Raw genomic sequence first — 116,590 nt, forward strand, 5'->3', positions numbered from 1 at the left:
GTATATACAATATTTCTCCCATTCCAGAGAGATATTCATAAATCTGATAGGGAATGCAGCAGAAACACCTCGACTAGAGCATGGTTTGAAGATGGAACAGTCAACCACAGGAAAGGAGGTTCTGATGGATTATTGGCTTGTTTCCATGCTGTATTTGCAGGTGTATGGTGTAGGTGGACGATGGGTCAATGTTTTTTGGCTGAGAACCATCAGGGGTGGGAGGGGAATCACAATGAAAATAAGTATGTGGATCTGAAAGTCAAGGTATTGACAGACCAGGTGCCAGTAAGCAAAGAAATGATGGGATGAGACTGGGTGTCATTGAAGAAATGGCAACAAATGTCTTGGATAAGCACAAGTTTAAAGAGGGTGGAAACATGATGGTGGATTGGAATAGAAAAGTTCACAGGACACCAAATCATGGATTCAGCAGCGACTACACTGAGGCAAAGGAAGCAAAGTAAAAAAAAAATTGTACTTATATAATGCCCTTCACAATTCAGTTCCAAAGCTTATTCAAATGTAATCAATGCTGTTGGATGACCATTTACCAGAAACTGAACTGGACCAGCCACAAAAGCAGATTAGAGGTTGTGAATCCTGAAGTAGTCTTCCTAAAAAATGAGTACCACATTTGAGGGACAAATCAGGCATGTGATACAAGTCTCTCCACTTGCCTGGATAGTAGCTCTGCCAACATTAAAGCAGTTGACACCAACCAGGATCAGTGTGCTTGATAGATATCCACAATGGAAGCATAGTTGCACGGCAGCAATTCACCAAGGTCCTTTCAGCAGCACCCACCAAAACCACATGAGGACAAGGGCAGCAAATACATGGGCACACCACCACTTGTAACTTCCCTCAAGTCATATACCACCCTGATTTGTAAATACGTCACGATTCCTTTAGTTTCACTGGGTCAAAATCTTGGAATTCACTCATTTTTAGCTGTGTGTGTGCCAACCCCAGAAGGACTGCAGCATTTCAAGAAGGCAGCTCACCGCCACCTTCTCGAGGTCGTTAGGGATTGGGCAACAAATGGTACCTCAGGCTGTGATGCCTACATCCATAATCCACTTTTAAAAGAAAATGTTTGGAAAAAGGGTCACTGGACTCGAAACGTTAATTCTGCTTTCTCTCCACAGATGGTGATAGACCTGTCGAGTTTCTCCAGCAATGTGTTTTCGTTTCCGATTTCCAGCGTCCGCATTTCTGCATTAAAATGTTATGGTTTTGTAACGTATGCCAGAAGTGTGCAGCACATAGCGGCAGATGATTGCAACCAGGGCGATTTCACAGCAGCGATCTGGATTGGAGGTTGGTGGGCGATTGGAGTTAGCACTTGGAAAGCTTTGGAGATTGCAATCCCATTCGGACCAAACTTTTACTAGTTTCCGCGGGACGCCTTGCTGTTGACATTAAGAGTGATAAATTCTGGGGTAATGTCGCGGCTTGTGTCACAGATATGGTTGCAATACACGTCACGGCTGCGGAGTATGCCACAAATGAGCAAGACATGCCACTTGACGGGCTCGCATCACACCGCGTCTGCTCGTCCGGCAATCATCGGCAAGTTCCGGCCCCAGTGTCGGGTCACGTGGTGGGCCGATCGGTCCAAAGCGGAGGCGCGCGATGGACAACATGTAAATAAAATATGGGGGTGTGCGGCGCGGCTGCGCGCTAGAGACACGGTCGATGAGGTTGCTGCGCGCCTGCTAGTGGCGCTGTGCGTGTACCCTGTATACAGCATAATGCTGCAGAAGAGGGGGGAAGGGAGCGAAGTTCCTCGAGAGGAAGTGAGAACGCGAGAGACACCGTTGCCGCGAGCCCGGAGGTAGTTGAGCGCGCGCGCGTGTCAGAGCGAGCCGGTAGCAGCGCTGAGTCCGACCCTCCCTCAGAGTGAGAGAGCGCGAGCGAGAGAGAGAGAGAAGCGGGAAAGATGCCGCGGGTCGTCCCCGATCAGAGAAGCAAGTTCGAGAACGAGGAGTTCTTCCGTAAACTCAGTCGAGAATGTGAGGTGAGAGGAACCGGGACCGGACCCGAGAGTGCGGTGGGGAGAAAGTTTACCCGAGTTGGCGCTCGGCTGAGGGGGATGATGATAATGATGGCGCGGGGGGGGGGGGTATTAATGGAAGGAGAGGCCGGGCCGGGACTCGGTGAAGGGAAGGAAGAAGGGTGCACATGGCCACCGGGTTTTGTAACGGAAGTTCTCCCCCCCCCCCCCCCCCCTTTTTACTCTGGCTCCCGGGAGAAGGGAAGCTTGCCGCCGGCGGAAGCCCGACTTTTAATGACTCCGCATTGTCCGCCGGTGACGGTTTAACTTTCTTTCCGCTCTTCTTCTCTCTCCCGCCCAGATTAAATACACAGGTTTCCGCGACCGGCCGCACGATGAGAGGCAGATGCGGTTCCAGAACGCCTGCAGGGACGGCAGGTCCGAGATTGTGAGTAAAACTCATCCTTCCACTTGGTCACGGGCCCCCAGCCGGGGAGGGAGGGAAACAAAGATGCGCGTTAAATCGGCTGCGGCACCGTCAAACTGCTCAAGAGCCTTCCAACCCCGGCTGCCTCATTGCTTTTCCCCGTTGGGATGTCCAAGAACAATGAGCACCCCGGTTGGGTATCCAGTCCAGGCGGGAGGGGTGCAGGAAAGCAGGTTAATTTATAGTTTGGGTGGGACCCTCCATCAGGATGCAGTGGAGTTGATAATTTTTAAAATCTTATCTGTCTCTGTGCAGTATTTTGATTTTTATATTTCGGATTTCCCTTTTTATCGGTAGTATTCTTTTGAAGGTGATGACAATTTTATCTTTCCAAAAGTAATCCTAACTACTGCACCGGAGATTATCCAGACTTTTATTATCTGGTATCAGATGAACGCAGTTATGCTGTAGGATGTTGACCTGTTTTGTAATGAATTACTCTAAATGAGCTTCCTCCTAAGGATGAAACTGGATAATGAAGATACTGAGCAGTATGCTTTTTCTCTTGACTGATCTGTCAATATAAATTACATTTGGAGCTGCCAACCGTACTTTTTAGTCCCCTTGGGGATGGCAGCTTTCCTCAAGCAGAAAAATAATTGGTGTCTAACATTTTGTTTGGCATTGCACAACTTTTAGACCTTTTATGCACCACTTTTTCATTAATGTTTGCAGAGGTGCAAGTATCACCAATCCTTAATCTGGTCAGCAGAGCTCTCAGTATATTTCTTGAACGTTTGTAGAAGCAGGCAGAATTCCACTCGATACAGATGTTGCATTAAACTCCAATGAATCTATTTTGCACATATACTTTTGGGGGTTGCAGAGATGCTGGGATGTAGTTATATAGATCAGATTACCTGGCTAATGTGTATTTATGTCAAGATGGAGGTGTATTACATGTCATTTTGGTTGGAATAGTAACATTGCTAAATAAAATGTATGTGGAATGGCAAATTATCATTGGGATCTTCATATCAAATGTGTTAGCATGTTGATAAGGTTATTAGAATCATAGAATCCCTACAATGTGGAAGCAGGCCATTCGGCCCATTGGACCCACACGGGCACTATAAAGAGCACCCCACCCCAATACTGTAGCCTTTCTTTTCCCATGACTAATCCATCTAGCTTGCACATCTCTGGACAGTGACCAATTTAGCATAGCCAGTCCATTTAACCTGCACATCTTTGGACTGGGAGGAAACTTGAATACTCTGAGGAAACCCACGCAAATGTGGGGAGAATGTGCAAACTCCACACAGTCGCTCAAGACTGGAATAATGCCTGGGCTCCTGGCACTAACCACAGAACCACCATGCTGTCCATTATTACCACTAAGATGTGCACAGGCTTTCTTTTTATAATAAATGTGAAAATAATGAGGGATTACTTTCACACATTTTGCATTATGTCCTTATCTTAAGCATGCTAAATTTGTATTTTACACACACTGATAATCAAGTTCTATTTGCTCAGCCTTTCTGAACTTTTTCCTAGGTAAAATAGTTTCACAAATGTGAATCATTTGTTACATGAGTACATCTGCATAACTTCAGTTCCATCACTGGAATCAACCAAGTAACATGTACCTCATAACTCAACCTCCAATTAACGTACTGTACTAGTTTTTGAAAGGTATCACTCTTCCATTATGGTTGCAAAACCAGTTTTCTAGAAAGCCTTTTCTAACCGCTGTGGAAGTAACTACCACAGGTGGTTAATGTTAAAAAGCCTAGACAAACTCAGGAGAAATAACAAAAATAGTTAATGGTCAGTTTTTAAATTGCTATTCCTGGGGGAAAATGAAATGCTTTTTTTATGTAGATGAAATCTGGTTTGCTTTTGAAACAAAAACTCAAACCATCCTGAAAGCTCATAGCCCAAGTTTTTGAGGCATGTATCAGCTTCTCTCAGATTGATGTGCCAGAAGAGTTCATATTCGATTTTCCTCTGTGCTGTTATCTGATCTCAGCTGAAGCAGTGGTGAGTAAGGCCATTGCATATTCTTTTAATTCATTAATGGAATAGGAATAGGGCCCATAGTTTATTAGCAATCCCTTATTGCTCCTCAAGAGAATGCGATGGTCAACCCACCTTTTTGAATTTCTGCAGTTTGTGATGTTCATCAGACACAAAGAGTGAAGTGCCATCCACCTGAAAGCTTAAAATTTTTGTCTCACCACAGATTCTGCAAGACCCGTGTACTTCATGTTGTCTGTAAATATTTCTTCTTGTGTTTAGCCATTCCTCTACATTTTAACGTGATGGTCGGTTCATGACATGTTTTTAAAAGCTTGATTTGTTTTAAAAATTAATTATATCTATTTGGATGGCAGCTGTATGCAAGTATTTTTCAATGCATTTACTGGATTGAGTTGCTGTTGTATGAATGAATATGCTGTAATTTGACAAATTGAATCACGGGCATACAGCAAGTTAAATTGGGCATCTGCATCAAGTAATTGAATGTTGAGATTTTATCTCTTTGAAATATGATTGTCTATTTTGTAGATTTGCTCCTCTAGTCTTGAGCCAGCGTTTTCCTTCATTTCCCTTTCCACTTTGCTTGCTTCCTTGTTGTCACTGTCAAAAACAGAACATGCACTTGATATTTGCGTTGCAGGGTTCATGCTGCACTGCCAAACTCAAACCTGCAACTTTGAACATTTTATTGAAGGCTGAGCGATATTAATATTGTTTAAAAAAAAACCTCCCTCCAATTCTAGTTTTATATATGTTGTCTCAGAAATGATCATCATTGCTGTATGTTTGGATTTTCACAGTGCATAATTATTCTGGCAGTGACTGTCAATTAACTAATGCAAAGGATATTGAATAGTGCAGTATCCTGTGTTATTGACATCTTCTGGGCCGTGTGTCAAAGCAGAATCAAATGCATATAACTGTGCTTGATAAAACGTGGGATCATCATTTCTTGTGTAATTCCAAGGTTTGGAGAATGCTGTGCTGCCAATCAGACTATAACCTCAGGATGTTGCCACTGTCTTTTTTTTTAAAAAACTGCATTATTTATTTAGTCCTGCTCTCTGATAGAGTTTGTATTGATTTTTCTGAAAGGCTTTTGTGGCCTCTGGAACCAATCTATCTCTGCAGTTTTTTCCGGCAAATTGGCATGGCGAACAGCGGCAAACTCCCACACGAGAGTATGTGGACTTCGAGCGTGATGTAGGCAAGGTAAGAAACCAGTAGTAGTTTTGTTCTGTGTGGGGGCAGTCTAGATATCCTAAACTGCACGCTGCTATAAAGTTACTTTTAAATGTATTTAGCTGTACAAAAATGAACTGGAAAACAATTTGCACAATTACAATATTTGTTCAATTATGCTAAATGTTTACAGTATTGTGAAGCAATTGGGAAAGCTATAAAATAATTGACCATATGGCGAGACAATAGATAAAATCCTTTTGGGGATTATGCTGAGACTAGTGTATTAAATGATGATAAGGACTGCAATCACTTCTGGTAATCGTGGTATAAAGTTTTTTTCTCCTGGAAACAATTTGCAAGACTGAGATGGCAATGCCTGTAGCCAGAGTAGGATAGAGGCCTTAGGAAATGAGGGAAAATTTCCCCAATGCCCAGCATCTCATTTTATGCTTTGTTTTCATAAAAGATGACTGACTGGACTAAGCTGCAGGCCAGTATTGGATGATCAAAACAATTGTGTCTGCATACGTAGGGCAGTTGTAATGAGAGGGGATATTGCTCCTGATTCTACATTTTTTAAAACAAAATCTTCAATTTTATCTCTTGAAGTAATTGGTAATTCAGTAAACTAAAATGTGGAGGTGCCAGTATTGGACTGGGGTGAAAAAAGTCAGGAGTCACACAACGCCAGCTTATAGTCCAACAGGTTTATATGAAATCACAAGCTTTTGGAGAACTGCTCCTTCGTCAGGTGAAGTCAGTAAACCAAAGTAGCATGTCTACATATACAAGTTGTTTTGGTGACTGACATCTTCGGTAGTGCTTTTATAAAAGCATTTAGTTAAGGTATTCTAAAGTAACTTGTACAGTTTATGTTGGAGAATAAATATTTATTTCAACTTTGAAAATGGCTAATTTTAGTTGTGCTTCAACATCCAGTTCTTGTCGATACAGAAGTGATTTGTAAAATAAACTTTTACATATTGTTTCATTTCAAGAAAATGTTGATGAGGTTCAGTGAGAGCTTGGGTTTGTTGATAGGGTACAAATTATGCTTGCAGCAGGTAGGTGGTTACAAAGAAATCTGTTCTCCCTCTTATGTCAGAAGCAGAACATGGCAAATAATTTCACCTTCAAAGTTTGCATATATTTGTTTTCAAGGCTTTGGGCCGCTTAGTCTTCTATTTGTTATGGCTGAATCTCTAGAGTCCATAATATTTGTTTGAAAATATGAAAATACATAGTCCGAGACAGACAGCATATGATTGTCATGAATAGGTTGTTTGGCAATTTTTGTTAAATGTTCTGCGGTTGCATTGATATAGTGGTATTGTCATTGGACTAGTAATCCTAAGCCCTAAGCAAATACTCTGGGAATGTGGATTTGAATTCCACCATGGGAAATTTGATGTCAATAAATTCTGGAATTAAAAACTAGTTCATAGAAACTCCACGTGGTTCATGGATGTCCTTTCAGGAAAGAAGTCTGCCATCCTTTTCTGGACTGGCCTACCTGTGACTCCAAACCCACAGCAATGTAGTTGGCTTTTAACTGCTCTACGAAATGGCTTGAGACCCAGTCAGCTCAAGAACAATTGGGGATCAGCATTAAATGTTCACCTTGTCTGTGTTGTCTATATTCCCATGGAACAATTATTTTAAACTGGTCGAAGTAATGTTTTTGGGCTGGCTGGCAAATTAAGTTGAATGGATTAGACAGTAATTTTTATGAAGCCTAAGGCGCATTAGTCAGAGGGAAATGGGCGTGGGTGGGTTACTGTTTGGAGGGTTGGTGTGGACTTATTGGGCCAAAGGGCCTGTTTCCACACTTTGGGGAATCTAATCTAATCAAACCAAGTGATAGCTTTAATTTGGTATCTACTGCAGTTGATGTAAATGAAGGATCAAGTACTGAGTTTATAATGTACAAAAATAGTTCTTCAATGAAATTGCTAACCCTCGCTTGCTTAACAATAAATGTTGCTAGTCAGAACATGCAAACTTGAATGTGAAAGAATATCCACGCCAAAGGGCGAAATTGCTTCCTATTTTACTAATGGGTACTGTTTGAGACCAATGATCTGCCTTGAAGCATCTAAATCAGTTTCTTTGCAATATTTGTTTTAAAAACATGAGTTTGTTCTCAGATTTATTTTTGAACTTCTGACCCAAGGGCAGTTTGTCGTTAAGTTTTGAGCTCAAAACTTAGATGAAATGTTTCAATTCAAAGTTGAGTTACTTCACAATGGTGCCTCGGTATCTGATTTTTGCCTGTATCTGGTTAAAAATAGCATTGTGATTTTGCAAGTATTGCTGTCTGTGTTCATTTGTATTTTGCTTTTACACTGTTTTATGTAGCATCTGAAGAAGCTGTACTGAGCTGATTCTGCTCTCTGTAGAATTGAGCAACTGAAATTAAGAACCACTTCTAATCTAAACTTGTTTAGTGCAATCCTTCATGATGTGGGTATTCAGTTGAAGTCACTAAGAATAATTTACACTGAAATTTAGTAATCTTTTAAATATGAAAGCTCTACCTAAACATGTACTCATACGCTGGGGGCATTCATTTTCCCATGACATGTGTAAGCTAATATAATACCTGAGTCTTAAGATGGAAGGTTTAGGAGGTACTGCTGCTTAATGTTCCTTGATTGTATAAAAGCTTGAGTGAGCTTTACTGTAAAAACTGGATTATCTGCAAAAGTATGAAGTACTTTTCACAACTCCACTGGCTTCAGAATTTGTTTTGCTGCTTGTGACTCTTTTGTCTTTGTCTTAATTTGTCACTATCCTGTATTTCCCTTGAGGGAATAGGAACTAGATACTCCAGTTATTTTTGAATAATGCATAGAGAACTTGGCTTTCAGTTGGACAAATGAGTGATCGCTAACACATTAAATCCTCTATGATACAGATGAATACATGAATTAGGAGTAGGTCAGTCAGCTACTGTATTCAGTAAGATCATAGCTGCTCTGATTGCTTCATGTTTCTGCCTGCTCCTTCGCACTCTTGCTGATTAAGCATCTATCTACCTTTGCCTTGAAAAGAATTAAAGAACTCTTCCTAAGAAGTTGATGGAAGCATTTCTAAAGATTCCAAACTTGGAATGTATTCTTTTGTAGCAGATACAAATTTATTTGGCAACCCTTCCATTACAGATTTGATCCAGTAAGCTTTCTCTGAGTTGCTTTCAAGGCATTTCCATTCTTGCTTTTTAAATAAGGTGACCAATACTACATACCTGATAAATTCTAAATGTGATCTCTCCAGTGTTTTGTATGACTGAAACAATACAATACATTGTATTCATCCTCCTTGCAGTAAATAACATTCTACTTTCTTTCCTAATTACTTACTATACCTGCATACTAACCTTTGTGATTCAAAGACCAGGCTGGCAATGTTAATCTTCGTGTCAAAATTCTGTAGCCTCTATTTAGATATTTTTAATTCTATTTGTAAAATTGGCAATTTCACATCTTCCCGCTTATATTCCATTTGCCCGATCTTTGCTCGTTCACTTAACTATATCTCCTTACAGTGTTCTGTTATCTCTTCATAGCGTGCGAAAATATGAACAATACACAAGAGTAAGCCACAAACCTTTGGGCCTGCTCTGCCAAAGACCATCTATCCTAAGAAATAACAATGTTTACTCATCACGTCTTAAATGCAATCCCTTATTTTTAGAATATTACCTGTAGTTTTAGATTCTCCCATAAGCGGAAACATCCTGGTCAAATCTCCTCAAATCTTGTTTCAGTTAAGTTCCCTTTGACTCTTCTAAACTCCAGAAGTTACAAGCCTCGTCTGACCTTTGTTCATAAGGCAGTCTGCTCATTCCAATTATTAGTCTAGTAAATCTACTCTGAATCATTTCCAATGTATTAATATCTTTCATAAATACGGTGAGTAGTGGTATACACTATATTTCAAATGCAGAATCGCCAATGCCATGTATAAATGAAGCATGATCTTCCTGTTCTTGCATTTAATTCCCTTAGCAATAAAGCATAACAACCTATTACCTTTACTGATCACTTGCTAATTTTGTGCAAATCATATACCACAACATCCAGATCATTCTGCATCTGCGATCTATATCCCCTCAACTTTTAGATAATATGCTGGGTTTTTTAAAATTCTTTCTGTAACAATGGACAGTTTTTCATATTGTGCTGTCACATTTCACAAGCTTTCTACTAATCTTTGACATCAGCAAATGCAGCTGCCATACCTTCAGTTCCTTTATCCAAATTGTAAAGAGTTGAGGCTGCAGCACCAAGCTGTGTGGCACACCACTTAGGATGTTCTGCCTGCCTGAAAAGACCTATTTATTCCTTCTCTCTGCTTCCTGTTAGCCAGCCAATCTATAGACTGTACCTGTTACTCCTTACACCACAAGCTTTTATTTTCAATTTGTGGCACCTTTTCAAATATCTTCTGGAAATTTAGGTGCAATATATCAACTGGTACAATATATCCCCTTTACCTAGAAGTGCAAATTACTTCAAAGAACTCTGATAAGTCAGTTAAACATGAGTTCTCTTTGATAAAACCATGTTGATTCTGCCTGATTACTTTGAACATAGCAAGTGCCCTGTTATAGTATCTTCTAATGACGCATGTTAAGCTAACTGGCCTGTAGTTTCCTGCTTTCTGCCTCCTCTCCCTTCTCCGCTGTTTTGCAACCTAAAGAAACCTATTTTGGGCTAACTTGCTCTCGTAGAGTCATGGAGATGTACAGCATGGAAACAGACCCTTCGGTCCAACCCGTTCATGCCGACCAGATATCCCAACCCAATCTAGTCCTACCTGCCAGCACCCGGTCCATATCCCTCCCAACCCTTCCCATTCATATACTCATCCAAATGCCTCTTAAATGTTGCAATTGTACCAGCCTCCACCACTTCCTGTGGCAGCTCATTCCATGCGCTCAACCACCCTCTGCGTGAAATAGTTGCCTCTTAGGTGCCTTTTATATCTCCCGCCCTCCCCCCACCCCCCCTCACCCTAAACCTATGCCCTCTAGTTCTGGATTCCCCGACCCCAGGGAAAAGACTTTGTCTATTTATCTTATTCATGCCCCTCATAATTTTGTAAACCTCTAAGGTTACCCCTCAGCCTCTGACGCTTCAGGGAAAACAGCCCCAGCCTGTTCAGCTTCTCCTCATTGCTCAAATCCTCCAACCCTGACAATATCCTTGTAAATCTTTTCTGAACCCTGTCAAGTTTCACAACATCTTTCCGATAGGAAGGAGACCAGAATTGCATGCAATATTCCAACAGTGGCCTAATCAATGTCCTGTACAGCCGCAACATGACATCCCAACTCTTGTACTCAATGATCTGACCAATAAAAGAAAGCATATCAAATGCTGCCTTCACTATCCTATCTACCTGCGTCTTTACTTTCAAGGAGCTCTAAACTTGCACTCCAAGGTTTCTTTGTTCACCAGCACTCCCTAGGACCTTACCATTAAGTGTATAAGTCCTGGTAAGATGTGATTTCCCAAAATGCAGCATTTCGCATTTATCTGAATTAAACTCCATCTGCCACTTCTCAACCCATTGGCCCATCTGATCAAGATCCTGTTGTAATTAAAGGTAACCTTCGCTGCCCACTACACCTCCAATTTTGGTGTCGTCTGCAAACTTACTAACTATACCTCTTATGCTCTCATCCAAATCATTTATATAAATGACAAAAGGTAGAGGACCCGGCACCGATCCTTGTGGCACTCCACTGGTCACAGGCCTCCAGTCTGAAAAACAACCCTCCACCACCACCCTCTGAATATAGAATATAGAACATTACAGCGCAGTACAGGCCCTTCGGCCCTCGATGTTGTGCCAACCTGTAAAACTAATCTGAAGCCCAATTAAATTACAGTATTCCATTCTAATCCATCTGTCTGTCCAATAATCATTTGACTGCCCCTAAAGTTAGCGAGTCTATTACTGTTACAGGCAGTGAATTCCATGTCCTTATTACTGAGTAAAGAAACTATCTTTGACATATGTCCTAAATCTATCACCCCTCAGTTTAAAGCTATATCTCCTCGTGCGAGCCATCGCCATCTGAGTAAAAAGGCTCTCACTGTCTAACCCTCTGACTATTTTATATGTCTCAATTAAGTCAGCTCTCAACCTTCTCTCTAACAAAAACAGCCTCAAGTCCCTCAGCCTTTCCTCATAAGACCTTCTCTCCATACCAGGCAACATTCTAGTAAATCTCCTCTGAATTCTTTCCAAAGCTTCCACATCCTGAGATAGCTGTCTTCTCCCTTTGAGCCAGTTCTATATCCAAATGGCGAGTTCTCCCTGTATTCCATGCGATCTAACCTTGCTAACCAGTCTCCCATGGGGAACCTTGTCGAATGCCTTACTGAAGGCCATATAGATCACAGCTACTGCTCTGCCCTCATCAATCCTCTTTGTTCAAAAATTCAATCAAGTTTGTGAGACATGATTTCCCATGAACAAAGCCATGTTGACTATCCTTAATCAGTCCTTGCCTTTCCAAATACATGTACATCCTGTCCCTCAGGATTCCCTCCAACAACTTGCCCACCACTGGCGTCAGGCTCATTGGTCTATAGTTCCCTGGCTTGTCCTTACTACCCTTTTTAAACAGTGGCACCACATTTGCCAACCTCCAGTCTTCCGGCACCTCACCTGTGACTATCGATGATACAAATATCTCAGCAAGAGCTTCAGCAATCTCTTCCCTAGCTTCACACAGAGCTCTAGGGTACACCTAGACCATAAGACATAGGAGCGGAAGTAAGGCTATTTGGCCCATCGAGTCCACTCCGCCATTCAGTCATGGCTGATGGGCATTTCAACTCCACTTACCCGCATTCTCCCCGTAGCCCTTAATTCCTTGTGACATCAAGAATTTATCAATTTCTGCCTTGAAGACATTTAGCGTCCCAGCCTCCACTGCACTCTGTGGCAATGAATTCCACAGGCCCACCACTCTCTGGCTGAAGAAATGTCTCTGCATTTCTGTTCTGAATTTACCCCCTCTAATTCTAAGGCTGTGTCCACGGGTCCTAGTCTCCTCACCTAACGGAAACAATTTCCTTGCGTCCACCCTTTCCAAGCCATGTATTATCTTGTAAGTTTCTATTAGATCTCCCCTTAATCTTCTAAACTCCAATGAATACAATCCCAGGATCCTCAGCCGTTCCTCGTATGTTAGACCTACCATTCCAGGGATCATCCGTGTGAATCTCCGCTGGACACGCTCCAGTGCCAGTATGTCCTTCCTGAGGTGTGGGGACCAAAACTGGACACAGTACTCCAAATGGTGCCTAACCAGAGCTTTATAAAGTCTCAGTAGCACAACAGTGCTTTTATATTCCAACCCTCTTGAGATAATTGACAACATTGCATTCGCTTTCTTAATCACGGACTCAACCTGCATGTTGACCTTTAGAGAATCCTCAACTAGCACTCCCAGATCCCTCTGTACTTTGGCTTTACGAATTTTCTCACTGTTTAGAAAGTAATCCATGCTTCTATTCTTTTTTCCAAAGTGCAAGACCTTGCATTTGCTCACATTGAATTCCATCAACCATTTCCTGGACCACTCCTCCAAACTGTCTAGATCCTTCTGCAGCCTCCCCACTTCCTCAGTACTACCTGCCTGTCCACCTAACTTTGTATCGTCGGCAAACTTCGCTAGAATGCCCCCAGTCCCTTCATCCAGATCATTAATATATAATGTGAACACCTGCGGCCCCAACACTGAACCCTGCGGGACACCGCTTGTCACCAGCTGCCATTCCGAAAAAGAACCTTTTATCCCAACTCTCTGCCTTCTGTCAGACAGCCAATCCTCTATCCATACCAGTAGCTCACCTCGAACACCATGGGCCTCACCTTGCTCAGCAGCCTCCCATGTGGCACCTTATCAAAGGCCTTTTGGAAGTCTAGATAGACCATATCCACTGGGTTTCCCCGGTCTAACCTACTTGTCACCTCTTCAAAGAACTCCAACAGGTTTGTCAGGCACGACCTCCCCTTACTAAATCCATGTTGACTTGTTCTAATCCGACCCTGCTCTTCCAAGAATTTAGAAACTTCATCCTTAATGATGGATTCTAGAATTTTACCAACAACCGAGGTTAAGCTAATTGGCCTATAATTTTCCATCTTTTGCCTTGATCCTTTCTTGAACAAGGGGGTTACAGCAGCGATCTTCCAATCATCTGGGACTTTCCTGGACTCCAGTGACTTTTGAAAGATCTCAACCAACGCCTCCGCTATTTCCTCAGCCACCTCCCTCAGAACTCTAGGATGTAACCCATCAGGGCCAGGAGATTTATCAATTTTAAGACCTTTTAGCTTTTCTAGCACTTTCTCTTTTGTAATGGCAACCATACTCCACTCAGCCCCCTGACTCCCTTTATTACTCCTGTCTTCCACTGTGAAGACTGACGCAAAGTACTTATTAAGTTCTCCTGCTATTTCCTTATCTCCCATCACTAGGCTTCCAGCATCAGTTTGAAGTAGTCCAATGTCTACTTTTGCCTGTCGTTTGTTTCTTATGTATTGAAATAAACTTTTACTATCATTTCTAATATTACTGGCTAGCCTACCTTCATATTTGATCCTCTCCTTCCTTATTTCTCTCTGTTATCCTCTGTTTGTTTTTGTTGCCTTCCCAATCTTCTGATTTCCCAGTGCTCTTGGCCACTTTATAGGCTCTCTCTTTTTCTTTGATAGATTTCCTGACTTCCTTTGTCACCCATTGCTGTCTAAGCCCTCCCCGGATAATCTTTCTCTTCTTGGGGATGAACCTCTGTACAGTGTCCTCAATTTTACCCACAAACTCCCGCCATTTTTGCTCTACTGTCTTCCCTGCTAGGCTCTGCTTCCAGTCTATTTTCGTCAGTTCCTCTCTCATGCCCTCATAGTTACCTTTATTTTACTGTAACACCATTACATCTGATTTTGCCTTCTCTCTTTCAAACTGCAGACTGAACTCTACCATATTATGATCGCTGCTTCCTAAGTGTTCCCTTACTTTAAGATTTTCTATAACGTCTGGTTCATTACATAGCACTAGGTCCAGAATAGCCTGCTCCCTTGTGGGCTCCATGACAAGCTGTTCCAAAAAGCCATCCTGTAAGCATTCCATGAATTCCCTTTCTTTGGATTCACTGGCAACATTATTTACCCAGTCCACCTGCATATTGAAGTCTTCCATGATCATTGTGACCTTGCCTTTTTGACATGCCTACTCTATTTCTGGTCCTGACCACTGTTAGGAGGTCTGTACATAACTCCCACTATGGTTTTTTTGCCTTTGTGGTTCCTCAATTCCACCCACACAGACTCCACATCATCCGATGCTATGTCATTCAGCACCATAGATTTAATTTTGTTCTTAACTAACAAGGCAACCCCGCCCCCTCTGCCCACCTCCCTGTCTTTTCGATAAGTTGAAAACCCTTGGATGTTTAACTGCCAGTCCTGACCCCCCGTAACCACGTCTCTGTGATGCCTACCACATCATAATCATTCACGATGATCTGTGCCATTAGTTCGTCTGCTTTGTTATGAATGCTACGAGCATTCAGGTAAAGTGCCTTAATGTTAACTTTCTTATCATTAGAGATATTGGAAGTCATAAGATGTCCTAAGTTAAAGTCCTACTGACCACCCTATTTATCCTCTTCTCTAGAACATTGGTACCTGATCGGTTCAGGTGGAGACCGTCCCAATGGTACAGATCCCCCTGGTTCCAAAACTGATGCCAATGCCCCATGAAGTGGAATCCCTCTTTCCCACACCAATCCCTTAGCCACGTGTTTACTTCCCTAATTTTCTTATCCCTGTGCCAATTGGTACGTGGCTCGGGCAGTAATCCGGAGATTATGACCCTTGAGGACCTGTACTTCAATTTCCTTCCTAGTGCTCGATAATCCCCAAACAGGTCCTCCACCCGAGCTTTGCCTATGTTGTTAGTTCCAACGTGGACCACAACAACTGGATCCTCCCCCTCCCGCGCCAATATCCTTTCAAGCCGGTCAGAGATGTCCCGAACCCTGGCACCGGGTAGGCAACACACCATGCGAGACTCCCGATCCGGCTTGCAAAGGATACTATCTGTCCCCCTAATTATAGAATCCCCTATAATAACTACTTGTCTTTTTGCTCCCCCCTCTTGAATGGCCTTCTGCACCATGGTGCCATGGTCAGCTGGCTCATCCTGTCCAGAGCCCTTTTCCTCATCTGTATAGGGAGCAAGAATCTCATACCTGTTGGACAAGGTCAAGGGCTGAGGCTCCTGCACTCCTGAACTCAGGTTCCCCCTACCTGCCTCACTTACAGTCACACTCTGATGTCCCTGATCACTAACTGGATGTGAATTACTTAATCTCCCAGGTGTGACTGCCTCCTGAAACAAAGTGTCCAGGTAACTCTCCCCCTCCCGGATGCGCCGCAGTGTTTGAAACTCAGATTCCAGATCATCAACTCTGATCTGGAGTTCTTCCAGCAACCAACACTTGCTGCAGATGTGGTCACTGCCGTTCACAATGGGATCAGCCAGCTCCCACATCATACAGCTACAGCACACCACCTGACCAGCCATCTCTGCTTAGTTAATTATTTTATTACTTTGTACAGGTTTGAGTTAAAATACTTCCTGATACCTCTCTGCTATAGTCTTTTTTTAAAAAAAAACAATTAATAGATAAACAGTACTTAGTAAGGGGGTTAGAGGAGGAGGAGGGCGGGTGGGAGACACTACGGTTGTAGAGTCTCGGGTTTAGCCGCCTTCCTGATTTATATACTCACTGCTTTCCTTCCCGGCTTCCCCTCTGGTCGTCGTCACTTCCCCCTGCTGCTCCCGCTCTTTCTGTGAAGAGAAAAAAAAACACCGCTGCCCGCTACCGGTAAGTAATTTTAAAACAAACTGTCTTACCTTAGCTGTAGCCTTCCGGTTTCGTTTAAATTCAGCTGCTGCTCGTACCTGATCAGGTCCTGGGGATGTATCCACTTTTATGCATTTCAAGACATCCAGCACTTCCTCCTCTGTAATATGGCCATTTTGCACAGTGTCACCATCTATTTCGCTACTTTATATCTTCCATATTCTTTTCCACAGTAAATACTAATGCAAAATACTCGTTTCGTATGTCCCCCATTTTTTGCGGCTCCACACAAAGGCCGCCTTGCTGATCTTTGAGGGGCCCTATTCTCTAGGAAAAAGTGAGGACTACAGATGCTGGAGATCAGAGCTGAAAATGTGTTGCTGGAAAAGCGCAGCAGGTCAGGCAGCATCCAAGGAGCAGGAGAATCGATGTTTCAGGCATGAGCCCTTCTTCAGGAACCTTACATATGCCTCCTTCTTTTTCTTAACCAAATCCTCAATTTCTTTAGTCATCCAGCATTCCCTACGCCTACCAGCCTTTCTTTTCACCCTAACTTTCTCTGGATTCTCGTTATCTCATTTCTGAAGGCTTCCCATTTTCCAGCCGTCCCTTTACCTGCGAACATCTGCCTCCAATCAGCTTTTGAACGTTCTTGCCTAATACCGTCAAAATTGGCCTTTGTCCAATTTAGAACTTCAACTTTTAGATCTGGTCTATCCTTTTCCATCACTAATTTAAAACAAATAGAATTATGGTCGCTGGCCCCAAAGTGCTCCCCCACTGACACCTCAGTCACCTGCCCTGCCTTATTTCCCAAGAGTACGTCAAGTATTGCACCTTCTCTAGTAGGTAGATCCATATACTGAATCAGAAAATTTCCTTGTACACACTTAACAAATTCCTCTTCATCTAAACCTTTAACACTATGGCAGTCCCAGTCTATGTTTGAAAGTTAAAATCCCCTATCATAACCACCCGATTATTCTTACAGACAATTGAGATCTCCTTCCAAGTTTGTTTCTCAATTTCCCTCTGACTATTAGGGGGTCTATAATACAATCTCAATAAGGTGATCATCCCTTTCTTATTTATCAGCTCCACCTAAATAACTTCCCTGGATGTATTTCCGGGAATATCTTCCCTCAGCACAGCTGTAATGCTATCCCTTATCAAAAATGCCATTCCCCCGCCTCCCTTTCTATCCTTCCTGTCGCATTTGTATCCTGGAGCATTAAGCTGCCTGTACTGCCCATCTATGTGCCATGTCTCTGTAATTGCTGTGCTATCCCAGTCCCATGTTCCTAACCATGCCAAATTCATCTGCCTTCCCTGTTAGGCCTCTTGCATTGAAATAAATGCAGTTTAATTTATTTGCATTCTAATTTTTGTCTGAAATTCCCCCCCTATTAATATTTTAGTAATTCTTTGTTGTATTTTATAGTCTGTTGACTCTTCTGACTTGCTGCCTATCTTTGCATGATTATATGTTGTCTTTGATACTATTTTTGGCATTTTTAGTTAACCACTGATGGAGGGTCTGTCCCTTCGAATTTCTCTAATTTGTTGGAAGATGTCCATTCTGTGCTTTATGGAATATCCCCTTAAATGTTTGTCACTGTACTTCTATTGATTAATCCTGTAATCTCAGTTCTCTTTCACTAACTCAGTTTTCATGCCCTCAATTGTATTTGTTTAAATTCAAAGTAGTAGTGTGGAACTCATGCTTCTCTCATTCACAGTATATAAAATTCAGTCATATTCTCACTGTCAGTCAGGATGCTTTCACTGATGTTCGTAGTTAATCCTATATCATTGGTCAAAACCAGGTCTAGTTTAGACTATTCTCTGGTTGATGCTGTAACATGCTGGCATCAGGAATTATTAGTAAGATATTCAGTTCCTCCTCTAGACTTTATCCTCATCTAATTTTTCCAGTCTATATGTAGGTTAAAATCCCCCACGATAATTTCTGTACCTTTTTGGCAAGCTCCCATTATTTCTCCCCTGATATCCTGCCTATGCACGGCTCCCACCAGTAACCTTCTGCTTTTATTATTACTCATCTCTAGCAAGACTGCTTCTATAATCCTGGTTTTCTGAATTGTGAATCATCTTTAATTAACAGAACCATTCTTGTACACTTTCCTTGCTGCCTATCCTTAAATGTCTCACACCCCTTCATCATTCAGGTCTCAATCTGGGTCATCCTGCAACTACTACTCAGCAATGACCATTGGAACATACTTATTTATCTCAATTTGTACAACCAGTTCATCTGTTTTGTTTTGAATGTTGCGTGCATTGAAATAGTGTCTTAAGTTTTGTCCTTTTTATTATTTTGTAACCTCTAGTCTTATGTGTTGATTTGTTTTTAGGTCTGCATTCTCTCTCTCCCTTCCTGTCACTGTCTACCATTTCCCACATTAATTCCTTCCTCTTGCATTTTTCCTACTCTTTGATTCACACAACTTCCCAAATTTGGGCCCAAGGTCCCCACTATTTAATTTAAAACCCACCCCACTTCCTTGGTTACGCAGTTTGCAAGGACACCAATCCCAGTATGGTTCAAGTACAGTTTCCTGCTGCTATACTTTCCTATGTATACTTTCCTACTTGCCTTTGTCATCAACAAAAATTTAGCAACCATGTCTTGACTACTTCATCCAAGTCATTTTATTTGCTGTCAGACCTGTAGTTTATTGCTTTCTGTCTCTCTCTCCTTTGTACTTGAATAACTGAGTTATTTTTCCTATTTTCCAATTTAAAGGAACCTTGTCAGAATCTAGGGAATATTGGAAGATTAAAATCAATGCCTCAACCTCAAGTGCTTGGATGAAGTCCCTCAGAATCTGAGGACATGTTAGTCATGCAGCTCTAAAGATTTCCATCATACTACTTCCTATTGTGATTGAGATTTTTTTGAACTCCTGTCTCCCTTCAATTTCCTGTTTCTGGATTATTTCTTGTTGATATTTTCAATCAACCCATTCAGGTGTAAATTGTTTGAATGCAGGCTTTGTGGCTTGAGGTAGGGACATTACCACACTGCCGCAAGAACCCTTACAGTTCATGCATCCTTAATAATGAAGAATAATACAAGCTATCTGTTCATTTTATCCACTGACTCCTTATTTTCCATTAATCCCCCAAGTTCTCTTTTTCTATAGGACTAACATCTATAAATTCTTGCTATCTGTTGATATTTCTAGCTAGATTTCTCTTGTACTCAATTTTCTTGCCCTCTCATTAATTCTTGATTTATTCTTTGCTGCTTTTATTTTCTGGCCTATGACCCAAGTTTGTGATTCCAGCAAACTTTCTTATAACTGGCAACTTATGAATTGGTACTCTTGATAACCTGACAGAAATTATACAGCCCAAACACTGGAAGTTGATCATTTTATTGCAATCTCTATGTCTGACGGTGTGAATGAGAAGGTCTCCAGTGATACGTTTTAATTAAGACAAAGTTGTATTATTATTTAAGTGATTTATGCTGTAAATATAACAATTAAGTTGACATATCCTGCATTACTTTCCTATTACTTAGTGTGTTCTTACATAGAGTATGTGGACCATTTGATCAACTGGCACACTGCTGGTCCCATAGGTGGCAATTTGCTATGTATGCTTTTTTACTTTTGAATTTGATGTTTCCTTTTACTTAACCACAGATGGCATTTCTTTCCCTTTGAATTTTTCTTTCTTGTATTCTGCTTAACTGTCTGATGCTGCATCTCAACAGGTCTTTCCCTTATCTTAATTATCCAGTTGCTTTCATCGTTCACAATTGCCTTTAGTTTAGAATCTTGGACCCATTCTTTCCCTTAAACAGAGATTAAAATTCCACAATGTTTCATTTGCTCCTACCTGGGAAAGATCCCAGTCCAAGCCTGAAATGCTGGACACTCCCTCTTTGCAGAGAAGTGTTTCATCTTCCTCACTTTGCTGTCTTCTACTGCCATGGCATTCACACTTCTGCTCTCTCACTTTATTGTACCGTGGTGCTGTTTGCTGTTAGCTTATCCACTCTGTAGCCCCTTCACCCACCTAAATGGGTGGGCATTTGCAAAGACTAAGGCTGCTGTCTTCCTGCCTCACTCGCAGTCCCATCCCTTTCACTGGTTAGTGACTAAATCGAAGACTCTTAAGGGGTGTGACCAAAGATGTCCAAGTAATTTTCCCTTTGTGTTGCAGTGTCTGTAGTTTGGCCTGTAGCTCAAAAACTGAACTTAAACCGCTTGAGTAGCAATCAGTTATTGCAAGAGTGGTTGTCATAGATCGTGCTGTTTTCCAAGAGCGCTCATGTTTCCCATATGCAGCACATCCCTGGCTGACCATTCCTGGTTTAAGTTTTTTTTCCCGTTATTTTTTACCTTTTAATTCCCATCAGATCGTGTATGATTTTAAAGCTTAATCAAAACACTCATCAAACTGCCAGAACTCCAAATCACACTCATCACATGGAAATCCCCTTGTTTCTCCAGTTCTTAGCTAGAGTTGGCTCAATTGTGGTACAGATTGAATGAAAAATCTATCCGATGATGTAATTTTAACTTTATTTCAGTGCGCAAAGAATAAATTGTGAATGTAAACAAATACATTAATTGAGATGAGTCTCCTTTTTATGAAAGTTATTTCTTGTTTGTATTGTTTGTCATCTCTTCTTATAAAACTAAATATATTCCTTCCTGTTCAGCAGAATAGGACAATAGAATTTTGTGATTTGTTGATGTGATGATTGTAAGCAATTAAATTAACAATTGTAAGTACTTAAACAATATCTGACAGGCTCTCCCTGCCTCCATGTGACTTGCACATCTACTTATGAAGTTTGATTTTGTTTGGTTTTCTCTTATTTCTGCTTTGAATTACAGCTCCAAATTTCATATCTTTGTTTAACTGTTTAATAGTTAACTGTCATTTTTGTTGCTGCATTTTAGCATTTTGAAGTGAAAGATGCTCCATTCTTGGCCAGCAAACTGGCGACCTCCCTGGATAAATAATCTGCAGGGGATTAAAAGACTAAAAGCAGTTTGGTGAAGTGATAGTATAGTATTTTGATGTAAAATCTGAATTAATGCAAATGCCCTCATGAGCTGTATTCTTGGTTTCATGGTTTGGCTGTCTTGATATGTCAACACTCTCTGGTATGCAAAGTGTGGCTAATTGTCGAAATAATCGGGCAAAATAAGACTTGTTTTAATATTTTTAATCCGACAGGTTTGGAAGTTCAGTGTGTTGGACTTAACATGACAACTTCTTTCCCACCCCTAGGTCCACCTCAGAATCCCCCTTCCCCAAAAAAACAAAAATGATCTCCAGCAATGATCTAATTCTGATCACTGAAACACGAAACCGTACAACAATTTTGATTTGTCTCTCATCACTTTGTACAGTATTGCTTTGTTTTCCAACTTTAGCTAATTTAGTGTATTTTGTGCTCTATATTAATTCGTCACATCATGACTGCCATCATCGAATCCTGCTAAATATTGCCTTTGATTTCGCTCTGCATTTATTTAGGAAAAAAGAGATGGGAAACTTAGGGTGTGAGGCCTCAATAATTGAAGTTGGTTTTTCTCAGTCGTGGAATGAAGCAATTTGGGGCCTTGAATTGGAGGAAAGCAGAGTTCTCCTCAATGTTGTAGGGCTGGCAGAATCAGAAATAAGGAGGAAGTGGTTTGTACAAAACATGAGCAAGTAAAGCACACACATTGGAAAGGTGGTAGTATTCAAAAATGTTTTTAATGGAAAATGAAAAGGATAAGAAAGTAATTTATCCTATTGTGAATATGTTTATAAAGCACTGTTGAAGTGAGAGGAACTTTATTTTTGCATGGAATGCCATTAGTACCTGGAAGCCCTCCCCAAAACAGTGGGAATAGCAGAATCAAAGCTTGATGCTTGAAAAATGTGTGGATTGGGATTAAGCGGATATATCTCTTTCAGAAAGTCATATGTGAGGATGTATGTCTCCAGAGCTGTAAAATTCTGCCTTCCCACTTGGTACCACTCCAAAGCAATTCATTCAATTTCATTATCTTGTAATTTCTGCTTGTTTTTAATAAAGTATGGAGTGTTAGAGATACTTATGCTCTTCATATTTAAAAATAATAGAGGGACACAGGAAATCTTTCATTTAAAACAAACTTTAGAGCGAAGGAGTTGTAGCTACTGTTAGTCTGAGCTCCCCTCTAGGAAAAAAGCCGAATAGAGGCAAAAGTAGTGAAATAATTTAGACAGGGTTTATGAGTTGAAAATGTTTCCACTGGAGGAACACCAAAGTTTGTGGCTGTTATTATTTAAAAAAAAATAAAATTCAATAAGAAAGTCAGAAAAACCTTTACGTTTATAATGGTTATAATGTGCAATCTGCTACGGATTAATTGAAGGAGAGCACAAATTTCAGAAGTTAGCTTCACTCCACCTTTTACCAAGAAATGGTTGGAGGCACTAGATACTGCAAAGGCTATGGGCCCTGACAACGTTCTGGCAATAGCACTGAAGATTTGTGCTTCCCTAGCCAAGTTTTTCCAGTACAGTTACAGTACTGGCACCTACCCTACAATTTGGAAAATTGCCCAAGTACGTCCTGTACAAAAAAAGCCTGACAAATTCAAACTGTACAATTACTACCCATTAAGTCAATCGTCAGTATAGTGATGGAAGGTGTCATAAACAGTGCTATCAAGAAGCACCTGCTCTGCGATAACCTGCTCAGTGATACCCAGTTTGGGTTCCACCAGGGTCACTCAGCTCCTGACCTCATTATAGCCTTGGGTCAACCATGGACAAAAGAGCTGAATTCTGGAGGTGAGGTGAGAGTGACAGCCTTGTCGTCAAGGCTGTGTTCGACTGTGTGGCATCAAGGAGCCCGAGAAAAACTAGGATCACTGGCTTTCAGGGACAAACCCTCCAGCGGTTGCAGTCATACCTGGCACTTAGGAAGGTGGTCATGGGTATTGGAGGTCAGCCATCTCGGCTCCAGGACATCTCTGCAAGAATTCCTCAGGGTTGTGTCCTAGGCCCAACCATCTTCACTACTTCTTCAGTGACCTTCCCTCCATCATAAGGTCAGAATTGGGGATATTCATGAAGATCACTCCATGTTCTGCACCATTTGTGACTCCTCACATACTGAAGCAATCAGTGTCCAAATGCAACAAGATCTGGGCAGTATTCAGACTTGGGCTGATGAGTGGTTAAGTAACATTGGGCCACACAAATGCCAGGCTATGACTGTCACCAATAAGAGACACTAACCACTGTCCCATGGTAATCAATGATATTACTTTCACTGAAACGACCAATATCAACGTTCTGGGAGTTTTCATTGATTAGAAACTCCACATAAACGCGGTGGTTACAAGAGCAGGTCAGGAGATCGGAATACTGTGGCGAGTAACTCGCCACCTGACGCAGAGCCAGTCCACCATCTACAAGATACAAGTCAGGAGTGTGATGGAATGCTCTCCACTTGCCTGGATGAGTACAGCCCCAACAACACTCAAGAAGCTTGACAGCATCCCCAGGACAAAGCACCCTGCTAGATTGGCAGCACATGCACTCCCTCCTCCACCACTGCTCAGTAGCAGTGGTGTGTACTATGCAGAAATTCACCCAAGACCCTCAGACAGCACCTTCCAAACCCATGACCACTTCCACTTAGAAGGCAGAGACATGGGAACACCACCACCTTCAAGTTTCCCACTAAGGCACTTGCTATCCTGACTTGGAAATATATCACCATTCCTTCACTGTCACTGGGTCAAAATCCTGGAATTCCCTCCCCAATGGCATTGAGGGTCAATCTTCAGCAGGTGGACTGCAGTGGTTCAAGACAGCAACTCACCACCACCTTCTCAAGGGCAACTAGGGGCACGCAATAATGCTGGCTGGCCAGCCAGTGATGCCCACATCCCACAAAATGAATAAAAAGGTGACTGAGAAAGGAGTAGAAATACGTGTTAGCAGTGTGCTGGCAGTTGTGGGAAATAGACTGATATAGGTCAGTTGGACTAGATGGTCTGTTTCTATGCTATAAAATTATTTGACCACTGTACTGTTTGGAAATGCTCTTAATTTTTGTTTCATTTCTAAACTTTGACAGTGCACTCTTCAGTTTTGTTGGAAAGGATGCTTTTAATTGCACTGCAATATTGGAGCAGCTACTATGCCTTATTTAAGTTTAGTGTGTCACATTGGAAGTAAAGCACCATTATTCCTGCAGTCACCTCAAAAGTTAAAGATTTTATAAAAGTTTGCAGAATTCTCCAATTTACCTGGCAGCATCTGTGGAGTGAACAGTTAACATTTTGGAATCCAGTATCATTCTGCTCTCAAACTGAGACAAAATAACTGGTTCCAAAGAAGAGTCATGCGGGCCTTGATGTTAACTCTATTTTTCTCCCGCTTAGGCTGCTAGACCGGCTGCGTTTGTCCAGAATTCTATTTCGGATTTCCAGCATTTGTAATATTTTGCTTTTATCACCAATCCACCTGTCTTGGACCCATACTTGGACACAGAACATTCAGCACAGCTGTCTGGCTCCAGTTTATCTGCAGCTTAACTTTCCCCATTGCTTGAACCCACAGAAGTCTCAATGGCACTTACAATGAGTTGCAAGTAACTTCCTTTTTAAAAAAGTGCAACAATCCTTGGCTTTTAAACCAGTCTTTTTCATATTTCAGTCCACAATCAAAATGTGAAAATAAAAAAGATGTTGTCCTTACACTTCCTGTATATGCATGGAAGCAGTGTCAATATCAGACCTTTTTTAAAAGTAGATCACTTTAAAGTGCAACTCTGCTTTCTTTGCCTGAATCGTGCATTTTTTTGCAAAATGCTGTCTATTGCTTGTATCCTCAATAAGATCTAAAAATCGGTGTCCTGAGCTATCATTTTAAGCGTAGGTACTTGGAATGTTGATGATTGACCACACTGCTACTACAACCCTGCCCCAACCTGAACCAGTTAGTTCGGTTGAAAACTAGGTGCTTTTAACTGTTGTTAAAACACCAATTAAAATATTTTGCATTAAACATTTTGTGACCGTCTTCTATCTACAAATTCAGTTAACCAAACAGTGTAAGAACTCCATGCACACAACAGTTTCAATGAATGAGCAGAGAAATATTGGGCCACTCCATTCATTTTATGTTAAGAGCTCTACATATCTGATTCAGATGAGCTGCTTTGGAATTATGGAGCATGCTTTAAAACTGACTGGGCCACTGTGGTACAGAGTAGTTGGTTGGTAGGGAGGCTGGGAGAACCGCACCATGTCCCCTTATTCACAACAGTCATTTACCATATTGTATGATTTAAATGGCCAGCATCAGAGGCAGCCACTTTGACAACTCCAGTTAAAGGGTAAATATATAGAATGAATGCAAAAGTAGGGTGCTGAGACACAGGGTGGGAAGGGGGCCAGTGAAGTGATGGAGTGTTTAGGTAGGGAGGGGGTTGCCTGGTCAACTCCTGGGTGTTGGGTCCCAGTGAACGAGGGGAGTTGGTGCTGGGTTCTGCTTTGGGGGTATGAGTTATTTGTGAACTGAACAAACTGTTGCCAAATAGGCTTATAGTAGATAAAGTACATGGAAAGTGGAGTACAGTATTTGAGTGTTTTATTGCTAACCCAAAATCAGGAAAGGAATTTCTGGGTATAATAGTCTAGGCTATTGTTTGGCATAATGCAAAATAAAAAATGGTATGTTGAATTGCTACAAAAATTGAGTAAATTTAAATGAAATCGAATATGCCATCAGATAAAACATTGGTCAGGCCTTACAAAGTATTTTTATTCTTGCTTCTCAAAGGATATAGCTGACCTGGAAACAATCTTTCATATAAGTTACTACTGCCCTAAAGTGTGACTGCTCAATATTCACTAGATCCTTCTTCCCCAACAATCAGTCCTTTGCTTATAACCTAATGTCGGGACTGATAATTGAAGATTGAGATATAATTACAAGTCTTCTGAATCAGATTACAAAATAACTTCTCACACCCACATTGCAATTCCATATGATACAAGCATATTTTCACTTTTAAATGAAATGTTGTCTTGGTGCTTAAGAAGTTTCAACAAAAAAGTGCCAGGTACCAGAGCTTCCTGCTATTGAGGGAGTGGAGAAGTAGGAGGACTGGTTTGGTTGAGAAGCACATTCTGTAGTTCCCAAGGGGAAACAACATTTCTGTACCAAAAACAACAGTAACTAGGCACACCGATTTGTTCTTTTGGAAATGTTTTTGTCACTGGCAGGATGTTTGTGGTTAGATTTGGGAAAGCCTGTAAGAAAGAATAGTAACATTTTCCGCATGGAAGTCTCGATAGTTTCATCCTAGAGAAGTTACGTATTGTAAAGTATTGAAATTATGCAATAAGTAAAAAGGAACTTTCATATCTAGTCACTAGCACAGTGCTTCCTCACTTTCTTTAAGAATCCTTCAGCTTATTCAATCAGTGTGGGTGGTGAAATCATGTTGGCCTTTATTGCCGTTTCTCAGCACATGAAACTTCATTTTCTTCAAGGCACCAATGTAGGGTCGCTACATTTTTGTCGCTTATTCTGCCCATATAACTGCTTTTCTGACAGCTTATTGAATTCCAGTTATCAGGATTGAAAAAAACTATCCTTTTGGTCAATGATCACGTCAAGTTCTCAGAAGCCTGTATAATTAGCTTTATATGATCCCAGCTACATTTATTTTTTCGAAACCTATGCTAGTTACATGCTTGTTAATATTGGACCAGCAGAACAATTAGCTGCCTCTTACCAGTAATTGCTTAGTGACTTTTGTAAAGAAGGTTTTGAGAAAGAAGCAATGGTTTTTGTCGAGGTTCGCCCTAAGCAGGACTCCACCCAACAATCTGTATCCACAGATACACATTTAGACAAAGATCAGTTGTGCATGCAAGGTAATCAACTCTGTAGAAAGTGCTGTTTGGTGTGCCTGAAACTTATTGATCTTTTAGTGCAAAGAATTGTCCTCAGTGTTGTAGATTGGTACATCCCAAGTCTATGAGCTGAGGAACGCACAAACCTAGGCAGTACTGCAGGTGCAGTGGGGAAAAGCCACTGTCTGTGACCTTTCACTACTAAGGGGCTGGTAACTTATAGAACGCTTCAGGCTGAATGCTTGAAATGGAACATATATAGTTGATGTCTCAATTTTTTGCAATTGCATTGATTCACTAAAGAGTGCAAAGTGTTCAATTGAGATGTGGTATTTTGTAATTTTCTTCATGTCTACTTTGAAACATTTTGTAATGTACTTGGGTATTTTATGAATGAAATTTTACGAAAGAAATTGCTAACTCTTAAGACTAAAGTTAAAATTTCACTTGGCAATGATTGCAGTTATCCTGCAAGTGGGACAATGTTGAAATATTATGAGATTGCTGAACAGCATATGTTTATATGCAGCCCTGGTCATGAAAACAAATAACCATAATACTGAACTGACACTAGTAAAGACCAGAATGTTAATCCATTCTTATGACCTAGTTTTCAATAAAATAAAAACACTGATGACTCCTGGCTGTGGAATTTTCAAAACTGTTTAATAGTGAATAATGCATTTCATCAGTGCAAATTTAGTTTGATTTCGATGCTTGCCTACTTCTGGGTAATGGAGGCAAAATCTTCAGAATATGAAATGAAGGTGATGTTGTTTGATTGAACTGGGTAGTGGCAAAGAATGACTTGTACAGGCTGCTTCCAAGTACAGTGACTTTAATTGGATTGACCTTCTTGCAGGTGTTTGATTCTTTTGTCAGTCATTAAATACCGAACAATAGTGCAGTTTTAAGTCATGGAACACACCTTGGAGCAGGCATGGTATTTATTCTAAATGCTTTTCATAACTAATTTGTTAGAGCACCTGCTGGAATTGGGAGAGAAACAGTGTCTTGTTCAGCGTTCATTTGTCTGCACATGAGGGACTGCTGTCTGTTACCACTGTCCTTGAATAAGGTAGTGAGGTTAATACTGTAATTATAGTGCACCTATAGACAAGATTGTGGGACAGTGACTTGTGTGTTTCTCGTCCAACAATAATTTGGGTGTCTACATTGTAGGAGAAGTTTAAAGTTAATTGACTTTGCTATCACCCAAAAAGATTTCTTGTTGCAGGCTTCCAAACTGCAGACCAAATAGCATCATGATCATTAGCGACTTAATGTTTGAAGCGAATACCACCTTCTCAAAATTTGACACATTGAATGGTGATAAATGATGTCGATGGCATAAAATTAGAGATGTTGATAGAGTAATGAGTGGGAAGAGCTGACAGTGATTTCAGTGTTCACAAATGTGAATATGACTGCTTTAGCCTAGAATATATTCACAAGTTAAAGGAGAGGGAGGGACAGGGAAGTTTTCGTTTTTGTTTTAGATTAGATGAGATTGCAGTGGTGTCGAGGGTCTGCTTGGGCTGGGGAAGATGTCACTGTGTGGTCAGGACTCTGCAGTAGAGATGTTAGGGTTCAGGCATTTGTGTTTTTTTTTTGCTGGATGATAAGAACGTGGTGAGTTCCGAACCTGTAAGGTAGGCAGTTAGGGGTGGGAATCTGCAAGTTGGACAAGGTGGGTCATAGAGTGGAGCAAGAAATATTGAAGTTCGGGTATCTGTGGAGTTGAGGTATTCATGGTAGAGGGATGAAAGCTTCTGAAAATGGTAGAAATGCATCTGCAGCCTGAGAGTGTCAGGTACCTGTGGCGGAGGTGGGATGCTCAGGTGTACACAGTGTATATTTGGTGTCTGCTGTGGTGGGGGATGCTTTAAGTCAGTTGCCATGGAGGGGTAGTTTATTGTGAGTGGTTGGTTTGTTAATTTTATTACTGGGCAGATTTCACTTTTGCTAGCTTTTAAACGAAGTGATTTGAATTCTTCTGAATCTTCAGCTCTAGCCCCAAGTTGAAGACCATGAGAGTTCCTGAGGCTGGGTAATTGCCCCATAAGAAGCTAACCTTTTTCAGGCAATTTAGTGCATTGTCAGTGCATCAGGACTTCCAAGAGATCTCAACATATACTTTTAAGGTTACATCCAGTCACTGTCTATCTTGATGATGCCTAGAACAATGTTATCCAAGCTGGGAAACTGGATAAGTTGCTCTAAACATCACTCTTGTTCCACATTAATTTTTTTAATGTAAAACTAGAAGCTTCCTATAAGAGAGACACATTTCTCAGAATTTTCACATGGTTCATAGAATTCCTGAATATAACTAGGAGACAGGATGATCTATTAAATGCTCTTTTGTATTTGTTATCTTGCCTTGGGAAATCAGTTCTCTAAACTTTGAAACCATGTTTTTGCTTAATTGTAGTTAGATTTCTGTTAATAGTTCTGTGATAACTATTATGTGTTGCTCATTCTCTTTCTTTAACAAAAACAATCCTTTATATTTATGTTTGGTGAAAAATAACCATTTATACTTGTTCTGTGCAGCAATACTTGAAGACCAGATGCACTTAAAGCTATAGCACAACATAGCTAGACACACATTTTGGGATGAAGAAAATACATGAATTAGGTGTAGGGGTAAGTCACTTAGTCCCTTGAACTTGCTCTGCCATTTGGTAAGACCATGGCTGATTAAATTACACTACATTCCCAACCACCCCTGATGACCTTCTCTACCCCCCTGCCAACCCATTCTTAGGAAGAATCCATCTACCTCTGCCTTAAAAATGTTGAAGAACATTGCTTCAGTTGTCATTGAGGAAAAGCATTCCATAGACATTTCTCCATAGATGGAGAGGTTTCTCTTCAGACTTAAATAGGTGTCGCCATATTTTGAAACAGTTCTTCCACAAGAGAAATCTTCCCTTGCACATTCAATCTGTCAAGGCCCCTCATCAGCTTGCATATTCTAATCAAGCCATTTCTTGCTCTTCTAAAACCCCTGAGGATACAAACTTAACCTTTCTTCATAAGGAAACCTCCATCCTTCCTTAAAAGGATAACCATGTCCAGGTATTAGTGTTTTTGACTACCTCTGAGTTGTTTCCATGCATTTACATCCTTCTTTAGATGACACCAGTACTGTGTGCAAAATTCTGGATGTGGTCTCGCTAACAACTGAATTAGAACATCCTTTTGTATTCAATTCCATTTGACAAATGTGTTAATTTTTGTAACTGTTTCCAATGGTTGATACTAACCTTTTGCAATTTCAGACACAGATCTCTCTGTGCATCTCAAGAACGCTGCAAGGCCAAACCATGTAGATTATTTTTATTCTTACCAAACTGGACAATTCCACAATATACATTACATTTTCAAGATCTTTGTCCACTTGGTTAACCCATATATATCCTTTGTAGGCCCCTAATGTTCTCTTCGCAACTTACTTTCCTCTTCATCTTTTCTATTGTTAGCCAATTTAGCAACCATATTTCGATCCCTTCATCCAAGTCATTTAAATCATTTGAGACCGCAACACTAATACGTATAATGTGCCACTTATCGCATCCTGTCAGACAGGAAATTGTCCGTTCTGTCTATGTTTCATACTAACCAGCCAATCTTCTATTCATGCCAAAAGTCACTTCTGACACAAGAGCTTTTATTTCTGCAATAACCTTGGAGGTGAGGTTGATGAATCCTCCCTTGGTAAATATTAACCCAGTTTGAGTTCCAAGCTTTAACTTAACAGACATACTGTTAATCTATTATTGGTGTTAAAATATTTGTATCCAGCAGATGAGATACAAAAATGAAAACTGGGTCTTGATGACAAATTAGAGTTATGTCCTATTTCAGCTGGGTTTTGCTGTTCTTGTGAAGTCTTAAGTGAATTGCCAGACTCTGTATGCTTGTTTGTTTTCACTTGCACCATAATGGGAATTGGTTTAAAAAAATCTCTAGTTCAATCATTTACCTGACTTTCAATATTTTTATATAAAGCCACTTCAGTAGAAGTGGTGCACAACTGAAAGCTAGAGTAACTACTGCAATCAGTCAATATGACTTAATCCTCCAATTAAGTGTTTGCACTTTGCACCATCAGATTCTGAAGTTTAGATTAGATTAGATTAGATTACTTAGTGTGGAAACAGGCCCTTCAGCCCAACAAGTCCACACCGACCCTCCGAAGAGCAACCCACGCAGATCCATTCCCCTACGTTTACCCCTTCACCCAACACTGTGGGCAATTTAGCATGGCCAATTCACCTAACCTGCACATTTTTTTTGGACTGTGGGAGGAAACCAGAGCACACAGAGGAAACCCACGCAGACACAGGGAGAATGTGCAAACTCCACACAGACAGTTGCCTGAGGCAGGAATTGAACCCTGGTCCCTGGCACTGTGAGGCAGCAGTGCTTGCCACTGTGCTGCCCAAGCTTCTTAGTCATTTTATATATTGAACAATGATTAGGAATGAAACTAATGTGGATACTTGTGTGGTTGTGCTCATTTTCTATGTTGGCTTTCTTTCATGATAAGTCATGAGTGTCATGGAGTGCAGCAAATTACATCTTTCTCTAGGCCAGGTGGCCTTTTGCTTTGTTCACCACCATTTTTGGAAAAAGAATAGTGTGAGCTGCCTCTAAATTGAATTACCTTGAAAATAAGATCCTGTCCCATTCGAAGTGCATATCGATGTGAGAGACAGAGAAGGAATTGGTGGAGGATGATCTCCGGGAAGGAAATGTGGAATTTCTATGTCACCTTGCTATTTAAAAGGAAGAGATGTTCTGCGTCTTAAAAAGTGTTAAGGTAAATAAGTCCCTGGCTCCTAATGGGATCTATCCCAGAATTTTCAGGGAGTCTAGAGAACAAATTGCTGGAGCATTGACAGGCATCTTTGTATACTCTTTGGCCACAAGAAGTCCCAGAGAACTGGAGAATAGCCAGTATTGTTCCATTATTTAAGAAGGATAACCGGGATAATCCTGGAAATTACGGGCCTGTGTGAGCCTGTGGTAGGAAAATTATTGGAAAAGATTCTCAGGACAAGATCTGTATGCATTTACAAGCAAATTGACTTATTAGTGATAGACAGCATAGTTTTGTGCTGAGGGAGGTAGTGTCTCACTGACTGGATCGGGATTTTTGAGGGAAAAGCAGATAATGTTGTTTGCATGGACTTCAGTGAGACCTGAGGGGTGAGCTGGCAAGATGGATACAAACCTGACTTAGTCATAGGCAGGGTAGTGGTGAAAGGCTGCTTTTCTGAATGGAGGGTTGTGCCTAGTGGTGTTCCAACATGCTTGGGGCTATGCTGTTCATGGTCTACACAAATGATTTGGAGGAAAACGGGGCTGGTGTAATTGGTAAGTTTGCAGACAATACAAAGATTGGTAGACTTGTGGATAATGAGGAGGGTTGTCAGAGGATACTGCAGGTTATAAATCGGTAAGAGGCATGGGCAGAAAAATGGCAGATGGGAGTTTAATCTGGACAAATGTGAGATTATGCCTTTGGGAAAGTACGGTATAACCCTTAAGAGTATTGATTTGCAGAGGGATCTGGGTGTGCAGATTTACAGATCACTGAAGGTGTAGCACAGGTAGATAAAGTAGTAGAAACCTCTGGCATGCTTGTTGTCATGGGAAGGGGCATTGAGTTTCAGAATAGACAGGTTATGCTGCAGACTTAGAGAGTTTTACTTTGGCTACACTTTGAGTATTGAGTACAGTTCTGGTCATCACGCTACCAGGTGGGGATGCTTAGGAGAGGGTACAGAAAAGGTTTACCAGGATGTTGCCTGGTATGGGGAATTTTAGCTATGGAGAAAGTTTGGGTGACTGGGGAAGGGTCACTGACCTGAAATGCTAATTCTTGATTTCTCTTAAAGTGAGGACCGTTTCAGTATAGAAGTGCAAAATGTGTCAGCAAAGACCTGGAGGGCCAAATGGCCTGTTCCTGTGCTGTAAAATGATCATGAAAGCTATGGGAGTGGCAGGGAGTCATGTTCCCGTGTATCTGCTGCCCTTGTCCTCTGGATGGAAGTGGTCGTGATTTGGAAGGTGCTGTCTAAGGATCTGTTGTAAATTTCTGCAGTGCACTTTGTAGATGGTACACACTTTGTTAGTGAGTGGTGGATGGAGCGGGTATTTGTGGATCGGTACCAATCAAGCAGGCTGCTTTGACTGAAATGGTAGCCAGCATGGAGTGTTGTTGGAGCTGCACTTATCCAGGCAAGTGGATAGTATTCCATCACACTCTTGTAGATGGTGAATAGGCACGGTGGCTCACTGGTTAGCACTGCTGCCTCAGCGCCACGGACCAGGGTTCGATTCCAGCCTCGGGCAACTGTCTTTGTGGAGTTTGCACATTCTCCTCATGTCTGTGTGGGTTTCCTCTGGGTAGTCTGGTTTCTCCCACAGTCCAAAGATGTGTAGGTTAGGTGAGTTGTCAATGCTAAATTGCCCAGAGAGGTCAGGGATGTGTAGGTTGGGTGCATTAGTCAGGGGAAATGTAGAATAATAGGGTAGAGGACTGGGTCCGGGTGGTATACTCTTCAGAGGGTTGGTGTGGACTTGTTGGGTCAAATTGCCTGTTTCCACAGTGTAGGGATTCTGTGAAACTCTTGTCTTAGAGGAAGGGATTCCACTACCAGATCACACTGGCATTTTGGGTTAGATTGGTTTTGAGCAAGTTATGAGGCTATATCTTCAAAAGTGAAGGTTTACAATCCCCTGTGAAGGCGGCAAAGTTTTAATGATTTTTGGTCACTCAATGTTACTAATGTCTGAGTGCATTGCTGAGAAATCTATGGGATCGATCCTGATCACGTCTGTTCTTTGAAATGCTCTTTTATTAACCCATAGTTAACTCATTAATTGTGGATGTCGGAGGACAAGTTGTGCTTTTATGTGATACATTAAACTTAGTAGGATGAAGTTTATTGTTTGAAGTCCACGTATTAACTACTTGAAAATTTGATCTGGTTAATGACCAGTAAATTTAATAGTTTTATCTGGGATTGTAGCTTAATTTGGTATCATTTTGGATCATAACATGCTCAGGTAGGATAGAGTTCGAGGCCATAGCTGGTGGAATGGATGGACAATTGCAATTTAACACAGAAGTGAGAGGTGATAATAAGATTTAGAAATGTAATTTCAAGGATAATTTCTTCAGTTCGTTGGATAATTAGAGAAACTGGGATTGTTTTCTTTTGGAGCAGAGGAGGCCCAGACAATTTTTGATAAGTGTTCAAATTCATGAGCTGAGAATGCTGGGGGGAAACACCAGTCAGGTACCAGAAAATGCAGATTTAAAGTGGTTAATTTGCCAAAGGCAACCAACGTGAGTTACAATCTGGAATGCACTGCCTGCGAGGGCAATAGAGATGGATTCAGTTGTGACTTAGATTGAATTTGATGAATACCTAAAAGAGAAATAAAATTGCAAGGTTGAAGAGGAAAGGTCTTTAGAATGAGACTAGCTAAATTGTTTTTGCAGTGAGCTGGCATGTACTTAATGGACTGAATGGCAACTTCCTGTTCTTGCAACTATCTTTGCAAGCTTAGCCTCTTGGGGAAAAATATTGTTTATTTTAGCCAATAAATACATGGCAAAATTTGGAATCGTTTTTGCTCATCTTATACGAGGTATTTAAGGTATGCTAATGCAACACTAAGCACACGTTGGAAACTGATATTTCTCCCAAGCATTTTTCTACAGCCTATGTTTCTAAATGCTTGGGACCAATCTGAATAATTAGTCACAGTGGAGTTTTAAGAAATGTGTACTATAAGGGAAAGTGCAAGTCATGGAGTCTGTAAGTAGTTAGTTTAGAACAGACAAAGCAGCTTGGCAGAGACTTCCCAAAACCTCAGATTCTTTTGGAACACAATGTGGGTTTTGGTATTCAGCTCTGTCCCATGAATTCATTTTCTGTTCTTTTTTAGTTAAATGAGTGATATGACTTGTGAAGACAGTTTAGTTTATTTTTCACGTAGTATTTAATGGCATCAAATTTCAGTGTTGGTACATATTCTCAGGAAATTTTCAAGGATACATATTTTGTATTTTGCTTGAAGATTAGTAATCTGCATAGATTCAAGGAAAATTACAGGATGGTAATAAATGTTTGACAAGTTTGAGTTGTGGATCAAAGCTATATTTGCTTAAGTGCAAGATGATTTCTTTGTGTAGAGGGGGTAAAAGGAGAGTCAGCATATTGGTTATTTCTGAAAGGTTTATATGCAATTTAAGCTGCATTTTAACTTTTACAATATCTGTCAAACCAATGGTAGGAGAAAGCAATGGGAACAGTGGATGAAACAATCACACCACTTGCATTGCAATTAATTATGGACTTAAATATTTGCGAATGCATGTTGCAATAAAACATATTTTTAGTACATCTTTCCTAGGTAAGATTTTTGAGGAAAATGGAAAGTAGAGCACCAGGGTAGATATTTGATCTACCTGTTGGCTTCTCAAAATTAATTCTGATTTTTGTGTGGCAACTTTATGAATGGTTTGTGTGCAGCACTTCTGCAGACTGAGAATAACTCTAGGTAATATTTTAGATGTTCTTCTTTCCACTTTACTATATTTCTGCTTTATCGGTTCTGAATAGAGGAGTTGGGTTGGAGGGGAAGAGTGGCAAAGCACATGTCTGACTAATGCCAGAGCATGTTGACTGACTTTTGCCAACTGTTTTGCTGTCTGAGTTTATGACTGATTAGAACTTGTACTTTGCATTTGGAAACTGGAGTCTTTGTCGTTAGTTTGCAGTTTGTGAATGAATAGTTCAATGCTGGTTGATGCATTTCGGTTCATGCTATTGGGCAAAGTAGTAGTGTTGATACTTCACATTTGTCTTTTGCCTTGCCAGACATTGATTTAAAGAATATGGCTTGTTTTGTGTTAAGGATAATTGAGAGATTGTCAATGCTTAATATTATTGAGTAAATGGAACAACAGTTTCCACACTCCACATGTGTCGTTAAATCAGAACTCTAAATGTTTCTGCCCTGCACATCCAGAAGCTGTGTTGCACCAGTGCCCTGCAATAGACTCAGACTCAGCATTAAAATCTACATGAAGGCAGGAATTGACAGAAATACAGAACTGACCTATTTGCCCACTAAGCATGTCAGAAAGATTCATAAGCATACATACAAATTTTTGATGTCCTGCCGAGTCTTCATTACTTTTGAGACACCTCCCTTGCCGTGAAAATTTTAGTTCACAAATATGGGTTTTCATTTCCTCAGTGAGATTTTGAAAAGTTATCTCTCTCGGTCTCATCTTCCTCTTGCCCTCTCATTCACCAGTTGCACATGATTTTGTAAGCAACCTTTCTGATTTATTCCTGGTTGAATTGTGTTTCTGAGGATTCATCACTCTATTTGAAAAACCATGCTGTGTCTTGGGTTCCTTAACCACAATGGTTACCTGCAGAGGGAGAACTTAGAAGCATTAAGTAATCACTCAAAAGTTCATGAAAGGCCTTTGGTCACACAGAGACCTCCTTTACCAGTGAACTGGGTCCATATGTCTTTTCAGTCTATCTAAAATTTGAGACCACAAGTGGCTTTTGAACTTCTAAAATAGATTCAAGATTTACACCCAAGGTTATTTTCATTAATTCTATTCAACAAAACCAAACTTTTTACCACATTATGTAAAAGTCTAGACTATTAATACAGTTAAAAAGAAAAATTAGTCATTACAAGCTTAATGTAAAAACTCCTTTAGATGTTTTGTTTGTTAGTTACCAGCTGGAAGACTTGTCGACTTGAGTGCAAATTTTTAGGATTTTGATTTTTGTGTTTAGTAATTATCAAATTTGATAATTGAAACCTTGTTCGCTGGCAGTCATTTTTGTGTAAGTGGTACTAGTAAGTATGGCACACACTGGTATACAGAAAATTCAGTTGCTAATGCTTTATTTTAAAGCAGTACTTATTGCTCAAGATTTGAAGAGGAGCAATGAAATAATTTCAACTCCTTTTTGAATCTGGGTAGAAATAAAATATTTATGAACTTGCTGGGATCCTTTTTTTCTTTAAGCAATTCTTTGTTTATCACAGAGTAACAGAATTGAAACTGGTTCTTAGTTGTCCATGAGGAAGTGGTGGAGAGCTGCTGCTTCGAACCACTGCAGTCCACCTGCTGTGCGTTGACCCACAATACCATTAGGGAGGGAAATCCAGGATATTGAACAAGTGCTAGTGAAGGAATGGTGACCTATTTCCAAATGTCTTAGAGGGGAACTTGAAAGTGGTGGTGTTCCCACGTCTCTCCTTTCCTTGTCCTTCTAGATGGAAGTGGTTTGGAAGGTGCTGTCTGAGGATCTTTGAATTTCTGCAGTGCATCTTGTAGGGAGTACACACTGGTGAAGGGAGTGGATGCTTGTGATGCTTGTAATTAAGTGGACTGCTTTGTCCTGGATGGTGTGAAGCTTCTTGAGTGTTGTTGGAGCTGCACTCATCCAGGCACGTGGAGAGTATTCCAGCACACTCCTGACTTGTGCCTTGGTGGACAGTCTCTGGCGAGTCAGGTGGTGAGTTACTGACAGCTGTATTCCTTGTGTCTGACCTGCTGATGTTACCACACATTTATGTGGCAAGTCCAGTTGAGTTCCTGGTCACTGGTAGTCCTGAGGATGTTGATAGTGGGGGATTCAGTGATGGTAGCAGCACTGAATATCATGGAGCGGTGGTTAAATTTGTCTCTTATTGGAGATAGTCATTGGCTGGTGTAGGAGCATTCTCCCTGATAGGGAATAAAGACTTTGGAGGCAGGCAGGATTCAGGCAAGTGGAAGTTTATTCATACAGAATCTTGGCCAAAGGATCCTCCCCGAAGCCAGGCTTGGAAGGGAGATCCATGACGTCCTCTGAATTTACAATAAAAAGCCTTTTTTTTTTAACACTTTCTGTGAACAACCACATACAACATGATCACTATATGTTCCTCCCTCTTACTTGGTGTCTCACAGGATTGGGTATACCAAGTCAATAATAGACACCCATTTGACCAGTCTGTTCCCTATGACCTCGTGTTGTTTATCAACCATTATAATCTATAGTCCTTAGGATCTTTCTATGCACCCTATTCATTCGCATTCCAAAGTTGTTACAGTCCTTCAGGCGCCGCGGGCTGGCTTTATCTGTAGAGACAGTTTGAATTCTGTTATTTATTGTATTTCATATGCTGTCTTTATCAAAGTTAGTTATTCCTCTTACATTTCCCACTGTCTTAATTATGTGTGTGAAAAATACAAAAGACATTTAGTTTTAACTAGATGTTACAAGATTTGTAATATTGATTTCAGTTATGAAGTTAGTTAAGGTTAGATATAGCTATTTTTACTTTGTGATTAATGACTGAACAATCTTTTTTGTCCAGGACTAATGAGGGTACTTCCTAAAGCTAATAAACTTTTACACATGGGCATAAATGTTTTGGTAATATCTATCTATATTTATGTTGGAGAATCTCTAACTAAAAACTATTGCTTAATGTTGCGGAGTAATTAAGAAATAAGTGTTTACTATGAAATACCTGCCTGTTGTTCTGGTAGCTATTTAGGGAGTTTAGTATGCTAATCTTGCACCTGGTGTTTATTCGTTTAGTGGCATAATAACTTTTTCTTTAGCGAGCTGAGAATATTCATTTTTGTCTCCGAGACATGTTCTTATTGTAACTGTCTAGGATATTTATTGCTCAAGGCCCCCCTTTGCTGGCTTTGGAGTAGTTTTGTTCAAAGATATCATTGTTTTCTTTACTTCTAGGCTGGGACAGACTGTGAGTCTCTTTTCGGCCAAGTTGGTTTTAATGTTGTGCCAGGTTATCCTTTTTATCAGCCATTTTGTTATAAGCAGGTATGAATCATGCCTACAGCTGGTATTTGTGTGGTCTAATTGTTACTTTCCCCTTGTCATAGAGATGTACAGCACGGAAACAGACCCTTCGGTCCAACTCATCCATGCTGACCAGATATCCTAAATTAATTTAGTTCCATTTGCCTGCATTTGATTCATAGCCCTCTAAACCTTTCCTATTCATGTACCACCACCCCCTCCCCCCACACACCCCAGGTGCCTTTTAAATGTTGTAATTGTACCAGCCTTCTCCACTTCCTCTGGCAGCTCATTCCGTATACGCACCACTCTCTGCATGAACAAGTTGCCCCATAAATCCCTTTTAAGTCTTTCCCCTCTCACCCAAAACCTATGCCCTCTAGTTCTGGACTCCTCCATCCCAGGAAAAAGACCTTATCTATTTATCCTATCCATGCCCCTTATGATTTTATAAACCTCTAAGATCATCCCTCAGCCTCCAACACTCGAGGGAAAACAGCCCCAGCCCATTCAGCCTCTCAAACCCTCCAATCCTTGTAAGTCTTATCTGACCCCTTCCAAGTTTCACAACATCCTTTCTATAGCAGGGAGACCAGAATTGTGCGCACTATTCCAAAAGTGGCCTAACCAATGTCCTGTACAACCACAAATGACCTCCCAGTTCCTATACTCCATGTTCTGACCAATAAAGAAAAGCATACTAAACACCTCCTTCACTATCCTGTCTATCTGAGAATCCAGTTTCGAGGAACAATGAATCTGCACTTCAAGATGTTTGTTCAGCAACATTCCCCAGGACCTTACCATTAAGTGTATAAGTCCTGTTCTGATTTGCCTTTCCAAAATGCAGCATTTCACATTGACCTAAATTCAACTCCATCTGCCACCCATCGACCCATTGGCTCATCTGATCAAGATCCCATTGTACGCTGAGGTAACCTTTGCTGTCTAGTACACCTCCAATTTTGGTATCATCTGCAAACTTATTAATTGTACCTTCTGTGTTCACATCCAAATCACTTATAGAAATGAAGAAAAGCACTGGACCCAGCACCGATCCTTATGGCACACCACTGGTCACAGGCCTCCGGTCTGAAAAGCAATCTTCCTCCACCATCTGCTGTCTTCTACCTTCAAGCCAGATCTGTATTAAAATGGCTAGTTCTCCCTGTATTCCATGTTATCTAACATTGCTAATTAGTCTATAATGAAGAAATTTGTTGAATGCTTTACTGAAGTCTGTACAGATCAGGTCTACTGCTCTGCCTTATCAATCCTCTTTGTTACTTCTTCAAAAAACTCAATCAAGTTAGTGAGACATGATTTCCCACACAAAGCCATGTTGACTATCCCTAATGCATCCTTGCCTATGTAGATACATGTAAATCCTGTCCCTCAGGATTCCCTCTGACAAGTGGCCCATCACTAATGTCAGGCTAACTGGTCTATAGTTCCCTGGCTTGTCCTTACCACTTTCCTTAAACAGTGGCACCACATTAGCCAACCTCCAGTCTTCCAGCACCTCACCTGTGACGATCAATTATCTAAATATCTCAACACTGGGCCCAGCAATCACTTCCCTGGCTTCCCACAAGAGTTCTAGTGTATACCTGATCAGGTCCTGGGGATTTATCCACCTTTATGCATTTTAAGACAGCCAGCACTACCACTACTGTAATATGGACAATTTTTCAAGATGTCACCATTTATTTTCCTACTTCTGTATCTTCCATGTCCTCCTCAGTAAACACTGATGCAAAATACTCATTTTGTATCTTTCCCATCTCCTGTGGTTCCATACATCGGCTGTCTTGATCTTTGAGGGGTCCTGTTTTCTTCCGTGTTAGTCTTTTTTTCTTTAATGTATTTATAAAATCTCTTTGGATTCTCCTTAGCCCTATTTACCAAAACTATCTCATGTCCCCTTTTTGCCCTCCTGATTTCTCTCTCAAGTATACTCCTACTGTCTTTATACTTGTAATGTCACACTTCATGAACAGTGGACTTGCAATCACCTCATCTCTGGAATTCACCTCTTTTGTTCATGTTTGAACCTAAGGCTGCAATTAGATCAGATGCTGAGTGGCCCTGGAAGACCCAAACTGGACATCAGGAGCTGTAGGTGCTGCTTGATAGCCCCGTTGATGAGACCTTACATCACTTTACTGATGATAGAGATTGGACTGATTGGGATGGTAATTGGCTAGGTTGGATTTTGTGTATGGGAATAATTGGCTAGGTTGGATTTTGTGTATGGGACCTATCTGGGCATTTTTTCATATAATTGGGTAGATGCCATTCTTATAACTATACTGGAACAGCTTGGTCAAGGGAGTGGCAAGTTCTGGAGCACATGTCTTTAGTACAGTTGCCGGAATGTTGTCAGGACCCAAAGTCTTTGCAGTATTCAGTGCCTCCAACCATTTCTTGATATCATGTGGAGTGAGTCTAATTGACTGTATACAGGTAATGGTGATTCTGGGGATCACTGGAGGAGACTGAGATGAATTATTCACTTGGCGCTTCTGGCTGAAGACTATTGCGAGTGCTTCAGTCTTATCATTTGCACTGTCTTTTGACAGTCTTCTGTCTTGAGGAATGAAATATTTGAAGAACCACCTCCTGTAGTTGTTTAATTGTTCACCTCCATTCATGATTCATGGCGAGATTGCAGAACATAGATCTGATCGATTGGTTGTGGGATTAATTTGCTCCATCTGTCACTTCCTGTTATGCTGGTTGGCACTCAAGTAGACCTATTTAATGGCTTCACCAGGTTGTCATCTCATTTTTAGGAATGCTGATCCCTGAATCATACTTGCTTCATTTGCACATCACTTTAATTCTCTGCTGTCATTTCTTTTCCTTTTACTGCAGCAACAACTTATACCTATCTCCTTTGTCCAGCCTATTCGCGATTTTGAAAACCTGTATCAAATCATTGCTCAGAATTCTCTCCAAGGAAAACAGTCATAAATTCAATCTATCCTCATTCGTAGTTTCTCATTCCTTGAGCTGATCTTGTAAATTGCTTCTGGATTCACTCTCGTGCATTCACATCTTTCCTATAATGTGGCAGCCACAACTGTATGCAGTAGTGTGCCCAGGTCTAACAAGTGTCTTGTACAACACCCCCTCCTTACTCTTGTATTCTAAGCCCCTTTAAACAAGTGAAGGGTACTGTACACTTTAATTGCTATTTCCGTTTGTCTTGCTGCCTTCAATGATCTGTGCACATAGACCAGGGTCCCTCTGATGTGTATGCCTCTTTGAAAGACAATATAAAATATAGTTGGTTATGTTATAACACGTTTCTTCGATGCTTTAATGAATTGGCTTTAATGCGATTTGAAGAATTTAGACCGGTTATTTGTAGAACGTGAGCTTTCCTTACCTGTATTGGCTATAACATGATTCCGGCCCCATTGCTTTAAATGGCACAGCTGTTGCATGATTTTCTTATGACATGAGATTGCACAAGAATGAAACTATCACGTTATATCCAAACCACCTGTAGCACGTACAATTCTATGTTCTTCTGACCGAAGTGCATCACTTTGCACTTTAGTGCACTGACTTCATCTGCCACGGTCCGTACACTTCCAACTTGTCAACATTTTGTAGTTCAGCATTGTCCTTCTCACGATTTACCCTTCTTCCGTGGTTTGTGTTATCCACAAACGTGGCAATTGTTTCCTCCATACCAAGGTCCAGATCATTACTATACATCAGGGAAAGCAAGGTTCCCAGTAGTAATTCCTGGGGACCTCCACTGGAAACCTGCTTCTGTTCTGAAAAATATCCATTGGCTATTTTGTTGTTTCCTGTCATGCAATTTTGTATCCATATTGCCCTGTCCTTTTTATATCAATACCTATAACTTCTCTCAAATCTATGTGGCACTGTATCAAATGCCTACTGGAAGTTGAAATTTTTGTTAAAGCTGATCAAAATCTCATTTTCAAAGGGACTCGGCTGAAATGAGGAATCTTTGTAAATATACAGAGATAACATTTGCTCTGGGAGGATGACCAAAGCACACTACTGGTCCAAATTATTTTTTTAACATCAGGGGTGGCATGGTGGCTCAGTGGTTAGCACTGCTGCCTCACAGCGCCAGGGACCTGGGTTCAATTCCCGCCTCAGGCAACTGTCTGTGTGAAGTTTGCACATTCTCCCAGTGTCTGCATGGGTTCCTCTGGGTGCTCCAGTTTCCTCCCACAGTCCAAAGATGTGCAGGTTAAGTGAATTGACCATGCTGAATTGCCCGTAGTGTTAGGTGGATTAGTCAGGGGTAAATATAGGGGGTTGGGTTTCTCTTTGGAGGGTCGGTGTGGACTTGTTGGGCCGAAGGGCCTGTTTCCACACTGTGGGTAATTAAATCTAAAAAAAATTAGACTATTACAGATGTTCCACGTAGCTTTGACTTTTTGGTTTTTAAAATAGCGAAGAAATCTAGCTGATGTTATGTATAATCTACTTGAGTGATTTACTTAAAATAAAAAACTCTGATCTGGTAACTTAATTTCCTTGAGATCTCCTGATTAAGAAGGAAGACAGGTGAAGTTGCATTTACTTTTGCAAGCGTGCTTGAGCAGATATTTTGGTTAATGTTCATAACACCATCAAACCAACAAGAAAACCTACTGGCAACACCTTCTCTTCCCCAGCTGATGAGTCCGTGCTGTTCCGTAATGGATATCATATGGAAAAGCACAGAATTGTAAGGGTGCAATTATGTTCTGCATGGCAGATGTCCTGTGGCAGAGCAATATTATTGGCTAAGCCAGTGGCAAGTAATGAGAACTATCAAGGGGGTGGTATATACTTGACTTCATTCTTACCAATCAGCGGAAAGTACTGCACTATTGGTCTATGGAAATGGAAGGGCTTCTATGTGACTGCTTAAAGTTAGTGGACTGGCGATATTCAAGAACTGAGCAGCCAACCTACATGAATATGCCACTATCGTGACAGACTTCATTAGTAAGTGTGTAGATGATTGCGTGCCAAAAATGTTATCTGAACTTTCTCCAACCAAAAACCTTGGATGAGCCAGCAGATCCACTTCCTCATGAAGTGCAGGTATGAGGGGTTCAAGTTGGTCAATCCTGACCTATACAGAAATCCTAGGTACAACCTTCGCACAGCCATCAGGGATGCCAAGAGGCAATACCAAACTATGCTTGAGACTCCGACTAACCAGACACCCATTGTTTATGGCAGGGCTTACACAACATAACAGGCTATTCGACTTTGCTTAGAATTTGAATAGAATTGTGAGCAACAGTACATCTTCACTCAATGAGCTCAGTGCATTTTACACTCAATTTGAACAGGAGGACTGAAACTATATCACCTGTACTGTTAGTCATCTTAAGGGTGACCCCACAAAGCGACCGGTCTGGATGAAGTGCTGGTCATGCACTCAGATCCTGCACAGGCCAGCTGGCGGGTGTATTTGCAAACATCTTCAACTTCTCGTTGCTATGCCCTGAAGTCCCAATCTGCTTCAAGAAGACCACCCAATAGCAAAGAAAATGATGCAGTGTTGTTTGATGACTACCGTCCGCTGGTTGTGACATTCATAATTACGAAGTGCTTTGAGAGGATGGTTATGGCTCACATCAACTCCAGACTCCCAGATTGCCTCGATCCCTTGCAATTCGCCAGTGCAAGAGATCCACAGCAGACGCCATCTCCCTGGGCGTACGCTCATCCGTGGAACATCTGTACAATAAGGATATGTTCGTCAGGCTCTTACTTATTGCCTATAGCTCCGCTTTCAATACTATAATTCAAAACAAACTCCTCTCCAAACTCCAGGACCGAGGTGTCTGCTCCTCTCTCTGTGACTGGATTCTCAACTGGGTGACCAGCAGACTGTAGTCATAAGGATAGGTGACAATACTTCCGCTGAGATAATCCTCAACACCAGTATGCTGCAGAGCTGCAGACTCAGCCCCCTACAATTTCCTTATGCACACATGACTGTGTGGCCAAATTCATCACCAACGTCATTTGCAAGTTTGCTGACAAAACTGCTGTTGTCAGTCAGATCACAAACCACTTTGAGAAGGAGTACCTGAAGGCAACAGTGTGCTTAATGGCATGGTGCAAGGATGAAAATCTCTCCATCAACATCAGCAATGCAAAGGAGTTGGTCATTGCCCTCCACGCTGCATCCTGAGGTCACCGATGACTGAGTCCTGACTGCATCAATGGTGTTCAGGTGGAGACGGTGAAGAGCGTCAAGTTCCTGGGAGTGATGATCAGCAATCTTATCCTGGTACACCCATGTTGACACTACGGTCAAGACAACACAGCAATGCTTCTACTTTGTCAAGAGGCTAAGGAAATTCAGCATGTTCATAAAGACTCTTAAAAAGATTTTAGGATGCTTTAATGTGTCTATATCTGGATGCATCACAGCGTAGTATGGCAAATGCTCTTTCAAAGACCAAAAGTAACTACAGAGTTATGAACATGACCCAGTCCATCATGCAAACCAGTATTCCATTCATTGACTTAGTCTATACTTCTGCATTGGGAAAGCAACCAAAGACGCCCCCCTCACCCTGATTAGACACTTTTCCACCCACTTCAATTGGGCAGAAGATATAAGTTTGTATGCAGTTATGAACAGATTCAGGAGCAGCTTCTTCCCTGCTGTTGTTAGACTTTTGAATGGGCCCTTTTTAATGTTAATGTTGATCTCTCTTTACACCTTCTCAGCAGCTGTAACATTTTATCCTGCAGTCTTCTATTACTCTGCCTGTATAGCACATAAGGCAACACTTTTCACTGTACCTCAGTACACATGACAGTAATCAAAATTAACCACAGATGCATCCTACTTTCCTCACTGAATCAGTCAGGGTGACCTTCAGTCCCTCATGGAAGCTAAGTCCTAGCATCACAATGTGGGCCCGAGGCTTCTGTGCTAAATAGATTAAATTTTGGAACAAATCTGGGAACTCAAAATAGAATATCTGTGGGGCACTGTAGGCCATCTACAGCAGAACTTATTCAACCATACCTTTCTCTCTATATAATTACCGTTAAGCCAAGAAAGCAACTCTGATTCGATGAGTAGGAGAGTATACCAGGAGCAGTACCTGGTTTGCCAATAAAGAAGTGCTAACTGGTGAGGCTACAGCAGAACTACATGCATGGTGAACAGTGGATGCAGCAGAATGATTCCCATGATCAACTATCAAATCCAGGTGTAAGTGACAATGAGGGGTTGAGCCAAAAGAGCTGAAACATTTGGAATCCTTTTCAGCTTGAAACGCCAAGTGGGTTGGTCTATCTTAACCTGGATCCCCAGTATTGCACATGTCTGATATCAGCCAGTTTTGATTCCTTCCATGTGTTGCCACGAAAATGGCTGAAGGAACGTGTTACAGAAAAATAAAAACAAAGATACTGTGTTGTTGGAAAACTGAATTAAGAGGAGTGGAATTCAATTTGAAACATTATCCCTGTCCGTAAATGCTGCCAGACCTGCTGAGTTCCTCGAGCACTTTTAATTTGTTACAGAAAAGGTTGTGGGACATGACAGCATCTTGTTTTTGTTTGGACTGAGAACTATTTTAGCTGTGCCCTTAATCAAGCTGTTCCAGTGCAACTACAATATTGGAGGTCAAATATGGCAAAAGAGCCAGAGATGTACAATAGTAATGACATCAGGTCTGTAATGACATTAGAGCTTGATGTAGCTTTTATTTTCATGACACAAGTGAGAGAAACTGCACGTAGTTGAAAAAATGTACAGCGCATGTAGAAGCTATAGTTCCACAGGTAACAACACCCATCCAGTTCCTCATCACGGGGGCATTCATCATGAGAGATTTTCAATAATGTTCAGTCTTTCTCACTTGCATTATTCAATAAAAGCTACCTCCGTTCTAGAACATAGAACAATACAGCGCAGTACAGGCCCTTCGGCCCACAATGTTGTGCCGAACATTTGACCTATCTTAAGCACCTATCCGTGTACCTATCCAATTGCCCCTTAAAGGTCACCAATGATGCTGACTCTGCCACTCCCATAGGCAGCGCATTCCATGCCCCACCACTCTCTGGGTAAAGAACCTACCCCTGACATCCCCTCTATACCTTCCACCCTTCACCTTAAATTTATGTCCCCTTGTAACACTCTGTTGTACCCGGGGAAAAAGTCTCTAACTGTCTACTCTATCTATTCCCCTGATCATCTGATAAACCTCTATCAAGTCACCCCTCATCCTTCGCCGTTCCAATGAGAAAAGGCCTAGCACACTCAACCTATCCTCGTACGACCTATTCTCCATTCCAGGCAACATCCTGGTAAATCTCCTCTGCACCCTCTCCAAAGCTTCCACATCTTTCCTAAAGTGAGGCGACCAGAACTGCACACAGTACTCCAAATGTGGCCTTATCAAGGTCCTGTACAGCTGCAACATCACCTCACGACTCTTGAATTCAATCCCTCTGCTAATGAACGCTAATACACCATAGGCCTTCTTACAAACTCTATCCACCTGCATGGAAACTTTCAAAGAGCTATGAACATAGACCCCAAGATCCCTCTGCTCCTCCACCTTACTAAGAACCCTACCGTTAACCCTGTATTCCGCATTCTTATTTGTCCTTCCAAAATGGACAGCCTCGCACTTGACAGGGTTGAACTCCATCTGCCACTCCTCAGCCCAGCTCTGCATCATATCTAAGTCCCTTTGCAGCCGACAACAGCCCTCCTCACTATCCACAACTCCACCAATCTTCGTATCGTCTACAAATTTACTGACCCACCCTTCGACTCCCTCTTCCAAGTCATTTATAAAAATTACAAACCGCAGAGGACCCAGAACTGATCCCGTGGAGCTCCACTTGTAACTGGGCTCCAGGCTGAATATTTACCATCTGCCATCACTCTCTGACTTCAACCGGTTAGCCAGTTCTCTATCCAACTGGCCAAATTTCCCACTATCACATGCTTCCTGACTTTCCGCATAAGCCTACCATGGGGAACCTTATCAAATGCCTTAGTAAAATCCATGTACACTACATCCACTGCTCTACCCTCATCCACATGCTTGGTCACCTCCTCAAAGAATTCAATAAGACTTGTAAGGCAAGACCTACCCCTCTCAAATCCATGCTGGCTGTCCCTAATCAAGCAGTGTCTTTCCAGATACTCATAAATCCTATCCCTCAGTACCCTTTCCATTACTTTGCCTACCACTGAAGTAAGACTAACTGGCCTGTAATTCCCAGGGTTATCTCTATTCCCTTTTTTGAACAGAGGCACAACATTCGCCACTCTCCAGTCCCCTAGTACCACCCCCGTTGACGGTGAAGGCGAAAAGATCATTGCTAACGGCTCTACAATTTCCTCTCTTGCTTCCCACATAATCCTAGGATATATCCCATCAGGCCCAGGGGACTTGTCTATCCTCAAATATTTCAAAATGCCCAACACATCTTCCTTCCTAACAAGTTCTGCTTATTCACATTCCTGATCTCATTGCTGTCGTACATTTGTTATGCCATATAATGATAGCAATAAAGGTCCCTTGAAATACACTCATTGCTATAAAATGTAATCTCGTTAATAATTAAGCAATCTAGTATGTTTTAGTGTGTTCCAAAGTTTTACAGCCAACAGATTGTAATTGAAAGTGAACTTACTTGGTAAATGTGGCAGACTCTTTGTACAGAGCAGTCTCACAAGTAGCAAGGATGAATGGTATCTAGCATGCTGAGGACTTACTGTTAATTTTGAATAATGTTGCAAACCCTTTTGTTCACTTTTGTTCACTTTTGTACAACCTTTTGGTTAAGTAATTGAACTGCATGTTTTGCTTCCTGTTCCCAATCTTTCCAATAGAATTATTTCTTCCTGAAGTATTTTTGAGGCGCTTGTTTTAGGTTTGGTTGATTACTTCTACTTCACTGCCTTTTGCAATTCAATTTTTTACTCTTTACCCTTTCAGTCTTCACCTTTTCTCTGTATTCATTTTTAAAAATAACACCCAATTATCTTATGTACGTTTCTTTTAGGAAAATTGAATTTTACTCAACTTGCCTTCATTTAGAGGTCCTGGTGAGTCTGACTACTTATAGTGAAACTATAGTCATGTCCGTGTTCTGCAAGACATGAGTTGTTTTACCCGTCCTCTCAACTTCTAATTTAGCTCAGATCTGCCAGGCTTTCCTATTGTACAGTAGCCAATTTGTCCAGTACTGGCCGCTGATAAAGCAGATCCCAGGGTAAGAATTTCCCTTCCTTATCAAAAAGAAATCTGGGGTGGCAGCTAGAAAATGCAATAAAACAAAATGACCAGAAATCCTATGTTGTAGACAGATTTCTGGGATTAGATATTACTCCACCTAAGGGCTGAAAAAAGAAATCTGCCGCAGACATAGTCTATTTAGCTTTTTATACATTCTGCTAAGGTGCCTATGGTGAAGAATAAAGGTTGCTTGAATCAAGTTACCAGGCTGTCCCAAGATTTAGAGGTTCCACGTGTAATGGATGGATTTAGTTCACTTTTTCTTGCTGTCCTTAGACTTGGAAGAATTTCAGCATTAGTTCTAGTATATCTGTCATGTTTTAGATGATTTAAAGCAAGCTCAGTAAAAGTACACTTTCCTCCTCCTTCCTTGAACTTCCTGATGACTCTGAGTCAGGAGCAGGTGGGGACAGTGTAGGATGCAGTGAAGATTGCTGTGGTCTGTTAGTACATGAATGGTCAGATTCATGTGACTGAGCAAGAGCGATGAGTCAGAGCTTAGTTTCTACATAGGAATGTAGATCTCTGAAAGACTCTTTTGGGGATTTATGATTTGGGGGAGGGCAGACTAGTTGTCTGTGGTCTCTGCCATTTCCTGTTGGTGTGGATTTGCTGGACGTTGCTGTGACTGCACTGATTCATGGTCTCCAATTACAGAAGCTGTGGGAGGGCATGGTTACTACTGCTACCTTCCTACCAAAACCAGAAACGCACTTCATGAAGATAAAAGCAAGATTCTGAGTCGTAAGAAGAGAGAGAAGGTTTAACATGTGGTCAAGCAGGAGTCCAAGGTTGACCAGTTGCTGTGGATCAAGGAACAGCATCTGGCAAATGTTATGACATATAGCTGAGGGAGCAAAATCCTATGTTGTATAACTAAGCATTCTGAGAGAGCTTCATCCTAAGGAGCAGGCATATATGTGCTTGCATGACTGAAATTAAATTCTTCCATAGAAGCAAAAGCACTGGTAATAAAAATGTTTTAACTTGGGAGTGGCCTCAAGTCTTGAGAGGTGCTATAGAAATGCATGTCTTTAATTTCAAAGCTAAATATTAGAATTGACCATATTAATTTCCTTGCTGCAAATGACTTGCATTGCATTTGATATGTAAAAGTGAATTGTTTAGTACAGAAGAGATTTACTGCACTCTCGTGCTTGAACCTCTTTTGTTTTTGCCAACTTGCGGTCAACAAAGAACTTGCAATTTTTCAAGCATCTAACAATTTAACCATCTGAAATAATCAGGTACTTTTTTTTCTTCAGTTTTATTTGGGGAAAGGACAGAAGTTTTAATAACCGGTTTGAGGAAGAATAAGTTCATATAAAATCAGAAACCCATTCTTACTCCCCCCACTTCCAATTTTAACCTTTGGAAGCTCATCAGGATGAGGGGAATAGATGAGCCCTTGATATACCTAAAAGTTTGACATTTTATTTTTATAAATGAAAAGTTTTATTTTCATTTTGCTGTTGGCTGGTTTTATTGGACTCCAGAAACTTGAAGGGAGGCAGGTATGACTCTTTCAAGTAGTGTGCTTCTTGATCATTATTTGCATAGTCCTTCCTCCCTGTTTTCTCACCCCACCATCACCCTCTCCTTGCCACTTCCTCCCCTCCAATCTCGCCCATGAGCGTGTGCGTGCGCACACTGCTTCTCTCTTCCAGAAGAAAGATGGTTAGTTCCTAATTTTGACTTGCAATTAAGTGCCACTGCTTAAAATTTAGAAAGACCTCAGTTTTCCACGCCCTGTAATCTCTATTGTAAATGTCAAGACCATCCTTTGTACTAAGTGTCCTCTATATTGGGTGCATTGGAAATAATGAGAAATTAAAGGGAAAGTCAAAGCTCTAAAAGATTCTCTTTGGGGGATGGTGCAAAAAGACATCACTTCTGGAGGAAGTGTGAGGTTTAACGGTTTGTGTCAGACGATTCTCCTCAAGCGAGACTGATTTCTTTTAAAATAAGATTGGACTGTTGTAGTGGAGGCGTGATGTTAGAGAAAGATTGGGATAAATGGATAATTTAAGCAATATTTTGTGTATAGACATTAAGGTAGTGTATGGAAAGAAAAATTTAGCAACTGATGGCTGTGCAGGCAGCTTGAAGGTGACCACAGTATACAGGAAGTCATGAGGACAAAAGTCCAGGTCAGCTGACGTGTAGTTTGCATCCAGTAAAATGTAACTCCTTGAAGGGGATTTTCTTTCACATAATTTTGTGACAAAGTTTCTGTATAGAAATGAGACTCTTGCCCTGACATTTTTTTCCAACTAATTAAGTAGAGAAATTTTGTTAGAGGAGAAACTGATAAGAAACTTGGAGTGTTAAACTGCAGATGAGTTTCCTGAGACATACAACCAGTTGTGTGCTATATTTATTTTGTTCCCTATGTGCTCCAGAAAACAAAATCCATATACTGATGTTCTGATGAGAGATTTTTTTGTTGTCCATGTTAATTGTTTATGCACATAACTAGAATTGTCTAAAATAACTACATTGTTCATAAATCCTTCTACTGGAGGCTAGCATGTTGTTAAAACTGGTATATTGAGAGGTGTTGTCTGGTATTCTTGATTCAAGTTCTTTCACATCCTTTTGTGATTTATGTTATCATTATTACCTGCAGTTTCATCATTGACAAAGTTGCTCTAAAGGAGCCAAGTCCTGGAACTTTAAGTATTTTCATAGGTCACATCCGCCTACATCTTATATCACAAGGTAAAATTGGAGCCTATGAAAGTATCTATAGTGTAGGAAAAATTCATGACTGGAGTGTGATTGTCGCATCAAAGATTTCATCAAATTTTTTTTCATTTTCAGTCTTAACATTGCATTGTGCTTTGGAGCCACATGGATTAAGGCAAACTATAACACTCCTGTGTTGCTTGCAGTTAATGTATAACTTGAAGAAAGATATTTCCAGCATTTTCTGTTTATTTCAGGAAAGGCTTATGTTGGGGAAGTGAAACCCTGATGTGTGGTCTCTTCTGTTGGCACTGTTGTGTTTAAATTTGAACAAGTTGCATTCCAAAAGCAATGTGAACTTGCTTTTAATAGCAACATTCCATGACCTGTGTCAGCAAATTGAAACAATTACCGTAAAGTGCAGTAAGTCAAGCTAGCAAAAAAGACAGCCCCATTTTTTTTAGGCTCCAAAAATAATGTTTTTGTATATATACTAAATGCATAGGTCTCTGTTTTCATGCCTGCCTCCCACCCAGGAAAGTTGTTCTCTGTGGCTTAGCCCTCTATCAAAAATATATTGACTAATTATCATATTGTTTTAAAGCCAGAAGTGACATGCCACCATGTTATAGTCCCAACAGGTTTATTTGAAATCACAAGTTTTCGGAGCACTGCTCCTTCGTTACGTCATTGGACTATAACCTGGTATTGTGTGACTTCTGACTTTGTCCACCCCAGTCCAACACTGGCACCTCCACAGTATTGCTGTTTGTGAAGCATGCTGTGGAAAATATTGGCATATTTTCTGCATTTTAACAATGGCTATGTTTCAGAGGTAGTTCATTGGCTCTGAAATTTACTGAGCTGTCCTGAGGTTGTGCAATATGCTACATAAATGCAAATCCTTCTTTCCAATTTTTAAACAAGAATGTGGTATGTGAAAATTTAGTGCCAGGGTAGGTACAGCTAAGCAAATTAACTGATGATGGAAGGCAGTGAGAGTTATTTATTCTTCCTTTAAGACTTCACCATATTGATTTAAATTGAAAAAAAATGAGTAACTAGGACCCTGAAATAATAAAAGAAATTTAATTAGGATGATTAACTGAGCCAAAAAATTACCTGAAAGAAATCCTAACTAAATCTATCTGATCAAATCTTTTTTAGAATGTGAACCATGATAACCTTTTTTCATTCCCATGTGCCTTGACTTGTATTACAAAAGAGAATAATTTTTGTGTCATAACAGCAAATGTGGGAATCTGTAGTCCGTGAGTCTCCCAGATGGATACCTCATGGGAAATAACAATGTCTTGAGTCACTCCAGCTCTGAATTACTAAAATGAAGCACAAGTTTAAAAAGACTCCAAAACATATGGCCTATCTGGACTATACTCCAGAGCAGAGTCACACCACACAGAGGAGATGAGTATTATTATGTGACTGTAGTCAGTATAGTGATGGATCGTTAGTTGAAGCAAGGAGGAAGGAGCCACAGAATCCAACCTTCTCAATTGGAATGATGCACCTATAAGTTGTGGAAATAAGGAAGATTTCTATGCAAGACATATGGGATTCAAACTACACAAGAGTGTTGTACAAATTCACTTTCGCATCCATGGAAAATCAGTGATAAGTGTGACCAATGGCAAAAATTCAGTCCTTTGTATGCGAGCTAGAGGTCAAGAAATTTTGATCGCAGGATTGCAGTATGCTTGGCAGAGAAATGAAATTTGACCTCAAAGTTTTTACTGAACCCTAAGCCTTCAGTAATTTTAATTTTACCCACTTTTTCAAATGATGCCCATGTAATTCTCTTTTGTAATTTTTTTCTACCACATGCTCCCTATTTTAATGTCGTCAACAAACTTCATGCATTTGCATCTCTTTAATTACAATGTTCAAATACTTAGGGAACCTACTTCAGCTTTTCGAGTAAGATATTTGTGCTTCCAAGAGAGAGAGTTGCCTTTATTCAGTCCAAAGAATGAAGAACATAATGTACGCTGGCAATTCAGTGCATGTACTGAGAGAGCTCAGCATTCCAGAAGAATACACTTTCATATAATATGTTGAACCAGTCCCTCATTTGCTTGGTTGAGTTGACCCCAGTAACCTCCTAGCAGTTTCAAGAAGACGTGCAGGAAGCCTGTAATTTTGCTTAAACCTATCCCTCAATAGATTAACTAGTAATTTGCCTTGCAGCCATTGGCATTCATTTCACCAACTCCATCTCCAGAAGGAAATCTTAGAGAAACTAATACAGAAGGTAATGCCAGTACATGGTGTATGTAACAAAGGGGAGAGGAGCCGTGAAAGTCAATCTGTGATTCTCAAGAAAATCTGAGCATTTTATTTTTAATAAAATGTTTTTAACTCTGAAGATAGGACTTAAAACTGTTAAAGTGAAGACAGTTTACATAAACTTTCATTCTTAGAGATAAAATGGCTGAAAGGGTGATTGAACTGACGTATTTAAAATGATTTTAAAGTTGTTAGTTTTATTCAACTTTTTTCTCCTTTATTGTGGAATGAAGTTAAAACTTGGGTTATTCAGGGATAAAACCATGATTTTGAACAAATCACCAAATATCATCTTGACCTTCTGTGCTCTAAGAACAATCATAGTTCTTTGATCTCTATGCAAAATGAAGTCTCTCATACCTGCTTTTCTGCACCCTCTTTAAGCCTTGACATCCTCATTCAAGATGCTGCCTGGAATTGGGCACCTGAGATCTAACAAGTGTTTATGAAGATTTAGTATAACTACTCTTTCTTACTTGAATATTCTCTTTTGCTTTTAATAAAAGCAAAGACCGTGCTCTTAGCAGCCTTCTGATCTATCCTGCACTTTAAAGTTCATATATTGCTACAAGGTGTTTCCCATCTTGCACTCTTAACATTATGCTATTTTAGTTTTGCCTCTTCATTCTTCTCAAAATAATGTTTCATATTTGTGTTAAAGTGAAAATATATGCTGTGGTGCACAGTTGAGTTGAGATATGGTCATCACATGGGATACTACAATTATGACAATATCAGAATCCATGTTTAGGGCATAAAAGCCTTTTGTAATTCAACTTTGCAGACCATGCAAGTGCTCAAAAAAAGAGGTGATAGCAAAGAAAATCCTTCACCATAGAGAATAATTGAATTGAGGGTTGAAAGATCTGATGATGTTGGTGAGGCCACTTTCGAGTGCTTCATACAGTTCTGCTTTTGGAAGGATCTCATTAAATTAGAGAGGTTGTAGACTAGATTTGCAAGGATATTACCAGGATTGGAGGGTATGAGTTGCAAGGAGAGGCTGGATCGGCTGGGACATTTTTGACTGGAGCATAGGAGGTTGAGGGGTAACCTTTCATAGAAGTTTTACAATCAAGAGAGGCAGAGATAAGGTGAATACCATTCCAGAGACTTAATGGTTGGTTTAGTTCCTTTATCTGGCACCGTAGGTGGCCTCTTATTAAGCTAGCTAGCTAGCTAAATTACAGTTGCCCCATGGGTTGGGGGCAGTGGACCTCCTGGATATTAAAAGATATCAACTAAGTTCCCTTTTGTCTTTTGTTAGTGACTGGGCGTGTGAGGATCAGGCGTCAATATGGCTAGATATCGAGGCCTCTCAGACAAAATGTCCACTCATTAGCCTGTTCTTGAAGAAATGAAGACAGTTGCAAAATATTGTCATAACCCGATAATTAATTATTAATGCTGTCAAAGTGTGGAGGGCAATGTGACAGAGCGAGGATAACATTTCTAAAATGTCTTTTCTTAACCTGGCGTACCAACTACAGGGGTTTCAGCCAGGGATAATGGACCCCGGGTTTAAGCTTTGGACAGCTAGCGGAATCTCCTGTTTGGGTGATTTATTTGAAGGTGAAATAATGTCCTTTGACCAAATAACCCTTAAATATAGTTTAGCCAGCAGAGACCTTTTTCGTTTTATTCAGGTCAGGGATTTTATTCAAAAAGGGACCATGCTTTTGACTAACTGCTACAGATCTGTCACAGAGAAGAGGGTGCTTCATGCTTATAGTTCCCTTTATCATATGTTAGGGGGTGATCTTTGAGAAGATGCTGAGCGGCTTTGAGAGGTCTGGGAGAGAGAGCCAGGGGTTGAAATCTCTATGGACACGTGGGTAACTACCAGTACTCACTGTCATTGCCTGTGGTCTTGCCGCAGGCTCTGTACGTATTGGAGTGCTGTGGCTGGAGTAATAAAGGGGTTCTTGGGGATTGAAGCTAACAGGGACCCTATCTCTCTCCTCCTGGGCCTTTTAGATGCTCATGGGAAAACCTTTTTAATATTCTCATTTTGGTGCGAGGAAAAATATTCTCATGGGTTGGGTCTCTGAAAACCACCTGGGACTGTCAGGTTGGCATAGGCCAATCATGGAGCATACTATTTTGGACTTTCTTATGAATATGGTACACTGAAAAATTGCATTTTTTAAAAATAAGATATGACTGCCTTTTTGGAACATCTGGATGTAGATTTATCTGCCATCTTAATTATGGCTTTTGTGTAGCCATGACAATCTGATTTCGTGAACTTGATGGTCTCAAAGGAGGAATTTCAAATTTATGTGTAATACTCTATGCTCTCGGAGGTTGGGAACTAATGTTTTGTTGTGCTGAGCTTTATTTATTTGTGTTTGTATTTGTTTGTTAATTTATCTGATTTGATCATCTTCCACATGAGTACAGTTGTGCTTTGTTAGTGTTGTTCTTTTGTGCTCTTTGTTTTATGAGAGAGTAGTGTTGTTTTTGTTGGTTTATTGTTGTAATTTTGTAATTTTTTAACAAATCTTTTTCTTTCAATAAAAATATATATTAAAAAAAAGTGAACACCAAAGGTTTTTTCCCCCCATAGACGGGGGGCATTCAAAACTAGAGAGCATAATTTTAAGGTGAGAGGAAATTTAAAAAGGAACCTGAGGGGTAACCATTTCACACAGGGTGGTTTGTATGTGGAATGAACTGCCAGAGGAAGTGGTAGATGCAGGTACACTTACAACAGTTTAAAGACATTTGGACAGTTACATGTCTAGGAAAAATTTAAACGGATATGGGCTAAATGCAGGCAAATAGGATTAGTTTAGTTTGAGAATATTAGTCAGTATGCATGAGTTGGACCAAAGCGGCTGTTTCCATGCTCTTTGACTCTACAGCTACAGAGTTATGGTGGACTTCAATTATTTTAATATGTACTGTCCTGGGATAATACTATAAAGGGAATTGAAGGAGAAAAGTTGCTTAAGTATGTAAAAGTGAACTTTTGATCATTTTTTCCAGCCCAATGAAAATGGAAACACTTGGATTTAGTTATGGGAAATGAACTGGGGCAGCGTTTGGTGACTTATCATAATGGAGGAGAAAGTGAGGACTGCAGATGCTGGAGGTCAGATCTGAAAATGTGTTGCTGGAAAAGCGCAGCAGGTCAGACAGCATCCAAGGAACAGGAGAATCAACGTTTCGGCAGGGCTTATGCCCGAAACGTCGATTCTCCTGTTCCTTGGATGCTGCCTGACCTGCTGCACTTTTCCAGCAATACATTTTCAGCTCTGACATCATAATATCAACTTTCGAATAATTCTGGAATAATGCCAGGTGTATTGGAGCTGCGTTTTTTGAAAAAAAATTACATTTGGATTGAAATTAAAGATTCCTGGAAATACAGTAAGTGAAGCATTGGAAACCTTCACAGGGAAGATGTTTTGGGTATAGAATAGACCACTTCTCTTTATATAATAGCAAAACAATGCAGATGCTGGGAACCTGAAATAAAAGCAGAAAATAAGAGAGAAACTAAGGCCTGGCAATGTCTGTGGAGAAAGAAAGAGTTAACTTCTGAAATCCAGAATGACTCCCCTTCTGAACTGAAAGCAGGTAGAAAACTGGTGGTTTTTAACACATTGGGTAAAGGTGGGAAGGGCAAGTGGAACAGAAGGGAAGGTTAGAGATCACAGGTGTCACAGAGCAAAAGAAAAAGGGCAATGATTATAGAGAAGAGAGGGCCAGAATAGTCTTTAATACAAGGCGTTAATGAAGAATACAGTTGGTTCTGATATAACACAACAGTAGTTCTGTTTTCGTTCCATCTCAAATTATAAGTCGTGTAATAGCTGGGCCATTTAAACCAATGGGACCGGAATCGGTAAGGAAAGTTTGCGTTCTACACAACAGTCTAAATTCTTCAATCATGTTAAAGCCAATTCACTTTGAAAAAATACATGTTTTGGTAGAACAGACTGTATAGGTCAACACCAGAAAGCAGATAATGGGTGGGAGAGAAGGCAGGGAAACAAAATGAAGGACTCAGTTCATGATCTGAAATTATGGAACTTTGAGTCTAGGAGTTGTTAATTGCCTCAACAGAAATTGGGGTGTGTTCCTCCAGCTGGAGTTGGATTTAATTGGAACATTGGCTCACATTTTCTAAGCTAGGACTGTTGCAATGAGGCCAATCCACTTGAGGACAGGAAAGGCAGTTAAAGCTTAATGAGGTTAAAACAAGACTTGAAAAGAGGTTTTTGGTTATAAACTATGTTGTATACTAGAGACCAAGCTGAACATAGATGGTACAGAGAAGATCTAAAAAGAATAAGGGGTTAAAACATTTGATCTTCGTAAAGTACAGGATACTGCTAATGTAGTAAAAACATGGCTATAGTACTATTGGATAAGATACAGATAACATACATAGGTTGGTAGGACTCATAGTAGAAAGGTAATTCAGTCCATCTGGGATGTTTCTTAAACCATGCTGAGTTCCTCTTGCAGCCAGCATAAACTGAGTGGACTAAATAGACTTTCTGAACTGGAAGTAAAGGTGGAATCTACAGATACTCTTGACTGAAATATTCCAGTCCTAATTAGTTATGAGGAATCTCTCAATCCTGTGAAAGAAAAATTTCCCCTTATCTCTCTCCTAAAAAGGTGAACCCTAATTTTATAATAGTTCCCTGTAGTTTGGACTATACCAGAAGAGTAAATGTCATTTCTACATCTAGCCTGTCAAGATATTTGGCATCTGCTACACTACAAACACACTATCCCTCACCGCTCTAAAATGCAGTGGAAATGAGCCCAGCCTGTCCAATCTATTTTCAAAAGATATTCCACTTATTCCAGGTATCTACTAAGTCTCTTCTGAACTGCCTCCAATACATTACCTCCTTCCTTAAATAAGAAAACCGAAACTGCGCGTGGTATTAGAGGCACTTTTTAATTATTCATTTGACACAATAAGGGCATCACTGGTTAGGCCAACACTTAATGCCCACCCCTTATTGCCCAGGGGATTGTTGAGGGCCAGCTACATTGCTGTGAGTCTGCAGTCACATGTAAGCCACTCCAGATAGGAATGGCAGTTTCCTTTCCTAAAGGACATTAGTGAACCAGTTGGGTTTTTCTGACAATCAACAGTGGTTTCATAGTCATCATTAGACTCTTAATTCCAGTTTTTTTTAAACATTCAATTCAATTACCACCATCTGCCATGGTGGAATTTGAACCTGGATCCCCAGAACATTACCTGGGTCTCTGGATTAACAGTCCAGTGGTAATACCACTAGGACATCCCTTCCCCCAAATTGTGGTGGTCATTGCTGTGCTCTTGGCAATGTATAATATGAACACAACATCCCTGCTTTTGTGTTCAATTTCTTTTGTTTTGAACCATCTTAATCACTTGGTGTATTGCATGCTCTTTGTGACTTGTGCACTAGAACATTTGATTCCCCTGCACCTGTATCCTGAATTGTGTAGCTATTCTGATTTTAAATAACACTATTCTATTGTTCTTACTATCAAAATATGAACAACTTCACATCTTATCACGTTATACTATATCTGCCGGATTTTCTTGTATACTGTCTCAACTTATTTATATCAGCTTGCATCCTTGTAACAACATTTACACAGCATACTTTCCTTCCTATCTTGGTGTCATCAGCAAATTCGACCACCACATGTTCAATCTTCTCATTTATGGCCTGATATCAATAGTTGAGGACCCAGCATAGACCCCTGAAGGACTTTGTTTATCATATCATATTAATTAAAAATGACCCACTTGTGCCTACTGCAGATTTAGTCAGTCCCCTAACCACATTAGTATATTACTCTGTGAGCTTCTAGTTTGTACAATAACCTTTTGTAAGGCATTATCAAATGCCTTCTGGCAATCCAAAGTACAATTCATCAACGGGCTCACCTATATCTACACCACATTTACTCCTTCACCAATTTCCAGTAAATTGGTTAAAGATATTTTCCCATTCATAAAACCATCCAGATTATCTTGGGTTTTTCTAAGTGCTGTTCTATTTCCCTAAGACAGATATCAAGCTAGCTCTCCTTTAGATTTCTGTTCTGTCTTGCTCCTTCCTTGAATAGCAAGCTTATATTTGGTGCTTTCCAGTGCATTGGGACCTTTCTAGAATTTATTTAAATTAACACTGTTTAATTCATTAGCCATTTCTTTGAAGACCTTAAGTGTGCATGATACTTAAATTTTTCACACAATACACTTACTAGCAAATTGACAACAGCAATAATTAATTGTTTAAAAGATTGTAAAGCACCCAAAAAACAAATTTAATTGGAAAAGGTTGTTTGTCAGACTGAAGGAAGATATATAGTGATAGTCCCCAAGGATTGGGATAGGCCACTATTATTGTTATGTATATTAATAACCTGGATTTGGGTATACAGTATATAATTTCAGTTCTCAGGGAGACAGAATTTGGAAATGTAGTTATCAACGCGGTTGATTGCAACAGAGTTATGAACTCTGACAGAAGGGCATATAACGTACAAATAGCAGAATGTGATATGGTGTGCAGAAGCTTTTCTTGACTCTGTTCAAAGCTGGAATGATTTTTTTGTTTAGGGGAGGCAAAATCTTTAGATCACTCATGTAATATTCCGAAGCTTTGATAGTGGGAGCCATGGGTTTGTCATATAATTAGATCATCCAAAATCTTTTCCGATCTGTCTTTGTGAAACAGAGTTATGGCATCTTATTCAAGTAACTTCTGAAAGATTATTTTTATTTGAAAATTCACTTCAGGTGGTGAGCAATCAGGTATGAATCCATAAACTATTATACTGTCTTTTTTCCATTTGGTTGTAAAATGCCATAGATGCATTATTACACAAAATTTGAATAGCCTAAAATTTTACGGAACTTGATTAAATAATCCAAGTCTTAGGCAATCAACTGATCTACTGGCCTTTGTGGAAAGAGTGATGTGCTCATGTATAGTTTGAATGGTATACAATGTGCTGGAAACATAAGTGCTTTCCCCAGACTATGTAGCCACTATTCAATGTAGCTTTCGAAACAGACTTATCACTGTCATCTTCACCCTGATATTTAGAATATTATCTTCAAATGACTACTTTGCACCAGAATATTTGGTAGTTTCATGGATGGGAGAACATCAGTCTAACAACGATTTTATTGGACAGGAGAATGGATTATATTTGGTTTCCTGTCAACATGATGCCTTCTTGTGGCTGAATGAAGAATTTGACTAATACCAAGGGAATTGATAAATGAAATATTTTGATAATTGGAGTAATTTAATTTCACAATTTCATAGTTTCAGCATCCTTACTAGTTTGTGAAATATACTTGGAGTGAGCAATTGTCATCAGTTCTTTAAATTCAGTGCTGCAATTTGTATTCATACATAGGTTTGCCTGAAGGCTCCAATGATTCTAAATGGAGTTTGTGTGATCTGGAAAGGCTGGATTGACCTCCAGCGACTTGATGGTATGGGATGTCTAGAGTTTGATGAAGACCGTGCACAGGTAAGCAAAGAAATTGGGCCAATTGCAGTTTCGTTGACCGGCTAATATTCTGTGCTACACAATAGTATCAATTGGATTTTGCCTTTGGTTCCTGCTAATTGCTTCATTCCTCTTCAGTTAAGCCATTTTGAATAGTTTCATGAACACTGAATGTTCAGGCATTAAGTTCTTATAACACAAAAGTATTGAGAGTAGCTTGTCATTGTGCTAGCATGTTGTGAATGTCTAGTTTTGGAATCTGACTTTTAGACTTGGGAATTAACTTATTTTGGTTGGAATCAATGTTTTAACTGTAGACAAATGGCATCTGGTTTAGAAATTGGTAAATAGCTCATGGGAATGCACTTTAAATGAGCTTGCAGTTAATTACAGTTTAAAAACTAACCTATATTTCTATTAAGGTCAGAGGTATAAGTATAAATCTTGAACTTGAAATCTTGGTGTAAATGCACTACTTGGCTTGTAAAGGAGTCAGGACGTCTACACTTAGTTAAAACATGTATTAAAACTTGTTGAGATGCTGATTCAGGATAAAGTCTTAGAATGTTCTTGCTGACAGAAATAAGCAATTACGTGTGGATAATTGACAGTCAGTTGTAACTTTGTTTTGGTTTGTGCTGTATCTCACCAAATGGAGTCAGTGAATAGGTGGTGGTTGTTTTGGTCATCCTTGAGAAGATAGTACTAACTTCGTTCTCAGCAAAATCTTATAGGAGAAAGCAGTCAGCTGAGGGCAAGCAGGTTATCTGCTGACCATTGGAACAAGGAACTAAGAGATTCACAATCATGACAACTGTGAAGGAATGTGGAAGGGTATGTAGCCTGTTAAGATATGGGGACAGCAAGCCAAACCAAATCATCATCCTGGATTCATAACATGATAAAATTTAAAATTTATCATTTAATTATTATCATTTAATTATTTAACTATCATAAAATTTAAAACCTTCAAAATTGCTCAATTGTCCCTAACTGAACTTTAATAATAACATATCAGATACAAAGTTTACAACTTGGAACAGCAATTAACAAATTATTATTAATATAACTGTAGCAGAACATGGGCATGGCTAAGAAACAAGGCAGACTATTTAACATCAATGTCTAAGCCCAATCTTTTTTAACGAGAAACCCATTTTCACATAGACAGTTAGAGAAATTTGAAACACTTGTAATTTGCCGGTTCAACAAATATATGATTGGTACCCAGCCTTCAGAAATCCTAGGTTAATGGAGCTGTAAAAGACATGTCAGCGGAGTTCTTGCTTGAATCCCAGAGTTACTGATACACTCAAACAGATTCAGTAGCTTTCCAGAATTATTCATCCACTTCTTACAGAGGGCTGTTTTCTTCTTAGAACAACCAGCAAGTTGACCACTGCAGTGAAAATCGAACCGAGCAAAACATAGCAGCACTGTCCAGAAGCAACATAGTTGTACTTCAAAACCACAGTCAGAATGGCTCACTCTTTTTTTGCCCCCTCTTTTAGCAAGATTGTGTTTGGCTCGTCACTGATCCTTCCTTGATTGACCAGTTCAGAATCCAAAAGCAGTTGCCAAAACTGTAATTAGCTTTCAAGGCCAGTTTTCATAAATAAATGGGAGTTTATTTATGAAAATAAAATAATCAAAGTCTCAGTAAGCTTAAAAAGATAATGAAAGGACCCCAATAGAATCTTACCTTGGAGGATTGAGAGAACACTGTTGAAGTTAATTCCAGAGGGCTGTGATATACCTTTTGAATTCATTCTAGAAAGAATTAAAGCACCTTTGAGATTTTGTAAAATGAGCAATCATTTTTCAGTACAAGGAAATGATGGGATAGGGTTGAGAATAAAATGTAGAGCAGAATTCATAGCATTAGTTTTTATAGCGCTTGTTAGTTTGAAGCTTGCTTTTATTTTTCTTAAAGGCATTTGTTTTTGTTTAAAAATATGATATCATTGTGATAAATGTCAGTTAATTGCTGAGTGCTTTGTTTTTTTTTCTTCAAGCATTGTCACAACCCTATTAGGGGCAGTTAAATATCAAACTTTCCTAATGCCTCCACTGCATTGCAAAAGGACTTTTTAAAGTCATTCACCCATTTAGCATTGGCTTCATTTTTAGAAATGTTTAAGTCAAGTGTATCTAAGCTGCGGTTAATTTGAGATTTTGTTTTCTAATTCCACTGAGTTAACTAGCTCAACTGGACAACAAGTATTGAAGCCTTTGTATTAAAGAGAAGTATGAGAGTGAGTGCAGTTGAATCGCAGACTGATAGCATGTTTACCACTTTGTGCAGCACAAAATATAGTATACATCATTAATACAGTTTGTCTGTTAACTGATTTAAAGCTGACTTATTTAAATTGTGATGAATCAGAGTTGTTAAGTCCTCCTTCAGTGTTTGCACAACCTTTTTTGGGCTTTTTCTTTCCAGCCCCCTTGGATCTTGTATTATGAAAAATTCATGAGTCCCTTAAGTTTTGGAATTTGATGTCTATAACTTAACAGTTTTGTTATGGAATTACAGTATTGATAATGCTTTGATTCAAAGCTTACAGGAGGTAAATTGACTTTTTGCTTGATTTTTGTGCTGCTAATGTATGAGATCGACTAAGTATCAGTCAGATTACGTGGTGATTGCACAATATTCAACACCATTCGTGACAACTCGGACACTGAAGCAGTCAGTGTTCAAATGTAATAAGATCTGGACAATATCCAGACTTCGGCTGACAAGTGAGAAGTAACATTTGCGCCACACAGATGCTAGGCTATGATCATCACCAATAAAAGACCATCTAACCACCGCCCCATGATAATCAATGGTGTTACCTTCACTGAAACCCCACTATCAACATCCCGGGAGTTATCATTGATCAGAAACTCAACTGGACTCGCCGCATGAATGCAGTGGCTACAAGAACAGGTTAGAGGCTAGGAACACTGCAGCAAGTAACTCACTTCCTTACTGCCCAAAGACTGTCCACCATTTTCAAGGCACAAGTTGGAAGTGTGATGGAATATTCCCCACTTGTCTGGATGAGTGCAGCTCCAACAATACTCAAGAAGCTTGACACCAACCAGGACAAAGAAGCTTGCTTGATTGGCACTATATTTGCAAGTATCCACTCCCTCCACCACTGACTCTTAGTACACGCTGCTGCTACTATCAACAAAATGCACTGCAGAAATTCACCAAGAATCCTCTTGCTGCATCTTTCAAACACATGACCACTTTCGTCTAGATGGACAAGGAAAGCAGAGACATGGCAACACCACCACCTTCAAGTTCCCCTCCAAGTCACTCACCGTCCTGACTTGGAAATATATCGCCATTCCTTCATTGGTGCTGGGTCAAAATCCTGGAATTCCCTCCCTCCTGGCGTTGTGGATCAACCCACAGCAGGTGGACTGCAGTGGTTCAGCTCACCGCCTTCTCGAGGGTAACGAGGGACAGGCAATAAATGCTGGACAGACAGGGATGCCCACATCCCACAAAATGAATTTTAAAAAGAATGGAGGCTGTTGGGCTGAGTTGGCATCCCTTCCTACATATGAATTCATTAATAATTTGTGGAGCAACCCAGTGCCTTGGGCATAAAAGGGAATATCCTCATTAGAGCAACTGACTATAACGAAAGCAGTGCTGAAGAAACTCAACTGATTCGGCAGCATCTATAAGGAGAAAAGCAGAGTTAATGTTATGAGTTCAGTGACTCTTTGTCAGAACTAGACTCAAAGTTAACTCAATTTTTCTCTCTACAGATGCTGCCAGATATGCTGAGTTTCTCCAGCACTTTGCTTCTGTTTCAGATGTACAGCATTGGCAGTCCTTTGTTCTTATCTATCTGAGTTGTTAACGTCTAGTTAACATTTTACAGAATTTCAGTTCAGTGATTTGATTAGTATCTTTACAGTGACATCTTTAGAGGAAACTATCCTGTTGCCCTATAATTATTCTATTTCTATCCCAATAGTTATTTCTGTTGATCAGTTCCCAGCTGGAATGGTTTAGCACTAAGACAGCACATGGTTGCAAAAGATATGAAAAATACATGCTTCCCCTCCTGTGTACTTTTACTGTAAATCTTATCACATCTTTGGAAGTTCAGGATGATTTACATCTGAAATGCTCTTCATCTAGCATGACCTGCATGCTGCAATTCATGCAACGTTTGAAGAGGCTCCCTGCTACTATACCTGGGTGGAGCTGTTTTGTGCAGACACCTTAAAGTTGGAAAATAGTCCATCATTTCCTACTACCTAGTTCCCTGTAAAATTGTACTGTTGGAATCAGTGGCACAAAGCACCTGACACTTCTAAAATTGTAACAATAACTAGAGGATGCTGACCAGTAAGTAATCTGTAAGTAGTTGATTCCTTGGAAAAAGTGCTCTTGAAGGATCCCTTCTGCTTCTGAAACCATGTTCAGCTGTGAAGGTTTGAACTCCGAATTGTCAAAGCTGGTAACTGCACACGACTGTCACCTGCACTAATATGAATGCTTGCATGATTCTCCAATTCAGGCATCTACTTGAAGTGCTGAGGTGACTTGTGCTCAAAAGGCAGGTGCTAAGTATCCAATTTCAGATTATGTAATATTTGCTCATTCATGAAATTATCTCTCCCAAATGTTTTGGAGTAGTAAACATTTGTCTGAGCTAAAGTGAAATTGAGCAGTAGAAACTGAATGCTGGGGACTGATCCTTTTAACAGACAGCAACCAGAGAATCAGTTTTGGCAAACTTGAAATTTCCCTGCTTTGTGAAAAGTTTAGTATTGCTTTGGATTTGTGCTGTACTGTAATGAAAAGAAACCAATCCTTAACTGTGCTAATTAATTTGATTTGTATTTTTCACATCCTTGTTGAAATAGGAAAGTTCATGCTTAGTGAGTGTTCATATATTTAAGATTTCCGAAAAGCATTTAATGAGATTCACAAAATCCTTCGAAGTTCTTACTGATTCTCATGACTATTGGTACTTTATTCTAGCTTGCATTTACTTTTTTTTTTTGCAGCAGGAGGATGCACTGGCGCAACAGGCATTTGAGGATGCCCGAAGGAGAGCCAGAGATTTTGAGGAGAGGGAGAGATCTCATCGGGAGGACATGGAGGTGAGAGGTTAGGACACTTTTTGTGTTAAGTTAGGGAGGGATGGGGTGTTACTCTGCTGTAGCATGTAATACTATATCCTCTGCGTTCCTGGAAATTATTGTAAGGTACGTTTGGAAAAGAGTAGCAATTTAGAAAGTAGGAGCAAGAGTAGGCCATTCGACCTTGCAAATCTGCTTCTCTGTTCAATATGATTATGGCTGATCATTCAACCAGTAATTCTGTTATTGCTTTTGCCCTGTGTCCTTTTGATTCCTTTAGCCTTAATTCCTCCTTTTAAAAACCTTCAGTGTTTGGTCTCGACTGCTTTGTGGCAGAGAATTCCACAGGCTCATCACTCTGGGTGAAGAAATTTCTCCGGTCATTGAAAACATTCATCTTGTGTTTACCTGTCTAGTTCAGTTGCCATTTTATAGGTTTTTGAGATGCTTCGTCCTCCCCAGCCCCAAAATTCCTGTAACTCAATTAAACATAGCCTTGCCCTATCCTGTCTCTTTTCATACATCAGTCCTGCTGCCCTCGGAATCAGTCTGGTAAACTTTGTTGTATTCCCTCCTTATCCAGAACAACTTTCCTCTGGTAAAGAGACCAAGACAGCACACATTACTGCAGGCTTGGTCTCATCAAAGCCCTGTTCAAATGTGTATATAATGAGGTCCAAGCACTGATCCCAATGGTACTGCCTGCAACTTGAAAAAAGACCATTTCATTCCTACTCTTCTGTTTCCTGTCTGCCGATCAATTATCTGGGTAGCCAATAGTAATTCTGAAATTGAGACTGACTGACTATATTTGGAAAGTGGGATTTCCTTCTCTTTTGGGGAATGTGCCACACTCATGGTCTGAAATCGTTCTCTCTGGGGGACATGGAAGTGTGGAACTTCATTTATGTAGATATAGCGAGAGGTTGTGACTTTGATAGAGAGAACTTGATAGAAGTATATGGTCAAATTAAGCAGGGAGATTGTTCCCATTGTTGGAAGGATTATGAGCCAAAGAGCACATAGGTTTATGGTAATAGAGAAAGAAGCAATGGTAACATGAGGAAAAACAGTTACTACATGAAAATATTTATGATTTGAAATGCACTGTCTGAATGTAGTAGTGGAGACAGGCTGAATTCAAGAGGGAATTTAAATTATGATCCAACAGGAAGACATGAGAAGGTAGAATAAAGGTGGCACGAGGACAGTTACTTTTTTTGGAGAATTAGCACTGACCCCACAGGTTGAATGGCTATTTTTGTGCTGGAATCCTTTGTGTTGTGAAAAATATCATTCTGAGAAAGTTTTGGCAAGAAAAAATTCTGGAAATTCCCAAGTGTGGGTGTATCTGTATAGAAATCTGTGGAGCTCTGTTCAGATCATTCACCTAAAACATTCAGTAGTTTACTCTCTACAGTGACCAATCAATCATTTCTAGTATTTTGTTTTTGTTTTATTTCCATCACTTGAATTGTTTTTTCCTTTGTTTTACTGAAAAACTATAACACTGGCCATTTATAAAATGATATAGTTAAGGGCAAGCTGAAGTTCCTCTTAAAGTAAATTTTAACACTATTCCCAGATTGTCCCATTGTTACACTAGTGTACCACTTCCAATTTCTGCTGTATTAAAAGACGTATGCAAGTGTTAAGTCATCATCTGTTTTCAGTTTTCTGTTTCTAATTGAATCTATTGTAAACTGGATTAAAAGTACAGCAAATTCCTTGTCTAAGTGAATGACTTGAAACCAGCCCAGATAGAAAAGGTTTCTATAAAGTGATCTTTATACCATAAGATATGGGAGCAGAAGCAAACCATTCGGCCCATCAAGTTCGGCAATTCAGTGAGATCATGATTAAAAGTCTATTTCTCTCAGCCTTAAATGTACTTAATGATCCAGCTTCCACAAACTTCTGTGGTAAAGAAAGCTATGGATTCACTACCGGTCTTAAATAAGTGACTCCTCACTCTGAAAAAATTGCATTTGATCATTGTCCCTCAAACTCAATCTATCAATCCCCTCCCCCCACAAATCTTTCATGATGGTCTCTTCTCATTCTTCTAAACGAGTACAAGCCCAATCTATTCAATCTCTCCTTACAAGAAACTCCACTATGCCGGGGGTCAACCAACTGAACCTTCTCTGGAATGCCAGTGTAGGTTTTCTTGGATAAAGTTGACCAAAACTGCTTCACAGTATTCCAGGATAGTATTAGTGCCTTGTATAGTTCTCACAAGACATTTTTTTTTAATGATGGAAATGTGTTGCTGGAAAAGCGCAGCAGGTCAGGCAGCATCTAGGGAACAGGAGAATCGACGTTTTGGGCATTAGCCCTTCTTCAGGAATCCTGAAGAAGGGCTAATGCCCAAAACGTCGATTCTCCTGTTCCCTAGATGCTGCCTGACCTGCTGCGCTTTTCCAGCAACACATTTCCATCTCTGATCTCCAGCATCTGCAGACCTCACTTTCTCCTCATTTTTTTTTAATGTTCCATTTCCTTTTGGGATAAAACCTGATAGTCCATTTGCTTTCCCTATTACCTGTCTGGGTGCTAGTTTTTTGTGATTCTAATATAAAGAATTTCAAATCTGTGTTGCAGCTTTCTGTAGTCTTTATCCATTTAAAATATATTCAGCTCCTTTATTCTTCCTGTCAAAGTGCATAATCTTACATTTTCTCTTGTTATATTTCATCTGCTATGCTTTTGCCCACTCATTTAATCTGTCTATACTTTCTGTAAACTCTTTATGTCAACTTCATTACCTGCCTTCCCACCAATCCAATCTCATCCACAGACTTGGCAATAGCACATTAACTTCTAAAATCCAAGTTGTTAATATATATTGTATATAAATGCAGCCTCCGCTCTCCACTATTTACAGATTGCCTTCTGAAAAAAAAGCCTGCTTATTCTTTTATTAGCTAGCCAGTCCTTTATCCATGTTAATACACTACCCCCAACACCATGGGCTCTTGTCTCATTTCATGTAATAATATTGTGTGCTGACCCTTTCATTGTATGCCTTTTGAAATCCGAATATATTACTTTTACTGGTTCCCCTTTACCTCTCCCGCTCGTTACTTCAAAGAATTGTAATAAATTTGTCAGACATGATTTTCCCATCGTGAGGGCATGTTGACTTTACTTGACCATATTATGTATTTCAAAATGCTGTGCTATTACATCTTTCATAATAGACACTTAACATTTTCCCAATAATATCCATTTAGTTACATGCTTATAGTTACCTGATTTTGTCTGCCTCCCTTTTGTTAATAAGGTTGTTACATTAGCAGTTCTGTAATCCCGTGGCATTTTTCCACAATCTAAGGATACTCATATTAATATATCACTATGTCTGTAGCTACTCCCTTTGCTATCCTCTGACACAACCCATCAGGCCTCAGGGACGTATCAGCCTTTTGCTATATTAGTTTCCTTAGTACATTTTTTTTTCTGGTGGTAGTTAATTTATTTCCTGCACCTTTTCCCTTGACTATTTAATATTTTTGGAATGCTATTAATGGCCTCTACTATGAAGATGGATCTTGAAATATTTACTCAACTTCTCTGCCATTTTCTGACTCATGATCTCCCCAGCCTCATTCTTGAAGGGGCCTATGTTCACTGTGACCCTTCTCATCCCCCTCATATATTTAAAGAAGCTCTTGCTGTCTATTTTTGTTACTTGCTAACTCGCCCTCATAGTTTATTTTCTCTTTCCTTTTTTCTTTGGTCATCTTTTGTTGGCTTTTAAAATTTCTCCAGTTTTTTTTTTAAACTTGGTTATGGTTCTTTCATGTGATTTAATCCATGACAATGGGTCTTCTATTGATAATGGTGAAAGAAAATACCAAATGTAGTAGTAGCCCACCTGTACTTATTGTTCCTTTTGGTGCTTTTTAAGACTGGTTTAGAGATCAATTTCAGTTAACTGGGGTCTGTCTTTTGTACTTTCTGAAACATTTAGGTGGGTGGGACATTCAACTGTTCAATACATAAATACAAGCTGAGCAACTGATCTGTTTTTTTAAATAAAGATGAATTTTAATATTTAAAGTATAATTTTAAAAAAATTAAACTAAGCTGGGTGCTCTGCAAGCAGTGGCTGTGACTTTTCCTGGCAGAACACACGCACTTCTGTTTTTTTTAAAAGCTGCTTAAAGAAAAAAGAATTGAAGTCCTTCCTTATTTGAAATGACTTTAATAGAGAACAGATTACGGTTCATTCCTTTAGTAAAACAGAAATAGCTATCATTACTCCACCCACTCTACCCACAACCCCCTACAAGGTTTGCATCGCCAGATTTCACAGCAACTTGCAGCTTGCATGTATTACCACTCTTGTCTGAATAAAGTTGCACAGATACAGGAGCGCTGTTATGTATCATAATGTAACACATCTGTTAGTCCTCTCCATTCTTCCCCCATAATCAATCTGTCTTCCTTGCCTTCTATTTTTTTTCTTGCGACTGCTCTATCTGTATACATCTATCAGTCTGTTGTGTGCAGTGACCCTGTTTTTTGCATCCCTTTGTGCTCTCCACCCCATCTGAGCATGCACGCGCCATTCTCCTTTGCGCCCCCCACCAATCTTATTTTTATAATTAACTGTTTCAGCTTGAAAGATCATTTCAGTGACACATGCACAAGAATCGTTAACAGATCTGCACGTTTTGGTATACTCTTGAGTATCACCATGTTGAGTTGTCTTGAACTGCATTTAAATTTTGCTGCTCCCTTGATAGGAAGTTCATCTAGCCTTACAGAGCAATGCCAACTGAATGTTTGAATAAATGGAGAGCTTTTCAGTTATGTCTGTAGTCTTAATCAACATTTACCACTTCAATTACTAATGATCTCAGTCCAAATATTGTCACTTATGTTTTTCATTGAATTTATTAGTTTTAGTTCACAATGGAAGTCTTCTATTTGTAGCACCTGACCACATCTCCTACGTCAAAGTTTCTCACGTATTGTACTAGTTTTGAAGGGCACCATTCACTGCTGCTATGTAAGATTCTTTTAGCAAGATCCCACAACTGACTTGAGTTAAACAACCACTTGATCTGTTTTTGGTAGTTATGAGTGGAAGAAATGTTGATCAGAATACGAGAAAAACACTCACCTCCCCTTTTTAGTGTTATGATCATTTTCTAAAGTACATTGAACAAATGGAATTGGACATTCATGTAGTATCTCATCAGAAAAACATTTGATTAATGAAGCCCTTTCACATGTGTACCATTACCGTTCAAGACTACTTAAACGAGAGTATGGTTGTAATTCTGTGTTCATCCAAGATGGATTAACTTTCACTGCACTTAAATCCATTTGCCATGGTAATTTTTTTTCTCTCATGGAATGAGTATATTGCTGGTAAAGTCAACATTCGTTGTCTTTTAAATGAGGGGCTTGCTAGGCTATTTGACAGAGCAATTGAAGTTCTTCTGTCACACGTAGACCAAGCCAAAGTTACAGATTTCCTTCCTTGTAGAACATTGGTCTTCACAGCAACTGATAATAAATGTCATGGTCACAATTAATAAGCTTATCTTGAATGTAAATGTTGCCAGCTTCTGTGTCCACATAGACACATGGCCTATGGATTACTAGTCCAATGACATTACCACTATACCAGTTTCCTCTAATAAGGGAGATGGTAGCATTTAATACTTTGTGCTGTTGTCAATGTTGGATTTGTGTTTCTTGTGTTAAATCATTAAATGTGGCAAATAATTGAGGCTGTAGAATAGATGCTGTAGGAATGCAAATAGCCTCATCGTTCCACTGCAAGTACGTAAGCATTGTCAAAGACTATTACTACCTGATATCAGTATGTTACTATATAAAAGATGTTTTATCATGCCCTGAGAATGAGTGTCCCATAATTCCAATAGCAAGCATTTTGAATGTTAAGAAAATGAAATTAATTACTATCCTATATCTCAGATTTTAAAAAGTGATACCTCATTTATTTGTGTCTCCACACACTTTCAAAGATATATTTGCAGGTAAAGTAATATGGTTCAAACTTAATATTGTCTCAGATTGTCTCTTGTAACAGGCCTGTAGTTTCATTTTTAAATTTGAAGTTGGGCTAATGGTCTGAAGAGTGTCAGCTGGAGTTTAATTTAGATAAGTGCGAAGTATTGCATTTTGGTAAAACAAACAAGGGCAGGACTTGTACTGTTAATGCTAGGGCTTTGTGTAACATTGTAGAACAGAGACCTAGAGGTGCTGGTACACGATTCTTTGAAAGTTGCATCATAGGTAGGCAGGGTGGTTAAGAAGGTGTTTGGCATGCTTGCCTTCATTGCTTAGACCATTGTGTATTGGGGGATGTCATGTTGGGGTTGTACAGAAGGTTGGTGAGGTCACTTTTGGAGTACTGTGCACATTTCTGTTGCCCTGTGATATTATTAAAGGAAGGATATTTATTAATTGGAAAGGCTTCAGAAAAGGTTTACTGGAATTTTGCAAGGAATGGAGGGTTTGAGTTATAGGAAGAGGTGGATAGGCTGAAACATTTTCCACTGGAGTGTAGGAGGTTGAGGGCTGGCCTTAGAGGTTTATAAAGTAGTGAGGGCATAAATAAGGTGAATAACAAAGGCACCACATCCACAAACATCTACCGCCTTCACCACTGATGCTCTGTAGCAGCACTGTGTACAATCTACAAGATGCACTGCAAAAATTTGCAAAATGTTCAGAGGATCTTCCAAGGCCATGACCACTACCATCTAGAAGGACAAGGGCAGTAAATACATGGGAATGCCACCCCCTGCAGGCTCACCTCCAAATCACTCACTATCCTGACATGGCAATGTATCATCATTCCTTTACTGTCATTAGGTCAAAATTCTCGAATTCCTTCCCTCTTGCATTATAGCTGAAAATGTGTTGCTGGAAAAGCACAACAGGTCAGGCAGCATCCAAGGAGCAGTAGAATTGACGTTTCGGGCATGAGCCCGAAACGTCGATTCCAGTGCTCCTTGGAAGCTGCCTGACCTGCTGTGCTTTTCCAGCAACACATTTTCAGCTCTGATCTCCAGCATCTGCAGTTCTCACTTTCTCCTCTTGCATTATAGGCCTACCTTCCAGCACATGGACTGCAGCAGTTCAACAAAGCATCTCTTCACCACCTTCTCAAGGGTAACTAGGGGTGACAATAAATGCTGACCGACTAAATGCACTCAAATTACACAATAAAAAAAAAGTTCCAATACCTCTGGAATCTGAAGCCATCCCTCCGGCACCATCTCTTTCAGTCACACATTCATCAGCTGTATCCTGCTATTCCTTTACTCTGTGCTGTATGGTACTGAGAGTAATCCAGAGATTACTACCTTTCTGAACTCCTTCTCAATGTTCCACCTAACTCCCTAAAGTCTGCTTGCAGCACTTTGTTTCCCTTATCTGGTCCCAACATGGCTCACAACATTTGGCTGTTTCGCATCCCATTCAGAATGTCATTCTGTGACATCCTTGATAAGATTCTCCACCCAGGCATTGCCTCACTTAAAGTCAGTACCATAAAGAAAAACTGCAGGAAAATTGAGTGATATTATAAATATTAAAGTAATTTAGATATTTCCCATGTATCTTATCAGCTTTTGTCAATATGATGTGGTGCTAGAAAAGCGTAGCAGGTCAGGCAGCATCCAAGGAGCAGGGGAATCCTCATTCCTGAAGAAGGGCTTATGCCCAAAATGTCGATTCTCCTGCTCCTTGGATGCTGCCTGACCTGCTGTGCTTTTCCAGCAACACATTTTTTAGCTCTGATCTGCAGTCCTCACTTTCTCCTAGCTTTTGTCAAAATGTAAACTGCTCGTGAAGAGTGCAGGTTTGTACATCTAGCAAAGTTCAGTGGTTAGATTGTTGAATTATCTTCAAAAAAGATGATTGGTGCTTTGAACTTTTGTTCAACAAATCTGAATTAATTTTTTTTTTGTTTGGGTCATGCTAAATTATTACATTAGATTATTTTGTTTGGAGCCTATTTTACTAGCCTATGGAATTAGCACAGAACAAATCGAATATTGCTATTGTCAGTATTTCCATTAAAGGATATAACGATTGCATTAATTTATCAGAAAGACAAAAGGCTATAACTTCAAACGATAATTTGTCCAGTCCACTTGATTGCCTGGTTCTAACTTATGCAGGACTTCTGAGTACCTTGATCGTCTTGTGTTAGTTATTTCAGAGAATTAACAGTTATAGCTTGTTTTCCAGCGAAGACATTTTAAATTTTGCATTACTTGCTTGCATTTAGGATTTCTTGGATGTTAATTGCAAATGTGCATTGTTTTATTAGGGAACTGTGAATGAATAAAACTATGAAGAATAGTGTAAGAGATTTCACCTTGAAAGGTTAGATGAAATATTACAATTGTAACGAAATTGAAAATAGTTTCAAGCCCTCAGCGCTAGGGACTCGGGTTCGATTCCCACCTCGGGCCACTGTGTGGAGTTTGCACATTCTCCCCATGTCTGCGTGGATTTCCTCTGGGTGCTCCATGCTCTGGTTTCCTCCCACAATTCAAAGATGTGCAGATCAGGTGAACTGGCCAAACTAAATTGCCCATAGTGTTAGGTGCATTAGTCAGGGTTAATGTAGGGGAATGGGTTTGGGTGGGTTATCCTTGGGAGGATCAGTGCGGACTTGTTGGAGCCAAATGGCCTGTTTCCACCCTGTAGGGAATCTAATGTCATCAAAATTAAATTTTGAATTGGATCACCACTTGGGAATGGAAGGGAAGCTGAACGGCGAATAATAAACTTTCATTCTCAAGTTCTTTCCCAATCGGTGTGCCATCTTATTTTCCCTTCCACCTGTTAGCAGCTCTGGTTTATGTTTGATGTGCATTGTGGCTGAGTCTTGTCTGTGCAGTAGCTGATCAATCTGAATATTGAAATCTGTATCTATTTTATGCATTACATATACTATAGTACCTATATTGTGGAATTATATCACTGCCACTGGGTCCGAACTCTGAGGTTGCCTCAGAGCACTATAGGTTTAAGTACTCTCTTCCCCTCTTGTGGGCTGTAGTAGTGGTTCAATAACACACTTTTCCAAAGGTTATACAAATGAGCAATAAGCACTGGGCATGCATGATATTGCATGCATAGTGAACAAATTAAATGAAAACTAATGCTAGAAGTTGCATCCCAACTCACCAATTAAAGGCTTTTGTAACTTCAGGGTTTCTCAGGTAAATTGAGGGTCACTTATTTCTAAACTGGGCTGGACTGAGTATGTTCAAGCGTGTACGGGTATGGGCCAGGTGCTGGCAGGTGGGACTAGATTGGGTTGGGATATCTGGTCGGCGTGGACGGGTTGGACCGAATGGTCTGTTTCCATGCTGTACATCTCTGACTGTCAAAATGACAAAAAAAAAGCCCATGGAGGCCAAAAAAAACTGATTGGAATTTGTTGCAAAATCACAAAGTCAAGAAAAAATCACTTAAAGTTAGCCATGCTATCCCTCTGACATTTGAAGTGATTTACAAAAAAAAGTATTGTTAATGTATGCGCATGTGGTGCGTATGTCCTAAGGAAGTAACTCAGCTTGTGATGTTGCTTTTAGCACCATCCAGTGTTTGTAATATGAATTACATTTATACATAAAGCATCCCTTAGCTTGGGACACCAGTGTAGACATTCTGGAACTGCAAAACAAGATGGAAAGGTAGTCTGCTGCCATCATAGATCTGATTTGTTTTTGTTGTGTTTCAGACTTCTGCATGTCATGCAAGTTTTGTTGTAGGAGTGAATGGAATGTTGGTAATTATTTTAAATGTGGTACATTTCATAGACCAGGTTTAAGTCAATCTTTTAGTAGTAGAGAATTGGCCATTGTGTGATGCTTGCTTTAACTGAGCTATGTGGTTCATAGGTTCTGTGTTAAAACCTTTCTGGGACATGACTTTACAAAGGTAGATGAATAGAAGACCAGCTGGTTTAATTAGTTATGTCTCATTTTAGTCTGGTGTAATTTTAATATCCTGCTAGTCACACCCTCCCACAGTTATGCAATCAGCAGTCTGACATTAGTGTACAGCAATTTAGAGAAACCCATTCCCTTCTTGAGAAGAATTAACTTTAAATTGTAATGCATTCCTGTTCTTCAATCCATATGTAATATAATGTTTCAAATATGGACTAACATACAGAATTGAATGTTCTGAATTTGAAAATGTGCATTGTTAGAACTGAACATTCAAGATAAAAGTAAGTTTAATTGAGGATTAATAGAACATTTGCCTTTAGTTCATAAGCATGTGGATAAAAAAATTGTGTCCAAATGAGTATTGACTGATTGCAAGTAAATAATATAAAGAAAATTTTGTTGAACGAAGCTTGAGGTATTTGTGGCTTGTGCATAAAAGAAACATCCTGCGTGGGTGCTATCATTTTCTTGGATTGTATTTTCTTCTTGGAAAAATGGAAAGTGATATTCACCAAGCAGTCAGGGAGCGAGCTGAATCCAAGGAAATAAGGTTTTGCATAAAATGTTAATTAAGATAATTAGTGTCTGAAGAAACAACTATTGTGAAATTTTGGATAGCACATCAATGTGTAAATTTGTAGAAAGATTGTTTTTTTAAAAAATGCTACATTTAGGAAGAAACCTTCAAGTAAGAGTAATAATTGGCTGAAAGCCTGTGGCTCAAATTAATAACATTTATCCAATTTCCCATACTAAGCAAAAAAAAAATCCACGTGGCAGCAGTGTCTGAGTAAGGGTTTTCTTGCAATCCTTGGATTGGAGTATCATTTGTTTAGTTATTGTTTACTGGAAAAAGGTGTCTCCACATTATAGGAGTGCAAACTCCATTAACGGGAGTGGCGAATGAAATTGAACCCAAGAAAATCATTCAAGAATTCCAGAAACCTGATTCAATGGAGGAAAGAGTGTTGGTGTGCTGCCTGAACCAACATGACAGTCTCATTTTGGTCTGTGCATTGAAATCAAAATTAGTTGAAGGCTAGGAACCAGGAAAGTCCCAGTAGGTAGTGGTTTTCTAAGTACAGAAAATGATCACTGAAGATAGCCACGACTGACATGGGTCAGACTTAAATAGCATACATTGCAGCATTTCAGTTGAACACCTCAGTGGGCTGTGTTTCAATTCCCACAGTTTGGCGAGTTGGAATGGTATGGTTGTAAATATTTAAATGCCAGAAGTTGTGAAATGGGAGCCTATTATCCCTTAAACCAATCAACTACTTGTTTTACCCGAGACCAAACTAGAAATGGGTGACCCAATCTGCTCTTGGCAAGTGAGTGCCCTTTAAAAATTAACATTAAGTCGCCTGCTTTCACTTCGCCTGTTATTCTGTTTGGAAATTATGTTGATCTGTTTTCTCTTGACTTGCAGAAATCTGATAGAGTTGAATCTTTAAGATGAGTGATTCTGCTTTGACAGTGCTACTTATGGACCTAGGTGCACTAAACTGCCCAGCTAACTGGAAATGTCTCGTCTGAATCGTAATTGATTCCGCTACAATCTCTCTGATTCCCTTAGAATAATTCTTGCTCTCATAGGTTACAACCTGGCACAGTAAGGTTCCTGATCACAAATGGCCTCCATTAGGTTGCCTGTTGGCAAGAACCAGACAGAAAAATGATTAAACGAGCCCAATAGTAACTTACATGCAGTAAACAGGTTAAAACTCAGGGCAACATCCATAAAAATTGAGTTTGCTTTTTTAGGAGGCATGAGCTAAGTCAAGTAAGTTACTGTTGAAATACTTTCATTGCAATTCTCCATTCTTTTTTAAACTTTTAAAATCTAGGCCTAACTTCTGTTAGAAATTGGCTTCGGTAATAGTGCATGCTATTAGTAATCCAGGTATCTGTGAATATTGTTTTTATTTGACAATTCAAAGGATTATATTGTCACTGACTAGCCCAGTATTTATTGCATACCCTTAATTGTCCTCATGAAATTGAACTGGTGCCTTGAACTTTGTAGGTACACCAACGGGTCACTGGTTTGGAAGAGGCTGTCAATGGAGCCTTGGTGAGTGCTGCAGTGCCTCTTGTACATGATACACATTGTTGTCACAGTGCCTTAGTGGTGGAGGGAGTGAATGTTTTTAAGGTGGTGGATGTGATGCCATTCAAGTAGATTGCTTTGTCCTGAATGGTGTCAAACTTTCTAACACTGTTGGAGCTACACTCATCCAAACAAGTATCTGTTGCATTCCTTGCATGTGCCTTAGAACTGGTGGACATTGAGGAGTTAGGTGAGTTGCAGATTTCCTAGCCTCTGACCTGTAACCTCAATGTGTATAATGCTGAACCAGTTCAGTTTCTTATCAATGGTAACCTCCAGTATGATGTTAGTGAGGTTCATTGTTGTCAATGTAATGTCATCAGGAGATCGTTGGGTTCACTGCACTTGGGAATGGCCATTGCCTGGCATCTGTGGGGCACAAATGTCAGTTACTGGTCATCAGTTCAAGCTTCAATGAAGGTTGTAAATATTTGGAATTTTTAACCAGATGGTTAATGATCTCTGTCATGCTTCAAATTGTAAATAATAAAATTGCAAATTTTGGTCCAAAGTTGTAAACCTAGAAATCAAAAGTGTGGGAAGTAACTAGCAAAGTCGGATATTGAAGATTCAAGAACTATTTCAAACTAATGATACATTTCTTTTAAGGTAAATCAACTGAGTTTTTCAAATTTAATCTGTGAACATTTGTATTTGGAGCAGAAAAAATTGTCATAACATTTAAAAGTCACTGGACTCTTGAGAGGGTCTCTGGCACTATTAAGGTGACCACAGAAGACTGAGATAAGAGGTTTATATACAGGAACTGAGAAGGCAGCGATGTGTTGTTCGAAATTAACAAAGTGCTGTTTGGCTGCTTGACTCCTCCATGTGTTCTGAAACATTATAAGTTCTTAGTGACAACCCTCATGTGCTCCCTGATTCAGGAATTTTCAACGTTTAAAGTTCCAGAAGTGCCAGCTCCACTGTGCTCCTCGGCCTCTTGAAACCTATACTGAAATTCCTTACCATGGAAACATTTAACTTTAAAACACAAAAAAATTTACAACTCATTATTCCAGCATTAAGAGCTGTCACAGAGGCAATCCCAACTATACTTGTCATTACTTCTTGATCCTAAACCAGCCTTGGCCTCCAATATTTGTCTAACTATCCATTTGGATATCCTTACTTTAACCAATCCCTGTGGCAAAAAAAAATCCATATTCCAATAACAGTCAAAAGTTGAAAAAAAGAGTTGTGGTTTATACTTCCAAACAAGAAATTAAACTGCCTGGATCACCTGGCATTGACCAAGACACCAGAATTGTCAAAAGCATACACATAGCCTTACTGACCATGCAGTTTTTCTTGCTAATATTTGGGGTCTGGTGCAAAAGTTGAGGAACTATCCCATAGACTAGTCAAGCAGCAGTCTAATTTTGTCTATGAATATGACCATAGCAGGCACTGCCATCATCATCCTTAAGTGTTTCTTGCCCCACTTAGGAAAGAGCCACCAAAGATTGCAACACAGTGGTATGCAGTCAGGAGCAAATTGCTATGCATGTAATGTCAAAATAGACTCAGGCCCGTGATATCTCATGGCATCAGGTTAAGCATATGAAAGAAAAACTGAATAACACCTATGTTGCTACCAACGTGCACACACCATCGTCAACGCCTCCTCAGGAATCTGCATTCCATGTTGAGCCTCATTTGAACGAAGATGAGGGCACAGAATACATAGGCTCTGAAGTTCTCCATTCCTATCATCAAAGGTAACTCTAACACCAAGGCTGGCTAGGTCCTAAGGCACAGCTGCTAGACTGCAGCAGGTCGTGAAGGGACAAACAAAAAGGAATAACCTACTTGACTAAATTCTTGCCATTCTAACCATTGAAGCTGTGTGTATTCATTACACTACTGGTGAGAGTGACCACTGCACCTCACACTAAGGACACCCTCTGGAGTTGTGCACCACTGGGTGAGGTCATGCATGAACAAAGAAATCTGCTGATTACCAGATATGTTCTCCCCCGACTGTCTTGCTGCTCTTCTTGCAGCATCCAGTCATGAATAGTGATTGGTAATTAACTCACTGGAGGTACAGGCTCCACAAATATATATCTCATTGATATGAGGGAACCCATCAGTGCTAATGACAAGGCTGAAGCGCCAAGCTAACAATACATCACTGCCTCCTCAAATTCCCCCAGCATCATTGCTGAATCCCCGCCACTTCAGCATTTTGGGAGTTACCATTGACCAGAAACTGAAAAGGACTGACTATGTAAATACAGTGGCTGCGAGAGCAAGTCAGAGACTGGGAATTGTGCAGCATGTAAGTCCCCACCTGCCTCCGAAGCATGCTAATCAACCGTTAGGTGCAAGTTAGGAGTGTAGTGGAATGCTGTCCACTTGCCTCCATGAGTGCAATTCCAATAACACAAACTCAACACTGTTCAGGACAAATTAAGTCACCAAGCTAATATCCCATCTAACACACATTCAACAATCACTATTTCACCACTGAAATACTGACAGCAAAGTGTATAATGTGCAACATATATTTTAACTCACCAAGGTGGTTTAGGCAATATCTTCCAAATCTGTAATCTTTACATCTAGAAAAACAAGGACAGTGAATACATGGGAACATGACTAGTGATTTTCTCTCCAAGCCGCTCATCATCCTAACCTGGGATTATGTCATTATTCCTTTACTGCTGTCAAAATCCTGGAATTCATGATTTTGATTCAGGATCCTGAAAACAGCACCATAGGCATACCACACCACACAGGCTGCAGAAATTCAGGAAGGCAGCTCACTGCCAGCAGCCACTGAAAAGGAAATATAAAGTTATCTGAATATGATCTGTTTACTTTCTGTTTGTATGAAAATGAAGTAATGAATCACCATCCTGTTTCCACCCATCCTTCTTTTCGTTGTAAACCCTGTGCTTTTTTTTTTCAATGCAGGACCCTCATTTACATAATTTTGATGCTAAGCTTTAAACTGTACTGATTTATTCGCTTCTGTCTTGCTGGAGTGCTAAACTTATACTGATCAATTTTGGAGCAGTTTAAACTGTGTATCTTTTATCATTGGATACTGTTGGAGGAAGGCACAAAAGCTGAAGATTGTAGGAGTAATAATAAAAGCAGCAGTAGTTAGAAAAATGATAGCAAATGCAAGATGGGGTTCTGAAATTTCCTATCCTTACTGGGGAAAACATGATGATGATGATAAAAACCAGAGGTGCTTCTGTTGATCTTATGAACTGTGATTTAAATCAGGGGTTCCTATGATGCAATACATATGCCCTGTCCACTATAATCTCGAGTGATAACTTGTTTGGTTTCTTTTATTTCACGCTCCATAGTTACAATTTGCATTAAATTATAGGAGACTTAGACCTTCAATCACTAACTTTGATGGCACTGCAGGCAATCAAGTGTGTGGCTGTTTGGGCTAGCAACATTTCAATAACTGCTTTTTTTTTCAATTTTAAAGTAAAATAATGCATAATTCCATGCTTTCAAGCATTCTGGAATACAACTTGGATTTTTGTGTTCAGTTTTTTGAAATCCCTATTTATTGGTGCTCAAGATTTTCTTTTCCTTTGTGTTGCCCAATTTTTTTTATAGCAGGCAAAATTCCCATCCCTTTGTATTCCTGCTGTCTTGAGATGAAGGATAACATTTGTTCTGTCATGAGAATCAGTGTACACTCCATAGATTTGTGAATAAATAAGCATAGCATAGTAAAATAATGTTAAACAGAATAATTATCTTTATGCACCACTCAAGTATTCCACTTCCTAACTACACTTACTTCAACTCTACCTAGAATTGTTGAACAAGTCATTTGCTTGAACTTGAGACAGGATGAAAAATTTAAATTTACTTTTTAAAAAATAGTATTTCTAAATTTAAATAAAAATTCCAAATGTACAGGAGTGGCATTCAAGTGGTTACAGCTTGCAAATACCTGAAAAAGGTTTTTAAAAAAGTCTGGAGGAAAATAAGGGAAACTGGGAATAACTGGATTGCTCCTTTAAAAGATTGATTCCCATGCTGAATGGTTTTGATTCCAGAGAAGCCTTTTTTGTACAAAGAATTTGAATTATTTTATTTGATTTTTTATTTAAATTGAGAAGTGGCCCATTGGAATGTTTTCATTAGGTCACTCAAGAAAGTTTTTGGGTTTCACTGAAGAGAAGTTCACAGGTTACAGACAGATAGGGAAGACTGTCTGGGTTAAAGGGAGGTAGACACTCCATGTTAAGTAGTACTGCTTTTTGCTGTACTGCTGGGAAGGCAACAGAACCAAGTGAGTTGTGTGTAGGGGAAGTCAATGAGTAGTTGAGAACAATTTGGATGGTGTGCTGTTAAACTTGAGGATAAGTTCTTGGAATTGGTATGCAGTGAGTGTTTGAGTCAAGGTTCAGGAAAAGTCCTGAGAGCTTTAAGGACTTAAATGTGAGAGTCACAGAATTCAGTTTAGCTGAGAGGGGGAGTTGGAAAGCTTGAGTAGGATTTGCTTAATACAGTGGAGCAAAACTATAACTTTGGGAAATAAACAGACTGAGTTCTTCATGAAATTGTTGGTGAAAAGCAGAAATTGTTAGCGAGAGTCAATACTAGAGTACTATTTTGGAGTCCAAGGAACCATAGATGCAGGGGTAGTGATCATCCAGAATTGAAGCAGTCTTTTGAGGCACACTGAGGGAGTGCCCTTGAGAGGGTTTCAACATTAGAAAATTCAAATATGGAAGATACACTGATTAAATTACCAAGAAAATTAGGAAGGAAATGAGGGTAGAGAAGAATATTAAGTTTGGTTCAGAAAACCCGAAGATCTTGTAAATACATAAGAGCAAGTAGATAATTAAGGAAAGCAGAATCTGTTTAGGGCCAAAATGTATCAAATGTAGTGACATAGTTGGGTAAAATTCTTATGTACAAACACAAATTAGGGATAGGCTATTCAGTCCCTCAGACCTGTTCTGCGAGTTAAGATTTTAGCTGATATGGTGTGGTCTCAACTCTCTTCCTACTTATCCAAATACTCTTTGAATTTCCTTACTCCAGAATGTTTCTGTCTCTGGTATTGAATAACCTTATCCACTGCTGTCTGGGGAGGTGAGTCCACAGACTCTAACACACTCAAATGTTTTCATTGTCTGACTGAAATGAAAGACCCCATGTATTTAAATTGTCCCCATTTCTCTCCACCAAAGGGAATTGTCCTTCAATGCTTTAAATCTGCAGTATTTTAAAAGTGGCTCCAGCAATGTCCTGTGCAGCTGTAATATGACATCGCAACTCCTCTATGTACAGGAATTGGGACGTCATGTTGTAGCTATACAGGACATTAGTGGAGCCACTTTTAAAATTCTACATATTTAAAATTGAGAGGGTGCAGAAAAGATTTACAAGTATGTTGCCGGGACTGGAGGGTTTGAATTAAAAAGAGATGCTAAATAGGCTGGGGCTTTTTTCCCTGGAATGTCGGAGGCTGAGTATGCTCTTGGAACAGTCAAACAGGAACGAATGATGGACAGGTGATAAGTTAATTGTTCATGGAATTGGATTAATTTCATTGTTTGGCCATTATAGGTTTTGGTGAAGCTGATGGGTGCAATACATTTTGTACACAATGATAGAAGCAGCTGGATCTGTTACCCTTTCTTTGCAGTATCCATGATGCAAATTTTGTCAAGGAATGGACGAGGGAACATCTTGACATGACTGACAGACTCAAGATAGAGCCCAACTCGGACATTGGCCAAGTTGTGTTGCAACTTAGCTTTGGGAAAGTAGATATAAGTGGAATGAAATCAAAGTATTTTCAGTGGCATCAAATAGAAAATAACTTTCAACTTTTATAGTGCTGGATGATGGTTGCATGCTGACGATTGAATAAATAATCAGTCAAAGTGATCATGGGAAGTGCTATTTGTACATGTATTGCAACTTGTCCACTTTCTGTTATATACGTTATTACAGCTTTAGTATTTTGATCCCTTTAACCTGATGGTAGTATGCGGAAAACATAAATCTGAAAGAGAAATGTTTTTGAGCAAGTGACCTGTGATTATAATGAATATTGTAACAATTACAATTCTTATAAGCACTCCGTTTCAACTGCCTAATTTTCAGTCCTGCATTTACCACAATGTTGTACAGCAGCAAAATTAGGCCATAAGGCCTACTGAGTCTGCTTCGCCACTTGATTGTGGCTGATATGTTTCTCAACCCTGTTCTCTTGCCTTCTCCCTGTAACCTTTTGATCCCCTTGCTGACCAAGAAGCTATCTATTTCTCTCAAATGCACTCAGTGATTTGGCTTCCACAGTCTTTTGTAATGATGAGTTCCATAGATTCACCACCCTAGTTGGTTGAGGAAATTCCTCCTATCTCATTTCGAAAGGGTCGTACCTTCACTCAGGCTGTGCCCTCAAGTCCTAGTCTCTCCTACTGTTGGAAACATCTTCTCCACATCCACTCTATCTAGGCCTCTCAGTATTCTGCAAGTTGCAATGAGATCCCCCCCCCAGTCCTTCTAAGTACAGACCCAGAGCTCGCAACCATTCCTCATATGACAAGCCCTTTTTTCCCAGGATCATTCTTGTAAACCTCCTTTGGACCCCCTGCAAGGCCAACATATTCTTCCTAAGATACAGATCAAAACAATTCGGTATTCCAAATGCAGTCTGTCCAGAGCCTTATACGGCTTCAGCAGTATATCCTTACTTTTATATTCAAGACCCCTTGAAAATAATACTACTATTGCAATTCCCTGAATGAATGTCAACTGAACCTGTATGTTAACATTTAGAGAATCCTGAACTAGGACTCTCAATCCCTTTGTGCTTCAAATTTCCAAAGCCTTTCCCCATTTCGAAAACAGTCAACACCTTTATTCTTCCCACATTGTATTCCCTCTGCCACTTCTTTGCCCACTCTCCTAGCTTGTCCAAGTCCTTCTGCAAATGACCCCTACCTCAGCACTACCTGTCCCTTCAGCTATCATCATCATCTGCTGAGCAACAATGCTGTCATTTCCTTTTGTCCAGATCAACAATGTATAACATGACTAGTTGTCCCAACAGTGACCACTATCGGCATGCTCAACAACCTACTCACATCTTTTGATGCCTCAATACTGGGAAACATATTTTCTTAGATTCAAGTCATTCCCTGTAGTCTGAATACAGAGGAATCTCTATTATCTGAACGAGATGGGCAGGCACTATTTCGTTCAGATAATGGATTATTCGGTTAATTGATTTCCTCTGGGGCTCAGAGATTTCTGTAAAGTCTGCTCCCCGTTCGGGAGATGAGGCAGCAGCACGCTGTGCGTGAGCCCCAGCCCCGTCTGACCGCACCCCTCCCTTAAACCCTTCCGCTCCCACCCCGTCTGCCCGCAACCCTTCCTACCTTCAACCCTGTCCACCCGCACCACAACCCCTCGCCGCCCAACCCCGTCCGCCCTCACCCCCCCCCCCCCAATCCCGTACGTTCCCACACCGCCTCCAAACACTGTCCGCTCCCACCCCGCCTCCAAACCCCATCTGCCCCCAACCCCTTCCGCCCTGTCCACCCTCACCTTGCCCCCAAAACCCCGACTGCCTTCACCCCAGTCACAATATCACATCCAGCCTCCCCTCCTCAAACCCGTCTGCCCTCACCCTACCCCAAAAAACCCCGTCTTCCCTCACCCGCTCCCAAATCCTCTTTCTCCCCACCCCCACCCCCCCCAAAAAAACCCTGGCCGACCCGACCTGTATTCTGCTTTCTTCCGTTATTGCCTGCCTTTACGGCAGCACCAAATGGACCTAAGCAAAGTCACAAGTAATTTCCTCCCTGATTTTGCTTCTCAACTTGACTGCAGGTTTTTGCAGCCATACCATCCTGGGGAGGTAACTGTTTAGTTAGTCAAGGATCTATTGTTGCTAGACTATTAATCCTGAGATCCAGGTAATATTCTGGGGGCACATGTTTAAATTTCACCATGGCAGAAGGTGAAATGTAAAATCAGTAGACAAAAACATTCTGCAATTAAGGGTGTACTGATGACCATGAAAATGTTGCCAATTGCTGGGGGGGACTCAGCTGTTTCACTACTATCCTGGGGAGAAAATGGCACCTTTACCTACTCTAGCTGGCATGTGACTCCAGAACCATAGCAATGAGGTTAACATTTAACTGCCCTCTCAGCAGTTAGGAAAGGGCAATGAATGCTGGTCAAGCCCGCGATGCCCACAATCCAATGAATGGAGTTAGTCCAATTCAATGTCTTATCTCTATCCAGTAATATGTGGTTCTTCCCAGTTTTCACACGCTCCCATATGATTTTAGACACATTGAGTAATTGATCACACCTTGCCATTACCTCTTGACACTCAAGGTCTAAATTGGGTGCCTTGCATTTCCTCATTCACACACTACATTTTGATGACAACATCTGACAACAGTGGAGTCAGAATGCATCTGTGATATTCCTGTACTTGCAACAATATTTTTACAGATTAATTAAAGTCCAAATATTTTACAAATTGAAAGACCAAAGAACAGTACAGCACAGGAACAGGCCCTGCAGTCCTCCGAGCTTGTGCTGCCACATTTTGCCCTTCTGTACTAAAATTGTCTTCACTACAGGATCTGTATCCCTCTATTTGCTTCCTATTCGTGTATTTGTCCAGGTGTTTTTTGAAAGGTGCTCTTGTCTGCTTCCACCACCACCACCTTTGGCAGTGTGTACCAGGCACTCACCAACCTCCTTTGTGAAAACCTTGTCCCCCCTCAACCTGCACTTTGATCTGTGTGCTCTCGTAATTGACCCTCTGCCCTGGGAAAAAGCCTCCTACTTTTCACTCGATCCATGCCATTCACAATCTTTTAAAATTCTACCAGGTTGCTCCTTAACCTCCTGTGTTCCAGTGAAAACAAACCCAGTTTATCTAACCTTTCTTCATAGTTAAAATCCCTCAAGCCAGGCAACATCTCGGCAAACCTTTTCTGAACCCTCTCCAAAGTATCCACATCCTTCTGGTAGTGACCTGAACTCAACACAATATTCTATGTGTGGCCTAACTAAAGTTCTAAAACTTGCAGCATAATTTGCTTATCCTTGTACTCCATGCCCCTTCCAATGAAGACAAGCATGCTATAGGCCTTTTTTACTACCTTATCTATATGCGCTGCCACCTTCAATATTTGTGGATCTGCACACCCAGATGCCCCTGCATATCAATACTCCTAAAGGTTCTGCCATTCACTCTATAATTTACACCTGTACCTATCTTTCCAAAATGCATCACCTCCCATTTGTCCAGATTAAACTTCATCTGCTATTTTTCTGCCCATGCCTCCAACTGACATATGTCCTGCTGTCCTCTGACAATCCACGTCAATCCGCAACTCCTCCAACCTTTGTATCGTCCGCAAACTTAATTAGACCAGCCATGTTTTCCTCCAAGTCGTTTATTCAGATCAAGAACAGCAGAGGTCCTAACACTGATCCCTGTGGAACACCACTAGTTATAGCCCTCTGAAAAGCATCTTTCCACCGCTACCTTCTCTCTGTTATGATTCAGCCAGTTTTGTATCCATCTTGCCAGCTCACCCCTGGTACCATGTGATTTCACTTTTGTATCAGTCTGCCATGAGGGACCTTGTCAAAGGCTTTACTGAAGTTCATGTAGTTAACATCAACCGCTTTTTCCTCGATCATCTTTGCCGCCTCCTCAAAAAAAACAAGTTAGTGACGCATGACTTCCCCTGCATAAAACCATAAAGTCTATTTCTAATAAGTCCATTCGCTTCTAAATGTGTGTAGATCTCGACCCTGCGAATCTTTTTCCAATAATTTCCCCAATCACTGGCGTGAGACACTCAGGCCTGTAATTTCGAGGATTATTACTATTACCCTTATTAAACAGTGGGACAACATTTGCTATTCTCCAATCCTCTGGGACCTCACCTTTGGCCAAAGAGGATACAAAGATGTCTGTCAATGCTCCGGTGCTTTGTTCTCTTGCCTCCCTCAATATTCTGGGATAAATCCCATCAAGACCTGGAGACCTATCTACCTTAATACTTTAAGACACACAACACTCTTCCTTTTTAATAGCAACTTAGATACTCGACATTCCCTTCCCTGAGATCATCCTCCTCCAATCCCTGCTCTTTGGTGAATACTGACACAAAATATTCACTTAGGACCTCATCTACCTCTTCTGGCTCCACACATAGATTCCCTCCTTTGTCCTTGAGTGGGCCAACCCTTTCCCTGGCTACTATCTTGCTTTTTTTTATATATGTATAAAATTGTTTGTAATTGTTAGCTAATCCTTTGCAAAAATAATGGATAGGTGGGTTTCTGGGGACAGTAGTCTCAGTCCAGAAAGGATATTTGGAACTTAATAATTTAGCAGAAAAACTTCTCCATTTTGCAGTTTGGTTATCTGTCTCTCTCTAACTTGTCCAACTAATTTTGTTCTTCCTTGCTATATAGCAACGCAGGCAGGACCCCAGTCCCGGCTCCAATCTGGGGAGCGGAGATGAGCTGAAACTACGTTAAACGTGCTCAGAGCAGCTTTGCCATGGGTCACTCTGTGGGGATCAAGCAGCTTTTCAGTGAGACCCAATTCTTTAAGGAAGTGAAGATGCTTTGGCCCGGATCAAGAACTTTGTCCTGTTTCCCACAGCCCAGGCCTTTGGATGCTCCAGTTGGCACAAACTGCCAGGGATTGCACTATGTCCATGTTACAGTACCTGCATTTCCTATTGTATGCATGTAGCTGGTAGCAATCTGTGTGTGACTGTTTTCTATGCAAGCTGTATTTTTTATTCTGTTTTTGGTGATGTTTTTACTTGTCCCTTTTTATGTATTGTTTAATTTGTTTCCATTCCTCACCTTTGGTGGTTTAACCAAAAATGCAGCAAAGAAGTATCTCAAAATTAGGTCACAAAATGTTGCAGTTAAATTAACTTTTTTTTTAAATCGTGGCAGGAAACCCAGAGATTCTATTTTCTGCTTTTTATAATAAATTCTGGGCTGATGGAGGTTAAGGGCCTTAATTCTGTTTGCTTCTGCTTTTTTTTTTGAGCACTGAGGAAATGCATTGTTTGCTTACTAGCAATTTTTAGTTCTGATTTTTGTATCCTGTAAAGAGATAGCCACATAAGGAAGCTTATTACCAGAGTAAAATTTTAAAAATTAAAATAAAAGCAAATTAAGAACAAAATAGTCCGCACAAGGTTGTGGAACAAAAGACTGCCCAACATGAATATTCATTTTGACTTATTCTTTTCATTTACCAAATTAAACTTGATATGAAACAGTAATGCCCATGTAAAATTGATTTCAACCCCTTTATTGCAAAAAAAGCTGACATGCAGTTTTCTTTAAATCCAACATAATTGTTGTTTTTGGCTACATTGGGAACACTCGAGTTCTGTTACTAACTAAAATATATAACCCTGAATATAGGGTGCAGTTTGGGCTGACAGAATGTGCAGTGCTTACAGTTTAAATTATATGTGCTGGACACATGAAAAGTGACCAAATGAATTCTGACAGACTCTGACGAATGCACAGTATGTTCGGAATGGATGTTAGTGGCCTTGGTGGCTATTTCTTGCTCTGCAATGCATAAAAAATCTTAATGCTGGCATTAAGATTGGGGATGTCTGCTTTCTGCTATTTAGTGCAAATAATTCAAAACTTTTAAGTTACTGGTTTTAAGTTATTGATGCGATTTAATACGGTTTTTCCGATCACTATTTAATTAGAAGAAATTGCATCGTTTTTTACGTAGTACATCTCCCTCAGGAGTTGCTTTGATTTATCAGAATAGCTTTTGCTACCTTTTGAATCTAAAGCATTTTCTTTTAAATTACTTTCATAATAAACTTCTGTAAAGTCAAACCTGTTCTGACTTTTTTTTTAAATTTATATTTCAAAGTTTGGCTGACTAGAGGTGTTTTCAATCAATGTGGCAACTGCTCCTGAATTCTGAATTATGAAAGGCCTAGACATGCACAGCAAAAACAAATTGACATTAGGCTGATATTTATAAATTCTGTTGAGACTTGTAAATGTTTATTAATAAATGGGATTAATGGAGCAGCTCTGCAATTCTGCAACAGAGTTTATTCAGAATTGTAACAGAATTCCAATTTGGCTTTGACAGGTCTTAAAGTATAGCACTGGTGAAATGAAACTTGTGTGATGGAGAGAGAAATTTTAAGAGTCTTGGTGATTACCAGTTTAAAAAGGGTTATTCAGTTTCGAATGTGTTGAAGTAAATATCACTAGGGTATTGCCTCCACTTTCCTTCCTAAAGGTCAAACAGCACATTAGAACCTGGACAAAATAAATTAAGTGCAATAAGATTAAGACCATGAAATGTTTGCTGTAGGATGTTTGAATGACAGTCAAGTCTAATGGATGTAATATTCTTTATTGCCCACTGACACCACTAGTTTGATTAAAACTAAAAAGAGTATGGCTTTAGTGAAAATTATGGGCATTTACAAGGTCAGTAGAAACTAAGATTTTTTTCAATAAATTGATCATATTGATTGAATTGTCATGCATTTTCTGCGAAAAATTTTTTAGTTCTTCCTTGGACCATATCCTGTCCATACACACTGTTTGGTTGCCATCCATAAATTATTGTTTCCAGCAAAACAGGCTAACGAGCAGTGGCAAAAACATTATCTTCACTGTGAGAATAAGAGAAATGGATGCCGAAGAAACTGGTTTCATTTCTAACTACATATGGGGACTTGTTTTATAGTTTAATTGGAAATCATTTAGATGGTGTATTTGGAGAAAGTAGAACCCAGATTCCATGAATCCGAGTTGCAAGACAGCAATCAACAGTTCTGGTGTGTTCTGGAGGGAGAAGGTGATAGACAAGAGGGATTTTGAAAGGAAGCAAATAAATACAATATATCTGCCTGAAGTCTAAAATGGTATGAAATCGCTCCCATTTTTTCTATCTAATTTGACCCATCAAAACCAGACCTGGAGAGGTTTAAATGCCATGTGTTATTCACCCATCTTGAAACCAGCAGGATCCTGAGAATCATTTTTTAAATCTATTGTGGGTTATTCACAAGGATAGCCACTCTAAAATTGACGTGTTATATAGATTTGGATGCAAGTAACATCATTGAAACATCAATTTTCTTGAAGGGAAATAGATTTGTTAGGAGCCACTTGGTCAAAGAGGGATCAAATCTGATAAAAGAAAAAGACAGATCCATTAACTGTACTTTGTGTGCAGTAAGTGAATTGATTATCAGGGTTTAAGAATATTTGAAATAGCAAATGATATCAGGAAGGTCCTCACTAATGTCTTTGACTTTTTAAATGATTTGTTGGACCAAGAGGCCCTATGATATATGTAAAGACTTGATGAACTTTATCAAATATCTTCTCAAAGAAGTTTGTTGTTTTTTTTTCAAAGATACAAGATTAAACTCAGGGAATGGATAAGTGGGGTAACTCAGTGGTCAGCAGTGCTGTTTCACAGCCTCTATTCCATCCTCAGGTGACAGTGAAAACTCAACTGATGTTCTCCAAGGGTCTGCATGGGTTTCCTCCAGGTGCTCTAGTTTACTCCCACAGTCCAAAGATGTGCATTTTAGGTGGATTGGTCATGCTAAATTGCCCATTGTGTCCAGGAATGTATAGGTTAGGTGGATTAGTCATGGGAAATGCAGAGATTGAGTAGGATGCTCTTCGGCAGGTTGGTGTGAACGTGATGGGCTGAATGGCCTGCTTCCACACTAAGGATTCTATGATAAGTTAGCTGAAGAGTAGAAGTGAAGGTTTGTTTCAGTTATGATGGATACCAGCTGGAACGCAACAATTAATGCATTATGTCAGTTGAATCCGTATGGATTAAGAATTTAAACCATATCCTTGTGTAGACTTTTAGAGGAATATAACTATCCAAAACGTGATTCATTTTGTTCTATCTGCCCATTGGCCACATGTGACTGTCCACATCTACTACCTTTTATAACTTGTGCCTTGATTTTCAAAAGGAAGTATCCCATTATGTTCAACTCTGTAAAGCCCTGAACTCTTAGGTTTTGTATGGAAATGCAGCTTTCTGTCTCGAGGGTCTGATTTAATTTGCTTTATTTTATTGCATTACTCTTATGTGCATTTAAACTGAATACCATTCTTCCTTGGGTGGGAATATTTCAATGATTGTGAAAATCAGTATTTTGTGTGGGGGCCATGGTTGTCTCCTTGCACCTTACTCATGTGACCACTCAGTGTTCTTTGAAAATGGTTGAAAGATGTCAAAGCCAATCACAATTCTGTATTCTGGTATTTGTGCATTTTACAGAGAGACTGCAGATGCACCCTGCATTATTGACCAATTAGTGACTATCCTTTTCTTAATTTTATACCCCCAATTGTTAGATGTGCTTGTAAGAAAGAAGGCTTGCTTATCCCCAAACGAATCCTCGTGGAGCAGCACGGTGGCTCAGTGGTTAGCACTGTTGCCTCACAGCGCCAGGACCCGGGGTCGACTGTCTGTGTGGAGTTTGCATGTTCTCTCCGTGTCTGTGTGGGTTTCCTCCTGCAGTCCAAAGATGTGCAGGTTAGGTGAAATGGTCATGCCAAATTGCCCATAGTGTTAGGTGCATTAGCCAGGGGTAAATATAGGGTAGGGGAATGGGTCAGGGTGGGTTATTCTTTGGAGGGTCGGTGTGGACTTGTTGGGCCGAAGGGCTGGTTTACATACTGTAGATAATCTAAAAAGAAAAGGCAATTGAGTCAAATAATTTGTGCTTAAGAGGAAGCTAGGTACGTAAACTGAAACAGAAAGGAATGGTGAGTTGAAATAAACTGGGAGGAGGTTTGTGTATAGTATACGATCTATTCGGCTTAATGGTCCATTTCTGTTTTGTAAACTATATAAGGTTATTGGCATCTGATGCCTTCTGAAAATCAATACATAAATTATTACTGCACTACTTTTATATTTAATCTTGTTTTTTTTGAAAACTGAAATGCAAGTTGATCATAAATTTATACCTGCAGTTGTCTTGTGCTTTATATAGGGTGCACCATAACTCTTGAAGTTTACCTACAAATGAAGCTGGACTATTTATAGATTTTCCACGCTTTTTTAAGCAAGGGTGTACTATTTGCTATATTCCTTTCCTCAAGCTCAGGCTCAAAGGCTTTTGAAAAGTTACGCTTCATGTCACTGCTAGCTCCTTTGCCAACCTTGCCTAATATTCTACTTTGCAGCTTGGTTTACACAGTGCCTAGCTATCCCATTAAGATGTTTGCAACATTGCCCTTGAAATATTTTTCCCATGGATTCATCCTTTTTTTAAAAGTAATTTGTGGGATGCAAGTGTTGTGGTCAGGCTGGCATTTACTGCCAGGTAAAAACAATGACTGCAGATGCTGGAAACCAGATTCTGGATCAGTGGTGCTGGAAGAGCACAGCAGTTCAGGCAGCATCCAACGAGCAGCGAAATCGACGTTTCGGGCAAAAGCCCTTCATCAGGAATAAAGGCAGTGAGCCTGAAGCGTGGAGAGATAAGCTAGGGGAGGGTGGGGGTGGGGAGAGAGTAGCATAGAGTACAAAGGGTGAGTGGGGGAGGAGATGAAGGTGATAGGTCAGGGAGGAGAGGGTGGAGTGGATAGGTGGAAAAGGAGATAGGCAGGTCAGACAAGTCATGGGGACAGTGCTGAGCTGGAAGTTTGAAACTAGGATGAGGTGGGGGAAGGGGAAATGAAGCTGTTGAAGTCTACATTGATGCCCTGGGGTTGAAGTGTTCCGAGGCGGAAGATGAGGCGTTCTTCCTCCAGGTGTCTGGTGGTGAGGGAGCGGCGGTGAAGGAGGCCCAGGACCTCCATGTCCTCGGCAGAGTGGGAGGGGGAGTTGAAATGTTGGGCCACGGGGCGGTGTGGTTGATTGATGCGGGTGTCTCGGAGATGTTCCCTAAAGTGCTCTGCTAGGAGGCGCCCAGTCTCCCCAATGTAGAGGAGACTGCATCGGGAGCAACGGATACAATAAATGATATTAGTGGATGTGCAGGTAAAACTTTGGATGTGGAAGGCTCCTTTAGGGCCTTGGATAGAGGTGAGGGAGGAGGTGAGGGCACAGGTTTTACAGTTCCTGCGGTGGCAGGGGAAAGTGGGAGGGTGGGTGGTAGGGGGGCGTGGACCTGACCAGGTCGTCACGGAGGGAACAGTCTTTGCGAAAGGCGGAAAGGGGTGGGGAGGGAAATATACCCCTGGTGGTGGTGTCTTTTTGGAGGTGGCGGAAATGTCGGCGGATGATTTGGTTTATGTGAAGGTTTGTAGGGTGGAAGGTGAGCACCAGGGGTGTTCTATCCTTGTTACGGTTGGTGGGGTGGGGTCTGAGGGCGGAGGTGCGGGATGTGGACGAGATGCGTTGGAGGGCATCTTTAACCACGTGGGAAGGGAAATTGCAGTCTCTAAAGAAGGAGGCCATCTGGTGTGTTCTATGGTGGAACTGGTCCTCCTGGGAGCAGATATGGCGGAGGAATTGGGAATACGGGATGGCATTTTTGCAAGAGATGGGGTGGGAAGAGGCAATTCCAGTTGCCCTAAAGAAGCTGTGGTTTTATATTGCTGCAGTCCTTGTGCTATATGTTGACTTTGGGGGTTAGGCAGCTGACAATTTGCAAATTTTCTGATATCTTACTGAATTTGTTAAACAGCAATTTAGATATAGTATGTTAGTTAATTAGATAAACAGAATACAACTGTGACAATTGAAGACAGTTCATTGATACTAGTGGATAAAACAGGCTGTCAGTGTGAAATGTTTTGGTAGCATTCTGTCTCTAATCAAGGTGTTAATTAATTCTTCCCTGGTTCTTCCTCTACTTCTGGGCTGTCTTCCAGTTACCTAATGGAAACTGTTCTGTGGGGACCAGCTGATGAGAAATGCTGCCGACAGGTTTGCTTCATGAGAATTGCCCTCTGCCCTAAAACACTTATTGTTATGTCATATTTAAAGAGGCACGTTGTTTTCTCCGTCTATCAATCATTTGAACCATTTTGGACAATGACCACAAGACAACTGTTTGTGACATCAGATGACTATTATCCCCTTGCCCACCTCCGTTGGAAGGTTAGTTTTCATTCCTCCTAAGAATAGCTTTGAAAACAGTAAACTGATAATTGGGTATGTTCGGCATAACATAATGCTAATTCAATGTGCATCATAATCCATTGCTCAGAATTCTTCCCTTTTTTGCATGTTAGTTTTGAAAACTTAATTCTGCAATAACCGTTAAAATGAAATATCATGCTGCAAAGTATATACTATGGAAGTTCAGCTTTTAACAGACTTCAATATCCAACATGTAGGAATATCCACAGTACTGTTAGGAAGGAAGTTCCAAGACTTTGACCTAGCAGCAGCAAAGGAATGGCAATAAAGTTCTAATCAGGATGGTGTGTGGCATGGAGAGGGATCTGTAGGTGGCATTACCAGGGGCATCTGCTGCTCTTGACTGACTTAGTGGCAGAAGCTTTGGTTTGGAAGCTAATGCCAGAGGAGCCTTGGTGGGTTACCAAGTACATCTTTTAGATGGTACACACTACTGCTACTGTGTGTCAGTGACAGGGAGTAATGTTGAAGGTGGTAGATGAGGTACAAATCAAGCATGCTGCTTTGTCCTGGAAAGTGTCAAACTGCTCAACTGTTGATGAAGCTGCACTATCCAGGCAAGTATTCCATCACACTCCTGTCTTGTGCCTTGTAGACAGTGGACAGGCTTTGGTGAGCCAGGAGGTGATTTACTCGCTGCAGAATTCATAGCCTCTGACCTGCTCTTAAAGACACAGTATTCATATGGCTGTTCCAATTCCGTTTCAGATCAATGATGACTCTTAAGATGTTCATAGGGATTCAATAATGATCATGTCTCTGAATATCAAAGGGGGGGATGTTGACATATTAAATCAATAGCCAGATTGATAGTCAGGGTTTAGATTCTAATCCCATCAGGCAGCTGGTGGAATTTCAATTCAATTAGTTCATTTTCACCAAGTGCCGCAGGAATAACTAATTAATTTCCTGGTAGAATTTTTGAATCTGATATTTACCCTTTTTGGTCAAGGCAGAGGCAGATTTTTGTTTTTCCTTTGTTCATTCGCAAACCTAAGATGATCCGACACGCACCTTTAGAATGCTCCATCCATTTCCTTGCTCTTACTTATAAGAGATCTTTTATTGGACAGTAGCTCCACTTGAATTCCAAAAGGATACAAAGGTTTCATGATCACTATGAGGTAATTACTGGGTAGGAAAGATGAAGTCATTGTTATTAGAATGGAATTTGTCACGAATTCTTAAAAATGATGATTTCGAGTCATAGAGATGTACAGCATGGAAGCAGACCAGTCAGTCCAACTCATGACCAGTCATGCCAAGCAGACATCCTAAATTAATTTGGCCCATGTCCCCCTCAACCCTTCCTGTTAAAATACCTTTTAAATGCTGTAAGTGTACCACTTCCTCTGGCAGCTTATTCCATACACGCACCATCCTTTGTGTGAAAATGTTGTCCCCTATCTCCCTTTTAAATCTTCCCCTCTCACCATAAACATATGTCTGCTAGTTTTGGATTCCCCTACCCTAGGGAAAAGACCTTGGTTGTTCACCCTATCCATGCCCCTGTATTCAAGGTCTCATTGTTTGGCAACACTCCCCAGGACCTTACCATTAATTGTAAATGTCCTGTCCTAACTTGCCTTACCCAATTGCAGCACCTCCGTCTGCCACTCATCAGTCCATCTGATCAAGGTCCTGTTGTACTCTTAAGATAATCTTGGCTGTCTACTACACCAATTTTAGTGCCATCTGTAAACTTATTAACCATACCCTCCTATATTCACATCCAAATTGTTTATATAAATGATGAAAAACAGAGGATCCAGCACCAATCCTTGCAGCACACCGCTAATCACAGACCTCCAATCTGAAAAGAAACTCTCCACCATCATGCTCTTATCTTCAAGCCAGTTATGTATCTGAATGGTTATTTCTCCCTGTATTCTCTGATCTAACCTTGCTAACCAGTCTACCATGCAAAACCTTGTCAAGTACCTTACTCGAGTCCATATAGACCATATACACTGTTCTGCCTTCATCAATCCTCTTCGTCACTTCTTCAAAAAACTCAATCAAGTTGGTGAGACACAATTTCCCACGCACAAAGCCATGTTGACTATCCCTGATCAGTCCTTGCTTTTCCAAATACGTGTAAATCCTGTCCCTCAGAATTCTTCTAATAACTTGCACACCATTGATGTTAGACTCACCAGTCTATAGTTCCCCAGCTTTTCCTCACTACATTTATTAAATAATAGCAACACATTAGCCAATCTCCAGTCTTTCAGCACCTCACTTGTGGCTATTGATATCACACAGGAAGGGGCCCACCCATTACTTCCCTAGCTACTGACAAAAGTTCTAGGTTACACCTGATCAGGTCCCAGTGGATACCTTTATGCCTTTTAAGACATCCAGAACCATCACCTTCTCTGTATCTGATTGTAAAGAACATGATCCATCTACCAAAATCTTAATAAATACAATTATTGGTTTATTATCAAACCAAAATGTAATGAATAAATAGACATTAAATGGTTACGATATTAAATCACTAATCTAGAAGTACAAGTGCTCATGTTCGGCTCTTTTCCCAAGGTTTCACATGCGAGATGCAATTCGGACACACTAACTTCTGCAAACAGTTAAAGTTTATTAAAGCCTGTACAAGCTAGGTGCCCCCTTTGACACTCTGCAGGCATGCAAAATTGAATCAAAGAGGCCCTGAGCAAAGGAAACCGATCCCCTTTAAACAGGTTAGTTGGTAATGCTCACAGGTACATCGGCCATTCCACATCCCCCATAACCACGTTACCCCAGGTACAATGGTAGGATGAGATCATCCTCCGAGATAATGTACGTGTAAATGCCCTAATCCTGGGGAATCGTCATGCAATTCCCTCACTCACAATGTAGGTGTGATATGTCCTCGCTTTGGGGCAGCCCTGTAAATGGGTTCTGGCTCTGCTATTTCCCCAGACAATGTAGGTGTGATATACTTCAGTATCAGGGGATGATTGCGCAAACAAATTTGATTGGCTGGGCGTGGCTATGAAAGCATTTCTGAATGGATGGGACTGAATGAGAGTTTAATTTGATAATAGCAGTAGAATAGTAGTAAATGGCTGTCCAAATGAAGTGTGGATTACAATGGATAGTCATCCACATTCCTACATAGTATCTGAGAGATAGAATGTCACCCCCATCCACTTCAAGAATGTTCAGCTTCTTGAAAAAAGACCCTTTTAACATTACATTAATTTCCAAAAAGGTAGTAAAATTTAATGTATTAACATTACACTTAATCCAATAAATATCCACAAAATATAAGGAAAGTTTAAAAAAAATCTTTCTGCAGAGATTGGCTTTCTGTGAAAAAAACATTGGCCAATTGGTGATCCTTGAAAGCAAAAGGATAATTTGTAGAATGTTCCAAAGTTTGACACTGTAATGTTTTGACTGATCTAGTCAAGTCACACAACATGCACAATTGTCTCAGAAGTCTTGCAGTCACTGCTTTTTCGGGAAATACAATCATTGGATGATTCTTCAATTGCACTTTTAAAACAACTAAGTTTCACCTTGAACTCAATAAATGAGAAGTCAGCTGGACAGCTTGTTCTTATCATGCTTTCCTCCAACTCAGTTTGCTTCTAACAGTCTTTCCTCCTTATGAATTAAGCCAGTCTCTATTCAAAACATTCCCAGCAGGGATCTATAGCAAGGGAAGCAGTTATCACCAGTCCTATAATTTATAGCAAACATTATAACAAAATCTAATGTCCACAATTACCTTCCAATGGCCTCTTTTAATGAAACCATTACAGGTATTTCCACAAAATTTGAAATAAATCCATTTTCACAACCCTTCAAAACTTGAGCACTCTGAGAAAGTTTAAAGTTTTTGTCACTCTAGATTTACAGACCAAATGAATGCAGATTATGACTTTTATTAATACAATTACTTTTTTCTTTAGGGCATAAAAAAAGCTGAAGAATAAAAAAATGTAATTAAGTGAATGAACAATTAGGCCTTTTAAAGTGATAGACTGTACTGCATTCGGTGGGATCTCTTAAGTCTGAATCAACCTGAGGTTAATCAGCTGATTGGAATATGCCAGTTGCAGAGATTCTGTTATCTTTAGTCTCCCTTAAACTGATTAAACAAAACGTGACTTTTGACAAAACAGAAACCCTGGCCTGATAGCTTTTAGTATTTTAATAGTCAAGCTGGTATTTGGTTTCCTTGCAAGATAGGCTTGGGAACTGTAGACGAGTGAGTCTCATATCAACGGTAGGTAAACTATTGAAAACAATAGCGAATAAGAAAATTAAGCTTCAGCAAGACTAGGTTTGATCAGGGATAGTCAACATAGGTACGTCCTCCTTCCGACAACACTAACAAATCTGGTGGAATTTTTCGAGTAAGTGAACAGTGTTTGGATGAGGGTAGGACGGTTGTAGTTTATATAGATCTCAGCAAGGCATTTGACAAGATAATGCGAGCAAAACTGATCAAGGCTCATGGGATCGAGGGTAACTTGGCAAGATGGATCCAAAAATTGGCTTAGTGACAGGAGATAAAGGATGATGGTAGAAGGCTGTTTGTCTGACTGGAGCCTGATACGCAGAGGGATCAGTGCTGTGTTGCTTATTGCTTGTGATATTCATAACTGATATAGATGAGAACATAGACAGCTTGATAAATAAGTCTGCAGATGATACAAAGATTGGTCAAGTTGTTAACAGTGAGGAGGAAGGTGTTAGGTTACATGAAGATATAAATGAATCAGTCAATTGGGCGGATCAATGTCAGATGGAATTTAACCCTAATAAGTATGAGGTGGTGCACTCTGCAAGAAGGAACAGGACAAGGGAGTACTCAATGAATAGCAAAACACTAGGAAGCCTCGAGGAAAAGAGGGATCTTGGTTGCTTGTCCACAGATCCCTGAAGGTAGGAGAAAGTGAGGACTGCAGATGCTGGAGATCAGAGCTGAAAAATGTGTTGCTGGAGAAGCGCAGCAGGCAACATCCAAGGAGCAGGGGAATCGACGTTTTGGGCATAAGCTGCTGCACTTTTTCAGCAACATATTTTTCAGATCCTTGAAGGTGGCAGGACAGGTTAACAGGATAATTAAAAAGGCTTAAGGAGCACTTGACTTGATCAGCCATGACACTGGTTATAACTGCAGGAAGGTCATGTTGGAGGTGTTGTTCGGATTGTGGTTAGGCTACAGCTGGAGTACTGTTTTGATTGCCAAACTGTAGGAGGGATGTGGTTGCAATGGGATGTTGCCTGCAATTGAGCATTTCAGCAATGAAGGGAGGCTGAATGAACTCAGGTATTTGGAGTACATAAAGTTGAGGGAGGTATGTGATAGAGCTGTATAAGATTATCAGGGGCATGGATTGGGTGAACAGAAAGCAGCTATTCCCCTTATTTGAAGGGTCAATAACAAGGGAGCATTATTTTAAAGTAAAAGGCAGGACCTTCAGAGGGAATTTGACAAAAACACTCAGAGGGTGGTAGTGGTCTGCAATGCACTGCCTGGCAGGTTACTTGAAGTGTGAAACCTCACAACCTTTAAAAAGGTGATGGGCCTCATGCAAGAAAGGAAGACGAGTGAAGGGAGTGATCTATTTTTGGTGGTATAGACTTCATGGGCCAAAAGGCAATTTCTGTACTGTTTGATTCCATGATTCCTTTCTCTGCTACTTTGATGGGACTTTTAGAAAGAACTTAACATTTATTGAATTCCAATTTTGCAATATGGTACTTTTGATCCCCCGTATTCCTGAAATTCTGGGTTTCATTGCTCCAATGTTTTTATACATTCGAAACAGTGTTATTTACTATTGCCAGTATCATTAAGCAGTTTGCAAAGTGACAGTCATGATTAAGCACCACTTTGATTTCCAAACCTTGAGTGTGAAGGTGGTATATAACTATCTTATGTATTAATGATGTAAGGACTGTAATACTTTTTTTCTGTGAGGAAGATCTGTTTTCCTCTGAGTTACTTTTCTCGTGGAGCATCTTTTCTGGCAATTGGGGCAAGTGGTCTCCTGCCAACACAGGTGGTACAGAATATTCCTGGCTGATCCATTGTTCAGAGCTGGAAATGTGTTGCTGGAAAAGCGCAGCAGGTCAGGCAGCATCCAAGGAACAGGAGAATCGACGTTTCGGGCATAAGCCCTTCTTCCTTCCTGAAGAAGGGCTTATGCCCGAAACGTCGATTCTCCTGTTCCTTGGATGCTGCCTGACCTGCTGCGCTTTTCCAGCAACACATTTTCAGCTCTGATCTCCAGCATCTGCAGTCCTCACTTTCTCCTCTGATCCATTGTTCACTTTTCCTACCCCTCTGTATTCAGTGCATGGAAAATCAGAGATACAGAAATACTTTATTTGTTAAACTGGTTTGGTAACATGAACCAAATAGGCTTCTGATTAACAATAAAATGATATAGTAAACCCTGCTTGTCTTTAAGCTTTGAATGCGTAGGCAGCAATTCTGAGAGCTGAATTTTACTAAAAATTGGCTAAGTATCATTTTCCAAAAGTTTCATGGAGATTTTCTCTCCAGGACTTCCCCTGTTCACCTCGTTAAGTATGCACCATGTCTCCATGACACCACCTTGCATTCTGCCATTGCACCCACCTCCCACCAGTGTATCATTTTCCATCAATGGCTCTTGCCAACCCCGTACTCCAAACCTCTTAGCCTTCCTGCCCTCTATACTTCCTACTCACTCACACAGGGCACCTCACCACCATTCCTGACTTACAAAGTATATAGTTCCTTGATTGAACATAGTCCTCTTGACTTTTCATTGCTGTCAAACATGACAAGCTGCCTAACGATCTGCATGTGATAATAGCTAAGGCAGAGATGCTATGACATTCAGGTAAGTCTGAAGTGAGTGAGTGATAAAACAAGATAAAAGCTCTAGTTGCACCCCGTAAAAATGAGTAAATAGGTGCCTGTCCTCACACACAAAGTGGCCTGGCAGCAACATTACGATGTAAGGTGTGCTCCAAAGTGTTGTTGCCAGATACCCACACACACTTCCGTGCCATATATTTTTTGCCATAGTTTTTTTCCACTGCTTGGGAAAATAGCAAACTTCATACAAATAAGGAAAGTTCAAGGAGTAATGTTTATGCATGCAAGCCAGCCTATCACCACTCACTAGCATATTGCCATTAAAACCTTTAGTGGAATGTCAGACCTTTCTCCTCAAAGTTGAGAAACTAATTTTTCTCACTTTGCCATATTTCCCAACTGACTCATGATTGGTCACGTCATTCAGGGACTGAGAAAATTCTACACTGAGTGTTACTGACCCCCGATATCATGTGATTTTGTGCTGAGCTAACAGTAGTGAAAAGCCCTTGGCGGTGGTGAGTGTGTGCAAGGGAGCATGCTGACAGTTTAAAAGCACACCATGGTGAGTTATATTACTTATACAGATATGCTTAAATATTAAGCAACTTTAAGTAGTTTATTTTTCATAAACAACCTATGACATATTTAATAAATCAGATCCAGAGCCCGATGTTTTAATGATAGTCCTAACAGGATTAACCATGATTTCCTGTTATCACCTCTGGTAAACTCCCAGTGGTAACTGATCACTCCATGTGAGTTCTGCTAAGACTTTATTTCCTCTGAAGCCAACAGTCCTTTACTTTCTGAAACGATTATACTTGCTGTAATAAAAACAGCAAGTGCTCAAGAAACTCAGCAGGTCTGGTAATATCTGTGGAGAGAGAAACAGAATTCTTGTTTTTTAGAGTCAAAAAATGACTCTTCAAAACTCCAGTTATTGTATTTGTTTTCTGCCTTTGGGTTCCCAGGATGCAAATTAATTTGTTATAACGTGGGTAAATTTTCCCATTTAAAAACTATCTTCCTCACGGCCACTTTCTTCATGTTTTTGCCACTCCCACTATGGCAAAAAATAATTGGCACGAAAGTGTGTGTGGCTTCCCTCCACACGATATAGCTGGGCTGCCTAGTAGTGATTGTCATAAATAAGTTAGTGGATGAGGCAAGGTTAATTGAAAATTTCAAAACTGGAGTTAATTTTTGTGAAGGAAAGATATTCAGGAAAATGGGATCAAGGTGGAAAGATAGCATTACAATGCAGATCAATCATGAATGAATGGTAAAATAGGTTTGCACAGCTGAATAGTCAATTCTGTTCCTGTGTTACCACTGATCTTTGCAAACTCTTCATTAGGACAGAAATTTCCTGGTGCAGTAAATGCCATTAGTTTAGGTTCCAATTTAGCTATGCTTTGGTGTCCTTTGAAGGTTTCCTATTTCAATGTATTAAAGACTTAGATCTTATACATCAGTGGAACGAAAATGTCTAGGAGCCAGAGATAGACAATAGACAATAGGTGCAGGAGTAGGCCATTCTGTCCTTCGAGCCTGCACCACCATTCAATATGATCATGGCTGATCATCCTTAATCAGTATTCTGTTCCTGCCTTATCTCCATAATCCTTGATTCCACAATCCTTGAGAGCTCTATCCAACTCTCTTAAATGAATCCAGAGACTGGGCCTCCACTGGGGCAGAGCATTCCACACAGCCACCACTTTCTGGGTGAAGAAGTTTCTCCTCATCTCTGTCCTAAATGGTCTACCCCGTATTTTTAAGCTGTGTCCTCTGGTTCGGCACTCACCCATCAGCGGAAACATGTTTCCTGCCTCCAGAGTGCCCAATCCTTTAATAATCTTATATATCTCAATCAGATCCCCTCTCAGTCTTCTAAACTCAAGGGTATACAAGCCCAGTCGCTCCAGTCTTTGAGCAGCACGGTGGCACAGTGGTTAGCACTGCTGCCTCACAGCGTCAGAGACCCGGGTTCAATTCTCGCATCAGGCGACTGACTGTATGGAGTTTGCACATTCTCCCCGTGTCTGCGTGGGTTTCCTCCGGGTGCTCCGGTTTCCTCCCACAATCCAAAAATGTGCAGATTAGGTGAATTGGCCATGCTAAATTGCCCGTAGTGTTAGGTGAAGGGGTAAATGTAGGGGAATGGGTCTGGGTGGATTGCGCTTCGGCGGGTCGGTGTGGACTTGTTGGGCTGAAGGGCCTGTTTCCACACTGTAAGTAATCTAATCTAAAAAAAGTAAGGTAGTCCCGCCATTCCAGGAATTGACTTTGTGAACCTACACTGCACTCCCTCAATAGCCAGAATGTCTTTCCTCAAATTTGGAGACCAGAACTGCACACAGTACTCCAGGTGTGGTCTCGCTAGGGCCCTGTAAAGCTGCAGAAGAACCTCTTTGCTTCTATCCTCAATTCCTCTTGTTATGAAGGTCAGCATGCTATTAGCCTTCTTCACTACCTGCTGTACCTACATTCTTACCTTCATTGACTGGTGCAGAAGAACACCCAGATCTCTTTGTACTGCCCCTTTACCTAAATTGATTCCATTTAGGTAGTAATCTGCCTTCCTGTTCTTGCCACCAAAGTGGATAACCATACATTTATCCACATTAAACTGCATCTGCCATGCATCTGACCACTCACCTAACCTGTCCAGGTCACCCTGTAATCTCCTAACATCCTCCTCATGTTTCACCCTGCACCCAGCTTAGTATCATCAGCAAATTTACTAATGTTATTACTAATACCATATTCTATATCATTAACATATATTGTAAAAGGCTGTGGTCCCAGCACTGATCCCTGCGGTACCCCACTGGTCACTGACTGCCATTCCGAAATGGAGCCGTTTATCACTACTCTTGATGAATGATAGTAAATACATCCACTGTTTAGGTTGTCCTTTTTCTATAACAAATCACACCTATAATGGAACTTGCAATGGAGAAGTCTCAAATAGTCAGCAGGAGATAGAGTTTCAACCTTATAATGCAAAAATAGGATCCAATTTTAGGATCCTGTTTTTGGTATTCAACTCCAGGATTCAGATCATGCTGAGACATTGTGTAAATGCACATTAAAATACATGAGGGTAATTGTACATGTGAATCCTGTGGAGAGAAATAATGCACAAGAAAAGCTTAGCTCTGCCAATGATGTCAACCAACCACACACATAGCAATTTGCCATAAATAGAACATTGCAAAAGGCCACTTACAATAGGGAGGACTGTGGGACTTCTATACCATAAAGCAGCATCACAAGACAATATAACAATGGAACTGTTAGCTGAAAAGGTTTTTAAACAGGTTAGAATCATGCTTTTTTTTTTAAACTCAGAAGTCAGCATTACTTTTTGATACCACTGAGAAAAGAGTCATCTGGAGATAAAATTGGAAATATCAGTGACAAAACTATGCATGTTATGGAATGTCAGCTAATCAACTTTCAAGCAATTTGTATTTAGACAGTCCTATGAATGTGGATTAGTAGTGCTGGAAGAGCACAGCAGTTCAGGTGGCATCCGAGGAGCAGTAAAATCGACTTTTCGGGCAAAAGCCCTTCATTAGGTTCTGATGAAGGGCTTTTGCCCGAAACGTCGATTTTACTGCTCCTAGGATGCCGCCTGAACTGCTGTGCTCTTCCAGCACCACTAATCCAGAATCTGGTTTCCAGCATCTGCAGTCATTGTTTTTACCTAGTCCTATGAATGTAACAAAACATTCTTAAGTATTTCAGGGAGGAAAATCATCGAAAGGTCTTTGAACCAAAATTAATTGAGTAAGATCATGGTTGATCTGTTTTTGTCTCAAAGTTTGCATACCTATTTAACCTGTTAACTCTTAATTCTGCTGCCAAACAAGAATCTATTCATCTCTACCTGTATGGGTGGCACGGTGGCACAGTGGTTAGCACTGCAGCCTCACAGCCCCAAAGACCCGGGTTCAATTCCCGCTTCAGGCAACTGTCTGTGTGGAGTTTGCACATTCTCCCCATATCTCCGTGGGTTTCCTCCAGGTGCTCCAGTTTCCTCCCACAGTCCAAAAATGTGCAGATTGGGTGAATTGGCTATGCTAAATTGCCCGTAGTGTTAGGTGAAGGTAAATGTAGGGGAATGGGTCTGGGTGGGTTGCTCTTCGGAGTGTCGGTGTGGACTTGTTGGGCCAAAGGGCCTGTTTCCACACTGTAAGTAATCTAATCTAAAACAAAAATTCAATAACACAAATTCTTTTGTCTTCTGCATTGATCTCTAAGGTCTGTGCTTGGCAGCGACTTCTGAAACCAGAAGTCAATGCTGGTAATGGCATCTGCACACCAACTGATGTGTGACTATACAGTTTATGGGGAACACTGTCAATGACCCTGCTGCCATTGTCTTCTGAGGCAGAGATTTCCAGACTCAGACAACAAAATTCTCCTCATCTCTGTCCTGAAAGGGTGACCCACTAAGATCCACCTTGTCAAGGGCATTTTGGATCTTATACACTTCACTTTGTTATTGATCAGGCCAGACCCCCTCAAAACATTTCAAGAAGGAAGCCCAAATCCTAGCTTTTCTAGTTGTTTTAAGCAGGTGTAAAGTGGATATTCCAGGACTGATGCAGCTGCCTTTTTTCTCATTTCTCATCTGCCTGTTACAATTGCTTTAAATTTTCATCTTTCTGCTTAACACAGTTAATTTCTCTGAGCTAAAGATTTCTATGTCAGCCATTTGCTCCTGTTTTGTGTCAACCATTTGATCAAACAGGGTCTCTGCTAATTCCACTTCAACTTTCTTATCTGTACTCTTTGATCTCTCCTGTTTCAACTGGTGACTTTGTGACCTTGTCACCACACATTTGGGAAAAAGCCCAGGATATGTCTCCTGCAATAGTTCAGTTGCCTGAGTTTCCATTGGTTTTTCAAATACAGTAAGCAACATTCCTACCTGAGAACCAGCTATATCATTAGCAAGGATAAATTGTATTCCTGGAGCTGAGAGTTTGTCAAGTACCCTACCACAACTTCTTCACTCTTCACTGGACACGGTAACCTCACTTTACACAACTGAGCGCTTCTTGTCTCACCATGAATTCAAGTTACTAATACCTTTTCCAGGAATAGTCCTTCAGAAGTACATATCTCCTCATAGAGTCATAGAGATGTACAGCATGGAAACAGACCCTTTGGTCCAACCCGTCCATGCCGACCAGATATCCCAACCCAATCTAGTCCCACCAGCCAGCATCTGGCCCATATCCCTCCAAACCCTTCCTATTCATGTACCCATCCAAATGCCTTTTAAATGTTGCAATTGTACCAGCCTCCACCACTTCCTCTGGCACCTCATTCCATACATGTACCACCCTCTGCGTGAAAAAGTTGCTCCTTAGGTTCCTTTTATATCTTTCCCCTCTCACCCTAAACCTGTGCCCTCTAGTTCTGGACTCCCCCACCCCAGGAAAAGACTTTGTCTATTTATCCTATCCATGCCCCTCAATAATTTTGTAAACATCTTTCGACATCACAGATTGAGAGCATCCTGTAGCACTTAATAATGTAACCTCTTTACCTGCTGCTCTTGGCCAATGTGAGTAAACTTTGCCTTTGTGGGTATATGGTTTAAGAAGATCTGGCACTTCCTCTTTAATCAAACTTCGACCAGCTTGTACATTTGGATGCAGCTTTCTAACCTTCACTGTATTTTCCGTTACTACTCCAACAAAACTAACTGGCTGATCCAGTTTTCCTACATCTGGTTTCCCAAACCCACCAACACTATGATTTCATGTTGCCCTCTTTATTGCAGTGAAACTTCTCTTTCCCCTTCAAGGATTTCCTTTTTAACCCTGTGGTAAGTTAGCCTTATAATCTTCACCAAGATCTACCTTTCCCTTACCACGTAAAGATTTCTCTTTTCCCCAATTTCTATCCCTCACAGATTGACGCTGACATTGGAAACCAACTTCATTCATTTATGGATCAACTCATAATCATTTCAGCTGCTAAACTTGCCATTTTAATTCTCTGCTCTTCCACTGAGTTCTCACTACTTCAGGAAGAGAATTTTTGAATTCCTGTCTAAGTCACAATTTCTTAAGTTCTAATCCTCTCTTTCTTCCTTTTTTCTTTCTCTCTTTCTTTTTTCTCTCTCTCTTTCTTTCTCTTCTCTCTCTTTCCCTTTCTTCTAGTCTCACATTCCTCTCCTTTTCTTTTTGTTCAGCTAAAAAATTTCTTTCCCTTTCTTTATCTTTTAACATATGGCTCTTCTTTCCCTTTCTTTATCTTGTAACTCTTGTCGCCTCACTTGCAATTAACGTTTTCTAACTCCACTGCACTTCTCTGTTTCTCTAATATACCCAAGCACTTGACCAACTCCACTACAATTTCAACTTTCATTTTGTCCCTGGTTAAATCCAATTCTAACCTGGTTGCTAATTTTGAAAGTATATCCTCCCTCTGTCTCCCTAAACTTTCTTAGCAAATTTGGGGAGCATCTTCAAACCACAGATCCTCTTGAGTAATGTTAAAAGCCATTTCCAAAGTTTCTATTGGCCTTTCCAGCAGATTTAAATGTTGAGCTATTTTGGTAATATCTACATCTTTTTTCAGAGATACCAGCACTTTCAGTTCCAGCCTGGTTGCCAATTCCAGTAGTTTTGTCCTGTTCACCTTTTGTAAAACCCCCAAAGTCATCTCTTCCAACCCCAGAAACCTCTTAGTGACTGAAAGAGCCATTACTACACTGTGCATTGTTTAAACCAACTGAATTCAACACGTGCAACAAAACACACTAACATCTATAACTTGCCGCCTTCGAATCCAGCAACCTAATCCCAAGTTGGAACTATAGAACAAATCCCGCAAAGAGCCCCCAATCTGTTATGGACCAGGCCAGACCCACTCAAAAAGTTTCAAGAAGGAAGCCCAGACCCTAACTTTTGTAGTTGTTTTAAGCAGATATATGGTGGATATTCCAGGGAGTGATGCAGCTGATCAAAACTCCTGTTTAAAATAAATCAGAATTTATTTAGAGTGCCAAATAAAATACAAACAAAATAGAATAGAATACAGAATAACTTAACATATTCAAAAACCCAACAGACTATCCCAACTCACTGATGCTGTTCCAAATATCTGCAATAGTCCTCATAAACAGCCCCTTGGCAAAAAGGTAAAATGAGATACAAGGGGAGAGAGAGAGAGATGGCAGAGAGATTTAGCATAGAACCTCCTTCCACTGTAGCTGTTTCTTTGGATTCCCCAGCTTAAACTGACCAACAGCTCTGAACAGCCAGACTGCTAAAAATCAAACCAAAACCAGAGGAAAGCTGAGCTGGGAGATCTGGCCATTCCCCTTTCATTGTACAAGTGTTTTTTTTTAACTTAAAAACCTTTTCAAGTAGATAAACACATAACTCAGAGCCTATGAGTTTATAACTCCTCTTAAAAAAAAAAGGACAACATAACCTTGCTAAAGGAGCAGAACTGTCATAACTTAAGTCACCCTTCATTTTTTGGAGCTTCAGTGGAATCAAGTCCAGCTTGTCCAACCTCAACTAAACTTTAAAAAAAAAATTGCTCGTTCCAGATAACAATCTCGTAAACGTCCTCTAAACCTCCTTACATCTACAGAACAGATGGCCAGATCTGTTTCCACCCCATGCCCCATCCATTCTGCCATGCACCCTGTCTATTCTTCCCACCTCTCATGCCACATCCATTCTGCCACCCCATCTCCCGCACCCTTTTCGTTCTGCCACCCCTTGTTTCATCCGCTTTTTGGAAAACTAATACCAAAGGAATTATTACTTTGATAATGGCCTATTTTAAGACACTAGGATGAAGTCCATCTGGAGCAAAATATTTGTGAAGTCGCAGCCATCTTCAGCAGAAGTGCCGAGTGGATGATTCATCTCAGCCTCCTCCAGTGGTCCCAGCATCACAAATATTATCTTCAGCCAATTTGATTCACTCCACATGGATACTGCAAAGGCTATGGGCCCTGACAACAATCTGGCAATAGTACTGAAGACTTATGCTCCAGAACTTGCCAATTCCCTCGGCAATCTTTTCTAGCAGAGTTACAATACTGGCATCTAACCAATAATGTGGAAAATTGTCCAGGTATGGCCTGCACACAAAACAATGTCCAACCTGGCCAATTACTGCCCATCAGCCAATTTTCAAACGTTAGGAAGGTGATGGTAGGTGTCATCAACAGTGTTAGCAAGCGGCACCTGCTCAGCAATAATCTGCTCAGTGATTCCATTTTGAGTTGTGCCAATTCCTAACTTTGGTTCAAACATGGACAAAAGAACTGAATTCCAGAAGTGAGGTGACAACGATAGCCCTTGACATCAAGGAGCTTTCAGCAAAATCAGAATCATCGGGTAACAGGGGGCAAACTCTTTGCTAGTTGGAGTCATACCGAGTACATAGGAAGATGGTTGTGCTTGTTGGAGGTCAGTCACCTCAACTCCAGGACATCTGTGCAGGAGTTCCGCAGGAGAGTGTCCTAAGCCAAATCATCTTCAGCTGTTTCATCAATGATCTTCCTCCATTATAAGGTCAGAAGTTGGGATCTTTGGCGATGAGTACACAATATTCAGCACCATTTGTGACTCCTCAGATACTGAAGTAGTCCATGTTCAAATGCACCAAGATCTAGATAATATCCAGGAATGGGTTTACAAGTGGCAAGTAATATTTGAGGAGAAAGTGAGGTCTGCAGATGCTGGAGATCAAAGTTGAAACTTTATTGCTGGAACAGCACAGCAGGTCAGGCAGCATCCAGGGAACAGGAGATTCGACGTTTCGGGCACAGGCCCTTCTTCAGGAATGAGCAGAGAGTGTTCAGCAGGAGAAGATAAAAGGTAGGGAGGAGGGACTGGAGGAGGGGCGTTGGAAATGTTATAGGTGGAAAGAGGTCAAGGTGAGGGTGATAGGTCGGAGTAGGATGGAGGCGGAGAGGTCAAGAAGAAGACTGCAGGTCAGGAAGGCGGTGCCGGGCTGGAGGGATCAGGCTGAGACAATGTGGGGGGAGGGGGGATGAAGAAACTGGTGAAGTCCAAGTTCATCCCCTGCGGTTGGAGGGTTCCCAGTCGGAAGATAAGACGCTCCTCCTCCGACCGTCGGGTTGTTGTGGTTTGGCGGTGGATGAGTCCAATGACCTGCATATCCTCGGTGGAGTGGGAGGGGGAGTTGAAATGCTGTGCTACAGGTTGGTTGGGTTGGTTCGTCCGGGTGGCCCAGAGGTGCTCTCTGAATCGCTCCGCAAGTAGGCGGCCTGTCTCCCCAATATAGAGGAGGCCACACCGGCTGCAGCGGATGCAGTAGATGATGTGGGTGGAGGTGCAGGTGAATCTGTGGCGGATATGGAAGTTTCCTTTGGGGCCTTGGAGAGAAGTGAGGGGGGAGGTGTGGGCGCAAGTGTTGCACCTCCTGCGGTTGCAAGGGAAGGTGCCGGGAGTGGAGGTTGGGTCGGTGGGGGGTGTGGATCTGACAAGGGAGTCGCGGAGGGAGTGGTCTCTACGGAAAGCTGATAGGGGAGGGGAGGGAAATATATCCTTGGTGCTGGGGTCTGTTTGGAGGTGGCGGAAGTGACGGCGGATGATGCGCTGTACATGGAGATTGGTGGGGTGGTAGGTGAGGACCAGTGGGGTTCTGTCCTGGTGGCGGTTGGAGGGGCGGGGCTCAAGGGCGGAGGAGCGGGAAGTGGAGGAGATGCGGTGGAGGGCACCGTAGACCACGTCGGGGGGGAAATTGCGGTCCTTGAAGAAGGAGGCCATCTGTGTTGTACGTATTTTGAACTGGTCCTCCTGGGAGCAGATGCGGCGGAGACGAAGGAATTGGGAGAATGGGATGGCGTTTTTACAGGGGGCAGGATGGGAGGAGGTGTAGTCCAGGTAGCTGTGGGAGTCGGTTGGTTTGTAGTAGATGTCCGTGTTGATTCGGTCGCCTGAGATAGAAACAGAAAGGTCTAGGAAGGGGAGGGAGGAGTCCGAGACTGTCCAGGTGAATTTGAGATCGGGGTGGAAGGTGTTAGTGTAGTGGATGAACTGTTCAACCTCCTCGTGGGAGCAAGTAATATTTGCACCACACAAATGCCAGACAAGACCATCTCCAATAAGAGATGATCTAACCACTGCCCCATGACATTCAATGGTGCTACCCATCACTGAAACCCCCACAATAACATCCGAGGGGTTATCATTTACCAGAAACTCAACTGGACTTGCCACATAAACACAGTGGCTACAAAAGCTGGTCAGAGGTGAAGATTGCTGAAGTAAGTAATTCAACCCCTGACTCCCCAAAGCTTGTCCACAATCTACAAGTCACAAGTCAGGTGTGTGATGCAATACTCCCCACTTGCTTGGATGAGTGTAGCTCCAATACACAAGACACTTGACACCATTCAGGAGAAAGCAGCCCACTTATTTGCCACCACATCCACAAGCATCCATTCCCCCCCACCACCGACACTCAATCGTAGCAGTGCATACTATCTACAAGAAGCACTGCAGTAATTCACAAAAGCTCCTGAGACAGCATTTTCCAAACCCACGATCACTTCCATCTAAAAGGACAAGGACAACAGGTTCATGAGAACACCACAATCTGCAATGTTCCTCTCCAAGTAACACACCAAGCTGACTTGGAAATATATCGCTGTTCCTTGATTATCACTAGGTCAAAATCCTGGAATTCCTATTGTTGTTATGTTGTTATCTAGTGTTTCCTTAAGATAATTTATAAAACTCTGACCAGAATGTTATAAATGAATTTGCCCAGATATCCCACAATACTGAAGCAGTCAAACCAGTACGAGTACAAGCAGGAAATGTGGGACACCTGGGCAAATTCATTCATAACATTCCAGTCACAGTTGTCTCATAAAACAGTCCCAACTTTATTACGAGCAAGGTTAAAATAACCTTTATTACTAAACATACTATCTCTAATCCTATTTGGCCCCATAAGGTTACAATACTTCTCTAGTCTCTTAGAGATTTATGCAGTCACTTTCTGGTTGTCTCTGGGTCTGCGAAGCTGCTTTCATCCTCTCTCTCTCTTTCTCTCTCTCAATGATCACCTGTCTGTCTGGGTCCTCCTTTGTTTGATGGTTAGATTATTGGGGGTATGTCTGTTCAGTATAACTGTTGTTTTTTTCATTCTGCTAATGTCATTAGCACCTGGTTGCTGTGCTTGCACTGAATCTGGTGTGTGGGTTTTGTGATCTCAGAGTTTTACTTAGCCAATGTACCCAGCATCCCTAGCTGTTTTAAACCAGCTGTTTTAAACTAGCCAGGAGTCTGCTACAATGTAGACTGCACAGGTTTAAAAAGGCATCTCACCACCAACTTGTCAAGGGCGACTAGGGACAGAGAATAAATGCTGACCAGTCAACGACACCCACATCTCACAGGTGAATGAACAAAAATTCTTAGTATCATCATCTTAATGTTTGTAATTTCACTAGGTTCCTCTTTCACCTCCTGATTTATAGTTTATACTGAATTGATTTTTGCATTCTATTCAATGAAGGCAAAAGCAAAATTCACTTCATCCACTGTTTCTTTACTATCAACTACCCATTCTCACCATCTAGAGGATCAACGGTGACTTTATTTACTCTTTTCATGTTTAAATCTGTTAAATTCTTGCTATCCATTTTTTACATTTCTGGCTACCTTTCTCTCATACTTTATTTTTTTTTCCACGATTAACATTATATTCTTTCCCTTTCCTTATATTCCAATGAATCATCTGACCTGCCATTTATCTGTGTGTAGTAATATGCGTTTTCATTAAGTATAATTGTTTCTATAACTGCTTCGGTCAACCACAGGTGATGGGTCCTCCTTTAAAATTTTTCTTTATAATAGGAATATACTTATTCTGAGTGTGCTAATATGCCCTTAAATGTCAGCTGCAATGTCTCTATTGATCTATCCCCTTGGTGAGTATGCCAGTTCACTTCAGCTAGCTCAGCTTTCATTACCTTATTTAGGTTTAAAACACTATACTTATAGCCAACCTTCTCCCTTTCAAAACTGATGCAAAATTCAATCATATTGTAGTTGCTAGTACTAGGGATGTCATTAATTAATCTTGTCACATTGCACAATATCATTCCAGGCCTCTCTGAACACAGAATTACTCCCAGTGGACTGGACAATTGCAAATGTGATATTGTTGTTTAAGAAAGGTGCAAAGAATAACCCACGAAACTGTACACCTGTCAGCTTGATGTCAATGGGAAAACTGATGGAGGCCATCATAAGGAATAATGCAAATATACACACAGGAAAATAACTCAATTACTTGACAGTCAATGTGGCTTTGTCAAGAGTTGGTCATGTCTTACAAATTTAATTGAATTCTTTAATGAGGTTACACAGGCTGTGGATGTAACATGTGGATTCAGAAATCATTTGTTATGGTGCCACATGGCAGATTGTTAACAAGTTTGAAATACTTGGGATTGATGGATCCTTGGCAGCATGGATTAAATGTTGGCTGAAAGATAGCAAACAATTGTAGGTATAAGTGGGCATTTCCCAGATTGGAGAAGATGGTATTACCCAAGAATTAGTACTGAGATGCTTGCTTTTTCTGTGTAATATAAACGATCTGGAGATCAGCGTCGAGGACAAAATCTCTAATTTTGTAGATGCTCGGGAGAATGATGATGATAATGCTGAATGATTTCAGAGGGGCATTGACAAGTTGGCCAAATAAGCTTCAATGCAGAGACGTGTGAGGTAATGCATTTTGGTAGAAGAAACACAGAGAGACAATACAGGCTTATTTATACAACTTTGAGGGAAGTACAGGAACAGAGGCATCTCATAGTTCACAAATGCATAAACAGACCCTTTGGTCCATCATATCCAGGCCAACCATAATCCTAAACTAAACTAGTCCCACCTGCTGTGGGTGGCCTTGCAAGTTGAAACAGTTGTTAAGAAGACTTATAGGGCCCTTGAGTTTATAAAAACAAGGAAGTGACTGTGTCTACATCTCTACAAATCTTTGGTCAGATCACATTTGGAGTATTGTCCTCAGTTTGGACACCTTATTTAAGGAAGGATGATAAAGCCTTGGAGAGAGTTCAAAGAAGATGAATTAGAATGATACCAGGAATAAGGGATTTTGGATACAAGGGAAGTTTAGGGAAATTGGGCCTATTCTCTTTGGTGCACAGAAAATTAAGAGGTGACCTTATTGAGGTATTCAAAATTAGGAATAATTTTGATCATGTAAAGAAAGACATTCTGTTTCCACTAGTTGCTATGTTAGTAACTGGGGGGGT

At 40.5% G+C, this 116,590-nt stretch overlaps 1 protein-coding gene across 6 annotated transcripts; it reads left to right on the top strand.

Annotated features, from left to right (window-relative positions):
• The first annotated feature begins 777 nt into the window (after nucleotides 1–777).
• On the top strand, nucleotides 778–91,174 carry cbfb (core-binding factor subunit beta). 6 transcript variants are annotated; one of them, XM_043707220.2, is made up of 7 exons: nucleotides 1,775–2,020; nucleotides 2,358–2,444; nucleotides 5,565–5,681; nucleotides 62,015–62,131; nucleotides 67,139–67,241; nucleotides 79,208–79,255; nucleotides 89,759–91,174. In XM_043707220.2, exons 1-7 carry the CDS (start codon nucleotides 1,943–1,945, stop codon nucleotides 89,806–89,808), a joined length of 600 nt encoding a protein of 199 aa, XP_043563155.1. In that variant the 5' UTR covers nucleotides 1,775–1,942; the 3' UTR covers nucleotides 89,809–91,174. The 6 variants fall into 6 exon arrangements, with proteins under 6 accessions (XP_043563158.1, XP_043563159.1, XP_043563155.1 ...); XM_043707219.2 differs by having other exon boundaries at nucleotides 1,776–2,020; nucleotides 67,139–67,234; XM_043707223.2 differs by lacking the exon at nucleotides 5,565–5,681 and having other exon boundaries at nucleotides 778–2,020; nucleotides 67,139–67,234.
• The last annotated feature ends 25,416 nt before the right edge of the window (nucleotides 91,175–116,590 follow it).

Source organism: Chiloscyllium plagiosum, unplaced genomic scaffold (genome assembly GCF_037043375.1).
Source record: "Chiloscyllium plagiosum isolate Xiang-an unplaced genomic scaffold, Cpla_swu_hap1 HiC_scaffold_17, whole genome shotgun sequence".
NCBI classification, from domain to species: domain Eukaryota; kingdom Metazoa; phylum Chordata; class Chondrichthyes; order Orectolobiformes; family Hemiscylliidae; genus Chiloscyllium; species Chiloscyllium plagiosum.

What these genes read in the sequence shown, in the direction of transcription:
- cbfb (XM_043707219.2), top strand. Translation starts at nt 1,943, where the DNA reads ATGCCGCGGGTCGTCCCCGATCAGAGAAGCAAGTTCGAGAACGAGGAG. An exon ending in TCGAGCGTGATGTAGGCAAG is followed by an intron (nt 5,682 to 62,014) that starts GTAAGAAACCAG and finishes ATTCATACATAG; the next exon opens with GTTTGCCTGAAGGCTCCAAT. An exon ending in TTGATGAAGACCGTGCACAG is followed by an intron (nt 62,132 to 67,138) that starts GTAAGCAAAGAA and finishes TTTTTTTTGCAG; the next exon opens with CAGGAGGATGCACTGGCGCA.